We start from the raw sequence: 121,896 nt of genomic DNA on the forward strand, positions 1-121,896 counted from the left end.
TTGTTCAATTCTTTGTTCAAAATGTCAAGGATCTGGACAACTCACACTCACGGTCTTCCTTCTGGGAACAGAAGTGCAGGAAGATGTGGAGGCCTGTGATTGGTGCTTAAACTCACACAGTGCCCCCCACCACAGGAGAAAAACACACAGTTACAGTCTGACAATTAGGTCCAAAGATAAATAGGAAAACAAGAAGTTTGCCTTTAATCTATTCTCTCTACATCTAATCTTTGGAGGTCAAGGCTGTGAAGAGACCTGAAGACATCGTGTTCTCTCCTACTGGAGCCCCATCATTCTTTGTTTACTGTCTGATATTTAAAAGGAAAACAAATCTCTGAGAGAGGAGGGAGTCAGAGGCAGATAGAGAGGGAGGGTTTTGGGAGAGAAAAAACACCCACAGGACCGCACCAGCACTGCCCCTGTAGCTAGCAGGAAGAAATGTGGTTAAGAACTTCCTTATGCCAGGATGTTGTTCAGAAGGGATTTTTTTCAACTTAGGTGCAGGCGCAATAAATCAACTCAAATGTCCTAAACTTGACCCAGCTTATTAGAATATCATACACATGACATTAGCATTGTTGTTTTAGCACTCCCCTACCCCCCTTTCTCCAACTTTTTGCTTAGGCACTCATGGGTAATAACCAACATGGAGTCACTGTGGCCAACCCCAGGCATGCACAGATGCAGCACCCTTAGTGGGGAACTTACCCCTCTCATTTGGGCAGAACCCACGGAAGACTCCTTTTTTCTTGCCTCATAAAAGACCCATAACTCAGATGGGTGAGGTGGCGCATGCCTGTAATCCCAGCACTTTGGGAGGCAGGGGCAGGCAGATCACCTGAGGTCAGGAATTGAAAACCAGCCTGGCCAACAACATGGTGAAACCCCATCTCTACAAAAATACAAAAAATTAGCCAGGCATGATGGTGGGTGCCTGTAATCCCTGCTACTCAGGAGGCTGAGGCTGGAGAATCACTTGAACTGGGAAGGCAGAGGTTGCAGCGAGCTAAGATCAAGCCACTGCACTCCAGCATGGGCAACAGAGCAATACTCCATCTCAAAAAAAAAAAGAAAAGAAAGAAAGAAATTAGGCCCATTTCTGGCAACCTGCTTTCAGGTCCCCTCCTGCTGTGGAGAGCTTTCCTTTTGCTTAATAAATCCTACTCTGTCAAACTCACTGTCTGGTGTTGCCCTTCTTCATTCTCCTTGGTCGTGGACCAGACCCCAGACCTGGCTAAACTGAGACCACCACACCTCTACAAAACAGCAACTGTGAGACTGTGGTCTTCATGTGGACACTCTCAGCTTGCACCTCTACTCTCTCTAGGGGGCACTGTTCCACCCACCCTTGAGCCTGAGGAGAAAAGTTGGTAGAGAGGCTGTTCCCTCACTTCTAGCAGAAAAGACGTGTTCAGGCCCTCACTTCCCTGAGGTCAGAGCCCTCATGCCTGCACTCAATGTGGCAGACACCTGCCATATGTAGCTACTGGGTACCTGGAATGTGGCTGGTTTGAAGTAAAATGTGCTGCAAACAAAAAATGCACAGTGAGTTTAGAAGAATTATACCAGAAATATACTTTCTTTTTTATTTTTTATTTTATTTATTTTTATTTTATTTTATTTTATTTTATTTTATTTTATTTATTTTTTTTTTTGAGACGGAGTCTCGCTCTGTAGCCCAGGCTGGAGTGCAGTGGCCGGATCTCAGCTCACTGCAAGCTCCGCCTCCCGGGTTCACGCCATTCTCCGGCCTCAGCCTCCCCAGTAGCTGGGACTACAGGCGCCCGCCACCTCGCCCGGCTAGTTTTTTGTATTTTTTTAGTAGAGACGGGGTTTCACCGTGTTAGCCAGGATGGTCTCGGCCTCCCAAAGTGCTGGGATTACAGGCTTGAGCCACCGCGCCCGGCCTCTTTCTTTTTTATTTTTTTGAGACGAGTCTCGCTCTGTCGCCCAGGATGGAATGCAGTGGTGCGATCACGGCTCACTGCAAGCTCTGCCTCCCGGGTTCATGCCATTCTTCCTCAGTCTCCCGAGTAGCTGGGACTACAGGCACCCGCCACAACGCCTGCCGAATTTTTTTTGTATTTTTAGTAGAAACGGGGTTTCACCATGTTAGCCAGGGTGGTCTGTATCTCCCGACCTCGTGATCCACCCGCCTCAGCCTCCCAAAGTGCTGGGATTACAGGCGTGAGCCACAGCGCCTGGTAAAATATATTTTATTTCTAATTATGTGTCCGGAGTTGGTTCCTTCCCGTGGGTTCCTCCTCTCGCTGACCAAGAATGAAGCCGCGGACCTTCACGGTGAGTGTTACAGCTTTTAAAGATGGCATGGACCCCAAGAGTGAGCAGTAGCAAGGTTTATTGTGAAGAGGGAAATAATAAAGCTTCCACAGCATAGAAGGGGACCCCAGTGGGTTGCCACTGCTCCCTGAGGTAGCCAGCTTTTATTCCCCCTCCCATTTCCCCTTAATTGTCCCCTCCCATGTTCCGTTTTTGTCCTATCAGAGTGCCCTTTTTTCAATCCTCCCTGCAATTGGCTACTTTTAGTATCCTGTTGATTGGTGCATTTTACAACCCCCTTGTTCGCTACAGAGCACTGATTGGTGCATTTTTACAGAGTGTTGATTGGTGCATTTTATAATCCTCTTGCAAGACAGAAAAGTTCTCCAAGTCCCCACTTGACCCAGGAAGTCCAGCTGGCTTCACCTCTCAATTCTATATTGATCACATATTAAAACAGTAATATTTTGGAGATAGCAGGCTAAAATTAACACAAACAATTTCACTTCTTCTTCTTATTATTTTTGATGTGGCTAATAAAAAATTAAAAATTCACTAATAGCTAACATTTTAGTTTTTAGAGGATTAATTCCTTCTTAAAAATCTCAGTGTCCTACACAAAAGACCAGAGGCCAGAAAGGTTATAAAACATTAAAATAATTGTCATTATATTGTTTCCATTTGTGAACATGTGTGTGTGCAAGTGTGCATGTGTACCTGTGTGTGAGTACATGGGCGTGTGTGTGCATGCATGCGTGTACAATTTATATTATAAATGGACTTAACCTTACACACCACAAGGTTAAAAAATGACCAAGCCAAGCACAGAGATAAAACCCAGCCTGGGCCAGACGCAGTGCCTCACACCTTTAATCCCAGCATTTTGGGAGGCCCAGGCAAACAGATAACCTGGTTCAAGACCAGCCTGGCCAACATGGTGAAACCCTGTCTCTACTAAAAATACAAAAATTGGCCAGGTGTGGTGGCACGCACCTGTAATCCAAGCTACTTGGGAGGCTGAGGCAGGACAATCGCTTAAACCCGGGAGGCAGAGGTTGCAGAAAGCCGACTTCTCGCCACTGCACTCCAGCCTGGGCGAGAAGGGCCAGACTCCCTCTCCAAACACAAACGCAAAAACCTGCCTCAAAGTGCCTGGAGGCCAGAGCCTGTCACTCTCGCCTCATTCAGTGTAGTGTATGGTTGCAACTTCTGTCACTCAAGACCTGAGGGCGGGGGGGCTTACAGCCTATCCAATTAGGGCGCTGGATTGACAACTGCCGAATCAGGAGCGCAGTGGAGAGGAGGGGGCGGCATCCGCGATCTGGCGGGGCCTTTGCCTGTAGCTCCAGCCAGAGCTCCGTTAGGGCCTCATCGCTCTGCTTCAGCTCCTTGCGGAGGCGTCGGTGATTCTGCCACAGCCTCAGCCTCTGTCGCTCTGTGACCTGCGGGTATTGCATGATTCCTATCTAAGACTCTGGGACACTCCTGAAGTCGGGAAGTGGTGAGTGTGAGGGGCAGGGGGCAGGGCGTCCCGAGGCTGGGGAGGCCTCATCGGAACAGGCGGGAAATGGCGGCGGTGGGACTAGTCTGTGAGTGGAGTTCGCGCTCAGCCCTCGGTCCTCAGTCCCCTCCCGTGAGGGACGCGGGCTCCTGTCAGTCCCCGCACAGCGGCTCTGCCCAGCCTGCAGCCCTCCTCGTTCAGCTCTGCGCCCGCAGCCCCGCACCTTCCCCGGGCTGTGGGGTGAGGAGCTCACCGGGAAGACGCCGGCGCGGCGTGCGCGGGCACGTGTGGGAGGAGCTGTGGTCCGGGGTCCTGTCCCTTCTTTACCCGGTTCCGAATGAGATCGAGGCCCCGTCAAAACAGAGTTCATGTGAGGAAACGGGGACTCATTAGTGGGACAGCGCCGGCCGCGCTCGCGGTTTGGGGGCTGCCAGCCGGTCTTGAAGGAAAGGCTTTTGTGAGGTGTGTGAGGAAGGGAAGCCATTCACCCGCGCGCCCCAACTTTCCACCGGTCCCCTTGCCCTGAGCGCCTCCTCCGCGTGGCTGTTCCTGGGCGGCATCTTTTAGAATACGCTGGTGTCCTGCGCACAGCGCTTCGCTGAGTTCTGTGAGTGGTTCTGCCACATTATGGAACTTGAGGAGGGTGTGGGCGCCCCTGGTTTGTTGGAGACGTTCAGAAATGAAGACGGGTGTCCAGAGGCAGGGACTGGCGTCTGCAGAGGGGCAGTTGCGGGAAGAGCGCTGAGCTTGTGGGTCTGCGCTGACTCTGGGTGGGGTCGTTAGTGAGTGGCTGGACACCCCGTTGGGGTTGGAGCATTGACGGGTGTTGAGGAAACTCCTCAGGTTTTCTGTCAGAAGAAACACATGGAGACATGGCTGAGCCTGGGCTGGAGGGAGTCGCCTGGTGTCTGCGGGAGGCGCGAGTGGGTTCTGCACTTGCGCGGTCCTGCTGGGCCCTGTCGGGTTCCTCCAGGTCTCCTCCCGGTGAGAGGGAACTGGGAACTTAAGAGGAAAGGAGGAGTTCTGAGAAACGTCCCTTCCCTGCACCCTGCTGCCAGCCCCCACCCAATGCTAACCCACTCCTGAGCACGCCCACTGGGCATTCGCACGGCCACACCCGTCCTAGGACAGGGTTCTACCCTCAGGAATTGTGGCCATGGCAGCTTTGCTCCTATAGTTTTCTGTCAAAAACACACGCAGTGCCCAGAGGACTCCTGGGTCATCTCAGCCCCAGATCGTAGCAGGAATCTGTTTCCTTCTCCAATCCAGGCTTCTGGACCATCTGATCCTAATCTCCTCTGCCTTTATGGACTCAGGAATCAGAGCATAGCCCTGCCTCAGCCTGTACCTGTAGCACAAACCAGTCCTTTCATCAGTTGTGCCCTGTCCCCACCCCATGGCTCTTGATAGGTCCTTTCTGTCTTCTGCTTTTTCCTTCCCCAAAAATCCTCTTCTGTGCACACAGTGTGCCCAAGTTCATCCCTTACGTGCCTACAAGAATTCAAGACCATGCCTTTACACTGGCTGTTGTAGGAACAAATAGAAATTAGAAAGAAGAGGCTTAATGATTTCTCTTTTGAATGAGGGAAGAATTTTTGTTCTTCTCCCTTTTCTTAAAGCATTTAGGTGGATTTTTTTTTTTTTTTTTTTTTTTTTTGAGACGGAGTCTCGGTCTCGCTCTGTCGCCCAGGCTGGGTCTCTGTATCTCAGCTCACTGCAAGCTCCGCCTCCCGGGTTTACGCCATTCTCCGGCCTCAGCCTTCCGAGTAGCTGGGACTACAGGCGCCCGCCACCACGCCTGGCTAATTTTTTGTATTTTTAGTAGAGACGGGGTTTCACGGTGCTAGCCAGGATGGTCTTGATCTCCTGACCTCGTGATCCGCCCGTCTCGGCCTCCCAAAGTGCTGGGATTACAGGCTTGAGCCACCGCGCCCGGCCTAGGTGGAATATTTTTATAATTATTTTCACTGGTTTTTGAAATATATGTAAATCATTTTTATCAGTTAAATAAGTCATTTGTCTTTTTTTGACTCAGACTTGTCTTTATCTAGGACCTGGAAACTATTGCTTTGAAATGTGAATAGCAAGAATATATACCACAGTTTCTGTAGGAGGGTGGGAGGCTGCCTTCAGCAGGTAACTGGCTCCACATTGCGAATCTACATCCTGTCATGAAGATGTGGGAAGTTTATTTTTCCTTTGAATATTACCAATTAGAAAACCCAGATTACCTCCCAAATTACTAGGTGAAATAATAAACTGTAAATGGTGCTTTCAAGTCTTCCACTTGAAAACTAATAATGGTGACTTTTTTTCTGTGTTTGTAGTCTCTTAGTAGATTGCCTTTGATGCACATCACATTTTGGTTTAATTATATAACAAAACATTTTCTTGCTGTTCTATTATGGTGGAAATTTTTTTGGGGATTGGAGATAATTTTTCTTTTCTCTCTCTTTTTTTTTTTTTTTTTTTTTAAGATGGAGTCTTGCTCTGTTGCCAGGCTGGAGTGCAGTAGTGCAATCTCAGCTCACTGCGGTCTCCACCTCCCAGGTTCAAGTGATTCTCCTGCCTCAGCCTCCCGAGTAGCTGGGACTACAGGCGCGCCACCACACTCAGCTAAGTTTTTTATATTTTTAATAGAGATGGGGTTTCACCATGTTGGCCAGGATGGTCTCCATCTTCTGAATTCATGATCCACCCACTTCGGCCTCCCGAAGTGTTGGGATTATAGGCGTGAGCCACCGTGCCTGGCTGAAAATTTTTCTTTTAGTCATATTTTCCATACATTGTTTAGAAGTACCAGATGTTATATACAAAGTGCCTATCAGGCTTCACTTGAGAGAAAAACCTTCATTCTCAGGATTCCAGCCACACAACCCACAATTGTACGACAAAGTGCAGCAAGGTGCTCCCCAAATCTGCAAACAAAATAGTCTCTCTATTTGGGATCTACAGTCCCTTCTAGAGCAGTTAGACTAGATTTCTACAAAAATAACTTCAGAACAGCAATCAGTTATTTCACCTCCTTCAGTGCTCCTGTCATCTTCAGATCTGACACAGATTCAGAGATCATGGGGCCCATAAACCCAACCAGGATCATACATATGCATTGATTAAACCTGAGAACTTCAATTCTCTCCCTCCTCCCCTTGGCCCGATGCCCACAAATGTGCATAGCTCACCAGCCCTCCAAGACCTAAATGTGTAGTTCCAAATTTTGAATTTATTTTCTGGGATTTGAGAGAAGAAAAGAACTTTTATTTGAGAAATACATGTTCTTTTAATGATCAGACCCAGAGTCTTGTTAAAATGAGACCACAGTGATAATACTGTTCCCATCTTTGAACTGTTGGTCTTTTGAAATTGCTTGCTGTTGGCACAAGTGGCTATAAATTAACCTAATAATGCCACACTGGACACCATAACCCACACCCAATAGCTTAAAAATGTATATAACCAATCACTAACCAATGTTACTATTGTAAGCCAATAAGAATTCCTGACAACTTTCTATCAGTTCCCTCTCTGCCTTCCTTTTTCCTTTACAAATATACTTGTAACTGGAGTGTATATTCAGGGCAGCTTTATACTCCAAGATTGCAATATTCAAGCTTTGGCCCCAAAACTCTCTACTTATATTATGTTTACCCTAGTATTTCCTTTTAGGTCAAAATATTCTTTAGGATGTGTTGAAGGAACCTCACTGAGGGGATCTCTCCTCTGGTTTTACTGTGCTTACTCTAATCCCTAAGAATGCAGAGGCACATTGATCCCACCTAGAATCTGCATATAAAAGTTGGCCTCTGCCTAGGATTCCCAACACTGGACCAGACTTTGGGTTGAAGACATACGAAAAACTCACAGAAGACATTTTCTGCATCATGAGAGGCCAACATAGACATCTTAAGCCCCATTTTTAGAGTGGAGCCCTTTGAGTTTTCCAGATCTTATTCAGTGACCTGCTACAGCTGTGTGAGAGGCTTCTGATGGGAACAAAATCCTGTGGCAGAATCTGTAAGGGTAACAAGCATCTTAGCAGTGGGAGGTAAGGCCACAAAATATCCAGAGCCTTAATGACAACCATAATCACAAGTATGCCTTCCTCCTGTATACTGTGTTATGGGAGTAGAGTACTTTTGTCCTTTTCCTTACCTCAGAGTTAGCTGATCAGGGGCAGGGGATATCACATCTGGAGCCAAGATATGCAGGTCCACCAGGACAGCTCCATTTTCTATTTGCACCCCACAAAGTCAGCCTGAGTGTCTCCTCCATGGATCACTACGGGGGCATCAACCAAAGGTCACTGGGGACACTCTCACCAGCATCTTTGAGTAATGAGACATTTGAGGATGTCCTGTGCAGACTGGGGTCAGTCTGACAAGAAGGTCTAATTCTGCTCCCATTTCAGAGAAAGATTAAGTGACTCATCCAGGGTTTGTGCCTCCCCTCACAGAAAGAATCTCCTTGGTTTTTACCCAGATAAGAATTGCTCCAGTTTTCTGGTTCTTTGGTGAAAAATGAGGAGATCTGGAGACCCAAACTGATCAATAACCTAATTGCTTCTATTTTATATGGTCATTGGAAAAAGACATAAAGCAGTCATGGTCCCTACTATCAAGGAACTTGCAGTCTGGAGCACATGAATAAATGGTTGAATTCAGCATCGTGTGTTCAGTACAAAGATGGACACTGTACAGGAGACTTAAGCTTCATTTGGGTTACTTCCCTTTTATTGTTTTGTGAGTTTTGATGCCACCACCTGATCAGCTGTTCATTGGCAGAAGAGAAATTGTTGTTATTACTATTTGTATTGTTTTTACCTTGCTAAGAATAAATAATTAGCTTCTAATATAATTGGTCTAGAAAAACATAAGGGTTTTGGTTGAATTCCTTGCTATTGTGTGTTATAAAATAGGGAATTAGCTAAAATAGATTAAGATACAGAAACTCGGCCGGGTGCAGTGGCTCAAGCCTGTAATCCCAGCACTTTGGGAGGCCGAGACGGGCAGATCACGAGGTCAGGAGATCGAGACCATCCTGGCGAACACGGTGAAATCCCGTCTCTACTAAAAAGTACAAAAAAACTAGCTGGGCGAGGTGGCGGGCGCCTGTAATCACAGCTACTCGGGAGGCTGAGGCAGGAGAATGGCATAAACCCGGGAGGCGGAGCTTGCAGTGAGCTGAGATCCGGCCACTGCTCCAGCCTACACGACAGAGCGAGACTCCGTCTCAAAAAAAAAAAAAAAAAAAAAAGATACAGAAACTCTGGGAATCAAATTTCTCTTCGGCAGGCTTAGAAAAGACAAAACTGAAAATACTTACAGGCATAGAGAGCAGATGCCTAGGGCCCACCTTCTGTCCCATCTCTGTCCAGATCCACCCTCTGCTGAACCTTTTCCAGGTCTGACCCCACACTGAAATCTCTCACAGAACTGCTTAGAGAAGATCAGAGTTTGGGGTGGCTAACCCTACCACCTCTCTGGAGCTGGTGCTTAAAATTTCCTGAAACCCAAAAGCAGATAAATGGGGAAAAGCGATATACTTTTGTGCCTTAAATTGTTTTTTATAAAATTAAAATTAGTGTTTCTAGAGACATCCTATCCAGCAACCTGTTCCCCATCTCTACAGTTTCAGTGGTTTTTTCACAAGTTTCAAAGTAACTGCAAACACAAAAATAAAAAATTCCTCTGAATTGCACTTAACTCTTTCTTTCTGTATATGTCCCATCTATCTATATTGAGCTATTATTTTACGCATTTAAAAAACAAAAAAACAAAACCAATAAGTAAACAGAAGAGGAAATAGAAATGCTGGGGCCCTGCATTTAAATCCTGGGAAGTATAGGACTACTTTTCAGGATGTTATAGTATTAACACACGTAATGTGAACTTCCCAGCACACTGGTCTGTGACATACTTCTGAGCACATACTACATGCTCCATAAAGATTGCATTAATGCATATACACATTTTTCAAATGCAGACTTACTCAGACTTGCCACCATCTTCCGCCTCTGTAAACATTAAAGGGCCTGCAGAGAATGCCATATTTCAAGATGATGATTGGTGGTCCTGTCTTCGGATGTAAAGTATTTGTGTTATGATAAGGGTGTTGCAGTGAGGGACTCATGCTGTGATTGCTTTTTCTAGCTGAGTGGTATAATGGGTCTAGGAGCAGAAGCGTCAGCAATAAGAAGACTTGCAATAACAGGAGACTTGCAATAAGAAGCTAATTCATGGACCCTTTTCAAACCTGCAGAATTTTGTTACTTACAGTGAGGTTTTGAATACCAAATAATTTATATGCACATTGAACCTTAGAGGCAATGCTTGGCCGAGTGATTCTCAGCCCAGTCTTGCTGTAGAGTCACGTGGACAGTCTGAAGAGAAACCATAACCTGTACCCTCCCCACAAATCCTGTCTGTTTTACTAGGTGGAAAAATTTCTGTTTTTGGCCAGGCGCTGTGGCTCATGCCTGTAATATCAGCACTTTGGGAGGCCGAGGCGGGCGGATCACGAGGTCAGGAGATCAAGACTACCCTGGCTAACACAGTGAAACCCCATCTCTACTAAAAATACAAAAAAAATTAGCCAGGCATGGTGGCAGGCACCTGTGGTCCCAGCTATTCAGGAGGCTGAGGTAGGAGAATGGCGTGAACCTGGGAGGCAGAACTTGCAGTGAGCCGAGATTATGCCACTGCATTCCAGCCTGGGCGACAGAGCAAGACTCCGTCTCAAAAAAGAATTCCTGGTTTTTAAATTGAATTCCTCACATGATTCTACCACAAGGCCAGGGTCAAGCATGAGGGCTTCCAGATACTTTAATGAGAAGTCAGTTCACCCTTTGTTCTAGGAAGTCACAGGGCCTGCTCTGCTTGGTTTTGGTAGGGCATGTCAGTGTAGCCCATATTTCCACTGCAGCAACAGAAATTGCTGGCATGCCCTCCTTTTTCTTCAGAGTTATAGAATAATTTAGAGAACATTACTGTGTTGAAAGTTATTTTATCAGATAACTCCATTCAGTCTTGTAAGTCAGAACTAGTTCTCTTAACTCATTTCACCTGTAGTCAAATTAAGGCCTCACAGCCGGGTGCGGTGGCTCATGCCTATAATCCCAGCACTTTGGGAGGCTGAGGCAGGCGAATCACCTGAGGTCAGAAGTTGGAGACCAGCCTGGCCAACATGGTGAAACCCTGTCTCTAACAAAAATACAAAAATTAGCCGGGCATGGTGGTGGGTGCCTGTAATCCCAGCTAGTAAGGAGGCTGAGGCAGGAGAATCACTTGAGCCTGGGAGGCGAAGGTTGCAGTGAGCCGAGACTGCGCCACTGCACTCCAGCCTGGGCAACAGAGCAGGACTCCATATTAAAAAAAAAAAAGAAGAATTCTGTCACTTGATAAATATGTATTTTCAGGAGCTCTTAACATTCAGGGATATGGCCATAGAATTCTCTCCAGAAGTGTGGAAATGTCTGGACCCTTCTCAGCAGAATTTATATAGAGATGTGATGTTGGAGAACTACAGAAACTTGGTCTCCCTGGGTGAGGATAACTTTAATATGTAATTCCTAATACTTTTTCAGAATTTCATTTTCTTTCCTTGTATAATATCTTTTAGGAGCTTTTGCTTTGCATGAATTAATTTCAGTTCCTTCATGAAAAGTTTGGGAGTTTGGTGGTATAAAAAATAAAATCTTTAGGATGTTTCATCTTTACGTAAACCTTCTTTTGAGCTAATTTGTTTCCTTCACTCTAGGCTAGTGGTAATTCTATAAATTAATGATATAAAATAATTGTCTTTCACATCTTAACATGCAATTTGCACTACTTATTTTTGATTCAGTAGTACTTGGTAGTGGAACTTAAAGCCCACAGAGTTAAAATACTTAAATATTCTAAAGATTCTGTCAGAAAACAATTTTTGGATTAATTTTCTAGAATCTTCCCTAATTTCTCTATTCTACTTAGCATAGTACTAGGTTGGTAATTGGAGTATCCCCAGCAATAGTCATGTTAATTTTTTAAAAATAAAACAGGTGTTACTATCTCTAACCCAGACCTGGTCACCTGTCTGGAGCAAAGAAAAGAGCTCTACAATTTCAAGATACATCAGACAGCAGCCAGACCCTCAGGTAGGTGAGAGTGAATGGAGGAGAGGACACAGGCAAGGAGGCCAAAAGTCAAGAAGGAAGCCAGGCCTTAAAATGTAGTTTGGGAGGCTGAGCCCTGTGGCTCACGCCTGTAATCCCAGCACTTTGGGAGGCCGAGGCAGGTGGATCACCTGAGATCAGGAGTTCAAGACCAGCCTAACCAATATAGTGAAACCCTGTCTCTGCTAAAAATACAAAAATTAGCTGGGTGTGGTGGCTTGTGCCTGTAATCCCAGCTACTCAGGATGCTGAGGCAGAGAGAATTGCTTAAAAACCCAGGAGGCAGAGGTTATGCTCAGCTGAGATCACGCCACTGCACTCCAGCCTGGGCAGTATCGAGCTAGACTCCATTGCAAAAAATGAATAAGTAAATAAATGTAGTTTGGGAAGCTCTGTGACAAAATAATTTCCAAAAAGGCTGCATTTTTTCTCATAGGGTCATCTTATGTCCCATGCTCTTAAATCCAAGAGTTCTGTTTTTCCTTTCGTATCTCCCTTCAAGTTTACAGGGAGAGCCGGTGTCCACTTTATCACTTACAAAGGGCTGCATGGTCTGACTGCTGTTCATTGCTTTTGGGGACCTGGGAATATTCGTATGATTGAAGAGCTCTATGTTAAAGTTTTTTTGTTTTTTGTTTTTTTCCAAATACTGTTTTTGCATCATGTCTGAAATGTGTAAGGTGAGTAGTGGACATATTGGGATTTGGTTCAGAAATCCCAGGAACACCAGGGACAGATGTTGCATCTTTTCTGCTTGGTGATTTTTAATCCTATAGAGGTTGCAAATGTAATTCTACAAAAAAATTCTTACTCAGCAATTTTATCAGAACAATAAGCATTTTCCTAAATATGAAAAAATGTAATTTTATTTTACTTCAAAATGTTATTGTTTTAATATAAACTGAGATTTGTAATTTAAACTCTACTTTTGCAAGTTTTCAAATTATTTAAAGCATGGGTTTTCAACCTTTGGCTTCCTTGGACCACCACATTGGAAGAAAAATTGTCTCAGCCACACATAAAATACAGTAACATGGCTGGGCATGGTGGCTCACACCTGTAATCCCAGCACTTTGGGAGACCGAGGCGGGCAGATCATGAGGTCAGGAGTTAGAGACCAGCCAAGCATGGTGAAACCCCATCTCTACTAAAAATACAAAAATCAGCTGGGCATGGTGGTGCATGCCTGTAATCCCAGCTACTTGGGAGGCTAAGGTAGGAGAATTGCTTGACCCCAGGAGGTGGAAGTTGCAGTGAGCTGAGATCGTGCCACAGGCACTCCAGCCTGGGCAACAGGCTAAAACAAATAAAAATAATAAAAATAATAAAAATTATGCTAACACCAATAATAGCTGATGAGCATTTAAAAAAAAAAAAAAAAGGTTTGCAAATAATTTTTGTGATATCCACCACCACAGATAAGTAAAAATGTCCTCACATTCAAAGCGTTGGCCAGCACTGAATTTCTTAAATGCGCTGTGTCATTAACCAGCTTAGAACATTGCTAAGTGTATATTAAACTCTCAATTGTTACATTATTTCTTAATAACTATTATCTTTTAATTTTGTCTTATTTAGTAGGAAGCCTACTGAAATTCTGTTATTGAGATCTATCTATATATAAAAATGTGTGTTTCACACACACAAACACCTATGTAAGTTTTATATGTGTATAATAAATTCTTACTTAACTTTGCTGATAGGTTCTTGGAAACAGTAAGCAAAGCAACATATTAAGAAAACTAATTTTACCAGAGTTTAATTAATACAAGAGATATGTTTACATGACATATAGCAACATTGTTCATTTAAAGATGCAGTTTTCAAGAACCTATTTTGAACATAAAGTGAGGGCTTACTGTACATCTCTGTGCGACCTGGATTTTTCTGATAAATAAAAGTTGTATAACTTAATGTGTACAGTGTAATGATTTGATATGTATATACGTTGTAAAGTAAAATATAGTCAAGTTGATGAACACATCTATTACCTCAGGTAGATAACCAATTTTTTTGTAGTAAGAACACTTAAAGTCTACTGTTGTAGCAAATTGTAAGCATACATTACAGTGTTACTAACTATAAACAATGCTATTTTGCTGATCTAATGCTAATGTACTTTAGATTTTTCAGAGTTACTCAACTTATAACTAAAAATTGGTATTCTTTGAACATCTCCTTATTTTCCACCCTCAGGCACTAACAATCACCATTAATCAATGTTAAAGTTTTGTTTGTTTTGTTTTGTTTTTGAGACGGGGAGCCTCACTGTCACCCAGGCTGAAGTGCAGTGGCGTGATATCCACTCACTGCAAGCTCCGCATCTCGGGTTCACCCCATTCTCCTGCCTCAGCCTCCCGAGTAGCTGGGACTACAGGCACTCGCCACCATGCCCGGCTAATTTTGTTTTTATATTTTTAGTAGAGACAGGGTTTCACCATGTTAGCCAGGATGGTCTCTATCTGACCTCGTGATCCACCCACCTCGGCCTCCCAAAGTGCTGGGATTACAGGTGTGAGCCACTGTGCCCAGCCAATCAGTGTTAAAGTTGTTTAAGGTTATACTTAAGTTTTACAATTGTGTTTTCTATTACTGTGAAAAATGACACTAAAATTTTCACATTGAATATAGATAACTTATGATAATATGGTACTTTGACAATATTAGTTATTCTAATGAAATAGGTTTCTTTTTTTTGTTTTTTTTTTTTTTTTTGAGACGGAGTCTGGCTCTGTTGCCCAGGCTGGAGTGCAGTGGCCGGATCTCAGCTCACTGCAAGCCCCGCCTCCCGGGTTCACGCCATTCTCCTGCCTCAGCCTCCCGAGTAGCTGGGACTACAGGCGCCCGCCACCACGCCTGGCTAATTTTTTTTGTATTTTTAGTAGAGACGGGGTTTCACCATGTTAGCCAGGATGGTCTCGATCTCCTGACCTCGTGATCCGCCCGTCACGGCCTCCCAAAGTGCTGGGATTACAGGCTTGAGCCACCGCGCCCGGCCCGAAATAGGTTTCTATTTATTTGTGTCTACTGCAATTTCTGTCATTAATATCTTATTGTATTTAGTGTATACATATTTCATTGGTTAAATTTACTTTGATTACATTTTTTATATTTATACTATTGCAAATGAAAATTGTTTCTTTTTTTGTAAGGTTTGTTGTTACTATTTGGAAATGCAACAAATATTTTTATGTTGGGCCAGGTCCAGTGACTCATTTCTGTAATCCCAGTACTTTCAGAGGCCAAGGCTGGTGGATCACTTGAGCATAGGAGTTTAAGATGAACCTGGGCAACAGAGTATTAACTCCAAAAATCTGAGACGGGTCTCAGTTAATGTGGAAAGTTTATTTTGCTGGCCAGGCACGGTGGCTCATGACCGTAATCCCAGGACTTTGGGAGGCCGAGGCTGGTGGATCAAGAGATCGAGACCATCCTGGCCAACATGGTGAAACCCCATCTCTACTAAAAACACAAAAAATAGCGGGGCATGGTGGCACGCACCTATAGTCCCAGCTACTTGGGAGGCTGAGGCAGGAGAATCGCTTGATCCCAGGAGGTGGAAATTACAGTGAACTGAGATTGCACCACTGCACTCCAGCCTGGCGACAGAGCAAGACTCTGTCTCAAAAAAAAAAGGAAAAGAAAAAGAAAGAAAAAAAGTTTATTTTGTCAAGGTTGAGGACACATGCCCCTGACACAGCCTTAGGAAGTCTTGATGACATGTACCCAAGGTGGTTTGGGCACAGCTTGGTTTTATACATTTTAAGGAGACATGAGACATAAGTCAATCTATATAAGATGTACATTGGTTCCATCCTGAAAGGCAGGACAACTCAAGCAAGGGATGGGGTTTCTAGGTCACAGTACATGAGAGAGAGACTGCTGTATTCTTTTGAGTTTCTGATTTGCCTGTCCAAAGGAGGCAATCAGATGTCCATTTATCTCAGTGAGCAGAGGGATGACTTTGAATAGAATGGGAGGCAGGTTTGCCCTAGGCAGTTCCCAGCTTGACGGTTTAGCTTAGTGATTTTGGGGGCCCTAAGAGTTCCAAGATTTATTTTCCTTTCACAAGATTATGTATCCTGATGCTTTAATGAATACATTTATTGAGTTTTTGTTTATTTACTCTAGAGTTATATGTATATATATACACACATATATAGGCATGATTATATAATCTCCAAACAGCAGTAATGTTTTTATTTCTTTTCAAAAGCTGGAGAGCTTTGTTCAATCCTTTTCCTTGCCTAATTGTTCTCATACAAGTTTTTAGTAATATGCTAAGATAGAAGTTGTGGCCCTGGAGCAGGCCTGCAGATCTTGGCCTCAGCTGTGGTCTCTGAAGCAGCCCTGTGTCTGTACATTTGAAGGATCTAACAATGATTACAATTTGGCAGGTAAAGAACTCCTTTTGTTCTGTCCTCATGCTGATGGGATTACCTCTGCTTTTGATGGTTGTGTTACCAGAGATTTGGACAGTCATGAATTCTTTCTAGGCCCTGGAAAGATTAAATTTCCTTGAGGACATTATCTGCATGGCAGGCAGTAAGGTAGGGTTTTGAAGTTTGTCTGCATATGATAGGCCAAGTACCAGGTGTATGAATGGGTTTGGCTTCTACTGACTACTGGGGAACAGTTTTCACAGGTCTCTCTGAGTCCGTGAGTATGTACAACTGGCCATGGACTGTGACTGTGAGGGCTAGAACTGAGTCACATGGCTGCTGCAGGGACCATAGCTAAGGCCAAGATCTGTAGGCCTGCCTCCAGGGCCATGGCTGGGTGTGTCTCCTGGCAGTCTCTTGATAGGAAGGACCACTTGTGTACTGTAGCTGAGAGGAGTTTGAGACAGGTTGCAGAACTGCTTCAGCATCCTTAATAAGACCAAGCTTAGTGTACCATGTTTTGTCTGCAGCCATGTCTATGGGCTCTTGAGTTGGCCACCTGGGTGAGGGCCTGCTTTTTCCAAATACCCCTACTTGATTTTTGGCTCCACTGAGGTTTCACAATCCTAACCAAAGGCAAGTACCTTTCTACTTAGGTTTTCTGTGAGTTTACTACTTAACATATCTTATTTATTCTGTGAGTTTACTACTTAACATATCTTACCTAAGTGGAATCATACACTGTCACTTTGTTAGTGTCTTCACTTAAAATAATGGCTTTAAGATTTATCCTTATTGTAGCCTCTGACAAGATATTTTCATCTGAAGCTAAAGAATATTTCATTGATGTATAAGCCACATCTTTTTAAATCATTCATCTGTTAAGGGACATTTCAATTTTTTTTTCCTTTTTGACTTTTGTAAATGATATGGTTTGGATCTGTGTCCTCATTCAAATCTCATGTCAAATTGCAATCCCTAATGTTGGAGGTGGGGCCTGGTGGGAGGTGATGGGATGATAAGGTTGACTTCTCACGAATGGTTTAGCACCAGCCCCTTTGGTACTGTCTTTGCCATAGTGAGTTTGTTCTCCTGAGATCTCACTTTTTAAAAGCATGTGGCACCTCTCCTTTCACTGTCTCTTGCTCCTGCTCCCACCATGTGAGGTGACTCACTCCTTATTTGCTTTCTACCATAATTGGAAGCTTTTTGAGGCCTCGCCAGAAACAGAAGCTGCTATGCTTCCTGTACAGCCTGCAGAACCATGAGCCAGTTAAACCTTTTTCTTTAAAAAAAAAAAAAAAATTACCTAGTCTCAGGTATTTCTAGCAATGCAAGAATAAACTAAAACAGTGAATATTGCTGCAGTAAACATGGATGTGCAAATATTTCTGTCAGATACGCTTTGCATATTTTGAGTAAGATGCTCAGAAGTAGAATTAGTGGGTCATAGAATAACTTCATTTTTTTTTGGAGGAATCCCCTTACATTTTTTAGGGGGCTGGATCACTTTCTTCCTACCAACAATGCACAAGGGTTTCAATTCATCTACATTCTTTACATTTGTCATCTTTTGTTCGCTTGATGTTGGCCATTCTAATTAATACATGATAATACCTCATTGTGGTTTTGCTTTACATTTTTCTAAAGATTAAAAATTTTTCAATAATTGCTTGCTATGTGTATTTATTCTTTGGAGAAACATTTTCATCTGTTCATTTGTTAATCATGTTACTCTGTTGATTTTTTAGAGTCTATTCTGGGTGTTAATGTCTGTCAAATGTATACTTTTTACTTTTTTTTTTCTTAGTTGGGACTCTGACTAAATGTTAATTTTAATGTGCAGAGATAAATTTAATGTAGTCCCATTTTTCTGTGTTTTTAAATGTGTTACTCATGTAGTTGATGTTATATGCAAGAAAACATTGCCAAGACCAATGTCATAATCTTTCTTCCTGTATTTTCTTCTAAAAATTGTAGAGTTATGCTTCTTACATTTAAATATTTAATTTATTCAAGATAGTTTTTGTATATGGTTCAGGATTTTAAATTTTTATGAGTACACAGTAGCTTTATGTATCTATGGGTTACATGAGATATTTTGATGTAGGCATGAAATGCATAAAAATTATATCAGGATAAATGGGTATTCATTACCTCAAGTGTTTTTATAGACAACCTAACTACATTCTTTTTTTTTTTTTTTTGAGACGGAGTCTCGCTCTGTAGCCCAGGCTGGAGTGCAGTGGCCGGATCTCAGCTCACTGCAAGCTCCGCCTCCCGGGTTCACGCCATTCTCCGGCCTCAGCCTCCCGAGTAGCTGGGACTACAGGCGCCCGCCACCTCGCCCGGCTATTTTTTGTATTTCTTAGTAGAGACGGGGTTTCACCGTGTTAGCCAGGATGGTCTCGATCTCCTGACCTCGTGATCCGCCCATCTCGGCCTCCCAAAGTGCTGGGATTACAGGCTTGAGCCACTGCGCCCGGCCTGAATTTTTTTATTTCTTATGCCTCTAGAAACATTAAACGTAGAAAAGGGGTCTGTTAAGTGCATTTATGGGGTATACTTCTATTTGTGAAGGAGTTTGCAGCCAGCCTTATACATGGATAAGCTTATACTTTGATAAATAAAAGATGAAAGCCCAGTCAGCGTAAGAAACTTCAGTGATACATACACTGCCTCATAATCAGTCCAAAAACAAAACGTTGGTTCATTCCTGTTAACCCACACCATGGGTTAAAGAGAACATTGCCAGGAGGCCTTCACTCTTCTAGAAGAGCATCATTTGTTAGGCCCTTTTCCGTGGCTTAAAGTAAAAGAAGCAATGGTTAAAAAGGTATCCCTCATGATAGGCTCTATAGCAAATTCTACTGTAAAGGCTACAGTTATGCAGTAGACTTTAAATTCTTTTGTGAAAGTTATAATAGAATTGACTAAACAGAGAAGTACCTGTGCAGCTGCTGGCACTTGTGGCTTATGGAGAAATACATCAGATGAAGATTATAGACATTCACTGGTAGGGGATTAACAAATTGCTTAGTTAAGTAAGTAAACTCTTTATCTGGCTCATTCTTTGATTTATTTAATTTTACAAGGTTTGGTTAATGGAAACCTTGAGTAAGGAGCATACTGTGAACTCTTGGTGTTTTCCTCCCAATAGTCATAATAGTAGTCTCCCTGTGTGCTGTATTCTCTCAAAGGTTTAAATGCTTGCATGCAGCCATCTCTAGGATGTCATACGGTCTCTCTTCAACTATAATAACAGGAGCTAAAAGAAATGTGCAACCATGAGAACACCGTAACCTATAAATAATGTGCTGAGACCAGAAATCCAAAATGATGGTAACTGAGAGTGGCTCAAAGGCCCTAAATTTTGGACACACTGTAATCTAAGTGAGAACCTAACCAAAAAGGGGGAATTTTGTTTTGTTTTGTTTTGAGATGGAGTCTCACTCTGTCACCCAGACTGGCGTTCAGTGGTGTAATCTTGGCTCACGGCAACCTGCACCTCCCAGGTTCAAGCAGTTATTTGCCTCAGCCTTCCAAGTGACGGGGATTACAGGCGCCTGCCACCATGCCCGGCTAATTTTTTTATTTTTAGTAGAGATGGGGTTTCACCGTTTTGCCCAGGCTGATCTTGAACTCCTGACCTCGTGATCCACCTGCCTCAGCCTCCCAAAGTGCCGGGGTTACAGGCTTAAGCCACTGTGCATGGCCAAGGGGGAAGTTTTTAAACAAAATTCTGGGATGCCATTGTTTTGGACTAAGCTCATACACTAGGCCCCAACAGACCAAACCAAAATGGAGTTGTTTGTGCCAAGACTTTAAGGAAACACATAAATTCTAGAACAAACCAGGTTTTTTTTTTGTCCTGCAAATCTCTGTAACAAACATTCCTAACAGCATTGGTATCCACCCCCATTATATCTTTTAATCAAATACATTTGCTGTTGCATAGAGACCATCAAGTTTCAGATGATCATGCAATGAAAGCTCCAGCCAGTTCCAGGTGAAAACACACCCCTGGCCATCAAGAAACTACCCTGTCTCCACTAGACAGAACAGAGCAGGAGTACTGTGATCTCCGATAGGCGGGGACTACACCCCAAGCCAGCATAAAGCAGTTACAGAAAGAAAAAGACCATCGATCCCACTGCCTCCTATAAAGATTTATGAGGATCACATATCTTGGGGGAGATGAGGCAGGAAAACAGGGTCTGGAGGCAGGGACCATAAGGGCAATTCACACTTTAGCTATAACAGGAAATATCCTCTCCACAGGCGCTGTAAATAACTAACTTTACTTCACCCTCTCCATTTACATAGGGCATACCCAAAGTAACCAGTGGAATCCTCTAGGTGGTATTTAAGCTCCCAAAAATTCTGTAACCGGGCCTTTGAGCCCCTATGCTCGGGCTTGCACTTTGGAGTGTACTTTCATTTTCAATAAATCCTTTTATTCCTTCCTTGCTTTGTGCATTTTGTCCAATTCTTTGTTCAAGATGCCAAGGACCTGGACACTTTCTACCAGTAACAATATATTCCTGACAGCTTTGTCAAAAAGAAGTTTGCTGTAGTATGGATTTATCTCTGCATTCTCTCTACTGTTTTACTGATCAGTTTTATGCTGTTTTAATTATGGTAGCTCTGTTGTATCATTTAAATTCAAATACTATGATTCCTCCAGTTTCTTTTTTCGTACAACGGCTTTGGCTATTTTGAGTCATTTATGGTTCTGTCTACATTATAAGATTGTTTTTCCTATTTCTGTGAAGAATGTCATTCATGCTTTGACAGGAATTGCATTAAATCTGTAGATTGTTTTGGGTAGTATGAAAATTTTAATAACACTGATCTTTCCTATTCATGAACATAAAATATCTTTCCTTTTTTTTCTCTTGCTTAATTTCTTGCATTGATGTTTTATAGTATTCATCATAGAGATCCTTCACGTCTTTGGTTAAGTTCATTCCTGGTATTTAATTTGTGGCTATTGTAAATGGGATTACTCTCTTGGTTTGATTTTCACATTGTTCACTGTTGGCATGTAGAAACACTAATTTTTTAATCCTATATCTTGACTAAATGTTTGAGTTCTAATGGTGTTTTAGTGAAGTAGGTTTTTCAAATATAAGACCACATCATATGCAAAGTTCTTTTTTTGTGACAGATTTTTTTGTTTCTATATGTCTCTTTTGTCTGATATTGAAGGGGGCCAGCCCCTCCACAACCTGTGGGTGTTTCTCGTCAGGTGGGACGAGAGACTGAGAAAAGAAATAAGAGACAGAGACAAAGTATAGAGAAAGAAAAGTGGGCCCAAGGGACCGGCGCTCAGCATATGGAGGACCTGTGCTGGCACTGGCCTCTGAGTTCCTCAGTATTTAGTGATCATTATTATCTCTACCATCTTGGAGAGGGGGATGTGGCAGGACAATAGGGTAATAGTGGGGAGAGGGTCAGCAGGAAAACATGTGAGCAAAGGTCTCTGTGTCATAAATAAGTTTAAGGAAAGGTGCTATGCCTTGATGTGCACACACACCAACATCTCGGTGCAATAAAAAGCAGTATTGCCACCAGCATGTCTCACCTTCAGTCCTAAGGTGGTTTTCTCCTATCTCAGTAAATAGAACAGACAATTGGGTTTTACACCAAGACTTCGTATTCCCAGGGACGAGCAGGAGACATATGCCTTCCTCTTATCTCAGCCGCAAAGAGGCCTTCCTCTTTCACTAATCCTCCTCAGCACAGACCCTTTACGGGTGTCAGGCTGGGGGACGGTCAGGTCTTTCCCTTCCCACAAGGCCATATCTCAGGCTATCGCATGGGGAGAAACCTTGGACAATACCTGGCTTTCCTGGGCAGAGGTCCCTGTGGCCTTCTGCAGTGTAGTGTGTCCCTGGGTACTTGAGATTAGAGAATGGCAATGACTTTTAACAAGAATACTGCCTTCAAGCATTTTTTTTTTAAACAAAGCACATCCTGCATAGCCCTAAATCCATTAAACCTTGAGTCAACACAGCACGTCCTTGCAAGCACAGGGTTGGGGCTAGGGTTACAGATGAACAGCATCTCAAGGCAGAAGAATTTCTCTTAGTACAGAACAAAATGGAGTTTCTTATGTCTACTTCTTTCCACATAGACACAGTAACAGTCTGATCTCTCTTTCTTTTCCCCACAAATATAGCCACTCCTACACTTTTTTAGTTATTGGCATGGAATATTCTTTTTCATCTTTGAACCACTAATTCCCAGTGTGGGAATAATGATACCAATCCTTTCATGAGAATAGAGCTCTCATAACCTAATAGCTTCTTAAGGGGCTGACTTCTTCATTTTCTCACCATGGCAGTTAAATATTAACATAAATTTTGGAGGGACACTCAAACAATAGCAGTGTGTGTTTATTGGATAAGTAAATGTTTTTCTGTTTAAAGTGATTATTGACAAGAACTTATTACTGCTATTTTGTTCATTGTTTTCTGACCATTTAGTGGTTTCTATGTTTTAATTCTTTCATGCTTTCTTCCCTTGCATTTTCTTGAATTTTTGTTTTTGTTTTTGTTTGTTATATGCTTTAATTCTTTTTCTTTTGCGTGTATTTACTACCGTTTATTTTAATTTCCAAGAGACTTACGTAAAACATCTGATAGTTATAAAAGTCTAGTTTGAGATAACAATGTAACTTCTTTTTTTGTACAGATAGGGTCTTCCTTTGTTACGCAGGCTGTAGTGCAGTACATTCACAGCTCAATGCAGCCTTGACCTCCCCGAACTCAAGCAATCTTCCCATGTTACCCTCCTGAGCAGCTGGGACTACAAGCGCAAGTCTGGCTACTTTTTTTGGTACTCTATGTAGAGACAGGGTTTTGCCATGTTGCTCAGGCTGGTCTTGAACTCCTGGGCTCAAGCACTCCACCTGCCTTGGCCTCTCAAAGTGCTAGGATTACATGAATGAGACATCACACCCAGTGCTGCTTAAAAAAAAAAAAAAAAAAAAAAACTAGCTTTGTGAGATCCTTATTTTATTTTATTCTTGTATTTATTTTAGAGACAGAGTCCTGCTATATTGACCAGGCTGGTTTTGAACTCCAGATCTCAAGCAAAAGTTAACTTCTATGTGTAGAAATATTAAACAATTTTCCTTCCTTTAAAACACTATTTATGTCACCCTTTACATTTTTTTATATTGTGTACCTGTTAACAAATATACTGAAGCTATATGTGTTCTAATGCTTTTTTTGTGGCTTTTATGTCAGAGTTAAAAGTGATTTATGCTCCATAATTAGTTATATAGCCTTCTATGTATATATGTTTTCCAGTAAGATTTGTACTTTTATGTTTTCTTGCTGTAAGTTAGGATTCCATCCTTACAACTTGAAAAATTCTCTTTAACATTTTTTTGTAAGACAGGTCTAGTGATTATAAATTCCCTCAACTTATTTTTTGATCTGAGAATATCTTGATTGATACTTCATTTGTCAAGGACAGCTTCGTCAGGTGTAGTCTCCTTATTTGTCAGAGTTTTTTTCTTTTTCTCTGTTCATTTGCACTTTAAATATATGGTCTCACTTCTATGTGGCTTGCATTGTTTCTGCTGAGCAATTTACGGATAACTTTATGGATGTTCCCTTGTATGAGAAGAATCTCTTTTTCTTGCTTCTTTTCAGAATCTCCCATTGTCTTTGAATTTTTGGCAGTTTAATTATAATTGTGTCCTGGGCAATTTTTTATTAGGTTCTTCTTGCTACAGATATTTTGAGCCTCAGAAAACTGAATGTCTTCCAAGATTGGGAAAAATTTAACACATTATTTCTTTAAACAATTAAAAAAAAAGTTTTCTCTCTTTTGAACCTCCTAAAATATGTACCTTTTTATGGTTTATTATATAGTGTGGATCCCAAATGCTTTATTCACACTTTTATTTTTTAAAAAATTCTAATAAGAAACTTTCAAATGACTTAAGTTTGCTGGGGTGTTTTTTTTGTATAGCTGAGTCTCCTGTTAAAGCTTTCTCTTAAATTGTTTTTTCTTTTTTTTTTTTTATTATACATTAAGTTCTAGGGTACATGTGCACAATGTGCAGGTTTGTTACATATGTATTACATGTGCCATGTCGGTGTGCTGCACCCATTAACTCGTCATTTACATTAGGTGTGTCTCCTAATGCTATCCCTCCCGCCTCCCCCCTCCCCACAATAGGACCCGGTGTGTGATGTTCCCCTTCCTGTGTCCAAGTGATCTCATTGTTCAATTCCCACCTATGAGTGAGAACATGCAGTGTTTGGTTTTCTGTTCTTGTGATAGTTTGCTGAGAATGATGGTTTCCAGCTGCATCCATGTCCCTACAAAGGACACGAACTTATCCTTTTTTATGGCTGCATAGTATTCCATGGTGTATATGTGCCACATTTTCTTAATCCAGTCTGTCACTGATGGACATTTGGGTTGATTCCAAGTCTTTGCTATTATGAATAGTGCCGTAATAAACATACGTGTGCATGTGTCTTTATAGCAGCATGACTTATAATCCTTTGGGTATATCCCCAGTAATGGGATGGCTGGGTCAAATGGTATTTCTAGTTGTAGATCCTTGAGGAATTGCCACACTGTTTTCCACAATGGTTGAACTAGTTTACAGTCCCACCAACAGTGTAAAAGTGTTCCTATTTCTCCACATCCTTTCCAGCACCTGTTGTTTCCTGGCTCCGATGCACTTAACTGCAATATCAGCAGAAATCTCATCAGTCCAGAGATCCAATAGAAGAAGATATTTACCTCCCCAAATTAGTTTCTAATGACTGAAAGAGGTATTTGCTCCTTCAGATGCAAGGACATCCTTAATGGATCATGAAGGATCAGGCAAATATAACACTACCAAAGGAAACTAAAAATGCTCCAGTAACCAATTACAATAAAACACAGATCTAAAAAATGACTAACAAAGAATTCCAGATAATTTTAAAGCATCTCACCAGCCTGACCAACATGGTGAAACCCTCTTTCTACTAAAAATACAAAAATTAGCCAGGTGTGGTGGTGCACACCTGTAGTCACAGCTACTTTGGAGGCTGAGGCAAAAGAATCGCTTGAATCTGGAGGGTGGAGGTTGCAGTGAGTTGAGATCACCCCACACCACACTCTAGCCTCAGCAACAGAGTGAGACTGTCTAAAAAAATAAAATAAAAGCTCAGTAAGATGCAAAAGTACACAGATTACCAATTTTTTTTGCAACAATGCATGAACAAAATCACAATTATAATACAAAAAAACCCATTATAATTTATATATTGTTTTTATAAGATATATCAGAATATCTATTTTAAAATGAAATAATATTGTATATATATGTGACATTTTAAAAATCTGATACTAATCTGTAAAGGGACATTTGTGTTGTTTCCAGGAATTGTCTTTTGTAGATAATAATAGATGAACATGTGTGTGTAAATATCTATTTAAAGTCCTGCTTTAAATATTCTTGGGATATTTTGGATACAATGATGTAGTACCATGTATATTTTCAGATGTTTGTTTCCTGAGCCTTCCAAAAAATGATTGCCAAGACCAGTGCGTGAAGCCTTTATCATATACTGTTAGATTTCATATATGTGTAAGATCATGTGGTACTTGTCTTGGTGAATCTGGTTTATTTCACTTAATGTAATGGCCTCCAGGTTCATCCACACCCTTGCAAATATCAAACTTTTATTGTCTTTTGTAACTGAATAGTATTTTGTTGTGTATCTGTACTAGATTTTCTTTATCATCTGGTTTTCAATAATTGGATTGATTCCATATCTTAGCTATTATAAATAGTATTGTAATAAACATGGGAGTCTCTTTGACATACTGATGTTGTTTTTTTAGCTACAAAGAAAATAGAACTTTTATATGCTCCAGCAATTGTGTTTAATTAAAAAACTAAAAATAGAACTAACATGCTTCAGCAGTCCTGTTTTATTAAAAAATAAATAGAACTAACATATGACCCAACAATTTGAATTTGGTGTGTTTGTGTGTAGTCATCAATGTTTTATTGTCTAGGTGATGAGTCAAAGAAACAGTCTAAATTATCATATATTGATTATTTAAATATGTTATCCTGTGATGCTTTTTTTCCTGTAATGGCTGTACTAACTTACAGTTTTACAACTGTATTTGTTTCCTTTTCTATACATTCTCACTAACAATTGTTAGTCTTTATTTATTTATTTATTTATTTGAGATGGACTCTTACTCTGTCACCCAGGCTGGAGTGCAGTGGTGTGATCTTGGCTCCCTGCAACCTCTGCCTCCTGGGTTCAGGCAGTTCTCCTGCCTCAGCCTCCCAAGTAGCTGGGACTACAGGCGTATACTGCCATGTCCGGCTAATTTTTTTTTGTATTTTAGTAGAGACGGGGTTTCATCATGTTGCTCAGGCTGGTCTCGAACTCCTGAGCTCAGGCAACCTGCCCATTTTGGCCTCCCAAAGTGCTAGGATTACAGGTGTGAGACCCCACGCCCAGCCAGTCTTTTCAATTACAGTCTTTTCAATTACAGTTGTTCTCACTGGAGTAATGTTTTTTATTGTTGTTGTTGTTATTGTTGTTTTTTGTATTGTTTTGTTTGTTTTGTTTTGTTTGAGACAGAGTTTTGCTCTAGTTGCCAAGGCTGGAGTGCAGTGACATGATCTCAGCTCACTGCAACCTCTGCCTCCCAGGTTCAAGTGATTCTCCTGCCTCAGCCTCCCAAGTAGCTGGGACTACAGGTGGCCCATACTGTGCTCATTCTGCCTTTTTAGTAGAGATGAGGTTTCACCATGTTGGCCAGGCTGGTCTTGAACTCCTAACCTCAGGTAATCCACCCACCTCAGCCTCCCAAAGTGCTGGGATTACAGGCGTGAGCCACCGTACCTGGCTGTGATGTGGTATTTTATTGTGGTTTTGATTTTAATTTCTCTGAGAATTAGTGACATTGAGCATATTTGCATGTCCTTTTTGGCCATTTGCATTTCTTCTTTTGAAAAATGTCTGTTAAGGTCTCTTGCTTGTTTTTAAGTTGTGTGTTATTTTTGTTTTAAGTTTGTTAAAAATCACTTGGCTCTAGGCTCATGAATTTATTATTGGGCTCACTGGATACTGTCCTCTGTCTATTTTTATGCCAGAACCATGCTCCTTTGCTTACTGTAGCTTTATAGCATATTATGGAGTCGGGTAGTGTGATGTCTCCAGCTTTATTCTTTTTACTCAGGATTTCTTTAGCTATTTGGGGGTCTTTGATGGTTCCCTATAAAGTTTAAGCTTGTTTTTTCCATTTCTTTGAAAAAAGTCATTGGTATTTTGATAGAGATTGCATTGAATCTGTAGATCACCTTGGGTAGTATAGCGAATTTCTTAATATTTTTTTCAATTCATGAGCATAAAATTCTTTCAGTTTTTCATGTCTTTTTCAGATTTTTATCAGTGATTTATCATTTTCATTGTAGAGTGTTCAGCTTTTTAATGACGTTTGCTGCTAGACATCTCTTTTTTATTGTGGATGCAAAGCAGCATTTGGCAAAACTCAACATGCATTTGTGACTTAAGAAACTCAATAAATTAGGTATAGATGTAGCTCAACACAATAAAGGCCACAATTGACAAACCTATCACTGAACAAATCTGTATACTGAACAGAAATCTATATACTGACAAATCTATATACTAAACAGAAAAAAAAAGCAGAAAATGTTTTATTTGAAATTTGGGACAAGGTAAGGATGTTATTTGATATTGTAATTGTGTATGACAATATTCAACTGTGTACACTGTAAGACAGTGATATGGTTTGATTGTGTCCCCACCCAAATCTCATCTTGAATTACAGCTTTCATAATTCCCATGTGTTGTGGGAGATAATTAAGTCATGGGGGCAGTCTCCCCCATACTGTTCTCATGGTGGTGAATAAGTCTCAGGAGATCTGATAATTTTATAAGGTTTCCCCTTTTGTTTGGCTCTCATTCTGTCTTGCCTCCCACCATATATGACATGACTTTTGGCTTCTGCCATGATTTTGAGGCCTCCCTAGCCACATGAAACTGTGAGTCCATTAAACCTCTTTTTCTTCATAGATTACCCAATCTCAGGTATGTCTTTATCAGCAGTGTGAAAATGGACTTCTGCAGTAAATTGGTACCAGTAGAGTCAGGAACTTCACCCAAAAATGTGGAAGTGACACTGGAAGTGGGTAACAGGCAGAGGTTGGAACAGTTTGGAGGGCTAAGAAGGAGACAGGAAAATGTGGGAAAGTTTGGAACTTCCTAGAGATGTGTTTAACCAAAATGCTAATAATGATATGGACAATGAAATCCAGTCCAAGGTGCTCTCAGGTGGAGATGAGGAACTTGGGAAATGCAGTAAAAGTGTCTCTTGCTATGTTTTAACAGAAAGACTGGTGGCATTTTGCCCCTGCACTAGACATCTATGGAACTTTGAACTTGAGGGAGATGACTTAGAGTATCTGGTAGAAGAAATTCCTAACCCATAAAGCATTCATGAGGTGACTTGGGTGCTGTTAAAAGCATTCAGTTTTAAAAGGGAAACAGCATAAACGTTCAGAAGTTTTTTAGCCTGATGATGTGATAGACAAGAAAAACCTATTTTCTGAAGCGAAATTCAAGCTCACTGCAGAAATTCACATAAGTAATGAGGAGCCAAATGTTAATCACCAAGACACTGGGGAAAATGTCTCTAGGGCATTTCAGAGAACTTTGTGATAGCTTCTCCAATCACAAGCCCAGAGGCCTAAGAGAGAAAATAATTTTATGGGTTGGGCCTAGCCCCGCCTTTCCTAGGGCATTGGTTCCCTATGTCCCAGCTACTCTACCCATAGCTAAAAAAGCTCAAGGTACAGCTTAGACCTTGGCTTCAGAGGGTCCAAGCCCCAAGGCTTGGCAGGTTCCATGTGGTCTTGAGCCTGCAGGTACACAGAAGTCAAAAATCGAGGTTTGGAAACCTCTGCCTACATTTCAGAATATGTATGGAAATGCCTGACTGTCCAGGCAGAAGTTTGCTGGAGGGTTGCAGCCCTCATGGAGACCTTCTAGGGCAGTGCAGAAGGGAAATGTGGGGTTGGAGCCCCCACACAGAGTCCCCACTGGGGCACTGCCTAGTGAAGCTGTGAGAAGCAGGACTACTGTCCTCCAGACCCCAGAATGGTAGATCCACTGTCAGCTTGCACCATGCACCTGTAAAACCCACAGGCACTCAACACCAGCCCATGAAAGCAGCCAGAAGGCTGGTTGTACCCTGCAAAACCACAGGGGTGGAGCTGCTCAAGATCATGGGAACCCATTTCTTGCATCAATGTGACCTGGATGTGAGACATGGAGTCAAAGGAGATCATTTTGGAGCTTTAAGATTTGACTGCCCTGCTGAATTTTGGCCTTGCATGGGGCCTCTAGCTTCCTTGTTTCGGCCAATTTCTCTTATTTGGTATGGGTGTATTTACCCAATGCCTGCACCCCCATTGTGTCTAGAAAATAACTGACTTGCTTTTGATTTTACAGGCTCATAGGTAGAAGGGACTTACTTTCTCTCAAATGAGACTTGACTGTGGACTTACGAGTTTAACCTGAAATGAGTTAAGACTTTGGAGGACTGTTGGGAAGGCATAATTTGTTTTGAAGTGTGAGGACATGAGATTTGGAAAGGGCCAGGGGTGAAATGATAGGGTTTGGCTGTGTCTTCACCCAAATCTCATTCTGAATTGTAGCTCCCATAATTCCCATGTGTTGTGGGAGGGACCCAGAGAGAGAGAATTGAATCGTGGTGGTTTTTGCCATACCGTTTTACAGTAGTGAATGACTCTCATGAGACCTGATGGTTTTTATAAGGGGTTTCCCCATTTGTTTGGTTCTTATTCTCTTTTGTCTACCACCATGTAAGATGTGCCTTTCACTTTCTACCTCCCACAATGATTTTGAGGCCACCCCAGCCACATGTGACTGTGAGTCGATTAAACCTTTCTTTCTTTGGGTATGTTTATCAGTAGTATGAAAATAGAATAATACAGTGTGGAGCACAAGTCAAATATGCATCAGTGATATATCTATTTCCAATATAAGTCTCTGTGTTTGTTTATCTGTATTTGTATTGTTCCTGCATTGCTTGTAAGTTGTATACTTGTTCTGTTTGTGTGTATACAGTGGTCGTTTTACCCTGTCTAGGTGAGTTGTCATTGAAATACTTCTAATTTTACCCTCTATTTATTTGTAAGTTTTATTTTTATGTGTGGGAGAAGCACTTTTGTGATTAGAGGATAATTTCAAAAGCTATCCTACCTCTGTATCTGTTTTAGATATCACTATTTTTAATTGTCAAAAAAACAAACTTTACAATCTTAAAAATTTTTAATACTCAGTTTAGTCATATTATATTGACATTGTTGTGCACTGTATCTCTAGAATGTATCTAGCAAAGCTAAAACTCTACACATTAAGCAACTATGTATTTCTGTTTTCTGGCACTTTACAAAAACAACTGCATTCTATTTCAGATTCAGACTGTTTTAGATATCTTATGTAAGTTGATTCATATAGTTTCTGTCTCTTTGTGGCTGACTTATTTCATGTTGCACAATTTCATTAAGATTTATTTTTATTTCATTAGATTTTTTTTCTTCTAAAAAACTAATATTAATATTTCAAATTACATTTATCCATCTGATGAGACATTTGCATTACTTTCATTTATTTGCTTCATTAACAATGCTGCAGTAACTATGAGTGTACAAATTGCTCCTCTTGATCATGTATATGAGAGTTTTTATTTGTGCTGGATTTAATCTTATGGATCTAGCTGTTCAGCTTATACCCATACTAAATTGTTTTAATTTTTAGCTTTATACGTGTTTTGAAATCAGGAGCTGTGATGCCTCCAACATTGTTGTTTTTCTTTTTCTTTTCTTTTTTTTTTTTTTTTAAGACAGTTTCACGCTTGTTGCCCATGCTGGAGTGCAGTGGTGCAATCTCAGCTCACCGCAACCTCTGCCTCCCAGGTTCAAGTGGTTGTCCTGCCTCAGCCTCCTGAGTGGCTGGGATTACAGGCATGTGCCACCATGCCCAGCTAATTTTGTATCTTTTAGTAGAGATGGGATTTCTCCATGTTGGTCAGGTTGGTCTTGAACTCCCAACCTCAGGCGATCCACCCACCTCAGTCTCCCAAAGTGCTGGTATTACAGGTGTGAGCCACCGCACTGAGCCTTGTTGTTTTTCTTATTGAAGATCGTTTGGCGCTATACTGTCTCTTGAAATTTTATCTAATTTTAGGGTTGCTGTTTCTATTTCTGGAAAAACTCAATTTGAAATTTGACAGAGATTGCATTTAATCTGAATATTACATTCAGCAGTCCAGACAGCTTCATAATATTAAATATTTTAAACGTTGAACAAGAGCAAGCTAAAGAGTATGTTTTTTACTTTCTATAATTATGTAAGATTTTCCGTTTTTTTTTTTTTTAATTCTACTGTCTTTCCAGTTTGATCATAAAAAGTAATCTGTAAAATTTTAATTTAAAAAAATTTGTTAAGGGTCTTTTTGTGGTCTAACCCATGGTTTATCAAGAAGACTTTTGTATGAGCTATTGAGAAGGTTGTGTATTCTGCTGTTGTTGAGCAGTGTTTTCTACAATTCTGTAAGGCATAATTTTTTAATACTGCTTTCAAGTCTTCTGTTCCCTTATGAATATTGTCTTTTTGTTTTATTCATTACCAAAATTGGGATATCAAAATATCCTAGTATAATTGTATTGCTTTGTATATCTTGCTTTACTTTTGTCAGTATTTGCTTTATATATTTGAAACGCTATTGTGAGTTACACACACACATTAATATATATATATATACATACATTTGTCGTAGGTTTCCAGTAAATGAACATTTTTATTACTGTTTAATGTCCTTTGTCTCTTATAAGCTTTTAGTTAAGGCATATTTTATGAAATAGGACAGTTTTTCACTTAAGATGCACTTTGTGTAATATAATTTTGACCTCTTTGGTCATTTGCATGAAATGTCTTTTTTCATCTTGTCTCCTTTAATCATTAGATTTTAAGTGACTTGTAGAAAAGCAGGTTGGATCTTTTTTTTAATTGTTAAAATTTTTTTATTCGATGCATGTATTTTGAATGGAAAGTTTACTTCATAAATATTTAAATAATTTGCTGAAATAGAAAGGCTTACTAATGTTATTTTATTGTTTTACTTGATAATTTTATCTTCATCCCTTATTTTCTGTCTTCCTTTGTGTCTTTTTGATTTTTGTATTGACAGGCCCTTCCTACTTTTTCAGTATCTCTAAAGATCCTTTTTTATTTGGTATCTTGGGAATTACATAAAATTTCTTAAATTTAAAATAACATATTTTAAACTGGTAAAAATTTAACTTTACTTGCACATTGAAATTCTTCCTCATTACATCTGCCCTCAACCTTATTATTGATGTCACTAACCATATTTTTCATTTTGCATATTAACAGTTTATGATTACTTTTTTTTTTTTGCTTTTATCTTTCACATTTTGGAGAATAATTAAAATGTTTTCTGTGCTATCATGATAATGGCATAGAACTTTATATTTTTGTATGTGCATATCTTTCCCAGAAAATTATGTTTTCATATGATTATGTTTTGTTTTCTTGCATTATATTATTTTCAGTGAAAGATACTTGCTTTAGCTTTTTTAAAATTTTATTTATTTATTTATTTTGCAAGGCAGATGTAGTGCTAATATACTTTTTCAGCATTTGGTTATCTTGAAAGGTCTTTACTTTTTCTTCATTTTTAGGACAGTTTTGCTAGTTATATTATTCCCCTTAGAAGCTATTTTTCTTTTCTTTTCTTTTTTTTCAAGATGGAGTCTTGCTTTGTCACCCAGGGGCACAATCTCAGCTCACTGCAACCTCTGCCTCCCGGGTTCAAGTGATTCTGCTGCCTCAGCCTCCCAAGTAGCTGGGACTACAGGCACATGCCACCACACCCGGCTTTTTTTTTTTTTTGGTATTTTTAGTAGAATGGGGTTTCACCATGTTGGCCAGGATGGTCTCGTGATCTGCCCGCCTCGGCCTCCCAAAGTGCTGGGATTACAAGTGTGAGCCACCATGCCTGGCCGAAGCTTTTTTTTTTTTTTTTCAGCACTTTATATTACAAATTCCCTGACATCTGAATTTTTTTTTTGACAGATTCACTGTTTATCTTGTAAGACTACACTTATAAATGACACATCACTTTTATAACTCCTAAGATTCTCTTCTTGTCTTTGACTTTTGAAACTTTGCTTATATGTGTCTTGTCATAAATCTCTGTGTGTATCCTAGTTAATAAGTTTGTGGAGCATCTTCAGTTTTTACATCCTTTTTTTACTTTTGAAAATGTCTCAGTCATTATTGTATTTTTCACCTTCATGACTTTTGTTTTTTATATTTTTAATGTTTTCATTGATACTCTTATTTTTCCAATTTTATAAAATGTATGTGTTTCTATTTCACTCATTGAGCATTATTCAGGTTAAAATTTTAAAATTTGAATATCTTCATTATTTATAGTTGTTTTCTGAAAATTTTCAAATTTTTAAATTGGGCCATGTTGCCCTTTTTGCCTACATTGTAACATTGTTATTTGAACATTAACTAAAAGCTATTTGTCACAGTCTTTACAATGTTGCCTTGTCCTGACATAGTCTGAAACCAGTTGTCTTTGATAGAGATTATGGGAGCCTCCCATACATGTTGTAAGGATGTGTCTTGTCTAGAATTCTGTGTTTATTCTTCAGTTAAAAGAGTTCACTCATGTTTCTTCTTATGGTCTCTAATCATTTGCTCTACCTGTTCCCTGTGTTTAGCACAGCTGTCTGCTCATGAAACATTTACCTTTGATCTCAGCAGACTCACCACCATTTCTTTCAGCACCCTGTAGTATTGGAGACAGAAACCAGTTTTTGTAATAATTTCCAAAAGCCAGAAGAAGGACTATGTATGTCACTGTTTTTCCTCTATTAAGCCAGGTGTTGGCAGTTTACTCCTAAGGGCACAATGCTGTATTTGTGGGGAGGAAGAGCTGCAGTGGGTAAATGTAACACACTTTTTCTTCGTGTTTTATGTGGCTTTTGGCATTGTGCTTACCTGAGGCATTGCACACAGTTAACTCATTTATAGATTTCACACAAAGGCGTTTTTGTCAGTGTATTTTTGTTATGTATGTCTGTAAAGAAATTATGTCCTGTGGTATTTACTGAGCATCTTACTGATGTACTTTGTATAATTTTATATATTAGATTTGTAATTTTATATATTAGATTTGTAAAGTATATTTATTTACTTACTTGTTTATTTATGTATTGAGACGGGGTCTCGCACTGTCACCTTGCCTGGAGTGCAGTGATGTGATCTCGGCTGATGGAAACCTCTGCCTCCCAGGTTCAAGGGATTCTCCTGCCTCAGCCTCCCAAGTAGCTGGGATTATAGGCATGCACCATCATTCCCAGCATATTTTTTTTTTTTTTGTATTTTTAATACAGATGGGGTTTCACCATGTTAGCCAGGCTGGTCTCGAACTCCTGACCTTGTTATTTGTCCACCTCGGCCTTGGAAACTTCTGGAATTACAGGCATGAGTCACCACGCTTGGCCTTTATAGTATATTTACACGAATCTAGTAAGTGGGATAATTTGTTATTTTTATTTCTTTCAGCTGTGTGTTCTCATTTCACCCAAGACCTTTGGACAGTGCAGGGCATAGAAGATTCATTCCACAAACTTATACAAAAAGGACATGAGAAACGTGGACATGAGAATTTAAAATTAAGAAAAACTTGTAGAAGTGTGAATGAGTGTAAGGTGCAGAAAGGTGGTTATAAAATGGAATTAACCAATGCTTATTAACTACCCGGAGCAAAATAATTCAATGTAATATATGTGTTGAAGTTTTTCATAAATTTTCAAATTCAAACAAACATAAGGTAAACTGGAGAGAAAACCTTTAAATGTAAAGAATGTGGCAAATCATTTCACGTGCTCTGACACCTAACTCAACACAAAAGAATTCATACTGGAGAGAACTCCCACACATATGAAGAATGTGGCAAAGCCTTTAATCGGTCCTCAATTCTTACTAAACATAAGAGAATTCATGCCAGAGAGAAACCCTACAAGTGTGAGGAATGTGGTAAAGGCTTTACTCGGTCCTCACACCTTACTAAACACAAGAGAATTCATACTGGAGAGAAACCATACATATGTGAAGAATGTGGTAAAACTTTTAACCAATCCTCAACCCTTAATTTACATAAGAGAATTCATTCTGGACAAAAATGTTACAAATGTGAAGAATGTGGTAAAGCCTTTAAGTGGTCCTCATCCCTTAATGAACATAAGAGAATTCATGCTGGAGAGAAATCCTTCTCATGCGAAGAATGTGGCAATGTCTTTACTACATCCTCAGACTTTGCTAAACATAAGAGAATTCATACAGGAGAGAAACCCCACAAATGCGAAGAATGTGGCAAATCCTTTAATAGGTCCACAACCCTTACGACACATAAGAGAATCCATACTGGAGAGAAACCCTACACGTGGAGAATGTGGTAAAGCCTTTAATTGGTCCTCAACCCTTAATGTACACAAGAGAATTCACTCTGGAAAAAATCCCTACAAATGTGAAGATTGTGGCAAAGCCTTTAAAGTGTTTGCAAACCTGCATAATAATAAAAAAATTCATACTGGAGAGAAACCCTACATATGTACACAATGTGGCAAAGCCTTTAAATAGTCCTCACACCTGAATAAACATAAGAAAATTCACACTGTAGATAAACCCTACAAATGTAAAGAATGTGGGAGTACTTTTAAGCAGTATTCCAACCTTCCTCAACATAAGAGAACTCATACTGGAGGAAAATTTTAGAAATGTAAAGCATGTGGGAGCTTTTAAGTCTTCCTCAATCTTTTATAATCATAATTCATACTGGAGAGAAACTCTACATATGTGAAAAATTTGGCAAAGCTTTTAACCACAACTCAATCTGTTCTAAACATAGGAGAAATGGTATTGGTGAGAAGCCATAGAAATATGAAAAGTGTAGAAAAGCCTTCAAATGCTTGTCACATCTTACTATTTATAATTCCTACAGAAGAAAACCCCTAGGAATATTAAAAGTGTTGGCAAAACTTTTAACCAATGCTCATATCTCTTAGCACATGATAGCATTTATGCTTGAGAAAAATTGTACAAATATGGAAAATGTAGAAGAGCCACTAATGCCTACTCACGTGTTACTAAATATCAGAGAGTCTGTACTTAATAAAAGCATTATAAATGTAATGTTTGTTGAAAGACCTATTAGAAAATACAGGTCTTAAAAGTGAAGAAGAGTATTCTGAAGACGGACAATACAAATAGTAAGATGGTTGTTGTACCTATACTTGCATCATGGGTCTTATTGTGCATATTTCGTACTAGAAGAAAACCCTGAAGCACTTGCCCAAAATTTCTTCAACATTGGAGAATTTATATTGGAAAGAAATTTTACAAATATAATAAATTTGGAAAAGCATTTGTTCAAAAACTGTAGCTTAAAAAATACCAGAGGGTTTATACTAGAAGATATTTTGTAGATGCGTTAAATATGAAAAGATATTCAGTCTAAAATTAAGACTAAATGTCAGAATATTTACAGTAGAAAGAAGAAGGCATTAACACTTGAAACATTACAGTAAATCAGTGTTAAGTATAAAAAAATTCCAAAGCCGAAACTGTTAGATAATTTCTTTGTATATAAGTTGAAAAGGAGTAGATTTTTGAAGTTATTCCATTGAAATTATACTTTTTTACTTGAAAAAGTTATAGATTTTTTGAAAAGCAAATTCAACTCTAAAATTTATTCATACTGATTCAACTTATTGTTTATATGAAAGCGTGTGATGAGTTGTTGCATCAGAGGTATGAGTGATTCTTTTTAGGTGGGCATCATTCATGAACTTTTCCATGAATGAGTAAGGACATTGAAAGATGCATGAGATGATGTTTGCATCTTTGTGGTTGACTTATATCATTGCGTGATTCGTGAGGTACATGTTCAGAGTAATATTCTTCTGCATTATAGTGAGAGAAAAACAATCTGAATTTTAGTAATAAATTGTTTTACCAATTGTACATTTAGGTAATAAAATACAGTAAATTTTAAAATTATCTTTTAAGATTGTGTGTGAACTTAATTTTTAAATTCAACAAAATTGCTAATGTGTTGAAATTACTGTGTCTGGAATGAAGTGTTATTATGCCACAACTCTCACCTATCCCACCTTACTCAAGGGTATAGGTAAAAAATGGTAACAGTATACTTTTAGTAACATAGTTTAATGACATTTCTAGCAATCTCTTTTTCCAGTGGCTTTAAACAGCAAATAAATTGAAGAATATTGTTCTCATGTTAAATTTTTATTATTTTTCTTATTTAAATTTATTTTTAAAAATTTATGTGGGTACATGGTATGTGTATATATTCATGGCATATATGGGTTACTTTGATACAGGCATACAACATGTAATCACATCAGTGTAAATGAGTTATTCATCACCTCAAGCATTTATCCTTTGTATTACAAACAATCCAATTATACACTTTATTTTTAAATGTACAATTAAATTATTTTTTATTACAAGTAATTTTATGGTTGTATTCAGTATTATATCAGAATATAATGTAGACATTTCTGTGTCCTGAATACATATTTTTTTAAATGTTCCATATTTTTCTTTGGACATGTGGCTTCTCTTCTGGCAAACACATACAGACTTTTAGTTTTGATTTACATGGAGATAAATATATAAATGTATTGCTCTAAGATAAACCTTAGGTATAAAAAATTATAGAACAAGCAATTGTGTTTGGAAATTTGTACCTATTTTCCAAAGAAAATAGCAACGTTGGGACAAAAAATATTCTTTTAATAATATGTATAACTGATTAGAAACATAAAAACCTAAAATATTCTGGAAACAAATCTATACTATCTTCTTTGTATTTAATTAATTACTGTAAAATCTAATGGATCATTGTTGAGAATCTCCTTGTGCAAATTACCTGTTTTGTCTGGTACTCATGCTAGTGATACAATTCACTTGTTTCTCATAGTTTTTTGTTTTAGCTTCATTAAGTATTTATTGTGTGAGCTGGTCAGAAATTGTAAGAATGATTTTTATAAAATTTAGTAGAGCACACAAAATAAATTTAAGATGTTCACAATGTGTGTATTAAGTAATATTTAGTTAGAACATTTTGTTTAATTGGGGAACCATATATAAGCTGTTTAGTTATTGTTCCTTTCACTTTTTATAATTGACATAATTGAGTTTATTGGGCCAATTCAAGTAAGTACTGGGAACACTTTATAAGTTATGAGGATGTTTTGATACATAATTGCAATGAACAAACATAAGAAAGTGAAGGGTGTGTAATAGATGCTCCATAATTAGGTACAAATATTTTTCTGGAGTTTATTTGTAGGTCCAAGTAAGAGATTGAAAATATCTGTGGTGAAGAAATGGTATTAATTCTGCATGTTAAGAGGACATTTGTTCCCAGGCTGTAAAAGTGAATCATTCTGAATTTAAATAAGATTTCGGTGTTTATATTCTAATTATCTTCAGTTTTTTGTTTGTTTTTTTTTTTTTTGATGTCTTTATGTGTTCATCCTCAGCTGTGTGTACCTCACAGCCCTTCTCCTGATTTGTGTTATGGCTACAGTTTTTTCACTCTTCTCTTCATGCCATGTAATTTCACATGGATTTTCTAGGTTCTCATGAAAAGTTTGGATTTTTTTTAATGTGGTAAATTATTGTTTTTAAGTGGGGTGTTTGTATAGTTTATCAATGCAACATTTATATTACTTAAGAGTCATTTACTGTTCACATGTAAAAGGATTCAGTCAGTCAGCATTGTTTTTCTCTGTAAAAGAAAAATTTTATGAGATTCTAAACAAAGTGTGTTAAATGAAACATAAGCTAGAATAGGTAAAGCATTAGTATGGGTGGATTGCATATTATAACTACCATATGAAGAAACTCATCCAAATTTTGAAATCTCTTAGAAGAAAATATGTCTTAGAAATAAATTTCTAGGCCGGGCAAAGTGGCTCACGCCTGTAATCCCGGCACTTTGGGAGGCTGAGGCAGATGGATCACCTGAGGTCAGGAGTGCAAGACCAGCCTGACTGACATGAAGAAACCCCATTTCTACTAAAAATACAAAAATTAGCCAGTTGCGATGGCAGGTGCCTGTAATCCCAGCTACTTGGAAGGCTGAGGCCGGAGAATTGCTTGAACCTGGGAGGTGGAGGTTGCAGTGAACTGAGATGGCAACACTGCACTCCAGCCTGGGTGAGAGACCGAGACTCAATCTCAAAAGAAAGAAATTTCTTGGTGACTTAGTGATATGTGAAATATTTTACATTAATTTTCTATGACATAGCAAAACGTATTTTGTTATGCAAAATAGTCTATATTCTATATTTATTATAAAGTATATACATGGTGACTGTAGTCACCATGTTGTACAATAAATTTTCTGAACTTCTCCTAGTCAACTGTACTTATGTATTATTTTACGGACATCTCTCCAAATGCCTCTTTTTTCCTAAATAACCAAGCATCCAGTAACCAGCATTTGCTGTCTGGCTTATTTCACTTAGCATAATATCCTCCAAATTTATCCATATTGTTTCAAATGACAAGATTTTTTCTCTTTTATTGCTGAATAGTATTTCATTGTAACACATTTTTAAAAATTTAAATAAGTAATCATTTATTGCTTGAAAAACTCATGTAATGAAAATACATTTGCGTTAAAGCATGTATTAATGTAATTCAGCGTGTAAAATTTTATTAATCATAGCTAATTTGTACCAAACACTAACGAAAACTCTATGTGTGTTAAGGAAGGTAAATTCTCAGTGGTGGAATTGTAGGTTATTTTAATTTGCTTTATTGAATAGTTTTTTACTTCCTAATTTTTGGCATTGTGTCTTTTAATTAAAATAAAACATCATATATGTTTTAACCTTGCCTTTATTTGTATATACATGTTAAAAGAAGTAAGAAAGAAAGAACAAAAGAAAGGGAGAAAAAAAGAAACAAAAAGTAAGAATTTAAAAAATGAAAGACAGGAAGAAAGGAAGCAGAGAAAAAAATAAAATTTTAAAAGTGCTATAAATTAGAGCCAAGAAAGCATCTGGATAGTTAATCACTGTTTTGCTATACAAGGCCCAAGCCAGCAGGGCCTCCTGGGAAAGACAGAGATACTGGAGACTGCAAATCATTCCTAAACATTTTCCATTTTTATCGCTTTTCATTCATTGTGTAAGTTACTACACTTTTTTTGTCAGCTGAAACTAATTCCGGTTGTCTAACAATATTTCACTTTATTATAATCCAGATTCAAAGAATAAAAATGAAAGTGTTTTCTAGGCTGGTTGTTTCTTTGTAAATTAGGCAGAATGATCAGTCTAGACAAGAATCATTTATTAGCATTCTGAACAGGGATCCTGGCCAAGAGAAGGAATTCTCCAGAAAGGAACCAGGGATCTCAGTATAAGAAAAACTCTTGGTCGGTTGCAGTGACAATCACAAGCAATTTCACTCTGACCAGATGAGACTCTGGCTGGCAGTGTGGAAAAAGAGCCCAACTTTGGGGGAATCAAACCAGGACCTTCCAGATATTCATTCATTTACCAAGAAAGCATTACTGATGTAAAATTATGTGCATCACCCTGTGTTTAGGGCAATAAAAGTTAAATAAAAACGCATAATGCATATCCACCCTTCTGGAAACACATTGGGTGCCTCTGTAGGCCTGCATTTGGTGTTGCCATTCTGAGGAATGTGGTGATATTATTGTGGTTTTAGTAGCATTTCCTAACGAGTAATAATATTGAAACATTTTACATGCCACTTAGAATTTGTCTATTCAAACGCTTTATTCGCGTTGCATTGGTAAATTATTGTATTATTATTAAATCATAATAATTCTCTTAATATATTTATTCCTAGACCCAAATCAGTTTTAAAACTTAAAATATGTTTTGCCATTAGGTAGTTTGTCTTTTGTATTCATTATGCTTCTGTTCAAAAAGCAAATGTTTTTCTCTTTCATGAAGTAATATTCTTTATTTTTCTCTCGTTTTGAACACTGCAGCCTCAATCTCCTCTCCTGAGGAGCTGGGACTACAGGCCTGTGCCCCAATGCCCAGCTTTATTATTTTTTTTCCTTAATTTTTCACAGACATGAAGTCTCACTATGTTGCCCAGGCTGGTCTCGAACTCCTGGGATCAGGTAATTCTCCCACCTCAGCCTCTCCAAGAGCTAGGATTACAGGCATAAGCCATTGATCCTGGCCTAAGTTTTTCTTATTCTGGATTTTGCTTTTGTGTAATTTTGTGTAATATCTAAGATATTTTTTCCTAACCCAACATTATAAAAATTTACTCTAATTTTTGTCCAGTGAATATGATAATTTTAACTTTTATAATTAAGAGATAATCAATTTTTAATATTTTCTTTTGTGTGGTTTGAGTTAGGGGTTCAGCTTTACTTGTTTGTGTGTTGACAACTGATTTCTCAGCATCATTTGTTGAAGAAACTTCTGCTATTAAAATTTCTTGGCATCTTTGACAAAATCAATTTTACCACAAATTAATGTATTTATTAATATACCATCAATTATATTCCTTTAATCCATAAAAATCTATTTTTTTCACTGTATTTCCAACTCTTAAGTCCAGGAGTACATGTGCAGGATGTGTGGGTTTGTTACATGGGTAAACGTGTGCCATGGTGGTTGGCTGCACAGATCATCCAGTCACCCAGGTATTAAGCCCAGCATGTGCTAGCTGTTCTTCCTAATCCTCTACCTCCTCTCAGGTTCCATACTCAGGCCCCAGTGTGTGTTGTTCACCCTGTGTGTACATGTGTTCTCTTTACTTAGTTCCCACCTATAAGTGAGAATATGCAGTATTTGGTTTTTGGTTCCTGCGTTAATTTGCTAAAAATAATGGCCTCTAGATCTATCCATGTCACTGCAAAGGACATGATCTCGTTCCTTTTTATGGATGCATAGAATTTCATGGTGTTTATATATGACATTTTCTTTATCTGGCCTGTCATTGATGGGCATTTAGATTCATCCCATGTCTTTGCTATTATGAATAGTGCTGCAATGAGCATACGCGTGTATGTGCCTTTATAATGAAACAATTTATAATCCTTTAGGTATATACCCAGTTATGGGATTTCTGGGTCAAATGGTATTTCTTCCTCTAGGTCTCTGAGGAATCGTCACACTGTCTTCCACAATGGTTGAACTAATTTACACTTTCAGCCATGGTGTAAGAGCATTCCTTTTTTTCCACAACCTTACCAGCATCTGTTGTTTTGTGACTTTTTTGTTATAGCCATTCTGACTCGTGTGAGATGATATCTCATTTTAGTTTTGATTTGAATTTATATTTATTTATTTATTTTTGAGACAGAGACTTACTCTGTTGCCAGGGCTGGAGTGCAGTGGCATGATATTGGTTTACTGCAACCTCCACCGCCCAGGTTTAAGTGATTCTTCTGCCTTAGCTTTCTGAGTAGCTGGGATTACAACCACCACCACCATGCCTGGCTAATTTTTTGTATTTTTAGTAGAAATGGGGTTTCACCATGTTGGCCATGCTGGTGTTGAACTCTTCACCTCAAGTGATCCACTCACCTCAGCCTCCCAAAGTGCTGAGATTACAGGTGTGAGCCACTGCATTTGGCCTGCATTTTTCTAATGATCAGTGATGTTGAGCTTTTTTTCATATGTTGTTTGGCCACATGTATGTCTTCTTTTGAGAAGTGTCTGTTAATATCCTTTGCCCACTTTTAAGGGGGAATGTTTGTTTTCTTGTAAATTTGTTCAAAGTTTTTATAGGTGCTGGATATTAGACCTTTGTCAGATGTATAGATTGCAATTTTTTTCATTTTGTAGGTTATCTGTTTACTCTGTTGACAGTTTCTTTTTCTGTGCAGAAGCTCTTTAGTTTAATTAGATCCCATTTTTAAATTTTTTTCTTGAAATGGCTTTTTGCATCTTTGTCATGAAATCTTTGCCCATGTCTATGTCCTGAATGATATTGCCTTGGTTTTCTTTTAGGGTTTTTATAGTTTTTGGTTTTACATTTAAGTCTTTAAACCATTTTGAGTTGATTTTTGTATATGGTGTAAGAAAGGGATCCAGTTTCAATTTTCTGCATATGGCTAGCCAGTTCTCCCAACACCATTTATTAAATAGGACATTCTTTTCCCATTGCTTGTTTTTGTCAGGTTTGTTGAAGACCAGGTGGCTGTAGATGTACAGACTTATTTATGGGTTTTCTATTCGGTTCCATTGGTCTATCTATCTGTTCTTGTACCAGTACCAGACTGTTTTGGTTACTGTAGCCCTGTAGTATCGTTTCAAGTCAGGTAGCATGATGCCTCCAGCTTTATTCTTTTTGCTTAGAATTGCCTTGGCTATTTGGACTATTTTTTGGTTCCATATGAATTTTAAAATAGTTTCTTTCTAGTTCTGTGAAGAATGTCAATGGTAGTTTAATGGGAATAGCATTGAATCTATAAATTTCTTTGGGTAGTGTGGCCATTTTCATGATATTGATTCTTCCTATGTATGGGCATGAAATGTATTTCCATTTGTTTGTGTCATCTCTGATTTATTTGAGCCATGGCTTTTAGTTCTTGAAGAGATCCTTCACTTCCCTTGTTAGCGGTATTCCTAGGTATTGTATTCCTTTTGTGGCAATTATGAATGGGAGTTCATTCTTGATTTGGATCTCAACTGGCTTGTTTTTGGTACATAGGAATGTTAGAGGTTTTTTTTTTTTTTTTTTTTTTTTCGTTGATTTTGTATCCTGAGACACTGCTGAAGTTGCTTGTCAGCATAAGAAGCTTTTGGGCGAGACAGTGGGGTTTTCTAGATATAGGATCATGTCTTCTGCAGAAAACATAGTTTAATTTCCTCTCTTTTTATGTGAATACACTTTATTTCCTTCTCTTGCCTGATTGCTGTGGCCACAACTTCCAATATTGTGTTGAATAAAAGTGGTGAGAGTGGGCATCCTTGTCTTGTGCTGATTTTCAAAGCAAATGCTTCTACCTTTTGCCCATTCAGTATAATATTGGCTGTGGGTTTGTCATAGGTGCCTCTTATTATTTTGAGGTATGTTCCTTCAATACCTAGTTTATTGAGAGTTTTTAACATGAAGGGATGTTGAATTTTATCAAAGGCCACTTCTGCATCTATTGAGAAATATCATGTGGTTTTTGTCCTTAGTTGTGTTTATGTGATGAACCACATATATCGATTTGTGTATGTTCAGCCAACCAGGGATGAAACCTACTTGGTGGTGGTGGATAAGCTTTTCTTTGGGCTGCTGGGTTCAGTTTGCCAGTATTTTGTTGAGGATTTTTGCATCGATGTTTATCAAGAATATTGGCCTAAAGTTTTCTTTTTTTGTTGTTGTATCTCTGTCAGGTTTTGGTATCAGAATAATGCTGGCCTCATAGAATGCCCTAGGGAAGAGTCCATCATTTTCACTTTTTTGGGGATAGTTTCAGTAAGAATGGTACCAGCTCTTCTTTGTACCTCTGGTGGAATTCAGCTTTGAATCTGTCAGATCCTGGGCTTTTTTTGGGTCAGTAGGTTTTCTATTACTGTCTCAAATTCAGAACTCATAATTGGCCTATTTAGGGGTTCAGTTTCTTCCTAGTTCAGTCTTGGGAGGGTTATATGTCCAAGAATGTATTTATTTATTCTAGATTTTCTAGTTTATGTATGTAGAAGTGTTTATCATATTCTCTGTTTGTTATCTGTATTTCTGTGGAGTCAGTGGTAATATCTCTTTTCTTATTTCTGATTGTGTTTATTTGAATCGTTCCTCTTTTCTTCTTTATTAGTCTAGCTAGAAGTCTATTTTATTAATTTTTTCAAAAAATAGCTCCTGAATTTGTTGATATTTTGAAGGGGTTCTTTTGTGTCTCTATTACTTTCTGTTCAGCTCTCATCTTGGTTATTTTTTGTCTTATGCTAGCTTTGGGGTTTATTTGCTCTTGTTTCTCTAGTTCTTTTAGTTGTAATGTTAGGTTGATAACTTGAGATCTTTTTAGCTTTTTAATGTGGACATTTAGTGCTACACGTTTTTCTCTTAACACTGCTTTAGCTGCACGTCAGAGATTCTGGTACATTGTCTCTTTGTGCTCATTAGTTTAAAAGAACTTCTTGATGTTTGCCTTAATTTCATTATTTACCCCGAATCCTTAAGGAGCAGGTTGTTCAAGTTCCATGTAGTTGCATGGTTTTGAGTGAATTTCTTACTCTTGAGTTCTAATTTGCTTGCACTGTGGTTTGAGACACTGTTATGATTTCAGTTCTTTTGCACTTGTTGAGGCATATTTTACTTCTGATTATGTGGTCAATTTTAGAGTAAGTTGTATGTGGTGATGAGAACAATGCATATTCTGTTATTTTGGGGTGGAGAGTTCTGTAAGTATCTATCAGTTTCACTTAATTTAGGGCTGGGTTCACATCCTGAAATCTTTGTTAATTTTCTATCTTGATGTCTAATATTATCAGTGAGTTGTTAAAGTACCCCACTACTATTATGTGGGAGTCTAAGTCTCTTTGAAGGTTGCTAAGAACTTTATGAATCAGGGTGCTCCTGTGTTGGGTATGTATATATTTAGGATAGTTCACTCTTTGTTGAATTGAAAGCTTTACCCTTATTTAATGCCTTTCTTTGTGTTTTTGATCTTTGTTGGTTTAAAGTCTGTTTTATCAGAAACTAGGATTGCAACCTCTGCTTTTTTCTGTTATCTATTTGCTTGGTAAATTTTCATCTATCCTTTTATTTTGAGCCTATGTGTGTCTTTGCATGTGAGATGGGTCTTTTGAAGACAGCATACCAATGGTTCTTGGTACTTTATCCAGCTCACCATGCCGTGTCTTTTAACCAGGGCACTTATCCCGTTCATATTTAAGGTTAGTATTGTTATGTGTGGTTTTGATCCTGTCATCATGATGCTAGCTGGTTATTTTGTAGACTTCTTTATGTGGTTGCTTCATAGTGTCACTGGTCTGTATACTTCAGTATGTTTTTGTAGTGGCTGGTAATGGTAACTTTCCATATTTAGTGCTTCCTTCAGGAGGTCTTGTCAGGCAAGTCTGCTGGTAATAAATTCCCTCAGTATTTGCTTGTCTGAAAAAAAAAATCTTATTTCTCCTTCAGTTACGAAGCTTAGTTTGGCCAGATATGAAATTCTGGGTTGGAATTTCTTTTCTTTAAGAATGTTGAATATTGGCCCCCACTCTCTTCTGGCTTGTAGGGTTTCCACTGAGAGGTCTGCTGTTAGTCTGATGGGCTTCTGTTTGTAGGTGACCTGACCATTCTCTCTGGCTGCCCTTAACATTTTTTCTTTCATTTTGACCTTGGAGAATCTGATGATTATATGACTTGGGAGTGGTCTTTTCATGGAGTGTCTTACTGGGGTTCTCTGCATTTCCTGAATTTGAATGTTGGCCTGTCTAGCTAGGTTGAGGAAGTTCTCCCGGATGATATCCTGAAATATGTTCCTACATCTCAGAGGTTTTGTTCATTCCTTTTCATTTTTTTCTCTATTCATGTCTGCCTGTCTTATTTGAGAAAGACAGTCTTCAAGCTCTGTGATGTTTTTCCTCCACTTGCTCTATTCTGCTATTAATACTTGTGATTATATTGTGAATGTCTTGCAGTGTGTTTTTTCAACTTTATCGGGTCATTTATGTTTCTATGTATACTGGCCATTTTGGCTGTCAGTTCCTGCATTGTTTTAACATGATTCTTAGCTTACTTGCATTGGATTACAATATGCCCCTTTAGCTCAGCAAAGCTCATTTGTATTCACATTCTGAAGCCTACGTCTATCATTTCAGCCATTTCAGCCTCAGCCCAGTTCTGAACCCTTGTTGGAGAGGTGTTGCAGTCATTTGGAGAACAGGGTGCACCCTTACTTTTTGAGTTTTCATCATGTTTGTGCCACTTCTTATCTTTGTGGGCTTATCTATTTTCAATCTTTCAGGTTGCTGACCTTTGGATGGGGTTATTGTGGGGGGTTTTTGTTGTTGTTTGTCTGTTTTTCTTTTAATCATTTGGTTGCTCTTTTGTAGGGCTACGTTGTTTGCTGGGAGTCCACTTCAGACTTGGTTTTTTTGTTTTTTTGTTTTTCTGTTTCTTTGAGACAGAGTCTTGCTCTGTAGCCCAAGCTGGAGTGCAGTGGTGCAATCTCGGCTCACTGCAACCTCCACCTCCAGGGTTCAAGCGATTCTTCTTCCTCAGCCTCCCGAGTGGCTGGGACTACAGGTGCACATCACCATGCTCAGCTAATTTTTGTATTTTTAGTAGAGACAGGGTTTCACCATATTGGCCAGGCTGGTCTCAAACTCCTGACCTCGTGATCCACCCACCTCAGCCTCTCAAAGCGCTGGGATCACAGGCGTGAGCCACGTGAGCCACCAGGCCCGGCAGTCACCTTGGTTTTTTAAGTACCTGGAAGTATCACCAGGTAAGGCTGCAATACAGCAAGGATGGCAGCCTGAACATTCCTCTGGGGTCTCCATCCCAGGGGTTACTGACCTGTTGACTGCCTGAACACAACTGTAGGAGGTGGCTGGAGACCACAGTTTGGAGGTCTCACCCAATCAGGAGAAAGGGGATGAGCAACCAATTAAAGAAGGAGTCTGGCCCTGTTTTGGTAGAACCACTGTACTGTGTTGGGGATTTGTTCAGCCCCCAATTGTCTTGGGCTCTCCAAGGCCCACAGGCTACACTGGCTGAGATGCTCAAACAGCAAAGATGGTGACCCACTCTGCTTCCTGGGCACTCTATCCCAGAGAGAAATTAGAACTCTGGTGGCCTCAGAACATGGGCATGGGTGGCAGGAAGCCCTGGCTGGGAGGACCTGCCCAGCAAGGAAAAATGGATTGGGGTCCCATTTAGAGAAGCAGTCAGGCCATGCCTCGACAAAACAGCTGTTCCATGCTGGGGAACCACCTTTGTCCCAGTCAGCTTGGACTCTCCAAAGCCACAGGCTGGAATGGCCCAGTCACCCAAACAGCTAAGGTAGCAGCCCATCTTCCCCTTTCTGAGCATTCCATCTTAGGGAGAAATCAGAACTCTGTTCATAGAATATGGGTGGGGCTGGCTGGAGGCCCCTGCTGGGAAGACTCATCCAGCGAGGATAATGGATTGGGTTTTTATTTGAAGCAGCAGCCTGGCCATATTTTGGTAAAACAGCTGTGCCGTGCTGTGGGGTCCCTTCCTCATTCGGATTGTTTGGACTCTACAAAGCCATCATCCAAGCAGCAAAGATGGCGGCCTGGCTCTCCCCCAGGGCCTCAGACCCATCTCAGTCAGATGCTAGGCTGTTGCTGGCGGCTGGCTGGAATTCCAAGCCAGTGGGGCTTGTCATGTGAGGTGCGGGGGAAGTGGGGCCCACAGACTGATGCCGCTCCGCCCCCTGGATTCAGCCCCTTCCTGGAGGCACCCACCGACTCCCACCTTGCAGTCACCTTTGTTTGAAATCTCAGGGCTGAAGTATGTAAAGCTCCTGGGTCTCTGTGTGTGTCTGAGCAGCTGCTCTACTGAGACTCCACACAACTCTGTGTGTCAGGCCCAAGGCCCTGGTCAAGTGGGCTCACAAGGGGCTCTCCTGATCCAAGGGTTGCAAAGATATGTGGGAGAAGTGTGGTTTCCTAGGGTTGCAGATTCTCTCACCCCTATTCTTGGCTGGGGGTGGGAGTTTTGTTGGCTCTGTGTCACTCCTGGATAGGTCTCCAAAATCTACCCTTATAGTAGTACCATACTGTTTGGTTATGATAACATTTTAGTAAGAACTGATATTGGAAGTTAATTTTGTTTTTATTTTCAAAATTCTCAGGTGTGTTTGATTTTTTTGCACATCTATATAGAATTTTCAAAGAGCAGCTTGTCAACTTACATTGAAAATAATTTACTTTGAAATTTGCATTGAATCTGTAAAATTTTTTTTTTTTTTTTTTTTTTGGGGGGGAGACAGAGTTTTGCTCTTGTCACCCAGGCTGGAGTGCAATGGTGCAATCTTGGCCCACTTCAACCTCTGCCTCCTGGGTTCAAGCAATTCTCCTGCCTCAGCCTCCCAAGAAGCTGGGATTACAGGTGTGCACCACCACGCCCAGCTACTGTAAATGTTTTCTTTGGGTATTTTGATATTAACATTTCTTATTGATAACCTTGAATATTAGATGTATCTTTCCTTATAGTTTAAAAAATTTCTGGCCGGGCACGGTGGCTCAAGCCTGTAATCCCAGCACTTTGGGAGGCCGAGACGGGCGGATCACGAGGTCAGGAGATTGAGACCATCCTGGCGAACAGGGTGAAAACCCGTCTCTACTAAAAAAAAAATACAAAAAAACTAGCCGGGCGAGGTGGCGGGCGCCTGGAGTCCCAGCCACTGGGGAGTCTGAGGCAGGAGAATGGCATGAACCTGGGAGGCGGAGCTTGCAGTGAGCTGAGATCTGGCCACTGCACTCCAGCCTGGGTGACAGAGCGAGACTCCGTCTCAAAAAAAAAAAAAAAAAAAAAAAACCTTTAAAAAATTTCTTTCAGCATTTAAAAAAATTTTCACTGTAAAGTATGTGTATTTGCTTTTAAAAATATATTCCTAAATGGTTTTTCCAATGTTATTATTAATAAATTTTTTCTTGACTTAATTTTTAGTATGTCAATTACTGTTATATAAAAGTATTATTTAATATTGTATATTAATCTTGTACTTTGTGACATTAATAAACTTTCTTTATTAGTTCAATTAAGTTTTTGGTAAATTTATAATAGATTTTTATACAACATTATGGCAAGAAAATAGTATTCTACTTTTTTCTAATCCGAAAGTTTTATTTATTTTTCTAGTATAGTTTTCTGGTTAGTGCTTCCAGTACAGTGTTAAACAGAGTGGAAGAAATGTACATTCTTGTTCCATTTTTTGAACTTACAAATAAAGTCTGCAGTCATCCACCATTAAGTATACTATTAGCTGTTATTTTTTTATACATGCTTTCTAGCAGGTCTTAGAAGTTCCATTCTAGTCGTTTTCTGAGTGTTTTATCATAAATAGGTGCTGGATTTGTCAAACTTTTGCATCTATTTAAGTTGTCACTTTTTTCTATTGTTCAAGTAACATTTTGTAATATGTTGATTTTTAAAATATTAAGGCAACACTGCATTTGTGAAAAACTATTACTTTGGTCATTGTATGTAATCAGTTTTACATATTGCTAAATTTAGTTTGCTAACATTTCTGAGAATTTCATCAGGAATTCTATATTTATATAGGATTTTGGTCCACGGTCGTCTTTATTTGTGATCCTTTTATCTAGTTTTGGTATCCCAGTACTCCTGGCTAATAGATAAATAGAAAAATCTTACCTGTTCTAGGCCGGGCATGGTGGCTCTTGCCTGTAATCCCAACACTTTGGGAGGCCAAGGCAGGCAGATCATAAGGTCAGGAGATCGAGACCATCTTGGCTAACACAGTGAAACGCTGTCTCAACTAAAAATACAAAAAATTAGCCAGGTGTGGTGATGGGTGCCTGTAGTCCCAGCTACTCAGGAGGCTGAGGCAGGAGAATGGCGTGAACCCAGGAAGTGGAGCTTGCAGTGAGCTGAGATCGCGCCACTGCACTCCAGCCTGTACGATAGAGTGAGACTCTGTCTCAAAAAAAAAAAAAAGAAAAAGAAAAAGTTTTAAGTCAATATAGTGAGGAAAATAGTAAATATATTAATAATGTGGAAGAAAAAAGAAGCTATAAGGGTGACAAATCTTATTTGGAAAAGAGTCAAATATAAAGTAAACAATTAAAAATTAATCAGTCTATTTAATTTACAACATTTGAGTGAAACATTAAATTAGTCTGAGCTAATGAGAAAATTAGGGAACTGGAATACCGAGCAGAATTAGTGTAAAAGCAGAAAAGGAGAAGTTATATAACCACAAATACACATTTATGAAAAGTAGAATGAGAAGAAATAAATCTATTTTTTTCAGCTGGGCGTGTGGCTCACACTTGTAATCCCAGCACTTTAGGAGGCCGAGGCTGGCAGATCACAAGGTCAGGAGTTTGAGACCAGCCTGACTAACATAGGGAAACCCTGTCTCTACTAAAAATACAAAAATTAGCTGGACGTGGTGGTGGGTGACTGTAATCCCAGCTACTTGGGAGGCTGAGGCTGGAGAATCGCTCGGACCCAGGAGGCGGAGGTTGCAGTGAGCCAAGATCATGCCACTGCACTCCAATCTGGTGACAGAGCAATACTCCGTCTCAAAAAAAAAAAAGATCTATTTTTTTCTCAGAACATATTTTCAAAAGTAAAGTCAATATTCAGAGTTGGTGTCTTCTAAGTTTCTAAAATTGAAAACCAGACATAAGTCTTTTTTTTTTTTTTTTTGAGATGGAGTCTCACTCTAGTTGCCCCAGGCTGGAGGGCAGTGGTGCCATCTCGGCTCACTGCAACCTCCGCTTTCCGGGTTCAAGCGATTCCCCTGTCTCAGCCTCCTGAGTAGCTGGAACTACAGGAGCACACCACCACGCCTGGCTAATTTTTGTATTTGTTTTAGTAGAGACGGGGTTTCACCATATTGGTCAGGCTGGTCTTGAACTCCTGGCCTTAGGTGATCCACCTGCTTCGGCTCCCCAAAGTGCTGGGATTTCAAGTGTGAGCCACCGTGCCCGGCCTAAGTCTTTAAAAGAAGAAACACAGTGGGTCAAAAAATAAATTAAATACCAAAAATAGTCAAGCCACCTAACATCAAAGAGGAGAAAAAACACTATAAATCAGTGAGAGAAAAAATATATACTTTACAAGGATGGAAGTAAAATGTCCATAACTTGTATAGAACCAAAACCAGAATAATAAATATAAATGGAAATGTGAAAAATTATTATTAAAGCTGGAAATGGATACTTACCAGCAATACCTTCATCAAAATGGGTAAGTTAAAATATTTTGATAAGAAAAATACTAATTTAGTCATCAACAGCGTTGTGGTCTTTGTTCTTAGAGCTCCCAAGATGGAGTGGGCCACTCCCAAGATGGTGGCAAGACTTTTGTTCTCTGACCTGGGGTTCTTGGCCTCATGGATTACAAGGAATTGAACCTTGGGCCGTGCAGTGAGTGTTACAGCTCTATTAGAAGCCATGGGTCACAGAAGAGAACCGTGGAACCCAGGGACTAGTGTTTAGCTCGATTAGGATGAACCCGGGCACTTAGCCACACAGGAACAATGGCGAACCTCTAGCCCAATCGGGAGTGGCAATGGGTGCCTTGCTGGATCAGAAGTGCAGTGGACACCCTGCTGGATCCGGAGGGGTGGAAGTCAGTGGCAGGTCTGCGACAGTGGTGATCAGCAGTGGTGGATGGTGAGCGATATAGCTCAGCTCAAGCTGGAACAAACACGGACCAGAAGAGTGCAGTTGCAAGATTTAATAGAGTGAAAACAGAGCTCCCATATGATGGGAGGGGACCCAAAGGGAGTTGCCACTCTCTGCTCGAATGCCTGGGTTTATATCCCAATCATTGTCCCTCCCCCTGTGCGCTCAGGTGATACATGATTTGACTATTTCTTTACCTCCTGCTTTTAGCTTAATTTGTATTTTAGTGAGCCCTCTTTACTACCTGATTGGTTGGGTGTGAGCTGAATTACAAGCCCTGTCTTTAAAGGTAGGTGTGGTCACTTTCCCCAGCTAGGCTTAGGAATTCTTAGTCGACCCAAGAAATCCAGCTAGTCCTGTCTCTTAGTCCCCCCCACCCCAACAGGAAAATCCAAGTGCTGTTGGGGAGGTTGGCCGATGACCGCTCTAACTGCTTCCTGTTGAATTGGGGCATAGTAGGGGTGGTGCAGTTGAGGTTTCCTCAGGAGGGGTGCCTTCAATGTCATTAACATCAGAGCATGGACTAGCAGGCCGGTCCAGGGGTCCTCAGTAGATCTTAGTCATGGACTGCATCTAGGGCTCCATTTGAAGAACGATTTGTAGTTTTACAGTAAGCTTTGATTCTGGAAGAGATGAACTTAACAAGGAGGTTAAAGATACAGGGATTGAAATGTATGGCCTAAAGTGCAGGGAATTATTTCTTTGGCACACTTCACAGGTCCTGACTATCTGCTTGATAGTTTTGAAAAGGCCTGGTCCAGTAAATAATGATTTGGCCATCTGATGGGTGCTATCAATGCCTAAGTGAAAGGTTTGGTGAAGGGTTTTAAGTAATTTCCATTGGTTAGCTGCAGACAAAAGTATTTTTCCTTCTTCAGTGGCTAGCCATCCTGAGGGGAGGAAACTATGTCCTCATGAGGTTCCCCATTCTATTTCTTCTGCTGAGTACTGGGGCTTGGTTTCCCGGAGGGGATTATCCCATACTAGGGGTCCTTCTATGAGCATTTCTAATGGAGGGTCCCACCTTGCGGCTCTTTCGGCTTCAGTATCCGCTTGGCGATTCCCTTCTATTTCCCTTTCCTTTCCTTTCTGATGACCCGGGCAGTGTTAGACTGCCACCTCTTTAGGTTTCAGTACAGCCAATAATAATCTCCTGATGGCTTCCTGGTGTTTGATAGGTGTTCCCTTGGAAGTTAGGAGTTCCCTTTCTCTCCACATTGCTGCGTGGGCACAGAGAACTAGGTAAGCATACTTACAGTCTATATATATATTTACCCTTTTTCCTTCTCCTAATTCTAGTGTGTAATGGCCCCTGCTTTTGCTAGAATGTCTCTCGCTAACAAAGGAGTGGGGCTTCCTGGCATAATTAGAAAGGCATGTGAAAAGAGTAAAGTTCTCCAGTCACGACTTAGTGGCTGGGAGAAGTATCTAGTGACTGCCTGTCCTGGGACCCCTCAGATAGTGACAGATTTGGAGGACAATTGTCCGGGACAGGAGAGTAAGACTGAGAAGGCTGCGCCAGTGTCCAGGAGGCAGTTAACCTCCTGGCCCTCAATGGTCAAGCATACCCAGGGCGTAATGAGGGTGATGGCATGGGCTGGTGCTTGCCCCAGGCACCCTCAGTCCTGCTGCTGGACCATCTGGTTAGTGGCTTCTGACTGAGAGAACCTTCGTCCCCTGCAGCAGTGGGCCTTCCAGTGATTCCCTTGACTTAAGGGGCATGGACAAGGGGGCGGATTATTTTTATTCAGACAGTCTTTTTTAAAGTGTCCTTAAGCCCTATTAGGCATTTGATTTGCCCAGCCTTTCCCTGTTCCAGAGGCTGCAAAGTCCACTTGCCTGAGGGCCATGATTAAAGCAGTGGCCTTTTTCTTATCCCATTTATCCCATTCTGCCTGCTCCTCCTGATCTCTATTATAAAAAACTAAGGCTGCCAAGTTCAATAGGGTTTCTAAGTTTTGCTCCGGGCCTAAGGCAGGCTTTTGAAGTTTTTTTCTAATGTCTGCAGCTGACTGAGTGATAAACTTATCCTTTAAGATAGTTGGCCTTCAACAGAGTCAGGTGACAGAAAGGTATGCTTCCTCAATGCCTCTCTTAGTCTCTCCAGAAAGGCAGTAGGATTTTCTTCCTTTGCCTGTGTTACTGACATCATTAACATCCATCAGTGGACATCATTGAATAATTTATAGGCTTCTTCCTAGTTTTCCTTAGTCCTTCTGTCATACAAGTTAGTAAATGTCTGTGGCACCAATCTCCGTGTTCTGATTCTGCATCCCAATGAGGGTCTACACTGGGAACTGCCTGCTTACCTGTGAGGAATTGTTCTTTTTCCTCTGTTGTCATCCAGTCTTTGACCTGACTGAGGTATCAGAGATCGCCAAACTCTCGGACTGCAGTTATGGCGGCCCTTCTCTCATTTAGGGTTAGTGTCTGATCTAGCAGTAACATTATATCTCTCCATGTGAGATCAAAGGATTGTCCTAACCCTTGTAAAACATCAACATAGCCATAAGGGTTATCAGAGAATTTACCGAGATCTATTTGAATTTGCTTCAAATCTGAGAGGGAAAAAGATACATGCGCTCTGACTGGGCCAAATTCTCCAGAATACATCTTAGGGGCGTTTTTGCCTTGGGGGAACGTTTCCCATCTGAAAAAAGAACATAGGGATGCCAGTACCCCATTCCAATGAGCATTAGTCCTAGAGCATCCTCTATGGTCCTCATGCTTATTCCTTTCCAGGGTGCATAACCACATGTGGACCACTGCTTATCAGATTAATTATGCTCACCAATGTAGCAGTCCTGCACCCCTTTTCCCACCTTTCTTGACCACAAGAAAGGGGTCCGGGCTGCTGGATTCTAGTGGTCCTTTACCAGCACACCCAACATTGCCTTTGTGCTCAGGGGTGAGTCCTAGAGCTGGGCTGGGTTCCTGAGTATTTCATAACAACCCAGCTGCCCCATCAAGATGCATCCCCATAAACAACAGTTCTTATGCAAATTCATTTCAGAGAGGGTGTCGGTAACCTTTTGAGTCAGGATTGAGATCGTTTTTTGATTCTGTAAGTACTTTAAGGCTTTGGCTGAGTGCAAACAGCTCACACGTTTGAGCAGACCAATTATTAAGCAATTCTCCTAACTCTGCTTCCACAAGAGTCTCCCTGTCAATTATAGCATACCCACTGGGGTTTTTTTCTCAATCACCTGGGAGGAACCATCTAATCATCCTGTCCTGAAGGGAGTTCCTCCTGGGTCTGGTCGGACCTCTGTATGGTAATTAAGATTTAAATCCCCTGTTAGGAAATCTGCTGGGTTAAGGGAATTTTCAGCTATTAATGTTAAATTGCCTTTTTCTAACAGAATAGGGCTACACTTTAAGATTTTTGAGTTAGTAAGCTACCTTTTTGCTTTTTTTTTTTTTTTTTTACTTAGGATAGCTCTGAACTGGTGAGGTGTGCTCACGGTGAGGTTTCCTCTAAGTTATTGTTTTACTATCTTCTGTTAGCAAAGCAGTTGCCACTACAGATTGAATGCATTTGACCCATCCGCGGGTTACTGGGTTAAGAATTTTTGATAGGAAGTCTACGGGCTCGGTGGTCTCAGTGTTTTCAGGCTATGCTCTTGTTTACACTGACAACAAGGTAGTATTAGAATGTTATAGGGTCACGGAGAAGACCTTCAATTATCAATTACAGGTTTTAAATTTACCCTGGCTTTTAAAGGAATAGGGCACACTTTTTTCTTTGCTACTTCTTTTTCTTTCTCTCTTTGACTCCCTCTTTAAGTCTCTCTGCCTTTTTCCCTTCTCTCTCTCTCTCTCTCTTTCCTCTCTGTCTCTCTCTCTCTGACTTACTCAATTTGCTTTCATCCTGATCTATTATGTTGTCATAGACTCAGTTCCAGTTGTTAAAGTACTGGGCCATCAGTTCTAAGGCCCTGGCCAAGGAACTAAGGCTTGGAGATTGCATTGTGGAGGGGTAAGCGGAGTAGAAATTGGGGAAGGAGAGCATCTTACACAATGGGAGAGCAATCTTCCTAGCCATTTACAAACTTGGGAACCTGGCAAGGGTGGTGAGGAACGGGTCCCACATAACTGCCCACGTCAAGAGCTGTATGCCTAAATTGGGAGGGATACCAGGGACAAGACGCTCTGGGTTCATAGCCTAGGGGCCTAAAGATGCAGCATAGAGCTTCCGTAGATTCCTTTGGAGATATAACTTGCTAGAGGAAATGAAAGTCTGAACCATAAGGACCTAGGAAGCAGGGATCGGAGGAAGTAGATTCAGAGGTAAGGAGAATTTTGGGGCTACACTTTCAAAAACGTCACGGTCAGGACCCAGGAGGTATGGGTCAGAAGGAAAGGTAAGGGCACATGCATGGGCGACTGTTGGGTAGAGACTTCTGACTGCACCATAGTCTCAACTGGCTAATGCTGGGAGTTTGGGATACAGTTTTCTGCCTCTAGTCAGCCCTCAGCTTCCCCAGGAAAATTGTGAAAGTGGAAGCTGGTTCCCGGCAGACCAACACTACCAACCCAGAAGCGTTGGGGGTTGTTAGCCCTTCCCAGGAAGCCTAACACCTGAGTCTTTAGTCCGGCAGCCATGCTAATCATTTTTAACCGGCTGACAGGTGCCCGGTATTTTCCTCCAATTCTAAGGAAGGATAGGACAGAATAGCAAGTGAAAGTGGTCCGATATTACTCACTGCTTTGGAGAATCCCCATATGAGGCCACTAAATGTTACGCGCGGGTCTTTTTTCTTAGAGCTCCCAATGGAGGCGGGCCACATCTTGGGAACTCTAAGAACAAAGACCCGCCCATAACAATAGGAGCTTTTTAAGCATGTACTTCAAGAAAAACATTTTTGTGTTTGAAGTTAAAAATAAAAATGAAAGAGTGAGAGACTTCATTTGGGAGCTGACATGTCCTTTTCTCAGAGGTATCAGCACCTGGGAGCCTTTCACCCACATACAACACTCTAGAGTTTACAAAAAATTACTATATTCCATCTCTTCTTTGATCTTTATACCCCTTGAGGTGGTGCAAAATAGAGGCTTGCGTCCCATTTTTCATATAAAAACGCTGAGGCTCAGAAAGACAAAGATAACACACAAAGCTTCAGTCAGAACTGGAACTAGAACATAGGACTCTCAAACCAGTGTTTTTCCCATCACTAAATCACATGTAGGGCTAAGAATACATTAAGACTCCAAAAGATAGAGAATTGCTCAATGCATTCCACCAAGATTAGACCTGACCCACCCCAGAAAGCTAAGCTGCTCTGGGGCCCTGGGGTGGAGAACTCAAGAAAGAGAATGATGCCTACATCTGCACATCTGAGCTCCAATCCAAACTCGGCCAGTTATAGAACCTCACTTTCTGAGCCTCAGCTTTTTCTGCTATAAAATGGAACTACGGAAGGCACCAAAAAGATCAGGATAAGGGCAGAACTGCACTCTAAATGCAGGAGTGCCTGGCAGGTGGAAAGCACTCATTGACTTTTAGTTTAAGCACATGAGTAATATGTTGTGTTTCACTGTGTCTCCTCCGTGGTGTTTCAGTCATGGCTCCAGATCCTGGGGGCTTCTGATCAATCCTTCTGCTAAGTGATGGATGACTAGATGAATGGATGGGTGGATGAAAGTATGGATGGAAACATGGATGGATGGATGAATGCTCAGGAGACCAGAAAGAAGTAAACAGAGAGTCAAAATGAGAATGAGGAGATGACTGAAGGATAAAGAGTTGATTTATGAGACAGAGGCATGGTCTGCAATCCTCCTATCCCCACCCAGCCCCACCAACACCTGCCTTGGGGTAGCAGTGGCACGTGCTTCAGATGATATCCCCAGTCACCATGACAGAGCTACAGAAGGTGCCATAGACCTGAGGCTGATCATGGCTCATGAGAAACGTCCTGAGAGCCAGCAGAAAAAAAACCCAGCAGCACAATAAAGTCGATGTTGAAGCTCTTCTCATCTGCCATGGCTGCTTGGCCAGGCCATAGACTCTGCACCCCTGGCAGAGGGGGTGCATGTCATCCAGCATAAACACCCAGACAGGCTCACAGGGAAGGACAAAGCTCTGCGATTGCTGCCAATTGAGGCTTAAAGTGTTTTTTGGTTTTGTTTTTTTGTTTTTTTGTTTTTTTTTTTATTTTTTGAGACAGAGTTTTGCTTTTGTTGCCCAGGCTGGAGTGCAGTGGCTTGATCTCAGCTCACTGCAACCTCCACCTCCTGGGTTCAAGGGATTCTCCTGCCTCAGCCTCCTGAGTAGCTGGGATTACAAGCATGGGCCACCATGCCCAGCTAATTTTTTTGTATTTTTAGTAGAGACGGAGTTTCTCCATGTTGGTCAGGCTGGTCTCGAACTCCTTACCTCAGGTGATCCATCCACCTTGGCCTCCAAAAGTGCTGGGATTACAGGCGTGAACCACCACACCCAGCCAAGGCTTAAAGGGAAAACAAGACCCCCTCAGGTCCAAACCCAGTGCCTGGGCCCACAAGTTCAGCATGGCAAGAGGCAGCACACTTCAGTGAACAATTGCACCCACCCACCCACTCACCTTCTCTCCTCACCCTCCTGCCTTTTCTGTGGTCTAAGCAGTCCTGTAAGGCATGTATGAATATGAGTGAGAGAGTATCCTGGCCCGCGGGATCGTCACTGCAGGCCCTGGAGGAGGGAGTGGGAATTTGGGGAACAAGAGATACGAGAAATGGAGACAAGACAGTGCTCTAATCAAGTCTCTCTTTTAATGGCGGTAATGCAGTGCCTTATATACACTTGGAGGGGAAGGGGTTGGGCCAGAGGCGAAAATGATCTCATCGCGGAGGGTGTGGCCAGATAGGTATTGGGTTCTCTGGTCGAACATCATGTGGCGCCTGCGCTGTCAGGTAGCAATTTTCGCAGGCGCGGGAAAAATGGGTGAAGAAGAAGCAGGAAGAGCGCCATCTTTTATGAGGTATTAATACAGGGGAAAAGGCAAAGATAGGGAGGAGGTGTAAGGTGGAAATGAATAAAGCTCAGGCGTTTTTAATCGTCAATTATTATTCGCTATGGCCGGGGCGTGCAGCTCCGGACAGGTCCCCCTTTTAATTGTTTTATGATGAGAAAACGACCCCTCGGGAACTGCGCCTGTCTTAGGTTGGGTCAACTCATCCCCACCTTCTAGACCCGTCATGGGATAAGGCAGCAGCAAAGGCGGCCCTCCTGTCTTAGGCTCCAATGGGGATAGTGTCCTCTTACCCGTCATTGACTGTCCAGTTCAGCACACAGGGGAGGTGGTCCTATTAAGGCAAATAAGACTCACCATTTTCAGTCATCTCAAGGCGATGATAATGGACCTGTATAGGTTTGGCCTGAAAGGCCTCGATTTGTTGTCTGACGAATGCCATGAGCTTATTAAGGATTATAGGCCCGAGAGTGAAAAAGAGTAGAAGAGTAAGTAAAGGACCAAGAAATGGCAGGAGATAGGGGAGGAGTCCATCGAGTCCAGTCCACAATGGATTAGCGGCCAGACCTTTTCTGCGCTTTTCTAGTTCTTCTTGTAAAGTCTTGATCTTATCTCTGACGATTCCGGATTTGTTGGCGTAAAAACAGCACTTTTCATTTCCATGACTGGTCTGGCATTAGGTAAGTTGTCTTGCCCGAGCAAGTCACCTGGGTAATTCTGTCTGACGGAGGTTCAGATATTTGTCTCCCTCTGCAGTCACAAGGCTGGCCGTATCGTCTTCGTATTAATTCTCTTGCTTTACGAGGGTCACCAAAACCTGCATAGACTGTCACTATGCTATATAAAGCGATTACTTTCCAAAGGAATCTCATGTTAGGCTTCATTTTCTGAAAAACAAAAAGGAAGAAACTTCTCAGGGAGATTTATCTTCCCTGGACTGACAATGGTTATGATTTATTTGTCTTACCAATCTTTCAGGCAGCCATCTGGCTGCATCATTTTTTTGTGAGAAGATGCATACTGAGCCTCTTCCCCGAATTAAAACTGGATCGGGGCCATGCCATGAATTATCAAGTGGGTCTTTCCATTTTACCATTGCAAACTGTTTTTGAGATTCAGGATGCCAGAAACGATCGGCAGCAGATTTTCCATGACTATCCAAATTTAAAAAATTAAGGATAAACAGGGCATGATTGAGTATGTTTCTAGGGGTACCCTTCACGGGGTACCAGCTCCCCCCTTTTAATTTTGTGATAACAGTTTTTAATGACAGATGAGCTCTTTCTACTATACCTTGTCCTTGGGGATTGTAGGGAATGCTTGTGGTATGTTTAATTTGTAGGGTATTACAGAATTGTAAAAAGGTTTTGGCTATATAACCAGGGCCATTATCTGTTTTGATTTGTTTGGGTATTCCTAAGATAGAAAAGCAATGTAATAAATGAGCTATGACATGTTTGGTGGCCTCTCCTGTTTGGAGAGTTGCAATAATGAATCCACTATAGGTGTCTATGCATACATGGATATATTTTAGTTGACCGAATTCTAAGTGGTGAGTAACGTCCATTTGCCAAATTTCGTTGGGGATGAGTCCTCGGGGGTTGACTCCCAGAAGGGGAACAGGTAAATACGTTATGCAATTGGCGCATTGTTTAACTATTTGTCGAGCTTGTTCTCTGGTAAGTTTAAACATAAGCCTTAAGGTTTGGGCGTTTAAATGATGTAAGGCATGTGCTTTTTGTGCTTGTTGTAAATTGTCTGTAGTGACTGTGGCTATAGTTTTTGTTGCCACGTCGGCTGTTGCGTTACCTTGTGTTAAAGGTCCCGGTAATCCTGAATGTGCTCTGATATACCCAAGAAAAAAGGGAGTAGTCCTTTTCTGAATAAGTTGTTGACATTGTAAAAATAGGTTAGCTGTGCCTGAAATATGTTTAATTTGAGGCACGGTCTCTAAGAGGGGTATTGAATGAGCCAGGTAGGCGCTGTCTGTGTAAATGTTAAGTGGCTGACAAGGAAAAGCTGATAATGCTGCGATTATAGCTTGCAACTCGACCAGCTGAGCTGATGTATAAGTGGTCTGGAATTTAACGACTACATTATTGTAAGTGTAAGCGGCAAGTCCTGTGGAAGATCCATCAGTGAAAATTAGTAATGCGTCATTGAGGTTCTTTACTGGTGATATGGGGAAACACAAACGCATGAAGTTTGCAAAATTGAATGAGTTTGTTAGGTGGGTAATGGTTGTCAATTGTGCCAGTGTAAGAAGCGCAAGCAATTGGCCAGGCTTGCGTATTTTGTAACAGCCAATGGATGTGTGATTGAGTGTAGGGCTGTATAATGGTAGAGGGTTCTATTCCAAAGTACTTTCTACTGTTTTCTCTTCCCAAGATAATTAGACCAGCTATGGCATCATAATAAGGCAACAAAACCTTTTTAGGGGAGGAGGGCAGGTGTACCCACATAATGGGATTGTTCTGCCAGAATAAGCCAGTAGGGGTCATTGTTGTGTTAAAAATAATGAATATTAATGGCTGAGAATAATCAATACTGGTAACAAATTGTGTTGCAATGGCATATTCTACCTTTTGGAGTGCTATTAATGCTTCTTTAGTAATGGACCTGGGAGATTTTGGATTAGAGTCTCCTTTTAATATATCGAAAAGAGGTTTTAACTCTCCTGTAGTGAGTTTTAAGTATGGCCGAAGCCTCATTATGTGTCTTATTATATGGAGGCGGGTATGAAGTAAAGGGAGGCAAATCAGGGTTGTGATATTTAGCTGCCTCTTTCTCTAAATCATCCCAATTTATCTCTGATTGATTAGGCTTAATAATTTCCTCCTCTTTTTGAAGCATCTGTAAAATTGGGTATTTTTGTTTGTTTTCGTGTGGCATTTCTTTATCTGTTACAGAAGGAGACTTGATTTCCTCATGATCACTTTCGGGGGAAATGAGATCCTCCTCCGTATCTTGCGGAGGCTTTGTGAGGTTAGAGCGGGAGCTAACCTTTAAAATATGCTCTGTCTGAGCGACCGCAGCCATGACTTGCGGATCGGCCTCCTTCTTATCTATTAAATCTCTAATGAGGTTCCAATAAGAGAAAGCGGTCACAGGAATTTTTTCTGGCCCAAAAGTATTATAATAGTCCTGAAGACAATCCCCTACTCTACGCCATATTTTGATATCAATAGTTCCTTCCTGTGGGAACCAAGGGCAAGTATCTTTTACAAAATCAAAAAATTTAAACAAATCATTACCTTTAACCTTTACTCCTCGTATCTTTAAAGCCTCTTTTAATTGTCCTACATAAATTTGATGCTGACTTAATTCTTGTCCCATTTCGGATGCGCCACTTACCTTCGATTCTGACGCGGCAGGTTCCCGCGGTGATCGAAAAAGTTTAATTTCTTTTGTCTTTGTTAACAGTCGACCGTCCTTTGGCGTCCTCTTCCTCACAGAGTCCCTCGTTTCCAGGTCCCTGTTCGGGCGCCACGTATCCCGGCCCGCGGGATCGTCACTGCAGGCCCTGGAGGAGGGAGTGGGAATTTGGGGAACAAGAGATACGAGAAATGGAGACAAGACAGTGCTCTGATCAAATCTCTTTTAATGGCGGTAATGCAGTGCCTTATATACACTTGGAGGGGAAGGGGTTGGGCCAGAGGCGAAAATGATCTCATCGCGGAGGGTGTGGCCAGATAGGTATTGGGTTCTCTGGTCGAACGTCATGTGGCGCCTGCGCTGTCAGGTAGCAATTTTCGCGGGCGCGGGAAAAATGGGTGAAGAAGAAGCAGGAAGAGCGCCATCTTTTATGAGGTATTAATACAGGGGAAAAGGCAAAGATAGGGAGGAGGTGTAAGGTGGAAATGAATAAAGCTCAGGCGTTTTTAATCGTCAATTATTATTCGCTATGGCCGGGGCGTGCAGCTCCGGACAAGAGAGTATGCAGGAAAGAGAGAAAGGAAGGTCACCAGGGCTGGGCCCAGCCAAGGTTTTGACATCACCTTATTTGCCTACTATAGGGATGAACTAGGTGGACACGTGGCCGTATTATTACACTATATTAATACAAATACACCTTCCAGCCCTGGGAAGCAGCATACAATTCTGCAGCCAAGAGATGTTAGAATGCTGCTGGAGGATTCCAGGATCTCACAGGCTAGATTTCAGAGTTCTGAATTTTAGACTTTTCAAGGACATGTGCCCATCTGGGGTTCAGGCATAATCGACTATATTTACTGATGGTGACTGTGTGCATGCCACCAAAACATGTTACACTATTAACTCACTTAAAGGACTCCATGAGGCAGATACTGCTATCTTGACTTTACAGAGGACACTGAGCACGGGCAAGTAACTTGCACGTGGTCACACAGCTGGAAATAGCAGAGGAGCTGGGATGTGAAACCAAGTTTGTGTACTTAGACATAGCGCAGTCCTGCTTCATTGCAGAACAAGCTTCTGTGTGTGAGCTCTGATGGCAAGGCAAGCTGGCTGGTCTAGATCCTGGCTCCTCTACTCTGGGGCAGAATGGTTGATCAAGTGACCTGCTGTGCTTCATTTTCCTCCTCTGTAAAATAGGCATAATAACAGTGCCTCCTAGATTTGGAACTGTCTTTGGGCCTAGCCTTTTTGTGTTCCCCTATACCCTTCACATTCTGTGCACCATCCAGGCCTGGTTTTAATGAGCTCCTCCCATTCCCCAGCACAGCTCTGGTAAATTAATGTCTGTGCAGCATGTGAATGACTGATAGCAAATAACTCAATTTCCTTGCAGCCTAATCCAGAAAGATGCCTTCCTAAGAATAGTATTCTAACTTGGGATTTTAGTCCTGGGGACAGGCTGATAAGAGCAATAAGATTCGTTTACAGGATTACAGGAAAATAAGAACTATCCGTGTCTCTAAAACAGAATGTTCACTTGGAGTGTTGATGGGGTTAAATCGCTGATGCAGGATAAAAGGCTTTCATTTGGCTCAGTGACTTGCTGGGTTTGGGGATTTTCCTCTTCTTGGTCATCACCTCCTGCCTCCTGCGCCTGCATTGTGGTGCTTGTTCCCCTAACCCCACACCTGTGCTCACACCATGCCTTCTGCCTGGTAGTCCTACCCACAGACCTGTTTTGTTTTTTCTTTTCCTAGACAAGCTCAGAATGATCTTTAATATGCCAGTCAATATTAATAAAACACAAGTCAAAGACAAGAGCAAACATATTTTAGATCAAAATTGTGAGAAAACAATGGACAAATTCTATTTCTTTTTGCAAAATCTGCTTGCCAGTATTACTAGTCAAATGGCTAATCATAGATACAATGTATTTTGTGAAAGACTTAGAATGTCCGAAGTAATTCTAGCATTTCAAACAGCTGTGTAGCAGATTACCAAGATCAGTTTATATACACAAACACTGCAGACGAACCTGGCAAGACCTTAAACATCAGAATAACAGTACAATCGTATACAAAATTGGGGAGGAGGGAGGAGGGTTTTTGCTGTTGTTGTTGTTGTTGTTGTTTGTTTTTGAGACAGAGTCTCACTCTATCCCAGGCTGGAGTACAGTGGTGCGATCTTGGCTCACTGCAACCTCTGTCTCCTGGGTCCTGATTCAAGCAATTCTTGTGCCTCAGCATTCCACGTAGCTGGGATTACAGGCGTGTGCCACCATGCCCAGCTAATTTTTGTCTTTTCAGTAGAGACAGCCTGTTGGCCAGGCTGGTCTTGAACTCCTGACCTCATGATCCACCCGCCTTGGCCTCCCAAAGTGCTGGGATTACAGGTATGAGTCACCATACCCAGCTAGTGTTTTTCTTTCTTTTTTTTTTTTTTTAGAGTCAGACAAGTACAATACCAGAAAAAATTAACAAACTCAGTAATTATTATTTGGCATTAATACAAAATTCCAAAGGCGAGGGGAAGATGCATTTTTTAAAAATTCACCAGCTTTAAAGTTCAAAGGAAAAAAGGCCAATAGTTGTTTTCATCAAGAGCAGCTGTACATTTCACGTAATTGTTTCAAAAAGAAAGACTATTAACAACAGTGTCTGTTTAATGCTGCAAGTTTACAGCAAAGACAAAACTAAATAGCAAATTCACAAGGCAATACTTCCACAGAACTATCATCCCATGTCTCATGCAGTGCCTAAAAGATGCTCTCAATTGGATATACAAGTATAATTCACATTAAAAAAAAAAAGAAGAAATGTAAATTTGACACACAGATACATTAAAGGCTGAGTAGTAATGAGTGGTTTTAGCATTTGCCTTTTTGAGAGGAGAATATGTTTGTCATCAAGCACTTGAATCCTTTCCCCAGGTCACTACAGGAAAAGATATTTTCACTAAAGTGCATCAGCACACTGAGAGCAACACACCACCACAGTGGCTAATTTTGGAAAGGCTGCTGTAACCTCCACTAGTGACTGACATTTAACAGAAGACAGATTGGTAAGTACACAAAAGCCTGAAAAAGCTGTGGTCAAAGTACAGCTTTCAATTGTAATTCACAAGTAAAAGTCCTAATCAGTAAAACTACTGACACCAAAGAGAGATTAATTGCAAATTGAATTCTAGCAGTGATTTCAACCTAGCTTGCTTTTGTCACAGTGTTATTTTGGTGGGGTGGTTAGGTAGGAAATGAGTAGCTTAGTATACTGGAAGGCTGATAGGGCACTTCATTTTCTTTCTAAGAAGTCAAGATGTTGTGTTCCTCTGCATGGTGGACCTAGTGGCCTCTGATCAGTTAAGAGTGCTCCTTCCTCAGCTGCAGCCTTCTCTGTCTGTGCTTTCATGATTTCTTTAGGTAAAAGTGTATTTTTGGACTTCTCAACATTCAGTTCTATACATAACTGTTCTCTCTCTAGAAGCAGGCAGCAACATTGAATGCTTTATCAGGGCAATTGCTGAAGGTCTTCTCTCTGGATCTGGACGAATCATAAATTTGAGCAACTCTGTAAATTCTTGGAAAAGCCTGTGTAGTATCTGAGGTAATCTATTCTATCTGATTCCATGCCATTGGTCTCCATTCCTGGGAAGAGATTCTGCACCAGCAGCACATGCCACTGTGAGGGCAAGTACAAGATATCTGCTTTTAGTAGCTGATATAGTTCTTCTGTAAAACTTCATTTCCAAAAAAAGGACTATCATCCTTTTCAATCTGTGGGCTAGAGATCCTTGTTACATACCCAGAATTACCTGTTTTAAGTATAACTTTGTTGGATGCCCAGTGACATGCTTTGGCTGTGTCTCCACTCAAATCTCATCTTTAATTATAGCTCCCATAATTCCCATATGTTATGAGAAGGACCTGGTGGGAGATAATTGAATCATGGGGCAGTTTCCCCAATATTGTTCTCCTGGCAATGAATAAGTCTCAATAGATCTGACGGTTTTATAAGGGGAAACCTGTTTCATTTGGTTCTCTCATTCTCTCTTATCTGCCGCCACATAAGATGTGCCTTTCGTCTTCCGACCTGAGTGAGAGGCCTCCCCAGCGATGTGGAATGTGAGTCCATTAAACCTCTTTTTCTTTATACATTACCCTGTCTTGAGTATCTCTTTACCAGCAGTGTAAAAATGGACTAATACACTAAACTGGTACAGTTAGAGTCGAGTGCTCCCTTAAAGATACCCAAAAATGTGGAAGCAACTTTGGAACTGGGTAACAGGCTGAGGTTGGAACAGTTTGGAGGGCTCAGAAGAAGACAGGAAAATGTGGGAAAGTTTGGAACGTCCTAGAGACTAGTTGAATGGCCTTGATCAAAATGCTGATGATAATATGAACAATGAAATCCAGGCTGAGGTGGTCTTGGACAGAGATGAGGAACTTGTTGAGAACTGGAGTAAAGGTGACTCCTGTTATGTTTTAGCAAAGAGACTGGTGACTTTTTGGCCCTGTCCTAGAGATTTGTGGAACTTAGGACCTGAGGGAGATGATTTAGGGCATCTAGTGGAAGAAATTTCTAAGCACCAAAGCATTGAAAAGGTGACTTGGATGCTGTTAAAAGCATTTCATTTCAAAAAAGAGACAAGAGAACATAAAGTTCAAAAATTTGTAGCCTGACAATGTGATAGAAAAGAAAAACCCATTTTCTGAGGAGAAATTCAAACCAGCTGCAGAAAGAGTAGCCAAATGTGAATCACCAAGACAATGGGGAAAATGTCTCCAGAGCATGTCAGAGGTCTTCATGGCAGCCCCTCCCATCACAGGCCAGAAGGTCTAGGAGGACAAAATGGTTTAGTGGGCCAGGCCCTGAGCCCTCCTGCTTTGTGCATCCTAGAGACTTGGTGTCTTATGTCCCAGCCACTATGGCTGTGGCTAAAAGGGGCCAAGGTACAGCTTGGGTTGTGGCTTCAGAGGGTGCAAGACCCAAACCTTGGGAGCTTCCACATGGTGTTGAGCCTGCAGCTGCACAGAAGTCAAGAATTGAGGTTTGGGAACCTCTGTCTAGATTTCAGAAGATGTATGGAAATGCCTGGATGTCCAGGGAGAAGTTTGCTGCAGGGGCAAGGCCCTCATGGAGAAACTCTGCTAGGGCAATGTGGAAGGGAAATATAGGGTCAGAGCCCCTACACAGAATCCCTACCGGGGTACCACCTAGTGGAGCTGTGAGAAGAGGGCCATCGTCCTCCAGACCCCAGAATGGTAGCTCCACCAACAGCTTGCACCATGCACCTGGAAAAGCTGCAGACACTCAATACCAGCACAAGAACATAGCCAGGAGGGAGGCTGTACCCTGCAAAGCCACAAGGGTGGAGCTGCCCAAGACCATAGGAACCCACCCACCTCTTACATCAGCATGACCTGGATGTGAGACATGGAGTCAAAGGAGATTATTTTGGGGCTTTAAGATTTGACCCACTGGATTGTGAACTTGCATGGGGCCTGTAGCCCCTATTTTGGGGCCAGTGTCTCCCATTTGGAACAGCTATATTTACCCAATGCCTGTGCCCCCACTGTGTCTAGGAAGTAACTAACTTGCTTTTGATTTTACAGGCTCATGCGCAGAAGGGACTTGCCTTGTCTCAGATGAGACTTTAGACTGTGTGGTTTTTGTTTTTGTTTTTGTTGTTTTGTTTTTTTGACTGAACTTCACTCTTGTTGCCACGCTGGAGTTCAATGGCATGATCTCAGCTTACCACAACCTCCGCCTCCTGGGTTCAAGCGAGTCTTCTGCCTCAGCCTCCCAAGTAGCTGGGATTACAGGCATGTGCCACCACACCCAGCTAATTTTGTATTTTTAGTAGAGACAGGGTTTCTCCATGTTGGTCACGCTGGTCTTGAACTCCCAGCCTCAAGTGATCTGCCTGCCTCGGTCACCCAAGGTGCTGGGATTACAGGCATGAGCCACCACACCCAGCCTGGACTGTGGTCTTTTGAGTTAATGCTGAAACGAGTTAAGACTTTGGGGGACTGTTGGGAAGGCTTGATTGGTTTTGAAATGTGAGGACATGAGATTTAGGAGGGGCCAGAGGTGGAATAATATGATTTGGCTGTTTCCGCACCCAAATCTCATCTTGAACTATAGTTCCCATAATTCTCATGTGTTGTGAGAGGAACCTGGGGGGAGTTAATTGAATCATGGGGGCAGTTTCCCCAATACTTTTCTGGTAGTGAATAAGTCCTCCTGAGAGCTCTGATGGTTTCATAAGGGCAAATCCCTTTCACTAGTTTCCCTCATTCTCTCTTGTCTGCTGCCCTGTAAGATGTGCCTTTTGTCTTCTGCCAGGGTTGTGAGGCCTCCCCAGCCATGTGGAACTGTGAGTCCATTAAACCTCTTTTTCTTTATACATTACCCAGTCTTGGGTATGTCTTTATCAGGAGCCTGAAAATGGATCAATACCCCCAGTCATCTTCATCCCCTTCTTCAGAGGCTGCCTTGGGGATTGAGGTTTGAGACATGGAAATATTACCAGGTTACATGTCCATGTGAATCAAAGACATCGAATGAATATACCTCAAGTACCGGCCAACTTGCAGAAGGAGATCCTTCACCTCTGCTTGTTAAAAGTAACTTGTGATTCTGGAATTTTTACTTGTAGCATCAACTGACCTTCCACCACCACAATATCCATTCTGTGGAAGCATATGAGCATCTGCCCAAGCAGACAAGTGTCAAACTCCGCAAATGCCGTCCGAGCACTGCGTGAGCATACACTTCTCTGAAAGCGTTCTGCTCATCAACAGAGCCAGCCAGTGACTTTTCTGATCGCTTAATGCACCTATCCAGTCTCTCCACAGGCGGCCCCTGGGTCTGCCAGGGGTGCTGGCGTCGGGGTGGCCCTGGCGCTGTCCCTAGCCCCATTCTCCAGCCCGTGCAGCACCATGAGGTGGGACGCCTGGGCGTGTCCTGGGCTGTGGCCCACCTGCGACACCAGCTGCCTGCAGGGCCAGACCCAGCTCCACCCCTCGGGGCTCCGCGGCTCAGGGGGTCGCCCAGGGTGCTGGGCCCGGCTTCCTCTTCGCCGCCCACGGTGTCCGCTGCGGCCCTGGCTTGACCAACGGCTACTGGTCCGGGTGTGGCTCGGGCTCGGGGCGCGCCCCTCCCATCTCTGCAGGGTCCGCGTCCTCGCCGCTGTTGGGCCCCGCCGAGACCCCCGGTGGCCCCGGCTCCAGAGGCTACAGCGTCGCCATCTCCGGGCAGACTGGGGCTGCGCAGCGCGGTCTGGGGTGCGGGCAGCGGGGCCCCCCGGGAGCTGCTGGGAACCGCGGGTCCTGGGGCCGCCCGCCCCGCACAGCTCGGAGCGAGTTTGGGGAGGGAGATACACTCTCAGCCCATCTCGCCGTGCCCGACAGCGCGCATCAGGAGGGCATCAAAGGTGTTTTAGTAGAGTGGCAGTGGACAGCGGCATCCATGCAGAAGGAGCAGCTTGTGGACAGAGTCACAGGCTGGTTAACTGGTGACAAATTCCTGAAGGTGCCTGACAAATTCAAGGAAAACCTGTTCCCAGATCAGCTGGGGTCTGGGTTTTGTGTTCGCCTTTTCTCAATGCTCCAGTGAGGCAGGACAGTGGGGCCAGATTGCACTCAACCATGGTCAAGGGCTCCCCTACAAGCTGGGAAGGACTAACTCCCTTCTCAGCCCAGGGACACAGAAGGTTAGAGCAGCCTGTCCAGTGGGGATTTGAGCTCAGAGAGGGGAAGCCACTGTCTCAGAGTCACAGAGCAGGTCAGTGGCAGGCCCAGGTCCTGGATCCGCAAGCTCTTTGTTTCTGAAGAAATATTCCACCCCAGAGCATGAAAGTTACCTGAGCGCTGACTCCCTGGCAGGTGAGGTCATTTTGCCCATTCTCTCCTTTCACCGTCATTGTGTGTGTGGTTTGTGTAAATGTACCCATCGTATGGTGGAAAACTTAGGCTCAGAGAGAGGCAAAGGCCTGTGCAAGGCGACAGAACTCAGAAGTGCCTGAGCAGAAACAAGGACCAGACAGACTTTCCCTTGACTTTGCTCTAGTCCATCTGGAGGTGGGGCAATTTGTTGGGGGACCAGAGGCCATCAGCAGCCCTCTTGGTGGCCATGTGGGCTCAGGGGAGATGTGCATGAAAAAGCTGGAGGCCATGATGCTTTCACCCTCACTCATTTCTAAAGGGGCAGGAATCTTTGCATGGCACAGACGCCTGGTTTGCCAAAATGACCCTCCCTTCCCTGCCTCTGGCCCCAGAGGTGAGTCACAGGTGGGTGAGGGTGGTGTCAGGCATGGGCAGGGTGATGTTGCTAGCACACTCTTCAGGCCCTGCTTCAACCCAGGAAACTGGGTTTGTCAGGCAAAGCCCAGATATATTGTATCAAAATCTGGATTTCAAATAATGTTTTCAGGTGATTTGCATGCACATTGATAATTTTAACTGGCAGTAATTCTATAATTGAAAGGGAAAAGAATATATAGATATATTGACTTGTCAAAAAGGTACAGTAAAGACTGTATATTTCAAGGCATATACATCTTATCTTACAAAAAATAACTAAAAACAATAATAAAGGGGATAGGGAATGAGTTGAAGTAGAAATTAAACAAATGGGGCATAATTAGTAGATACTGAGGCTGAGCATCAGCTCATACTATTTTGGTTATTGTGTATAGGTTAAAATATTCTCTAATAAAACACTTGTATAAAAAGAAAAACTATAACATTAGCTCTTAAGATCGTGGTTAGGTTTGGGGAGGAGGAAAAGGAAGGAAGTGGTTTGTGGGCAAAAACAGGGATAGTTCTATAGTTACACAAATGTATTAGCTTTGTTACAAGTTATTGAGCATTACATTAATATTTTATTGTGCATATGTTTCTGTATGCATGTTATACATCAATAAAATTTTAAATATTTATTATTTAATCCTATTTCAGAATAATAGCAATGCTTGGCATTGTTTTGTTTCAAAGTGGGGCATTTACACTCAGGCATCATGAGATGGATATTAATATTCCAAGGTATTTATTCATGTCCTGACCTTTGGGCATCCCCCTCAGTCTTTCATTTTTTATTTCAATTGAGTAAACAGCATGGTTTTAGTTTTGGGGAATGTAAATTTCTTACAGCAAAGTCCTTCCTCCACAACAATATTCCCCACGGCCAGGCCACCTAGCACCGTGGGCTGCACATAGTGTGCACCCAGTGTGTGTGGAACTGGTTTGAATCAGGAAGAAAACAAGTAGCAGAGTGTGGGGAAAAGAAAGAGATCAGCCTGTTACTGTGTCTATATAGAAAGAAGTAGACATAAGAGACTCCATTTTGTTCTGTATTTGAGATGCTGTTAATCTGTGACCCTACCCCCAACCTTGTCCTTGCAAGAGACATGTGCTGTGGTAACTCAAGGTTTAATGGATTTTGGGCGTGCAGGGTGTGTCTTTGTTCCTAGGAAAAGCTAAGTATTGTCCAAGGTTTATCCCCATGTGATAGGATGAAACAATGCTGCTAAAAGGTTTATCTCTAGGCACAGGATTTTCCTTTAAACTTATTCATGTCACAGAGATCCTTGTTCTTATGGCTTACTGCTGATTTCCTCCCTAAAAATGATCCTATTGTCCTGCCGGTGCCGGCGTGGGTCCTCTGTAAGCTGAGCGCCGGTCCCCTGGGCCCCCGCTTTTCTTTCTCTATACTTTGTCTCTGTGTCTTATTTCTTTTCTCAAGTCTCTCGTTCCACCTAACGAGAAACACCCACAGGTGTGGAGGGGCAGGCCACCCCTTCAGCAGAGGTCAGTTTTGCAAAGGATAGAATGTGGGTAATACGAGTAAGATTGAAAGGCCACAACTCAACAGCAAACACTTCTTAAATACTTTCAACTGATTCTCTGAAAGATGTTGGTTTACAGCAGACATTTGGGAGTATAGTTGCATATTGTAATCACCTGGAGAGCTTTAAATCACACTGCTGCCTGGGTCTCACTCTAGAGATTGTCTTAATTATTCCCTTGCAACTTGGGTTTGGGAACATTAAACACCACCTCCCACATGCACAGCAGGTTATTCTAATGTGCACACAAGGGTAAGAAGCATTGATTCAGGGTCAGGAATGCATTGGTTGTGTGTGATTTCTATGTGTGCTCTAGGCATTTGCCCTATAGCTGCTCCTGGATGGGGGTCTTAGAAAACATCTTGGCCCTTGAAAACATACTCTGCTGGTTGGCTAAATTGCAACAGGGAAAAATAGCAGCTCTATCTCTATGTCACTTGCCGTCGAGCAAAAGTTGTTTCAGGCACAGTAAGTTGATTTAGTCTATATTAAAAATCATAAGTATCCTACCAATACAGAATAAGGATACAAAGGTTTCCAGATATGTGGAGTGCATTATAGGTGTTTTCGTATTTATCCTATAAGAAATTACAAATGTAATGGTGGGCGTTAATTTCCTAAACCAATGCTTAGCCATTCCCTCAAATCATTTCCAGTTTTTCCAAGAGACTTCAGAAGCATTCCCTGGAGTGAATTATTTCTAATGGTGAAGAGTACTGGATAGATGGGATGAGATTCTCAAAAAAAAAATCTTGCTTCTACTTCAGAAGTGTCACTCTTCCACCCCTTGAAGGACCAGGAAACCTGGCTGAGTAGTGTGGTCTATGGAGGTGCATGGGCTTCAGAGACAGGCCAGCGATGATCCTGAGTCCAAGCCAGCTGCTTAGTAGATGTGGGACAGTTTTATAAACCTTACCTGCAAGAAAAAACAAAACAAAATTGATTGCAAAAACAGAAATTTAAAAAATTTTCTTATTGTATTCATGTTCTTGGCAATGGCTTTTATGATGGTTCCCATCAACAGACAGAATCTGTTTCCTAAACCTTGAACTTTCTTGCTTAATTTGCACAGGCCAAAGCTGTGCATGTGACAGTGGGTCAGTTTGGTGCCTAGGCTCAAAAGGTCTTAAATAGTTCTGTTATCTTTTTCAGAATTTTTCCATATCCATGAAAACAAGCCCATTTTAGCTTTCTATAGGATAAAGTAACATGCTGAGAAAAGCCAAAGAGCCTCAGTTTACAGACAGCTCACTCCCAGAAGCAGAGCCACCTAATTCACCAGCAGCTGAACACTCACATCTGTAGGAGCCAAACTGAGCCCAGAAGAATGGCCCAGCTGAGCCCAGTCTAAATTTCTAACCACCTCAACCCCTGAGAGAGGCGACAGTCAGAGGCTGGTTAGGAAGATAGGGAGGGAGGGTCTCGGGAGAGGAAAACCACCCGCGGGACTGCACCTGCCCCGCCCCTGTAGCTAGTGGGAAGAAATGTGGTTAAGAACTTCCTCTTATGCCAGGATGTTGCTCAGATGGGACTATCCCAGCTTACGCATAGGCAAAATAAATCAACCTAAATTTCCTTGTTTTCACCCAGCTCATTGTAAAGTCATTAACATGATATAAGTATTGTGGTTTTAGCTTCTCCCCTGTAAGTTTCCCTTAGGCACTCATGGGTAATAACCAAAATGGAATCACTGTGGCCAACCCCAGGCATGCGCAGATGCAACACCCTTGGTGGGGAACTTGACCCCTCCCATTTGGGTAGAACCCACAGAAGACTTCCTCGTTCTTGCCACATAAAAGACCCAGAAGTCAGCCCCATTTCTGGCAACATGCTTTTAGGTCCCCTCTGGCTGCTGAGAGCTTTCCTATTGCTTAATAAATCCTACTCTGCTTTCTCATTCTGGTGTACACGTGCCTCATTTTTCCAGGTCATGGGAGGAGAGCCTGAACCTGGCTGAACTGAGACCACCACACTGGCACCAAACAGCAACTAGGAGACCGTGATATTCACGTGGACACTCTCAGCTTGCACCTTTGCTTTCTCTAGGGGGCACTGTCCCACCCACCCTTGAGCCTGAGGAGAAAAGTTGATAGGCTGTTCCCTCACTTCCAGCAGAAAAGAGGTGTTCAGGCCGTCACTTTCCTGAAGTCAGAGCCTTCATGGCTGCACTGAATGTGGCAGCCACCTGCCATATGTAGCTACTGGGTACCTGGAATGTGGCTGGTTTGAAGTAGTATGTGCTGCGAACAAAAAAATGCACAGTGAGTGTAAAAGAATTAGACCAGAAATATACTTTATTTCTAATTATATATTGATCATGTATTAAAACTATTTTGAATACACTAGGTTACAATTATAAACAATTTCACTTGTTTCTTTTTGTTAGTTTGGATGTGGCTAATAAAAAACTAAATTCACAACTAACATTTTATTTTTTAGAGACTTGTTTCCTCTTCCAATCTCAGGTGTCCTACTCAAAAGACCAGAGGCCAGAAAGGTTATGAAATCTAAAACATTAAAATAATTGTGATTATATTGTTTCCATTTGTGAGCAAGCGTGTGTCTGTGTGTGTGTGCGCGCGAGCATGCACAATTGATAAATGGACGTAACATGACACAACAGAAGGTTAAAAATGAACCCCCAACAGAGCCAGGCCTAGCACAGAAAGCCCTGACTGAAAATACCTGGAGACACGAGTCTGTGACTCTTGCCTGGGGTTAAGTGTATGGTCGAATTTCTGGCACTCGAATTCTGTCACTCAAAGCTTGAGGGCGTAGAGCTAGTAGCAGTATCCAATGAGGGCGCTGGACTGGGAACTGCCCAATCAGGCAAAGGAGGGGGCGGCATCCGGGATCTGGCGCGGCTTTTACCTCTCCCTTCAGCCAGAGCTGGGTTGGGGGCTCACTGTCCTGCTTCCACCCCTCAGGGAGGCTTAGCTGAATCCGCCACAGCCTCAGCCTCCGTCGCTCTGTGACCAGCGGGTATTGGATGATTCTACCTAAGACTTCACCACACCCTTGAAGCCCTGAAATGGTGAGTGTGCCGGGCAGGGCATCCCGAGGCCGGGGGGGGGGGGGGGGGGGGCTTCATCGGCACCGGCGGGAAATGGCCTCGGCGGGACCGAGTCTGCTGAGGCCCTGCTGCCGCCGCTCAGCCCTCGGTCCTCAGTCCCCTCCGGTGAGGGACCCGCGCTCCTGTCAGTCCCCGCACGGCGGCTCTGCCCAGCCTGCAGCCCTCCTCGTTCAGCTCTGCGCCCGCAGCCCCGCACCTTCCCCGGGCTGTGGGGTGAGGAGCTCACCGGGAAGACGCCGGGCGGCGTGCGCGGGCACGTGTGGGAGGAGCTGTGGTCCGGGGTCCTGTCCCTACTTTACCCGGTTCCAAATGAGATCGAGGCCCCGTCAAAACAGAGTTCATGTGAGGAAACGGGGACTCATTAGTGGGACAGCGCCCCCGCGCTCGCGGTTTGGGGGCTGCCAGCGGGTCTTGAAGGAAAGGCTTTTGTGAGGTGTGTGAGGAAGGGAAGCAAATCGCCCGCCCGCCCCAACTTTCCACCGGTCCCCTTGCCCTGAGCGCCGCCTCCGCGTGGCTGTTCCTGGGCGGCATCTTTTAGAATACGCTGGTGTCGTGTGCACAGCGCTTCGCTGAGTTCTGTGAGTGGTTCTGCCCCATTATGGAACTTGAGGAGGGTGAGGGCGCCCCTGGTTTGTTGGAGACGTTCAGAAATGAAGACGGGTGTCCAGAGGCAGGGACTGGCGTCTGCAGAGGGGCAGTTGCGGGAAGAGCGCTGAGCTTGTGGGTCTGCGCTGACTCTGGGTGGGGTCGTTAGTGAGTGGCTGGACAGCCCGTTGGGGCTGGAGCATTGACCGGTGTTGAGGAAACTCCGCACGTTTTCTGTCAGAAGAAACACATGGAGACATGGCTGAGCCTGGGCTGGAGGGAGTCGCCTGGTGTCTGCGGGATGCGCGAGTGGGTTCTGCACTTGCGCGGTCCTGCTGGGCCCTGTCCGGTTCCTCCAGGTCTCCTTCCGGGGAGAGGGAACTGGGAACTTAAGAGGAAAGGAGGAGTTCTGAGAAACGTCCCTTCCCTGCACCCTGCTGCCAGCCCCCACCCAATGCTAACCCACTCCTGAGCACGCCCACTGGGTATTCGAATGGCCACACTCATCCCAGGACAGGGTTCCACCCTCAGGAATTGTGCCCATGGCAGCTTTGCTCCTACAGTTTTCTCCTAAGAACACACACAGTGCCCAGGAGACTCCTGGCTCATGTCAACCCCAGATCTGTAGCAGGAATCTGTTTTCTTCACCTACCTAGGCTTCTGGACCACCTGATCTTAATCTCCTCTGCCTTTATGGACTCAGGAATCAGTCAGAGCTTAGCCCTGCCTGGGCCTGAACTTGTAGCACAAACCAGTCATTTCATCAATCCTGCCTTGCCCCCACCCAAGGCTCTTGATAGCACCTTTCTCTCTCTTATGCTCTTTTCTTCCCCACACATCCTCTTTCCGGTGCACACAGTTTGCTCAAGTGCATCCCTCATGTGCTACAAGAATTCCAACATTAGTGAGTTCAAGACCAGACCTTTAGACCTGCCTGTTGTAGGACCAAATACAAATTAGAAAAGGCTTAATGCTTTCTCTTTAGAATGAGGGAAGACTTTTTGCTCTTCTCCCTTTTCTTAAAGCATTTAGTTTGAAAACTTTTATATTTAAATATTTTCTCTGCTGCTTTGAAAAATATGTAAATCATTTTTGTCAGTTAACTAGGTCATTTGTCTTTTTTGACTCAAAACTGTCTTTAGGACCTGGGAACTATTGCGTTCAAATGCAAATAGCAAGAATATACACCCTATGCCACAGTCTGTAGGCGAGTAGGAGGCTGCCTTCAGCCCGTACGTGCCTCCACATTTCAAAACTACGTCCTATCATGAAGATACGGAAAGTGGTTTTTTGGTTTGTTTGTTTTTAATGTTACCAATTAGAAAACCCAGATGACCTCCCAAATTACTAGTTGACGTTATTATAAACTGTGTATGACAAATGGTGCTGTCATGTCTTGTACTTGAGTACTAATGGCGACGTTTTTTCTGTATTTGCAGTCTATTAGATTGCCTGTGATGCACATCGTATTTTGGTTTAATTAAATAACAAATCATTATCTTGCTGTTCTATTATTGTGGAGAGTATCATAGGATTGGAGATTTTGCTTTTAGTTATATTTTCCAAACACTGTCCAGAATTACCACATGGTATACACAAAGTGCCCACCAGGCTTCTCTTTAGAAAAAACCTTCCTTCTAAGGATTCCAGTCACAATCCACAATTTTGTGGCAAAGTACACAAAGTGCAGCAAAGTGCTCCACAAATCTGCAAACCAAAAGTTCTCTTTATTTGGGATCTACAATCACTTCTAGAGCAGTTAGACTAGATTTCTACAAAAATAACCTTTCAGGACAGCCATCAGTTATTCCACTTCCCTCCATGCTCCTGACATCTTCAGATCTGACACTGGTTCAGACACCATGGGGCCCATACACCCAACCAGGATCACACATGTGCATTGATTAAACCTGAGAACTTCAATTCTGTCCCTTCTCCCCTTGTCCAAATGCCCACAAATGTCCATAGCTCACCAGCCCTCCAGGACCTAAATGTGCATTCCCAAATTCTGAATTTATGTCCTGGGATTTGAGAGAAAAATGACACTTTTATCTGAGAAATACAGTTTCTTTTAATTATCAGACCCAGAGACTTGTTAAAATGAGACCACAGTCCTACTGTTCCCCTCTTTGAACTATCTGTTTTTTGAAATTCCTTGCTATTGCCAGCAGTGGCTATAAAGTAACCTAATAATACCACAGTGGGCACTGTAACCCACACTCTATGGCTTAACAATATATAGCCAGCCACTAACCAATTTTACTTCTGTAAATCAATAGGAATGTCTAACAACTTTGTATCAGTCCCCTCTCTGCTTTCTTTTTTGCCTTTAAAAATACACTTGTAACTGCTTCTAATTGGAGTATATATTCAGGGCAGCTTTATACTGCAAGATCGCAATCTTCAAGCTTTGGCCCAAATAAACTCTCTACTTATGTTTACCCCAGTTTTTTCCTTTTAGGTCAAAATATTCTTCAGAATGTGTTGAAGGAGCCTCCATGAAAGGCTGTCTCTGGTTTTACTCTGTTTGCTGTAATCCCCAGGAATGCAGAGGCACATTGATCTCACCTAGAATCTGCACATAAAAGCTGGCTTCTGCCTAGGATTCACAAAATAGGGCCAGACTTTGGGTTGAAGACATACAGAAAACTCACAGAAGGCATTTTCTGCATCATGAGAAGTCAACATAGACAACTTAAACCCCACTTTCAGCGTGGAGCCCTTTGAGTTTTCCAGGTCTTGTCACCTGCTACAGCTGTGTGAGAAGCTTCTGGTGTGAATAGAATCCTGTGGCAGAATCTGTAAGTGTATAACAAGCACCTTAGCAGTGGGAGGTGAGGGCCACAAAATATCCAGAGCCATAATCACAACCATAATCACAAGTATGCCATCCTGTATACTGGGGTACTGGAGAACTTTCGTCTTTCCTCTTGTCTCAGAGTTAGCTGATCAGGGACAGTGCATATCACATCTGGATCTAGAATCTGCAGCTCTGCCTGGGCAGTTCTATTTTCTATTTGCACTCCATGAAGTCAGTCTCAGTCTCTCTTGCCTGGATCACTATGGGGCTTCAGCCAGGGTCACTGAGGACACTCAGTGAGTATTTGAGACATTTGAGGATGTCTTGTGCAGACTGGGGTCAGTCTGACAAAGTCTAATTCTGGTTCCATTTCAGAGAAAGAGAAATGACTTATCAAGGGTTTGTTCCCTCACAGAAAGAATCTCATTGATTCATAACCAGATAAGAGTTGTTCCAGTTTTCTGGTTCTGGAGACTCAAACTGATCAATAAACTAATTGCTTCTATTTTGTATGGTCATTAGAAAAAGAGACGAAGCAGTCACGGTCCCTCCCATGAAGGAACCTGCAGTCTAGAGCACATGAATAAATGGTTGAATTCAGCATCATGTGTTCAGTACAAAGACGGAAACTGCATGGGAAGCTTAAGCTTCATTTGGGTTACTTCCCTTTTATTGTTTTGTGAGTTTTGATGCCTCTACCTGAAGGGCTATTCATGGATAGAAGAGAAGTTCTTATTATTTGTATTGTTTTTAGCTTGCTAAGAATAAGTATTTAGCTTCTAATATAATTGGTCCAGAAAAACATAAGGGTTTTGGTTAAATTCCTCCTTATTGTATGTTGTAATATAGACAGGGAAGTGTCTAAAATAGATTAAAATTACACAAACTCTGAGAATCAAATTTCTCTTGCTCAGGCTTAGAAAAAACAAAACTGAAAATACTTGGTGGCCCAGAGAGCAGAAGCCTAGGGCCCACCTTCTATCCCAACCCTGCCCAGATCCACCCTCTGCTGAATCTTGTCCAGGTCTAATCCACATTGAAATCTCTCACAGAACTGCTTAGAGGAGATCTGAGTTTGGGGTGGCTACTCCTACTGCCTCTTCAGAGCTGGTGCTTCCAATTTCCTGAAACACAAAAGCAGATAAATGGGGAAAAGCAATATACTTTTGTGCTTTAAATTCTTTTTATAAAATTAAAACCAGTGTTTCTAGAGACACCCAGCAATCTGTTCTCCATCCCTACAGTTTTATTTTTTTTAACAATTCTCAAAGTAAATACAAATACAAAAATAAATTCCTCTGAATTGCACTTAACACTTCCATTCTGTTTCTCTCCCATCTATTTATATTGAACTATTATTCTGAACTTTTTTTAAAAAAAAATCAATCATAGGGAAACAGAAAAAAAAAAATAGAAATGCTGGGCCCTGCATTTAAATCCTGGGAATTATGGGACAGTTAGTACCCACCTCCCAGGATATTATGAGAATTAACACACATAATGTGATCTTCCCAGCACAGTGCTCTGTGACATACTCCTGCACACACAGTACATGCTCCTTAAAGATCACAGTAATGCATGTGCACATGTTTTTCAAATGCAGCCTTATTCAGATATTGCCACCATCTCCAGCCTCTGTAACCACTGAAGGGCCTGCAGAGAATGCCCTGTTTCAGGATGATGACTGGTGGTCTTGTCTTCAGACGAAAAGTATTTGTGTTGGGGTAAGGGACCCTGTGTGCTGTGCCTTCTTACTCTAGCTGAGTGGTACTATAATGGATTTAGGGGGAGGAATATCAGCATCAACAGGAGACTTGCTATAAGAAGCTCCTTTTCATGGACCCTTTTCAAACCTGCAGAATTTTGTTATTTACAGTGAGGCCTAGAATAGCAAATAATTTATATGCACATTGAAGCTTGAAAGCCAGTGCTTAGCTGACTCTCAGCCCAGTCTTCTAATAGGATCACATGGACTGTTTGAAGAGAAGCAGTCACTTGTTCCCTCCCCACAGATTCTGTCTGTTTTTCTGGGTGGAAACATCCCTGTTTTTTAAATTAAAACATGATTCTACAGCGAGGCCAGGGTCAAGCATGAGGGTTTCCAGATACTTTAATGAGTGGTGAGTTTACCCTTTGTTCGAGGAAGTCACAGGGCCTACTCTGCTTGGTTTTGGTAGCAGCAGGTCAGCGTTGCCCATATTTCCATTGCAGCAACAGTAATTGCTCGCATGCCATCCTTTTTCCTAAGTTATAGAATACTTTAGAGAACATTACTGTGTTGAAAGTTATTTTATCAGATAATTACAGTCAGAACTAGCTCCCTTAACTCATTTCTCCTGTGGTCAAATTGAGACCTCTGTCACTGGCCGGGCGCGGTGGCTCACACCTGTAATCCAGCACTTTGGGAGGCCGAGGCAGGCGGATCACAAGGTCAGGAGATCGAGACCATCCTGGCTAACAAGGTGAAACTTTGTCTCTACTAAAAATACAAAAAAAAAAAAAAAAATTAGCCAGGCGTGCTGGCGGGTGCCTGTAGTCCCAGCTGCTCTGGAGGCTGAGGCAGGAGAATGGCATGAACTCAAAAAGCGGAGCTTGCAGTGAGCTGAGATGGCGCCACTGCACTCCAGCCTGGGCAACAAACAAGACTGTCTCAAAAAAAAAAAAAGAACTCTGTCACTTGACAAGTATGTGTTTTCAGGAACTCTTAACATTCAAGGATGTGGCTATAGAATTCTCCCCAGAAGAGTGGAAATGTCTGGATCCTGCCCAGCAGAATGTATATAGAGATGTGTGTTGGAGAACTATAGAAATCTGGTCTCCCTGGGTGAGGATAACTTTCATATGTAATTCCTAATATTCCCTCAGAGTTTTATTTTTTCTCTTTGTAGAATGTTTCTTGGGAGCTTCTGCTTTGCGTGAATTAGTTTCAGTTTGTTTCTTCATGAAAAATTGGGAGTTTGCTGGTGTAAAAAAAATCTTTAAGATGTTTCATCTTTACCTAAACCTTCTCTTTTCTTGAGGTAATTTGTGTCCTTCACTCTAGATTACTGGTAAATCTAGAAATTCAATGTTGTAAAATATTGTTTTCCACATCTTAAAATCCAATTTGCGCCAATTTTTTTTGATTCAGTAGTACTGGGTAGTGGAACTTAGAAACCACAGATTTAAAATACTTAAATATTCTACCCTTTTCCTCGCTGACACCGCCGAGGTCGCACGCGTGAGGCCTCTCCGACGCCGCCGCGATGCGCTACGTCGCCTCCTACCTGCTGGCTGCCCTCGGGGGTAACTCCTCCCCCAGCGCCAAAGACATCAAGAAGATCTTGGACAGCGTGGGCATCGAGGCGGACGACGACCGACTCAACAAGGTTATTAGTGAGCTGAATGGAAAAAACATTGAAGACGTCATTGCCCAGGGTATTGGCAAGCTTGCCAGTGTACCTGCCGGTGGGGCTGTGGCCGTCTCTGCTGCCCCAGGCTCTGCAGCACCTGCTGCTGGTTCCGCGCCTGCTGCAGCAGAGGAGAAGAAAGATGAGAAGAAGGAGGAGTCTGAAGAGTCAGACGATGACATGGGATTTGGCCTCTTTGATTAAATTCCTGCTTCCCTGCAAATAAAGCCTTTTACACATAAAAAAAATAAAATAAAATAAAATACTTAAATATTCTAAAGAGCCTATCAGGAAACAATTTTTGGATTAATTTTTTTAGAATCTTCCATCATTTGTCTTTTCTTCTTAGCATAGGGCTAGGCTGGTAATTGGCGAATCCTTGGCAATAGTCATGTTACTTTTTTTTTTTTTTTTTTTAGTAAAACAAGTGTTGCTCTCTTTAACTCAGACCTCATCACTTGTTTGGAGCAAAGAAAAGAGCCCTTTAATGGGAAGACACATGAGACAGTAGCCAGAGCCCCAGGTAGGTGAGAGTGAATGAAGGAGAGGACACAGGCAAGGGTACCAAAGGCAAAAAAGAAAGCCAGGCCTTAAAATGTAGTTTGGAAAGCTCTTCTTCAATGCAAATAATTTCTGAAAAGGCTGCATTTTTTCTCATGTTCACAAATAGGGGCATCCGCAGCCCATGCTGTTAAGTCTTCTAAGAATTCCTTTTCTTTTTTTTGAGATGGAGTCTTGCTCTGTCACCCAGGCTGGAGTGCAGTGGTGCGATCTCAGCTCACTGCAGCCTGTGCCTCCCAGGTTCCAGTGATTCTCTTACCTCAGCCTCCTGGGTAACTGGGATTACAGGCATCTGCCAATACACCTAGCTAATTTTTGTATTTTTAGTAGAGACAGGGTTTTGCCATGTTGGCCAGACTGGTCTCAAACTCCTGACTTTGGATGATCCACCTGCCTCGGCCTCCCAAAGTGCTGGGATTACAGGTGTGAGCCACCACACCAAGCCCTCTCTTTTCTTTAGCGATCTCCCTTCAAGTTTACAGGGAGAGCCAATGTCCTCTTTATCACTTATAAGGGGCTGCATGATCTGACTGCTGTTCCATTGCTTTTGGAGACATAGGAATTCTTGTGTTATTGAGGACCTCTATGTTAACGTATTTTTTTCAAATATGGATTTTGTTTCATGCCTAAATATGTAAGGCAAGTAGTGGACATATTGGAATTTGGTTCAGAAATCCCAGGAACACTAGGGACAGATGTTGCACCTTTTCTGCTTAGTGATTTTTAATCTTATTGCAAATGTAATTCTACAAAAATTCTTTCTTAGCAATTTTATAAGAACGATAAGCATTTTCCTAAATATGAAAAATGTATTGCTGATTGTACTTCAAAATGTTATTGTTTTAGTATAAACTGAGATTTGTAATTTAAACTCTATATGTGTAAATTTTCAAATTATAATATAGTTTAAAGCATAGTTTTCCAACCTTTTAGCTTCCCTGGGCCACATTGGAAGCAGAATTGTCTTGGGCCACACATAAAAAACACTAACACTAATGATACCTGATGAGCTTTACAAAAAAAAGTTCATGAATAATTTTTATGATATCTACCACAACAGATAAGCAAAATGTTCTTACATTCATAGGATTGAACACCAGTTGATTAAAGTATCTACTCACCTTCAAGATTTCTTTTTTTCCCCCCCAAGAGGGAGTCTCACTCTGTCGCCCAGGCAGGAGTGCAGTGGCGCGATCTCAGCTCACTGCAAGCTCCACCTCCCTAGTTGACGTCATTCTCCTGCCTCAAGCCTCCAGAGTAGCTGGGACTACAGGCGCCCGCCACCATGCCCAGCTAATTTTTTTGCATTTTTAGTGGAGAGAGGGTTTCACCGTGTTAGCCAGGATGATCTCGATCTCCTGACCTTGTGATCCACCCGCCTCTGCCTCCCAAAGTGCTGGGATTACAAGCGTGAGCTACCGCGCCCTGCTAAGATTTCTTAAATGCACTGTCATTAACTAGAAGACTGCTAAGTGTATATTATTATTTCCTAATAACTATAATCTTATAATTTTAGTATGAAGCCTACTGGGGACCGGGCACAGTGGCTCACGCCTGTAATCCCAGCACTTTGGGAGGCCGAAGTGGGCGGATCACTTGAGGTCAGAAGTTCGAGACCAACCTGGCCAACATGGTGAAACCCTGTCTCTACTAAAATTACAAAAATTAGCTGGGTATGTTGGCAGGCACCTGTAATCCCAGGTACTCAAGAGGCTGAGGTGGGAGAATTGCTGAACCCGAGAGGCCGAGGTTGCAGTGAGCTGAGATGGCACCATTGCACTCCAGCCTGGGCTACAGAGTGAGACTCTGTTTCAAAAAAAAAAAAAAAAAAAAAGCCTACTGGGATTCTGTCATTGAGATCTATCTATATCTATGTAAAAATGTGGGTCTCACATACACACACCTATATAAGTTATATGTGTGTATTGTAAATTCTCACTTAACATTGTTGATAGTTTCATGGAAACTGTAAGTGAAGCAACATATTGTTTAAGAAAACTAATATTGGCTGGGCGCGGTGGCTCACACCTGTAATCCCAGAACTTTGGGAGACCGAGGCAGGCGGATCATGAGGTCAGGAGTTTGAGACTAGCATGGCCAACATGGTGAAACCCCATCTGTACTAAAGATACAAAAAATTAGCTGGCTGTGGTGGCACGCACCTGTAATCCCAGCTACTCAGGAGGCTGAGGCAGGAGAATCGCTTAAACCCAGAGGCGGAATTACCATAGTTGAATTGATAGAAACAAGGGTTATGTTCAAATGGTATATGTAGCAACATTGTTTTATTTAAAGATGCAGTGGGTTTTATATATGTATGCATGATCATATTATCTACAAACAGTAACATTTTTACTTCTTTTCCAAGCTGGAGAGCTTTGTTGTCCTTTTCCTTACCCAATTTTTCTGAAAGAAACTTCCAGGAATATGTTAAGATAGAAGCTGTGGCCCTGCAGGCGGGCCTGTGTATCTTGGCCTCAGCTGTGGTCTCTGAAGCAGCCCTGTGTCTGCACATTTGAAGGATCTAACAATAATTACAGTTTCTGTAAACTATTTTTGACAGGTAAAGATCTCCCATTTGTTTGGTCCACAGGCTGATGAGATTACCTTTGGGGTTGCAGAGAAGAAGGGTTGTAGCTGGGTTACAAGGGTGATGCTGGGTCTCCTGTGGGGTCTGCCTTTGATGGTTGTGTTAACAGAGATTTGGACAGTCATGGATTCTTTTTTTTTTTTTTTTGAGACGGAGTCTCGCTCTGTCACCCAGGCTGGAGTGCAGTGGCCGGATCTCAGCTCACTGCAAGCTCCACCTCCCGGGTTTACGCCATTCTCCTGCCTCAGCCTCCCGAGTAGCTGGGATTACAGGCGCCCACCACCTCGCCCGGCTAAGTTTTCGTATTTTTTTTTAGTAGAGACGGGGTTTCACTGTGTCAGCCAGGATGGTCTCGATCTCCTGACCTCGTGATCCGCCCGTCTCGGCCTCCCAAAGTGCTGGGATTACAGGCTTGAGCCACCGCGCCCGGCCAGTCACGGATTCTTTCTGGGCCATGGAAAGATTAAATATCCTTGAGGACATTAATCTATATGGCAGGCATTAGGGTAGGGTTTGAAGTTTTTCTGCATGTGTCGGGCCAAATATCAGGTGTATGAATGGGTTTGGCTTCTGCTGACTACCTGGGAACAGTTTTCACAAGTCTCTATGTGGGTCCCTGAGTGTGTACAACTGGCCACAGACTGTGACTGAGGGCTAGAACTGAGTCACAGGGCTGCTTCAGGGAGCACAACTGAGGCCAAGATATACAAGGCTGCCTCCAGGGTATGGCTGGGTGTGTCTCCCTGCAGGTCTCTTAACGAAGGACCACTTGTGGACTGTAGCTGAGAGGAGTTTGAGAAAGGTTGCAGAACTGCTTCATAATCTTCAGTAACACCAAGCTTGTGTGCCATTTCCTTGTCTGTAGCCATGTCTATGGGCCCTTGAGTTAGCCACCTGGGTGAGGGCCTGTTTTTTCTAAATAACCCTCCTTGATCTCTGGCTCCACTGAGGCTTCACAACCCTAACCATAGGCAAGCGTGTTTCTACTTCTGTTTCCTAGTTTACTACACAAGATATTGTATAAAAGTGGAATCATACACTATCACTTTGTTGGTGTCTTAACAAACACTTTAAATAATGGCTTTGAGATTTATCCTTATTGTAGCATGTCACAAGATATTTTCATTGGAGGCTAAAGAAGATTTCATCGTATGTATAAAGCACATCTTTTTAAATCATTCATCCATTGAAGGGTGTTTGAGTTTTTTCAGTTTTTGGATTTTGAAAATGATATGGTTTGGATCTGCGTTTTCTTTTTTTGAGACGGAGTCTCGCTCTGTCGCCTGGGCTGGAGTGCAGTGGCCGGATCTCAGCTCACTGCAAGCTCCGCCTCCCAGGTTCCTGCCATTCTCCTGCCTCAGCCTCCCGAGTAGCTGGGACTACAGGCGCCGCCACCTCGCCCGGCTAATTTTTTTGTATTTTTAGTAGAGACGGGGTTTCACTGTGTTAGCCAGGATGGTCTCGATCTCCTGACCTCGTGATCCGCCCGCCTCGGCCTCCCAAAGTGCTGGGATTACAGGCGTGAGCCACCGCGCCTGGCATGGATCTGCGTTTTCATTCAAATCTCATGTCAAATTTCCATCCCTAGTGTTGGAGACGGGCTTGGTGAGAGGTGGTTGGGTCATAGGGTTGGCTTCTCATGAATGGTTTAGCTTAGCCCCTTTGGTACTGTCTGCCATAGCGAGTGAGTTCTCCTGAGATCTCATTTTTCAAAAGTATGTGGCACCACTTCTCTCAATCTCTCTTACTCCTGCTCCCACCATGTAAGATGACTCACCGTCCCTTTGCTTTGTGCTATGATTGGAAGCTTTTTGAGGTCTTCCCAGAAGCAGAAGCTGCTGCACTTTCTGTACAGGCTATAGAACCATGACCCAGTTAAACCTCCTTTTTAAAATAAATTACCCAGTCTCAGGTATTTCTTTATCAATGCCGGAATAAACTAATACAGTGAATATTGCTGCAGTAAACATGAATATGCAAATATTTCTTTCAGGTATACTTTGCATACTTTGAATAGATGCTCAGAAGTGGGGCCAGGCACCATGGCTCACACCTGTAATCCCAGCACTTTGGGAGGCCAAGGCAGGTGGATCACTTGATGTCAGGAGTTCAAGACCAGCCTGGCCAACATGGTGAAACCCTGTCTCTATTAAAAATAAAAAAATTTATTGAAGAGACTGTCTTTTTCTTGTTGTGCGGTCATAGCAACCCTGTTGAAGATCATTTGAGCATATACACAAACATGGTTTGGCTTTAAGTTCTGGGTTCTGTTCCATCGCTGTCTTCTTGCAAGTACCACACTGTTTTTATTTATGTAGCTTTGTAATCTGTTCTAAACAAAGGAAGCATTGTGCCTCTAACTTTGTTCTTGTTTTCTAAGAATGTTCGGGCTATCAGTGGTCCTTTGATATTCCATGTAAATGTAAGAATTTTAAAAAAGATGTCTTTAAAAAGCATCATTTGGATTTTCATCAGGATTACATTGAATTTGAGTATCACTGTGGGTAGTATTGTCATTTAAAAATGTTAAATCTTCTGTTAAGTTTCACATATTTTTGGATTTGGCAATTTTGATTCTGCTTTTGATTTCTAGTTTGATTCCATGTAGTATGAAAGGATGCATTGTGTAATTCAATCTTTAATATGTACCAGGCTTAATACCTTGATGACAAAATAATCTGTACAACAAACCTTCGTGACACAAGTTTACGTATATAACAAACCTGCACATATACCCAGATCTTACAGTTTTAAAAAATAAGAGTTATTTTGTGTTCTAACAGGTTGTCTGTGAAACAACAACTACTCATTTTCTTCTCCACTTAGCCCCTGACGCAGTTTAGTCTACTTTCTGTTTCTAGGAGCTTAACTACTTTAGGTATCTTACGTAAGTAGAATTATATAGTATTTATCTTTTTGTGCCTGGCTTCTTGCACATAAATAAAGTCTCAAAAACGCATCCTTAGGCCAGGCGTGGTGGCTCACGCCTGTAATCCTAGCACTTTGGGAGGCCTGGGTGGGCAGATCACCTGAGGTCAGGAGTTCGAGACCAGCCTGGTCAACATGTTGAAACCCTGTCTCTACTTAAACCACAAAAATTAGCCGGGCGTGGTGGCAGGCACCTGTAATCCCAGTTACTCAGGAGGCTGAGGCAGGAGAATTGCTTGAACCTGGGAGGTGGAGGTTGCAGTGAGCCAAGATTGTGCCATTGCACTCCATCCTGGGGGACAAGAGCGAGACTTTGTCTCAAAAAAATAAAAAATAAAAAGTGCATCCTTATTGTGGATATAACAACTTTTTCTGCTTTTAAGAAGCTGAATAATGTTTAATTATTAGTACATTCCAAATTGTCTTTATTCATTTATTAAGAAAACTTGGCCAGGCGCTGTGGCTCAAGCCTGTATTCCCAGCAGTTTGGGAGGCCGAGGTGGGCGGATCATGAGGTCAGATCGAGACCATCCTGGCTAACACGGTGAAACCCCATCTCTAGTAAAAATACAAAAAATTAGCCGGGCGTGGTGGCAGGTGCCTGTAGTCCCAGCTACTCGTGAGGCTGAGGCAGGAGAATGGCATCAACCCAGGAGGCGGAGCTTTCAGTGAGCCGAGATCATGCCACTGCACTCCAGCCTGGGCGACAGAGCGAGACTCCGTCTCAAAAAAAAAAAAAAGAAAAAAGAAAACTTGATTCTTCCCACATATTTGCTTTTGTAGATGATGCTACAATGAATTGGATGATGGATGTGTAAATTATTCTTCATTTGATAACATATGCAAGGGATTATTTATGTGCTCTATTCTGTTTCACTGGCATTGTCTTTTTTTTGATCCGATTATAAAGTATTTCAATTACCATAACTTTGTAATAGGTTTTCAAAATCAGGATGTATGATGCTTCTGCTGTTGTTTCTCTTTTTGACATTTTTTGAGCACTTCTGGCCTCCTTCATTCTCATATGTCTTTAGGATTGCTTCTTTCAGTAATGTAAAATATGCATAGCTGCTGTCATCCAAAGTATACCACCTTTTTCTTCAGCACTCTGTGTCAGGGGAGACAAAACCCATCTTTGACAGCCTGCCAAAAAACAAAAATGTGGGCAGATATTCTGCGTTTATCTTTCTCTCCTGAGGAAGCACGAGTTGGGAGTTTCTCATTGTTGACCATGCTGTACTGGCAGAAGGTAAGGCTGTGCCGGACATAATAAAATTTTAATAAAATTTTTCTTCTCTTCTACATGTTTTTGGCATTTTGCTAAAGTGAAGTAGTACACATTCTTAACTATGTTTTGGAATTCCCACAAAGGCAATGTGATCAATATGATGTTAAGGTCATATATCTATGAAGAAATGAGGACCAGTGATTTTTATTTTTAAGCCTTGCAATTTAAATTGATATTTTTATTTATTATTTTAATTTTTGTGAATACACAGTAGCTCTCTCTATATATATAATATATATTTTATATATATATATATATATATTTCTTTTTTTTTTTTTTGAGATGGAGTCTTGCTCTGTCGCCCAGGCTGGAGTGCAGTGGCGCAATCTCAGCTCACTGCAAGCTCCACCTCCCGGGTTCACGCCATTCTCCTGCCTCAGCCTCCCAAGTAGCTGGGACTACAGGTGCCCGCCACCATGTCCAGCTAATTTTCTAATATTTTTTTTAGTAGAGATGAGGTTTCACCATGTTAGGATGGTCTCGATCTCCTGACCTCATGATCCACCCACCTCGGCCTCCCAAAGTGCTGGGATTACAGGCATGAGCCACTGTGCCTGGCCTCTCTCTCTCTCTTTTACATGAGATTTTTTATGCAGGCAAGAAATGCATAAAAATCACATCAAGGTAAATAAGTATTCATTATCTCAACTATTTGTCCTTTGTTTTACAGACGATCTGATTTCATTCTTTTAGTTATTTTAAAATGTACAATTAAATTGCTTTTGACTATAGTCACTCTGTTGTCCTAATAACTACTAAATCTTACTCTTTCCAATTTTTTTGAACCCATTAACTTTCCTCACTTCCTCCCAGCCCCCTACTATATTTTCCAACCTCTGTAACAATCCTTCTTCATGAAATTAATTTAATTTTTAGCTCCAGCAAACGTGTGAGAACATGCAAAGTTTGCCTTTATATGCCTGGATTATTTCTCTAAACATAATGATCTCTAGTTCCGTACATGTTGCAAATCACAGAATCTTATTCTTTTTTTACGGTTGAAAAGTACTCCATTGGCCGGACGTGGTGGTTCACACCTCTAATCCCAGCACTTTGGGAGGCTGAGGCGGGCAGATCACCTAAAGTCAGGAGTTCGAGACCACCCTGGCCAACATGGTGAAACCCCGTCTCTACTAAAAATACAAAAACAAGACCGGGCGCAGTGGCTCACGCCTGTAATCCCAGCACTTTGGGAGGCCGAGGCAGGTGGATCACGAGGTCAGGAGATGGAGACCATCCTGGCTAACATGGTGAAACCCCGTCTCTACTAAAAATATAAAAAATTAACCGGGCGAGGTGGCGGGCACCTGTAGTCCCAGCTACTCGTGAGACTGAGGCAGGAGAATGGCGTGAACTCTGGAGGAGGAGCTTGAAGTGAGCAAAAAAAATTAGCTAGGTGTGGTGACTGGTGCCTGTAGTCCCAGCTACTTGGGAGGATGAGACGGAGAATGCCGTTAGCCGAGATCTTGCAGTTAGCCGAGATCGCCCCACTGCACTCCAGCCTGGGAGAGAGAGAGCGAGACTCCAACTCAAACAAAAAAAGAAAGAAAAGTACTCCATAGTGTATATGTACCACATTTGCTTTATCCATTCATGTGTTAATAGACACTTAGGTTGCTTCTAAATCTTGGATAATGTGAACACTGCTGCAATAAAAATGGAGGTACAAATATCTCTTTGATGCCCTGATTCCCTTTCTTTTATGTAGCTACTTAGGATTGGGATTGCTGGATAATATAGTAGCTCTATTTTTCATTTCTTGAGGAACCTCTAAACTGTTCTTCACAGTGATTGTACTAATTTACATCCCCACCAAGACAATGCCAGAGTTCACTTTTCTCCACATCCTCATCGGCATTTTTTATTGCCCAACTTGGGTAAGAGCCGTTGTAATTGGAGTAAGATAATATCTCATTGTCATTTGGTTTGCGTTTATCTGATGATAAATGATGTTGAGCACCTCGTCATATGCCTTTTTGTCATTTGTATGCCGTCTTTTGAGAAATGTCTATTCAAATTTGTGCCCATTTATAATCAGATTATTCAGTTTTATCCTATAGAGCTGTTTGTGAACTTTACGTATTTTCATTATTAATTTTTTTTCCTGATGGGCAGTTTACACATATTTTCTCTCGTTTTATGTGCTCTCTCTTAACTTTGTTAATTGTTTCATTTGCTGTTTAGAAGCCCTTTAACTTGATGTGATTCCATTTCATTTTTGCTTTGGTTGCCTGTGCTTGTGACATCTTTGCCCAGTTTCCTGGGCTTCACCTGTAGAGCTCCACCAATGTTTTCTTGTAGGAGTTTCATAGTTTGAGGTTTTAGATTTGTCTGTAATCCATTTTGATTTAATTTTTTTATATGGCAAGAGATGGGGTCTAGTTTCATTCTTCTGAATATGGATATTCAGTTTTTGTAGCACAATTTATTGAAGACTCCTTTTCCCAGTATATATTCTTGACACCTTTGTCAAAAATAAGTTGGTTGTAGATACATGGATATGTGTCTGCATTCTCTCTACTGTTTCACTGATCAGTTTCATGCTGTTTTAATTACTGTAGCTCGGTAGTATCATTTAAAGTCAAATACCGTGATTCCTCTAGTTTATTTTTTCTTACAATGGCTTTGGGTGTTCTGATTCTTTTGTGGTTCTGTCTACATTGTAGGATTGTTTTTTCTATTTCTGTGAAGAATGTCATTGATGTTTTTCTAGAGATTGTATTAAATCTGTAGATTGCTTTGGGTAGTATGGACAATTTTAAAATGTTGATTCTTCCTATTCATGAACATAAAACATTGCTCAGTTGTTTGTCTTTTTAAATTTCTTGCATCAGTGTTTTATAGTACTAATTGTAGAGATTTTTCACTTCTTTGCTTAATTCCTAGGTATTTAATTTTAATTTGTGACTATGTTCTCTTGATTTGTTTTTACATTGTTCACTGTTAGCATATAGACACACTTTTTTTTTTTTTTTTTGAGACGGTCTCGCTCTGTCACCCAGGCTGGAGTACATTGGTGCAATCTCCGATCACTGCAACTTCTGCCTCCTGGGTTCAAGCAATTCTTCTGCCTCAGCCTCCCATGTAGCTGGGACTACAGGCATGAGCCACCACAGCCGGCTAATTTTTGTAGTTTTTTAGCAGAGACGAGGTTTCACCATGTTGTCCAGGCTGGTCTCCAACTCCTGACCTCAGGTGATCCGCCCGCTTCAGCCTCCCAAAGTGCTGGGGTTACAGGCATGAGCCACTGTGTCCAACTGACTTTTAATCTTATATCTTGACCAATTCTAGTAGTGTTTTAGTGAAATATGTTTTTCCATATATAAGACCACATCATCTGCAAACAAAGGTAATTTGACTTCTTCCTTTCCAATTTGGATGCCTTTTTTTCCCCTCTTTCTCATTGCTCTAGCTAACACTTCTAGTATTATGTTGAATAACATTGGTGGAAGTGTGTATCCTTTGTGCCTCTTCTTTTTTCTTTTGTCTTCTTCAGATGCAGACACCTTATCAGAATGTTTTTGGGTTTAGGTTCCCAACTTTATGAGGTAATTTGTCCTCAGCCATACTGTCGTCTTTTCCTGGTCCTAGGCTTCAGAACTCTCTGGGGAAGATCCCAGATGCCCACGGCAGCCACGTCTTTTGGAGTGGTTAGGGTATAAGAGTTACTGCAGCATCTCCTCATAGTGGACAGCCTGAGGGGTGGGGTGGACCCTCTCGGAAGCAGCTGGGTGCCCTGGTGCTCAGAGCACTCTCATGGTTTACGCTTCATTCAAAAAGCCACATCCTTGTGGCATTCTTTTCTTTTTTCTTTTCTTTTTTCTTTTCTTTTTTTTTTTTTGAGACAGTCTTGCTCTGCTGCCCAGGCTGGAGTGCAGTGGGATGATTTCAGCTCACTGCAACCTCCACCTCCTGGGTTCAAACAATTGCCCTGCCTCAGCCTCCCAAGTAGCTGGGGCTACAGGTATGCGCCACCATGCCCGGCTAAGTTTTTGTATTTTAGTAGAGACGGGGTTTCACCGTGTTAGCCAGGATGGTCTCGACCTCCTGACCTCAGGTGATCCACCCACCTTGGCCTCCCAAAGTGCTGGGATTAAAGGTGTGAGCCACTGTGCCAGGTCTATGCCACTTCTTTTTTTAAAAAGACTAAATAGTTTTCTGAGATCTTTATTTAATTTTATTTATGTACTTATTTTAAGAGATAGGCTCCTGCTATATTGAGCAGACTAGTTTTGAACTCCTGGCCTCAAGCAAAAGTTAGTGTCTATGTATAGAAAAATTAAATAATTTTACTCCCTTCAACATAGTATTTATGTCACACTCTACATCTTTTTACATTGTATACCCTTTAACAAATTATTGAAGCTATATGTAGTTTTAATAAATTTTTCTTGTAGCTTTTATACCAGAGTTAAATGTGATTAATTCTTTCACCATAAGTATAGTTTATAGCTTCTAAATTTGACTATGTATATATGATTTTCCATAAGATTTACATTTTTGTTGTAAGTTAGGATTCCATTACAACTTAAATTCTCATTAGCAATTGTTGTAAGTCAGGTCTAGTGATTAAAATTTCAACTTTTTTTTAATCAGAGAAGATTTTGAAACTTCATTTATTTATTTATTTATTTATTTTTGAGACAGAGTTTCGCTCTGTGGCCCAGGCTGGAGCGCAGTGGCCGGATCTCAGCTCACTGCAAGCTCTGCCTCCCGGGTTTACGCCATTCTCCTGCCTCAGCCTCCCGAGCAGCTGGGACTAAAGGCGCCCGCCACCTCGCCCAGCTAGGTTTTTGTATTTTTTAGTAGAGATGGGGTTTCACTGTGTTAGCCAGGATGGTCTCGATCTCCTGACCTCGTGATCCACCCGTCTCGGCCTCCCAAAGTGCTGGGATTACAGGCTTGAGCCACCGTGCCCCGCTGAAACTTCATTTCTAAAGAACAACTCTGTCAGGTATAGTCTTCTTAGTTGTCAAGGTTTTTTCTTAATTTTTCTTCATTTGTATTTTAAATATATGGTTTTACTCCTATGTGGCTTGCATGGCTTTTGCTGGGCAATCTGCTGATAACCTTGTAGGAGTTCCCTTGTATGTGAAGAATCTCTTCTCTCTTGTTTCTTTTCTTTTTTTTGAGACGGAGTCTCGCTCTGTCGCCCAGGCTGGAGTGCAGTGGCCGGATCTCAGCTCACTGCAAGCTCCGCCTCCCGGGTTCACGCCATTCTCTGGCCTCAGCCTCCCGAGTAGCTGGGACTACAGGCGCCCGCCACCTCGTCTGGCTAGTTTTTTGTATTTTTTTAGTAGAGACGGGGTTTCACCGTGTTAGCCAGGATGGTCTCGATCTCCCGACCTCGTGATCCGCCCGTCTGGGCCTCCCAAAGTGCTGGGATTACAGGCTTGAGCCACCGCGCCCGGCCTTCTCTTGTTTCTTTAAGAATCTCTCTTTGTCTTTGAATTTTGGCAGTTTAATTATAATGTGTTCCTGGCAATTTTTGTTAGATTCTTCTTGCTATAGACATTTTGAGCTTTTAAATTTAATGTCTAGATTCCTTCTGAGGTTGGGAAGAATTTAAGACATTATATCTTTAAACAATTTTTTAAAAATTTCTTACTCGTGAACCTCCTAAAATATGTACATGCTTACCATTTATTATAAAATATCAGGGCCAAATGCTTTATTCACTCTTACATTCTTTTTTTAAATTCTAACTAGGAATTTTGAAATAACTTACTTTTACATTTGCTGATTTTTTTTTTTTCCTGTGTAATGGTGAAAGAAATCAGGCACATTCCTCAGCCCCAGGCTCAACAAACAGGCCCAGTACAAACACATCCCACCATATATCTCTCAACTTCCTGAGCCCAGTACAAACACATCTCTCAACTCAGAGAATACCATATATCTCAACTTTAGAAAAACACCACCTGGAAAGTCCCCGATAAGGACACAGCCTTTTGTGGTTTTACAGAAAGCGCGGGAACCAATAGAAAACTGCTAAATGTATAACTTAAAATGTAAACCAATCGTAATGCTGTAACCAAAAGAATTCCTTTGTTCCTCTGTAACTTTACGTATCCTGTTTACATCGGGCTATAAAAAGCAAGCACTCGCATTGTTCGAGGCCCTCTTGTATGCTGTGGAATAGAGGGACCAAGTTCGAACTTGTAGTAAAGGATCCTTGCTGCTTGGCTTTGACTCTGGACTCTGGTGGTCTTCTTTGGGGAACAAACGGTCTGGGTATAACATCTGGGGGCTCATCCCGGATTCCCCAAGCCCACCAGACCCCTGGTCAACGGATCTACCAGGATCGATCTGCTGATAGGTGAGCCGGCTCGTCTCTGTTTGTCTGTCTGTGTCTGTTCTGAACCTGTATCTGTGACTCGCGAGGTCTGAAGCTGATGCAGTCCTGGTGGACGCGCTATAGGACGGCCAGCGGAGACCGGTGGGAGACGTCCCCTGGCTCTCGTCTGATCTAGATTTTTATCTGAACTGATTCTGACCCAGGCTTCCAGAGCGCACTTGCGGCTAGATATTATTAATACATCAGATTTCCTTTACAGGAATTCTAACCCATATTCTTTTACAGGAAGAGACTACAAATTATTACAGGATGGGTAATACCCAGAGCACTCCCCTATCTCTCCTTACAAGTAATTTCAAGGATGTTAGAGCAAGGGGCCATGGTCTTAGTATGGAAATCAGGAAGGGAAAGCTAATTACTCTGTGCCACTCCGAATGGCCTGCCTTTGATGTGGGGTGGCCACCCGAAGGGACGTTCCGACTTCCTGTCATCACTAAAGCCCAAGATTTCCTACCTGGGCATGCAGGCCACTTAGATCAAATCCCATATATCCTTATATGGCAGGACCTTGTTGAGAACCCGCCTCCTTGGCTGTCCCCTTTCCAATCAGCCCCTGAACCCTGTAAGGCACTGGTTGCTTGGCCACTAAAATCCAAGCAACCGACTGCCCCCCTCATCCTGTTCTACCTGATAGCGGGGACCCACTGTCCACAGAACCCCCTCCGTACCCCTCTGGGCCCCAGGCCCCAGCCCCCCAGGCTGAGCCGCGGGAAGGAGGTGGACGGGAGGCGGCCGGCGCACCCGGACCCGCTGAAAGTGGAAGTAACTCTGAAGGGCCGGCAGGGCGGACGCGAGGGCGCACTTTGCGGACTAGCCCCCCCCAGCTGCCTGACTCCACAGTGGCTCTACCCCTTCGGGAAATAGGACCCCTAGATGACACGGGAATCCCCAGGCTCCAGTACTGGCCATTCTCCACCAGTGATCTGTATAACTGGAAGACTCAGAGTGCTCGGTTTTCAGACAACCCTAGAGATTTAATGGCTTTACTGGATAGTGTCATGTTCACCCACCAGCCCACTTGGGATGATTGTCAGCAGCTCCTCCGAATCTTGTTCACAACGGAGGAGCGAGAGAGAATACAGGTAGAAGCTAGAAAGCTGGTCCCGGGGGACGACGGTCAACCGACTGCCAACCCCAACCTCATAAATGTGACTTTTCCTCTGACCAGGCCGGCATGGGACTACAACACGGCAGAAGGTAGGGGACGGCTACACCTTTATCGCCAGACTCTAATGGCGGGTCTCCGGGCAGCTGCTCGCAAGCCCACTAATTTGGCTAAAGTATACTCTGTTCTGCAGGGAAAGACAGAAAGCCCAGCTACCTACTTAGATTAATGGAAGCTTTTAGACAGTACACCCCCATAGACCCAGAGGCTCCAGGAAGTCAGGCAGCTGTTGTAATGTCTTTTGTAAATCAGGCGGCCCCAGACATTAAAAGGAAACTCCAGAAATTAGAAGACTTAGAGGGAAAACAGATTCAGGACCTCCTTCAGATAGCCCAGCGGGTTTACGGTAACAGAGATACTCCAGAGGAAAAGCAATTTAAGGCCACTGAAAAAATGACCAAGGTCCTGGCAGCAGTAGTACAGAAAGAGCATCTACAGCCAGAGAACACCCAACCTAGGCGGTCCCCCAGACATGATAATCTGAGCAAAGACCAATGTGCCTACTGTAAGGAAGCTGGCCACTGGGTAAGAGACTGCCCCAAAAAGAAACAACGAGGACAGGGACCCCCCTAGGACTACACCCGTACTAGTCACTCAAGACGAAGACTAGGGAAGATGGGGTTCGGACCCCCTCCCCGAACCTAGGGTAACTTTGCAAGTGGAGGGGTCCCCAGTTCAGTTCTTGGTCGATACAGGAGCACAGCACTCGGTCCTAGTTAAAACTAATGGAAAATTATCCTCCAAGTCCTCATGGGTACAAGGGGCCACAGGAATTAAGAAATACCCCTGGACAACACAAAGAACAGTAAACCTCGGAGCCAGGAATGTAACCCATTCTTTCCTGGTCATCCCTGAGAACCCCTGTCCCCTATTAGGGAGAGACCTGCTAACTACAATGGGAGCACAGATCCATTTCCTCCCTGAGAGGCCCGTCATGACCAACTCCCAAAATCAGCCAGTGTCCGTCCTGACTATAACCCTAGAAGATGAGTACCGGCTCCACCAGGAGCGAGCGGCCCCTGACCAGGACATAGCAACCTGGCTCCAGCAATATCCAGGAGCTTGAGCGGAAATGGGGGGCTTAGGACTAGCAAAACACCGTCCTGCCTTGTTTGTTGAACTCAAGCCTGGGACAGACCCCGTTCGGGTACGTCAATACCCGATGCCCCTAGAGGCCAAAGAAAGGATTGCACCACATATTCACCAGCTCCTCGACCAAGGGATCCTTCGCCCATGTCACTCGTCCTGGAATACTCCATTGTTGCCGGTACGAAAACCTAATAGCGGAGAATACAGACCTGTACAAGACTTGAGAGAAGTCAATAAGAGGGCTATGGACATACATCCAACTGTGCCTAACCCGTACACCCTCCTGAGTACCCTAAACCCTAAACATCAATGGTACACTGTTTTAGATTTAAAAGATGCTTTCTTCAGTTTGCCTTTAGCCCCTCAGAGCCAAAAGCTCTTCGCCTTCGAGTGGACTGACCCTGAGAGGGGCATAAGTGGCCAAGTGACATGGATCAGACTGCCGCAGGGATTCAAAAACTCTCCTACCCTGTTCGATGAGGCCCTCCATGAAGACCTGGGTGAGTACCGATGCAAACACCCTGAAATAACCTTACTATAGTATGTTGATGACCTCCTGATTGCTGCCGAGACCGAAGAAGCTTGTATTCAAGGGACCAAGGGTCTCTTACAGACTCTAGGGAATCTAGGCTACCGAGCCTCGGCAAAGAAAGCTCAAATCTGTAAATCAGAAGTAACATATCTGGGGTACCTGCTAAAAGGAGGGCAGCGCTGGTTAACAGATGCTTGGAAGCAGACTGTTCTGCAGATCCCCAGGCCACAATCCACCCGACAAGTAAGGGAATTCCTGGGGTCGGCAGGATTTTGTAGACTATGAATACCTGGGTTCGCAGAGCTGGCTAAACCCTTGTATCAGGCAACACGAGGGCAGCAACAATTTAGAAGCCGAGTCGGCTTTCCAGCAGATCAAAACCGCCCTACTCTCTGCACCTGCACTGGGACTACCTGATGTCACCAAGCCCTTCCACTTATACGTGGACGACAGCAAGGGTGTCGCCAAAGTGGTAATAACTCAGAACTTAGGCCCCTGGCGGAGGCCGGTTGCCTACCTAAGAAATTAGACCCAGTGGCTGCCGGGTGGCCCCCTTGTCTCCGAATGATTGCGGCCACCACCCTGATGGTACAAGATGCTGGTAAACTTGTCATGGGTCAAGAATTACGGGTCGTTACCCCACATGCCATCAAGGGTGTACTCAGCCACCTAATCAATGGATAAGTAACGCCCGGCTCACCCACTACCAAGGACTACTACTAAATCCCCTCAGGATAACTTTCCTGCCCCCAACAACCTTAAACCCTGCCTCACTGCTGCCCAACCCGGACCTGGACGCCCCGCTCCATGATTACACCGAGATACTAGCTCAGGTGCACGGAGTTCGAGAGGACCTGCAGGACCGCCCACTTCCTGATGCTGATCTCGTCTGGTTCACTGATGGGAGCAGCTTCATACACCAAGGCCAGAGGTACGCTGGAGCGGCAGTGACTTCAGAGACTGAGGTAATCTGGGCGGAACCCCTGCCCCCGGGGACATCGGCCCAGAAGGCCGAACTGATAGCGCTCACCCAAGCTCTTACCTTAGGGGCAGGGAAGAAACTGACAGTATACACAGACAGCCGATATGCTTTTGCTACGGCTCACATACATGGGGCCATTTACAGGGAGCAAGGGTTACTAACGGCTGAAGGAAAAGAGATAAAAAACAAGCAAGAGATTCTAGCCCTGTTAACAGCCCTATGGAGACCAGAAAAATTGGCTATTGTACATTGCCCAGGGCATCATAAACCAACCACTCCAATTGCTCAAGGCAACTTTCTGGCAGACCAAACTGCAAGGGGTGTGGCAAAGGCTCCCAGCCAACTCCTTGCACTCCAGCTCCCCGGGACTTGCCATATCTCCCTGATTATTCAGAACAAGATCTCCAGTGGATCGACAAACTTCCCCTGAAACAGATCCAGAATGGGTGGTGGACTGATACTAATGACCAAACCATCCTACCAGAAAAATTAGGACAAGTGTTAGAACACATCCACCGAACCACCCACCTGGGTGCCCGGCGGATGATAGACCTGATCAGACGCTCCAAGCTCAAAATCAGACATATAGCCGAGACGGCCAGCAGCATCGTGACAAATTGCAAAGTCTGCCAGCTTAACAACGCCTACCCCCAATCCCAGGCTGCAACAGGAACAAGGCTCAGGGGAACCAGGCCTGGTATCTACTGGGAAGTAGATTTTACTGAGATAAAGCCAGGAAAATACGGGTATCGGTACTTACTTGTCTTTGTAGATACTTTTTCAGGGTGGACTGAAGCATTCCCAACCAAAAGGGAAACTGCTCAGGTTGTAGCAAAGAAAATTCTGGAAGATATCCTCCCCAGGTATGGCTTCCCCGTCCAGATAGGGTCAGATAATGGGCCGGCCTTCGTCGCTAAGGTAAGTCAGGATTTGGCTTCCATCCTTGGGGCAAATTGGAAACTACATTGCGCTTACAGGCCCCAGAGTTCAGGACAGGTAGAGAGAATGAATCAGACCTTAAAGGAGACCTTAACTAAATTGACTATGGAGACTGGTGCTAATTGGGTGGTCCTTCTCCCCTACGCTCTGTTCCGGGCCCGTAATACCCCCTACAGACTGGGCCTTACCCCTTACGAAATCATGTATGGCAGACCCCCACCCCTGGTTGCCAGCCTAAAAGATGATCTGCTCAAGTCTGAAACAGAAAATGTCTCTGAACTCTTATTTTCCCTACAAGCCTTGCAGAAAATTCATCAAGAAATCTGGCCCAAGCTGAAGGAACTATATGAGACCAGTACCCCACCGACACCCCATCCGTACCAGCCGGGAGACTGGGTCCTGGTTAAGCGACACCGACAAGAGACCCTAGAACCCAAGTGGAAGGGACCACTCCAGGTACTCCTAACCACACCCACCGCCCTGAAGGTAGAAGGCATCGCGTCGTGGATCCACTACACCCATGTCAAGCCCGTGGACCCAACCTCCGACCTTCTGGGGCCAATCACGGCGGCGGCTGAAGCACCGGCCACATGGACTGTGGACAAAGCTAAGAACAACCCCTTAAAACTCACCCTGCGCCGGCAGCATAGCTCACTGCAAACATGCAGTTAGGTAGTCTAACCCTAACGTTAGTTGCCCTAGTGGCCGCTGGGGAAAACACAAAACCAGCTCCTAATCCCTTTATCTGGAGATTCTGGCTTTATGAAAACCAAACCCACCCTGGGCAACCTCATAAGCCCGGAAAATTATTGGCCAGTGCTGATTGCCCCTCCTCAGGGTGCAATAGCCCAATTTTACTAAATTTTACTGGTTTTCAAATAGCCAAACCAATGGCACCAATAATGTGCTTTGAATTTGATCAGACTAAATACAATTGTAAACACTATTGGTGGCACCAAAATGCCGGCTGCCCTTATAACTATTGTAACATCCATAAATCCCACTATTGGGGAAAGGAAGAACAGTCAGATCCTAAGTGGCCCTTCCATTGTAGACGGGACGGGGACTTTTCATATACATGGATAGTCAAAGACCCCTGGAACTCCCGCTGGACCACGCCTCAACATGGGGCTGTATACTACTCCTCCTCCTCCACATGACCTAGCAGTCACCTCTATCTGTGGTGAGGTCTAGTGCAGGTACGGCCCCTGGTCCATGGGAATATCCAACGACAAGAAAACAGACTAACACAAGACTTACGTCCTTTCTCCTGGTTAAAATTATTACAAGAAGGATTAGAACTTGCTAATCTTACAGGACTTCACAGCTTGTCTGGCTGCTTTCTGTGTGCCACTCTAGGGCGTCCACCGCTAACCGCTGTCCCTCTGCCATGGGGATCCTCTACCTCTGCCCAAGCTAACAACCTCCAAAACCTCTCATATGCCCCTATCCCTAACGTGCCACTATACCTAAACCCCAGTCAGGAGAAGTTTCCCTACTGTTTCTCAGGAACTAATTCCAGCCTCTGCAACATCACTGCAATGCCCCCTAGTATCACCCTAAGGGCTCCACCGGGCATATTCTTCTGGTGTAATGGAACATTATCTAAGAACCTATCTGGTCCCTCTGTTACCAACCTACTGTGTCTTCCTGTCACATTAGTTCCCCGGTTGACTCTATTAACTGCCGGCGAGTTCCTGGGGTACACCGGTAACTGGACTAGTACTGCTATTCACCCAGTCCCTAGACCAAGACCTGAACGAGCCATATTTCTCCCCCTCATTGCGGGAATCTCCCTCACCTCATCCCTCATTGCAGCCGGACTGGCGGGGGGAGCCCTAGGTCACACCCTCATAGAAAGCAACAAGTTATACCAACAATTTGCCATTGCTATGGAAAAGTCGGCTGAGTCCCTTGCCTCCCTTCAGCGACAGATCACGTCCCTAGCTCAGGTAACCTTGCAGAACCAGAGGGCCCTAGACCTACTCACTGCTGAAAAAGGTGGTACATGTATGTTTCTAAAGGAAGACTGTTGTTTCTACATAAATGAATCAGGGCTTGTAGAAAACCGGGTCCAACAGTTACACAAGTTAAGCACAGAAGTAAAAACACAGCAGTTTGCTTCAGCTGCAGACCAATGGTGGAATTCCTCTATGTTTTCCCTGTTAGCCCCCTTCCTTGGACCCCTGCTAAGTCTACTATTTCTGTTTACCGTAGGACCTTGTGTTGTTAACAGAATTTTACAGTTTGTCAGGGAAAGGTTTGACACCATACAGCTCATAGTCCTCAGAGCCCATTACCAACCTGTAAACGCTGAAACAGAATCAGACTTATAAGACCCAAGATTGGCTCTAGAGGTACCTGAGAAAAGGGGGAATAAAAGAAATCAGGCACATTCCTCAGCCCCGGGCTCAACAAACAGGCCCAGTACAAACACATCCCACCATATATCTCTCAACTTCCTGAGCCCAGTACAAACACATCTCTCAACTCAGAGAATACCATATATCTCAACTTTAGAAAAACACCACCTGGAAAGTCCCCGATAAGGACACAGCCGTTTGTGGTTTTACAGAAAGCGCGGGAACCAATAGAAAACTGCTAAATGTATAACTTAAAATGTAAACCAATTGTAATGCTGTAACCAAAAGAATTCCTTTGTTCCTCTGTAACTTTACGTATCCTGTTTACATCGGGCTATAAAAAGCAAGCACTCGCATTGTTCGAGGCCCTCTTGTATGCTGTGGAATAGAGGAACCAAGTTCGAACTTGTAGTAAAGGATCCTTGCCGCTTGGCTTTGACTCTGGACTCTGGTGGTCTTCTTTGAGGAACAAACGGTCTGGGTATAACATCGGAGTCTCCTGTTAAAGCTTTTTCTTAAATATTTTAGATCTCCTATTGTGTACTTCAGCTCCAGCGTATCTAATTGGTTCTGTTTTAATGGTTTCTCTTTATTATAATTGTGATTTTGTTCATACATTGTTGCAAAAAAATTCAGTATTTTTTTTTTTTTTGCATCTCATTGAGATTCTTGAAGATAATTATTTTGAATTCTTAGCCATTTTTTAGATATGTGTTTTATTGTAAGTGGTTACTAAAGCATGTTTAGTTTCTTTTGGTGATGTTACATTTGCCTGATTCTTCATAATCTGTGATTCCTTGTTTTTATGTCCTTGCATCTGAAGGAGTAAGTATCTCTTTCAGTCATTATAGATTAGTTTGGGGTGGTAAATATTTTCTCCTATTGGATCTCTGTGCTGATGAGATTTCCAGTGAGTTTGCAGTAAGGTGCATTGGATCCAGATCACAGTGAAGTTCATGCTTGGCAAACCTGTTATTAAGGCATCAGACCATTGTGGATTCTGTCTGTTTTCTGGGAAGACTGAACTTTCTTCAGGATCTTGATCAGTAAGACTGGTGCTGAGGGAAAAAAGTCTCCAGTTATATATGCAGATGACAGAGCTGATACAATCCATGTGAGCAGGTGTGGCTTCTGCTGTGTGGCTCTTGCTGGGTTTTTGGAAATCTAACCCAGTCATTAGGTTCCTAGATGAGCAGTACTGACCCTTGAGCACGGCTGAGAGGGTGTGGAACTGATTCACAGGGCTGCTTCAGCATACACAGCTGAGATCAAAGTCTTCAGGTTTGTTTCCAGGTTCATGGCATTTCTCCCTCTAGATTCCTGGGTGAGCAGGACTGCTCCCAGACTTTAGCCGACAGGGACTGGAGATAGGTTTTAAGACAGCTTCAAGATTCACAGTGAGAATAAAGTCAGCCAGCATGCCTGGAGGGGCACATATAGTGTGCTTTTTGGCAGGTCCCAGGTTAGCAAAAACTGCTTCTGGACTTTGGTTTCATGAACTTGGAGCCAGATTATAGTGCCACATCAAGATCCACCATTAAATAAATGTTGGCAAGCCTACGTCCAGGGGCACAGATGCATGTTTCTGTCTGTGGGTTCCTGCATGTGCAGGATTTCTTCCACACCATGATAGATGTGTGCAAGGGGCTAATTCAGAGATCACAGAGAGGATCAGCATCTAAAGTCCTTTCACCTGAGACACAGGACATTATGAATCCTCCTTGGTGTCTTGGCAGATGGTGCTAGTGGCATAAACAAAACCAAATGTCCTACAGCTATATTTACAATGAGAATTAATCATACTTTATTTTGTAGCTGGGAGTATGATGGGCAAGCATGCCACTCAAGCAAGGTCATGCCCTCTCAATACAGCTCTCCTGTCTTGGGTTTATACCCTTTGACATGGATTCCAAAGTTCCCATAAAGGTTCTTTTTTCCAGGGCATAACTGCTGCATTTTTTTTATAACCATAGAAGATTTAGGTAGAGAACCTCCTATTCTGCCATCTGGCTATGTCACTCTCCTTGTATGTTTTACTTTGATATGTTCTATGTCAAGTATTTTTTATTTCAAATTCAAAGTGTCTGAAATAAAATGCTTAAATTTTCAAATTGTGGAATAAGTAAATGTAATGAAATGCCTCATTCTCATCACAGCATTTTATTAATTATTGAGATAAATTTTCTTTTACTGCTGTACCTTGAATGCCAAAGATTCAAAATGCCAGCTCTTCATAAGTACATAGTCACAGTTGAAAACTGTAAAAGATTGTTTTTATGATATTCAATATTTTAAAGGTCAGAATTTTTTATTCTTGTTTTCGACCCCATTTTAGTGGTTTGTTTTTAATCTTCATATTTGTATGGTAATTTTAAACCCTGTACCTTCGCCAGGCACAGTGGCTCATGCCTGTAATCCCAACACTTTGGGAACCCAAGGCAGGCAGATCATAAGGCCAGGAGTTCAAGACCAGCCTGACCAACGTGGAGAAACCTCTACTAAAAATACAAAATTAGCCAGGCATAGTGGCACATGCCTGTAATCCCATCTACTTGGGAGGCTGGGGCAGGAGAATCACTTGAACCCAGGAGGCAGAGGTTTCAGTGAGCTGAGATTGTGCCATCACACACGAGCCTGGGCAACAAGAGTGAAACAACGTCTCAAAACAACAGCAACAACCTCTGTACCTTTTATGACCATGTGGTGTTTAATTTGAATAAACATCATTGGGTTTCACCTCGAGCAAATTAAAAAACATATATATGAATCAGACATTTCTCTTGCCAAGAAAGTTATATATGTGGTATTTGCCTGTATAAATATTGTCCCTATGCTGTTTATAAGTTATTTCTTGGCTGGGCACGGTGGCTCACGCCTCTAATCCCAGCACTTTGGGAGGCCGAGGTGGGCGCATCACAAGGTCAGGAGATCAAGACCATCCTGGCTAACACAGCGAAACCCCATTTCTACTAAAAATACAAAAACAAAATTGGCCAGGCGTGATGGCGGGCACCTGTAGTCCCAGCTACTCAGGAGGCTGAAGCAGGAGAATGGCGTGAACCCGGGAGGTGGAGCTTGCAGTGCGCCAAGATCGCGCCACTGCACTCCAGCCTGGGTGACAGAGCAAGACTCCATCTCGAAAAAAAATAAATATTTATTTATTTACTTGGGTGTTCATCATTCTTTTCTTGTGTAGGTGAGTAATCAAAGAAACAGTGTAAAATTACGATCTATTTATTGTTTGATTATGTTATTCTGTGAGAGAAACACTTTTCTTACTTGAAGGTGATTTTTAAAGACTAACCTTTTTAGGTAGATCTAAATATTAATTGTGATGAAAAACATGAAAATGCCAGGGAAAAGAGAGATCAGACTGTTACTGTGTCTATATAGTAAAGGAAGACATAAGAAACTCCATTTTGATCTGTATTTTGAACAGTTGTTTTGCCTTGAGATGCTGTTAATCTGTAACTTTAGCCCCAACCCTGTGCTCACAAAAACATGCTGTATGGAATCAAGGTTTAAGGGATCTCGGGCTGCGCAGGCTGTGCCTTGTTAACAGTATTTTACAGGCCATGTGCTTGGTAAAAGTCATCACCATTCTCCATTCTCTATTAACCAAGGGCACAGTGCATTGCAGAAAGCTGCAAGGACCTCTGCTCAAGAAAGCCTGGGTATTGTTCAAGGTTTCCCCCACTGAGACAGCCTGAGATATGGCCTGGTGGGAAGGGAAAGACCTGACCATCCCCCAGCCCGACACCCATAAAGGGTCTGTGCTGAGGAGGATTAGTAAAAGAGGAAGGCCTCCATCTCCTGCATGCCCCAGGAACGGAATGTTTCAGTGTAAAACCCAATCATACATTTGTTCTATTCTGAGATAGGAGAAAACCGCCCTGTGGCTGGAGGCGAGAGATGCTGGCAGCAATGCTGCTCTGTTATTCTTTGCTACACTGAGATGTTTGGATGGAGAGAAGCATAAATCTGTCCTATGTGCACATCCAGGCATAGTACCTCCCCTTGAACTTACTTGTGACACAGATTCTTTTGCTCAAATGTTTTCTTGCTGACCTTCTCCCAACTGTCACCCTGTTTTCCTGCCACATTCCCCTCACCGAGATAGTGAAAATAGTAATTTATAAATACTGAGGAAACTCGGAGACCAGTGCCAGTGCAGGTCCTCCGTATGCTGAGCACCGGTCTCCTGGGCCCACCGTTCTTTCTCTATACTTTGTCTCTGTCTTATTTCTTTTCTCAGTCTCTCTTACCACCTGATGAGAAATACCCACAGGTGTGGAGGGGCAGGCCACCCCTTCGCCTGCCGCCCAACATGGGTGCCTTTCTCTAGGGTGAAGGTATGCTAAGAATGTGACCATTGAGGACAAGTCAAGGAGAGATTCCTGAGGACATCCACTGTCAGCCTTGCGGTAAGCTGGTGCGCGGAGGAACCCAGGGTAACAATGGGACAAACTGAAAGTAAATACGCATCTTATCTCAGCTTCATTAAAATTCTTTTAAGAAGAGGGGGAGTTAGAGCTTCTACAGAAAATCTAATTATGCTATTTCAAACAATAGAACAATTCTGCCCATGGTTTCCAGAACAGGGAACTTTAGATCTAAAAGATTGGGGGAAAAGATGGCAAAAAATTAAAACAAGCAAATAGGGAAGGTAAAATCCCACTTGCAGTATGGAATGATTGGGCCATTATTAAAGCAGGTTTAGAACTGTTTCAAACAAGAGAAGATAGCGTTTCAGTTTCTGATGCCCCTGAAAGCTGTGTAATAGATTGTGAAGAAGAGGCAGGGACAGAGTTCAAGAAAGGAATGAAAAGTTCACATTGTAAAAATGTAGCAGAGTCTGTAATGGGCCAGTCAATGCAAAATGTTGACTACAGTCAATTACAGGAGGTAATATATCCTGAATCATCAAATCATCAAAACTGGGGGAAGGAGATCCAGAATCATTGGGGCCATCAGAGCCTAAACGACAATGGCCATCAACTCTTCCTCCCATGGTTCAGATGTCTGTAACATTACAACCTCAAATGCAGGTTAGACAAGTACAAACTCCAAGACAATATCAAGTAGAAAAGGATAGTCTCTATCCCAGCAATGCCAATCCAGACACGGTATCCACAATATCAGCCAGTAGAAAATAAGACCTGACTGCTGGTAGTTTATCAATATCGGCCGCCAGCCAAGCTTCAGTGTTGGCCGCCTCCAGAGGTTCAATACAGACCTCAAGCAGCGTGTCCCATGCCAAATAGCATGGCACCATACCAGCAACCCATGACGGTGGCGCTTGATCCTACAGCACCACCTCGTGGATAATATAGCACACTGCATGAAATCATTGATAAAGCCAGAAAACGGAGATCTTGAGGCATGGCAGTTCCTGGTAAGTTAACAACCGGTACCGCCCGGGGAAGAGACTCAAGTAGGAGCGCCTACCCGAGCTGAGGCTAGATATAAATCTTTCACCATGAAAATGTTAAAAAAATGAAGAAAGGAATTACAAACAATATGGACCCAACTCACCTTACATGAGAACATTATTAGATTCCATTGCTCATGGAAATAGATTTATTCCTTATGATTGGGAAATTTTGACTAAATCTTCCATTTCACCCTCTCAGTTTCTACAGTTTAAAACCTGGTGGATTGATGGAGTGCAGTACAAGAACAGGTATGAAAAAATCAGGCTACTAATCCCACTGTTAATATAGATGTAGACCAATTGTTAGGAACAGGTCCAAATTGGAGTACCATTAACCAAAAATCAGTAATGCAGAATGAGGCTATTGAACAAGTAAGGGCTATTCGCCTCAGGGCCTAGGAAAAAATTCAGGACCCAGGAACCGCCTGCTCTTCTTTTAATTCAATTAGACAAGGCTCTAAAGAGCCATATCCTGACTTTGTGGCAAGATTGCAAAATGCTGCTCAAAAATCTATTACAGAAGATAATGCCCAAAAAGTTATTGTAGAATTAATGGCCTATCAAATGCAAATCCAGAATGTCAATCGGCCATAAAGCCATTAAAAGGAAAAGTTCCAGCAGGAGTTGATGTAATTACAGAATTTGTGAAGGCTTGTGATGGGGTTGGAGAAGCTATGCATAAGGCAATGCTAATGGCTCAAGCAATGACGGGGGGTCACTTTAGCAGGACAAGTTAGAACATTTGGGGAAAGTGTTATAATTGTGGTCAAATCGGTCATCTAAAAAGGAACTGCCCAGTCCTAAATGAACAGAATATAGTATGTCAAGCTATTACAGCAAAAAATAAAGAGCCACCTGGCCTGTGTCCAAGATGTGGAAAAGAAAACCATTGGGCTAATCAATGACAGAAAAGTTTGATAAAAATCAGCAACCATTGTTGGGAAACAGGAAGAGGGGCCAGTCTCAGGCCCCACAACAAACCGGTGCATTCCCAATTCAGCCGTTTGTTCCTCAGGGTTTTCAGGGACAACAACCCCCACCCCCACCCCGCAGCACAACAGTAGATTTATGTTCCACTCAAATAGTCTCTTCACTCCCTGGAGAGCTCCAACGAAAGATTCCTACAGGAGTATATGGCCCACTGCCAGAAGGGACGGTAGACCTTATTTTAGGGAGATCGAGTCTAAATTTGAAGGGAGTCCAAATTCATACTGGGGTAATTGATTCAGATTATAAAGGGGAAATTAAGTTAGTGATCAGCTCCACTGTTCCCTGGAGTGACGATCCAAGTGATAGAATTGCTCAAACACTGCCTTTGCCTTATATTACAATTGGGGAAAAGAAAACAGAAAGAACAGGAGGGTTTAGAAGTATCAACCCTGCTGGAAAAGCTGCTTCTTGGGATAATCCCATCTCAGAGGATAGACCCATGTGTACAGTCACTATTCAGGAAAAGCAGTTTGAAGGATTAGTGGATACCAGGGCTGATGTCTCTATAATCACCTAAAATCAATGGATGGCCAAAAAATTGGCCTAAACAAAACCCTGTTACAGGATTTGTTGGCATAGGCACTGAAGGGGTGGCCTGCCCCTCCACACCTGTGGGTGTTTCTCGTTAGGTGGAACGAGACTTGAGAAAAGAAATGAGACACAGAGACAAAGTATAGAGAAAGAAAAGGTGGGCCCAGGGGACCGGAGCTCAGCATACAGAGGCCCCACGCCAGCACTGGTCTCTTGAGTTCCACTGACCATTATCTTTACCATCTTAGAAAAAGGGAAGTGGCAGGATAATAGGATCATCGTAGGGAGAAGGTCAGCAGTAAGACATATGAATAAAGATCTCTGTGACCTGAGTAAGTTTAAGGAAAAGTGCTGTGCCTTGATATGCATACGCAAACATCTCCATAAACCTTTTTAGTGCATAAAGAGCAGCATTGCCGCTAGCACATCCCACCTTCAGCCCTAAGGCGGTTTTCTCCTTTCTCAGTAAACAGAACATACAATCCTCCATCGCCCACGGACCAGAAGGAGACAGATGCTTTTCTCTATCTCAACTGCCAAGAGGCCTTCTTTCCTCTTATACTAGTCCTCCTCAGCACAGACCCTTCACGGGTGTCAGGCTGGGGAATGATCTTTCCCTTCCCACGAGGCCATGTTTCAGACTATCACATGGGGAGAGACCTTGGACAATACCTAGTTTTCCTGGGCAGAGGTCCCTGTGACCTTCTGCAGTGTATGTGTCCCTGGGTAGTTGAGATTAAGAGAACGGTGATGACTTTTAACCAGCAAGCTGCCTTCAGGCACTTGTTTAACAAAGCACACCCTGCACAGCCCAAATCTGTTAAACCTTGAGTCACCACAGCACATGTCTCTTACAAGGACAAGGCTGGGGGTAGGGTCACAGATTAACAGCATCTCAAATACAGAACAAAATGGAGTCTCTTATGTCTACTTCTTTCTCTATAGACCCAGTAACAGTCTGATCTCTCTTTTCCCCACAAGGCACTACCTCAGAAGTGTATCAAAGTACCATGATTTTACCTTGTCTAGGACCTGATAAGAAAGTACAGTTCAACCTATGATCACTTCTATTCCAATCAATTTATGGGGCCGAGACTTGTTACAACAATGCTATGCAGAGATTACTATCCCAGTCTCCCTACACAGTCCCGTGAGTCAAAAAATGAGTAAAATGGGATATCTCCCTAAAAAGGGGCTAGGGAAGAATGGAGACGCCATTAAAGTCCCAATTGAGGCTGAGGGAAATCAAGAAAGAAAAGGAATAGGGTATCATTTTTAGGAGTGGCCACTGTAGAGCCTCCAAAACCCATTCCATTAACTTGGAAAACAGAAAAACATGTATGGATAAATCAGTGGCCGCTACCGAAACAAAAGCTGGAGGCTTTACACTTATTAGCAAAGGAACAATTAGAAAAGGGACATATTGAGCCGTCATTTCTGCCTTGGAATTCTCCTGGTTGTAATTTAGAAAAAATCCAGCAGATGGTGCATGCTGACCGACTTAACAGCTGTTAATACTGTAATTCAACCCATGGGGGCTCTCCAACCCAGGTTGCCCTATCCAGCCATGATCCCCAAAGGTTGGCCTTTAATTATAATTGATCTAAAGGATTGCTTTTTTACCATTCCTCTGGCAAAACAGGATTTTGAAAAATTTGCTTTTACTATACCAGCCACAAATAATAAAGAACCAGCCACCAGGTTTCAGTGGAAAGCGTTGCCTCAGGGAATGCTTAATAGTCCAACTATTTGTCAGACTTTTGCAGCTCAAGCTCTTCAACCAGTTAGAGACAGGTTTTCAGACTATTATGTCATTCATTATGTTGATGATATTTTGTGTGCTGCAGAAACGAGAGACAAATTAATTGACTGTTACACATTTCTGCAGACAGAGGTTGCCAACCCAGGACTGACAGTAGCATCTGGTAAGATTCAAACCTCTATTCCTTTGGGGATGCAGGTAGAGAAAAGGAAAATTAAACCACAAAAAAATAGAAATAAGAAAAAACACACTAAAACATTAAAAGGGTTTCCTTTTTTTTTTTTTTTTTTTGAGATGGAGTCTCGCTCTTGTCACCCAGGCTGGAGTGCAGTGGCATGATCTTGGCTCACTGCAAAAACATTAAATGACTTTCAAAAAGTTGCTAGGAGATATTAATTTCGGCCAACTCTAGGCATCCCTACTTATGCCATGTCAAATTTGTTCTCTATCTTAAGAGGGGATCCGAAATTGAATAGTAAAAGAACATTAACTCCAGAGGCAACTTAAAAAATTAGTTGAAGAAAAAATTCGGTCAGCACAAGTAAATAGATCACCTGGCCCCACTCCAACTTTTGATTTTTGCTACTGCACATTCTCCAACAGACATCATTGTTCAAAATGCAGATCAAAATGCAGTTTCTTACGTCTTCCTTTTCTACATAGACACAGTTAACAGTCTGATCTCTCTTACTTTTCCCTACATTAAACATTTTCAAGTGTACAGTCTAGTGGTATTAAGTACGTTTACTTTTTTTTGCAATGGATCTCTAGATTATCTTACAAAAGTAAAATTTAATACGTTATAAACAATAAACTGCCCTTTTTTCCTTTTTTCTTCAACTACCGAAGAACACCGTTTTACTTCCTGTTTCTATAATTTTGGCTGATTTCCATATTCTTGTTAGTGTAATTATATAATGTCTGTTTCTTTTTGACTATTTTATATAATGTAATGTTCTCAGGCTTTGGTTTTGTAAAATGTGTCAGAATATCTTTCTGTTTTAAATGAAATATTTCATTGTATGTATATGTCACATTTTAAAAATCTAATACTGATCTCTAAAGGGACATTTGTTTTGTTTCCAGGAATTGTCCTGTGTAAATAATAATGAAGAAAATGCATATGTAAATATCTATTTAAAGTCCTGCTTTAAATATTCTTGGAATAGTTTGGATACAGTGATGTAGTACTATGTGTATGTCCATATTTTTGTTTACTGAGCCTTTGATGTCATATCCAAAAAGCGATTGCTAAGAACAGTTGCATGAAACCTTCACCATCTATGTTTTTATTACATTCCACATATGTGTAAGATCATGTGGAATTTGTCTCAGTGTATCTGGTTTATTTCTGTAACATATGATCTAGCAATTTGAATTCTTTTTTTCTTACATGGTCATCAATGTTTTATTGTCTTAGAATTAAAAAAAACATCTTACGATGTTTATTGCTTAAATATATGTCACCCTATGATACATTTTTTTCTGTAATAGCTGTACTAACTTACAATCTTACCAGCCTTATATGTTAACTTTTCTGTACATTCTAACAATTTTTTTTGCCTTTCTAATTAGTCACTCTTAACTGCAGTGAAGTCGTATCTTATTGTGGCTTTGATTTGCATATCTCATAATTAGTGATGTTGAGCATCTTTGCATGTTCTTCTTGGCCTTTTGTATTTCTTGTTTTGAAAAATGCCTCTTAGTCCAGGCACAGTGGCTCATGCCTGTAATCCCAGCACTTTGGGAGGCTGAGTTGGGCGGATCACCTGAGGTCAGGAGTTCAAGAGCAGCCTGGCCAACATGGTGAAACCCCTTCTCTACTAGCTATGCATAGTGGCAGGCACCTGTAATCCCACCTACTCAGGGGGCTGAGGCAGGAGAATCGCTTGTACTCAGGAGGCGAAGGTTGCAGTGAGCTATCGGGGAACCAGCCCCCAATATTTCAACATAGGTTCTTTTCTGTTTTCCCTAAGTGTCAGCCAGTCTGAGAAATAAAAGGAAAGAGTACAAAAGAGAGAAATTTTAAAGCTGGGTGTCCAGGGGAGACATCACATGTCGGCAGGTTGCATGATGCCCCCTGCAAGCTGCAAAACTAGCAAGTTTTTATTAGCGATTTTCAAAGGGGAGGGAATGTACAAATAGAGTGTGGGTCACAGAGATCACATGCTTCAAAGGCAATAAAACATCACAAGGCAGATGGGCAAGGCAAGGTCACAAGGCCGGGGCAAAACTAGAATTGCTGATGAAGTTTATTGTCCCACTGTGCACGTGTTGTCATTGATTAACATCTTAACAGGAATCAGGGTTCAAGAGCAGAGAACCAGTCTTGACTAGAATTCGCAGGGCTGGAATTTCCTAATCCTAGCAAGCCTGGGGGTGCTGTGGGAGACCAGGGCATGTTTCATCCCTATCTACAACTGCATAAGGCAGACACTCCTAGAGTGGCCATTTTAGAGGCCTCCCCCTGGGAATGCATTCTTTTTCCAGGACTGTTAATTAATATTCCTTACTGGGGAAAGAATTCAGCAATATTTCTCTTGCCCGTTTTCAGCAATAAGAGAAATACGACTCTATCATGCCCGGCTCCCAGGCATGGTTATCTCCCTTGTTCCCTGAACATCACTGTTACCTGTTCTTTTTTCAAGGTGCCCAGATTTCATATTTTTCAAACACACATGCTTTATGAACATTTGTGCAGTTAACGCAATCATCACAGGGTCCTGAGTCGACACACATCCTCAGCTTACAAAGATGACAGGATTAAGAGATTAAAGACAGGCATAGGAAATTATAGGAGTATTGATTGGGGAAGTGATAAATGTCCATGAAATCTTCACAATTTATGTTTAGAGACTGCAGTAAAGACGGGAGTAAGAAATTATAAAAGTATTAATTAGGGGAACTAATAAATTTCCATGAAATATTCACAATTTATATTATTCTGCCATGGCTTCAGCCAGTCTCTCCATTCGGGGTCCCTGACTTCCTGCAACAGTGAGCCTAGACAGCATCATTGCACTCCAGCCCGGGCAACAAGAGTGAAACTCCATCTCAAAAGAAAGAAAAATGTCTCTTCCCTATTTTCAAATTATGTGTTATATTTGTTGTTAAGTTTGTTATATATTCTGTAAGTTTTCCTCTCGTCATGTATATTTTGCAAATATTTTCTTTCATTCTATAGATTCTCTCTTTGCTCTGTTGTTTTCTTTGCTGTGCAAAGCATTCTTAGTTTGTTGTAATCCCATTTGCATATTTTTGTGTATGTTTTGAAGTCTTACTTAAAAATTCTTTGTTCTGCAATATGTCGTAAAGCATTCCTCTATGTTTACTTCAAATAGCTTTATAGGTTTAGGTTTCCTATTTAAATATTTGTGATTGAGTTTATATCATAAGAGGTAGGGGCTTAGTTTCTTTTTTTTATATGTAGATAATCAATTTTTCTAGCACCATTTATTGAAAAGACAGTCTTATTCCAAATGCGTGTTCTGGACATCTTTGTTGAAAATCACGTGGCTCTAGGTTCACGAATTTATTACTGGGCTCACTGGATACTTTGACCTGTTTATCTGTTTTTATGTCAGTATCATCCTGTTTTGCTCATTATAATTTTATAGTATGTTTTACAGCCAGGTAATGAGATGCTTCCAGCTTTGTTCTTTTTGCTCAGGATTACTTTTGCCATTTGTGGGTCTTTGGTGGTTCCCCATAAATTTTAAGCTTTTTTTTTTTCCATTTCTGTGAAAAAACTCTGGTATTTTGGTAGAGATTACATAATCTGTAGATCACCTTGGATAACATAGCCACTTTTATATTTTTTCAATTCATAAGCAAAAAAATCTCAATTTCTCATGTCTTTTTCAGTTTTTTATAGGTATTATAATAATTTTCAGTGTAGAGAGTGTTTACCTTTTTAATTAGGTTTGCTGCTAGACATCTAGACATCTTTATTTTTATTGTGTATGCAGAAGGAGTATTTGGCAAAATTCAACGTTCAACATGCCTTTAAGAAACTCAACAAATTAGGTATAGATGGTATGTACCTCAACACAATAAAGTCCATGTATGACGAATCAATGACTGATGTCATCCTAAACAGGAAAGAGCAGAGCACTTTTTTTCTGACATCTCGGACAAGACAAGGATGCTTTCATTATGTATGACAATATTCAGCTGTGTACGCCATAAGACTGTGGAGCATGGCTGGGCATGGTGGCTCACACTTGTAATCCCAGCGCTTTGGAGTGCTGCAGTGGGTGGATCACTTGATGTTAGGAGTTCAAGACCACCCTGGCCAACATGGTGAAATCCTGTCTCTACTAAAAATACAAAAATTAGCCAGGTGTGATGGTGAGCACCTGTAATCCCAGCTAGTCAGGAGGCTGAGGCAGGAGAATAACTTGAACCCGGGAGGCGAAGGTTGCAGTGAGCCAAGATCCTGCCACGGCACTCCAGCCTGGGTGACAGAGCAAGACATCATCTCAAAAAATAAAAATAAAAAATAAAAAGACTATGGAGCACAAGTCAAATATGGATCAGTTATATGTCTATTTCTATTATAAGAATCTCTGTGTTTATCTATATGGATATTGTTCCTGTAGTGTTTATGAGTTGTATACTTGTTCAGTTTATGTGTATACAATGGTGGTTTTACCCTGCCTAGCTGAGTAGTCCTTGAAATTCTCCTAATTTTATCCTCTATTTATTTGTAAATCTATGTTTCTGTGTGTGTGGGAGAAACACTTGTGATTTGAAGATTTCAAAAACTGTCATACTTCTGTGTCTATTTTAGATATTTTAATTGTCAAAACACAAACTTTACCATCTTAAATCTTTTTAAATATTGAGTTCAGTCATATTAATTATATTGACATTGTTATGTACTATATCTTTAGAATATGTTTATCTTGCAAAGCCAACACTCAAAACACATTAAACAACTAACTACATTTTCTGTTTTCTGGTCCTTTACAAAAACAATTCTGTTTTCTATTTTAGAGTCAAACTGCTTTAGATATCTCATGTGAGTTGATTCACACAGTTTGTGTCTTCATGGCTGACTTATTTCATGTCACACAATGTCATCAAGATTTATCTGAGTTTTTTGCTCTTTACAAACTGAGTATTTCATTATTTTAATATTACAAATTTATCCATTCATTTGGTGAGAAATTTGCATTGCTTTCATTTATTTGCTTTCAGTAACAGTACTACAATAATTATGATGTGTGACAGTGTATATTTATGCCGGATTTTATTTTATTAATCTAGCTGTTCAGCTTTATACCCATATCAAATTGTTTTAATTCTTTTGCTTTGTATGTGCTTTGAAATCATGAGCTGTAGTGCCTCCAACGTTTTTTTTAATTGTTGGGTGCTTTATTGTCCCTTGAAATTCTATATAACTTTGGGGTTGCTGTTTCTATTTCTGCAAGAAATTGATTAGAAATTTGACAGGGATTTCGTTTAATCTGTAGATTACATTGAGCAGTCTAGACATCTTCATAATATTTCAAAATTTGAACAAGAGCATGCTGAAGACTGTATTTTTTAATTTCTATAAATATGTCAGTGTTAGTTTTCTTTTATTAATTTCTACTCTCATTCCAGTTTGGTCATTAAAAGCTATCTGTAACATTTCTATTTAAAAACAAATTTTAAGACATTTTTTGTGGCCTAACAGGTGGTTTTTATCAAGGAGAACATTGTATGAGCTGTTGAGAAGTGTGTATATCCTGCTGTTGTTGAGGAGTATTCTCTACGGTTCTCTTAGGCATAACTGCCACATACTGCTTCATGTCTTCTGTTTTCTTATGAATATTCTTTTTTGATTATTCATTACAGAAATTGGGGTATTGAAATATTCTACTACAGGCCAAGCGCGGTGGCTCACACCTGTAATCCCAGCACTCTGGGAGGCCAAGGTGGGCGGATCACAAGGTCAGGAGATTGAGACCATCCTGGCTAACATGGTGAAACTCCATCTCTACTAAAAATACAAAAAATTAGCCAGGCATGTTGGCAGGCGCCTGTAGTGTCAGCTACTTGGGAGGCTGAGGCAGGAGAATGGTGAGAACCCGGCACGCAGAGCTTGCAGTGAGCCAAGATCACGACACTGCACTCCAGCCTAGGTGACAGAGCGTGAGACTCCATCTCAAAAAAAATCTACTATAATTATATTGCTTTCTCTGTCTTGCTCTGTCAGTGCTTGATTTTTATATTTGGAACCCTAATGTGACACTGACACACACACATACACAATTTATATATGTATATACACATTTGTCATGGGTTCACAGTAAACGAACCTTTTTATTGTTGTTTAATGTCCTTCTTGGTCTCTTGTGCTTTTAAAGTATATTTTATGAAATACTACAGTTTTGACTTAAGATGTACTTTGCATAAGATAATCTTGACCTCTTTTTTTTGGTTATTTGCATGAAATGTTTTCTTTCATCTTGCCTTTTTCAGTCTCCTTTAATCATTAGATCTCAAGTGATTCTTGTTGAAAAGCAAGTTGGATCTTGCTTTTTAATTTTTTAAATCCCTTTATTTGGTGGCATCTATTTTGAATCGAAAGTTTACTTCAAAAATACTTAAATAATTTGCTTAATTAGAAAGACGTGGTCATCTTTTAATTGTTTTACTTGATTATTTCCTTTCTCTGTCTTCCTTTGTGTCTTTTCTATTTTTATATTGATAGGACTTCTTATACTTTTGTGTATCTATACAGATACTTTGTGGTATCTTGGGAATTACATAAAATTTCATAAAGTTAAAATCATATATCTTAAACTGGTAAGAACTTCATTTGCATTTGAACATTCTTCTTCATACATTTGCCCTCAACTTTGTTACTGATGTATCATATTTTATGTTGTATATTAACAGATTAAGTTTGATTATTTTTATGCTTTTATCTTTAAAACTTTAGAGAATTAAAATGTTTTCTGCAATATTATAATGGTACAGAACCTTATATTTGTATATGTGCATATCTTTTTCAGAAAGTTATATATTTTCATATGATCATGTTTTGTTTTCTTGCATTGTTATTTCCAGTGGAAGATACTTTCTTCAGAAATTTTTTTTTAAGGGAGATGTGCTAATACACTTTTTCAGCATTTGGTTATTTTGAAAGGTCTTTCCCTTTTTTTCATTTTTAAGACAGTTTTGCTGGGTTGTATTATTCCCACTTAGAAGCTATTTTTCTTTCAGCACTTTTTATCACAATTCCTTCTGGTCTGAAAAAAATTTATTGACAGATTTACTGGTTATCTCATAAGACCACACTTATAAATGACACATCACTTTTATCTCGCAGCTCCTAAGATTCTCTTCCTGTCTTTGACTTTTGAAACTTTGCTTATATATGTGCCTTGTTATAAATCTGTGTGTGTGTATCCTAGTTGAAGTCTGTTGAGCTTCTTAATTTCTTATATCCTTTTTTTACTTCTGAAAATTTCTCAGTCATTATTTTTGTATTTTTCACCTCCATGATGTCTGTTATTTATGTTTTTAATGTTTTCATTGATTCTCATTTTTCTGATTTTATTTAGTTTTATGTATTCCCATTTAGTTCACTGAGAATTATTCAGGTTAAATTTTAAAAATTTGCACATCTTCATTTTTTATGGTTGTTTTCTGAAAACCTTTAAATTTTTTCATTTGGCCATGTCACCCTAATATTTTGTATGCATTGTAATATTTGCTTGTTATTTGAAGATTAACAAAAAGCTATTTGTCACAATCTTTACAATGTTGCTTTGTCCTGCCATAGTCTGAAACCAATTGTCTTTGATAGAGATTATGGGAGCCGCCCATACATGTTTTATGGATGTGTCTTGTCTGGAATTTCATGTTTTTCAGTTAAAAGGGTTTGCTCATATTTCTTCTTAACAGTGTGTAATCACTTGCTCTACCTACTTTCTGTATTTAACACTGCAGTCTGCTCCTGAAACATTTACAGTTTGTCTCAGCAAACCCAAGCTGTCCTTTCCAAGTATACCACTGTTTCTTTCAGCACTGTATTACTGGAGACAGGAACTAGATTTTGAAAAGACCACCAAAAGCCAGAAGTTAAGAATATGTGCATTAGTATTTTTCTTCTTTTTAAAGACAGAAACCGGTAATTGGCAGTTTACTCCTAAAGACATAATGCTATATTGGGGAGGAGGAAGAGCTGTGTAAATGTAACAAATTTTCCTTTCTGTTCTATGTGGGCTCTTGGCGTTGTTCTTACCTGAGGCATTACATAAAATTAACTCATTTAGAGATTTTGCACAAAAGCATTTTGATCAGTATATGTTTGTTACATGTATATGTCTGTGAAGGAATTATGGCCTGTGGTATTTTGTTGTACCATCTTACTAATGTACTTTGTATAAGTTTACATATTAGATTTGTAAAGTAAGTATATTCATATGCAAAGTATATTCATATGAATCTAGTAAGTGGGATAATTTGTTATTTTTCTTTCAGGTGTGTGTTCTCATTTTACCTGAGACCTTTGGCCAGCGCAGGGCAAAGAAGATTCGTTCACAAATTTCTACTGAGAAGATATGAGAAATGTGGACAGAAGAATTTACAATTAAGGAAGGGCTGTAAAAGTGTGAATAAGAGTAAGGTGCAGAAAGGAGGTTATAATGGACTTTACCAATGCTTGTCAACTACCCAAAGCAAAATAATTCAATGTAATACATGTGTCAAAGTTTTTCATAAATTTTCAAATTCAAACAAACATAAGACATAAACATAAGAAATCATTTAAATGTAAAAAATGTGGCAGTAATTTCCCAAGTTCCTCCAACTAAATTAACATAACGGAATACATGCTGGAGGGATACAAATGTGAAGAATGTGGCAAAATCTTCACCTCATCCTCAAACTTTGACAAACATAACGATTCATACCAGAGAGAAACCCTACACATGTGAAGAATGTGGCAAAGCCTTTAATAGGTCCACAACCCTTTTCTAAACGTAAGAGAAATCATACTGGAGAGAAACTCTACACATGTGAACAATGTGGCAAAGCCTTTAGACGGTCTGCAACACTGAACATAAGAAAATTCATACTGGAGAGAAATCCTACAAATGTGAAGAATGTGGCAAGGCCTTTTATAGATATTCACACCTTACTAAACATAAGAGAATTCATTCTGGGCAAAAACCCTACACATGTGAAGAATGTGGCAAAGCCTTTAGACAGTACTCTGCACTGAATGAACATAAGAAAACTCATACTGGAGAGAACCCCTACAAATGTAAATATGCAAAGCCTTTAGACGGTCCAGAAGCCTGAATGAATATACAAATATTCATACTGGGGAGAAACCCTACACATGTGAAGAATGTGGCAAAGATTTTACTTGGTCCTCAACCCTTACTGTACACCAGAGAATTCATACAGGTGAGAAACATAGTTGATAACATAGTTGAATGACATTTCTAGTAATATGTTTCCTTTGGCTTTGAACAGCAAATACATTGAAGAATATTGTTCCATGTTCTTTTTATTTAA

At 41.7% G+C, this 121,896-nt stretch overlaps 2 protein-coding genes and 2 pseudogenes across 3 annotated transcripts; 3 read left to right on the plus strand and 1 right to left on the minus strand.

Moving 5' to 3' along the window:
- Positions 1-7,546: 7,546 nt before the first annotated feature.
- On the plus strand, positions 7,547-36,228 carry ZNF718 (zinc finger protein 718). The gene is given in 7 exon segments (XM_025384590.1): positions 7,547-7,669; positions 11,196-11,322; positions 11,817-11,912; positions 35,017-35,180; positions 35,183-35,286; positions 35,288-35,896; positions 35,898-36,228. Coding segments are annotated over 6 exon segments (1,410 nt in total). The 5' UTR covers positions 7,547-7,669; positions 11,196-11,216.
- Positions 36,229-66,430: 30,202 nt separating this feature from the next.
- On the minus strand, positions 66,431-70,089 carry LOC112625184 (annotated as a pseudogene).
- Positions 70,090-76,121: 6,032 nt separating this feature from the next.
- LOC112625185 lies at positions 76,122-121,677 on the plus strand (annotated as a pseudogene).
- Positions 76,555-83,102, plus strand: LOC112624216 (60S acidic ribosomal protein P2). 2 transcript variants are annotated; one of them, XM_025384591.1, is made up of 2 exons: positions 76,555-76,560; positions 82,710-83,102. In XM_025384591.1, exon 2 carries the CDS (start codon positions 82,719-82,721, stop codon positions 83,064-83,066), a length of 348 nt encoding a protein of 115 aa, XP_025240376.1. In that variant the 5' UTR covers positions 76,555-76,560; positions 82,710-82,718; the 3' UTR covers positions 83,067-83,102. The 2 variants fall into 2 exon arrangements, with proteins under 2 accessions (XP_025240376.1, XP_025240377.1); XM_025384592.1 differs by lacking the exon at positions 76,555-76,560 and having other exon boundaries at positions 82,707-82,805; positions 82,842-83,102.
- Positions 121,678-121,896: the final 219 nt, after the last annotated feature.

This window comes from Theropithecus gelada, chromosome 5 (assembly GCF_003255815.1).
Source record: "Theropithecus gelada isolate Dixy chromosome 5, Tgel_1.0, whole genome shotgun sequence".
Taxonomy (NCBI): Eukaryota; Metazoa; Chordata; class Mammalia; order Primates; family Cercopithecidae; genus Theropithecus; species Theropithecus gelada.

What these genes read in the sequence shown, in the direction of transcription:
- LOC112624216 (XM_025384591.1), top strand. Translation starts at nt 82,719, where the DNA reads ATGCGCTACGTCGCCTCCTACCTGCTGGCTGCCCTCGGGGGTAACTCC.